Below are 142,704 nucleotides of genomic sequence, written 5' to 3'. Positions count from 1 at the left end.
TCAGCACAAGATGAGCAGTGTGGTCACTCTGGCTGGCAGCCCTGTCTTGGGGAATGACTCATCCCTGCTTGGAGCGTTTCCCCAAAAAAAACATTCCCTGAAGCTAGTGGCCCTGTTGCCACATCTCCCAGGGCTGCTCTGTGCCACCAAACTCCAGATAGAGGGTGTTGGTATGTATGACATATTGGTATCTATGGGCTGTATGACATTTCGAAGAGGCAGCATGCTTCTGCTCAACTTTTTGGCAGAGCCCTGGCTCCCGCCGGGAGTCTCCCCCTGTCTCCATCACATCCTGCAGTGCCCAGCCCTGCTCCTTACCCTCCCAAATGTTCCTGGAACCTTCTTCCCCCACTGTGCTCATTCATTTGCTTGATTCTTGAATTTTTGTAATTCTTTAATTTTCACAACTTCAGTTGCATTATCAAGTTCAGAAGTAGTCTTCCCGATATGGGAGGGTGGGTCATTCTAAACTGGGAGAAGACTTAGTGGTGAGGGGAAAAGAGCTGGCAGATAAACCCGGGATGTGGCCACGAGTCCCCAGCCCTCCTTGCCTGGGGTACCGCTGCTCCCTGAGGAGGGACCTTGCTGGGTGGGATCTGATCACTGCTATTTTCCCACATCCTCCTGCCTCTCGATGCCCTTTGGATAAACAGCCACAAAAAGGGAGCCTTTGTTTGCAGCAGTGTTGGGGGAATGGCTCATGGTGGTACAGATAACCCTGCCTGCAAAGAGCAGAGAGGCTGCAGTACAGCCGGGAGGGTATACAATGAATTATTCACCGGCTGTTTCCTCTCCTTTCAAGACATTTGGTGCACAACCAGGGGCCAGAAGTGGTGCATGTGAGATGCGTAATCAACCACACCAAGTCTGAGCTTTTGGCTTGCTGGGTACTCAATCCATCCTGGTCACAGAGACCTGGTTTGTGCAAATTTGTGTCTGGACCTCTGCAGTGTTTGACTGTGGGTGGCCCGTAAATGAGTTTTCTTTGCTGTCTGAAGACTTGAATATCTGATTTACAGAAGTGCCAGGTGCCTGCAGCTTTGGCAGACATCAGTAGGATTGATGCTTTAAACATACAGAGTCAGTCGCTGGTGTCACACACCCCGATGACTTGGGTCTTGAGGCTTTCTGCTTGGGCCTCTGCAATTAATGGCTGTTTGCAGCCTCTCCTTTACATGCCCCAGTCCCTAAGGTGGGGATAGCAACAGCTCTCCACTCCTTGGGCTGCGGTTAAAGCACTGGGCTGCATTGGTGGGTGTGCTGCAGAAAAGCCTGTGAGAAAAAAATACAGGTCTCCATGCCTGAGTCCAGCCCTGAGAAAAAAATGATGCTGAGGTCAGGCTGAGCAAGTACAGCCAATGTGTTTTTATTTCTACCTTTGTCTGAAACTGTTGGCTAAGATGTGAATAAAAAGCATTGGGTTTTTTTTTTTCTTTTCTTTTCTTTTCTTTTCTTCAGCCTGGCTATTCAAACTGCCATGAAAAATATGCCTGTTCTTTTCTTTTATAACCTCTTAAAAGCTCTCAATTTTAGCCTCCACTCCCCAGAGCCCATAAAATAAATGGGTAGAAACACCATAAAAATGAACAAAATCCCCAAACATAGCCAGTTCATATTCTGAGTGTCTTATTAAATGTGTATTTTTTCAAAATCCCTTTCCTTACATAAATATGTGATCGTTTATAAATCTGTAACTAAGGTTATGCTATTGGAAACAACCTTATAGCAGAATTGCCTTCTAGAAATAGAGCTTTATGATGGGTTGCCAGATGACCACACTAAAGGACAGGAACACAACAGATGTGAAATAACCTGTGTTTTAATATATTCAGAAAAGTTTTGCCTAGAAAACTTATAGGTTTCTAAGAAAAAAAAAAAAGGGTAAAATTGTTCATTTATTTCATGGATTTGTCTTTAAATAATATATTCCCCATATTCCCCCTAGCTGTTCAGCACCCTGCTATACCCAGGAACCCTGAGCACTCAAACCAGGCATCAGCTGGCTACACCACCTTCCTCTCCAGCCTGCCAGCCTCCCGCAGCAGGGACGCAGCCGGCTGCCTGCCAGCACCTCCACCCTCACACAGCAACAGCGGAGACCTGGGACGGGCTGCTGGAAAAGGACAGTATCCTCTGGTACTGCCCCGTCTGTTTGCAATCTCACAGCTGGAAAGCAAAGTCTTTCGTGCCAGCAGTTTCAAGGGGAATTCATGGCAGGGGGAACAGAGGAGTGGACATAAAAACAAATGGACAGGCACGTTGCATTTCTGTTCCTTGTGCTGAAGTGATGCACAGCGTGTGAAAACCCAGCCTGTGAGGCCAAGTCCTACCTGACCCTCTGGCCCTGCTGGATGTGGGAGGTGCGACGTGCTTCCCAGCCTCCTGGTTTGCATGCTGACAGGGTCTAGCTGTGAAGTTGAAACTGATCCAGCCGTTACCCAGCCCCAGCCAGGCCCTATTCCAAGGTAAGAAGAGCAAGGTTAAGTATTGGATGCTCCTTCATCGTTGCCACCAGGAAGGGAGCATCCTTCACTGGTGCCCTCCTGCTCCCAAGTGCACCTTTGCCATTGCTCCAGGCTTTCCCTCAGCCTGCCTGGGAAAGAGGGGAAAAGGGACCTTGTCTCCCAAGGGAAGGCGGAAGAAGCTGAGGTGGTGGTGAAAGGCAAATTCATCCCTGTCCTTGCTGTGCCCAGGCTCTGGCCCCCATTCCCCCTGCAAGTGCCTTGGATGGGGGGGGGGCGGATAAAATGTTGCTGCCCCTTTGGTGGAGCCTGAGCTGCCCCGGCGCGGGGTGGGCTCCCACTGCTGCTGGCCATGGGCGCTGAATAGTGAATGCTGTACCACTTATCTAAAGGATGACGCACCTATGTTTAGTTAAAGTCGGGAGATGTCCAAAGACCCTTATTGCAACATGACGGATGCACAGACTGCTAAGTCCTTGGGTCGGTTATCTTTAAAAGGGACATTTTGTCTTAGATTCCTGTTGTACATGCAACCTGGCGAAGATGGAGGCTTTAAACATGACCTCTAAGGAATAGAGTCTGCATAGAGACAACTCCTCAAGGACATTGTCCAGGCATAAGATATGTTAATGTTGTTAACTTGAAGATATACTAGGTCCTTGAATGGAATGTGCTAATTGTCCAGGTGTGAGATATGTTAATGAGTTCCCGGAAAGTTAATGAGTAGACATGAGTGACTTGTATAAAGAGGGAGCTGAAAGGTTCCCTCGGTGTGCATGACTTTGGTGGAGTGATCCCCCATGCACCCAGCGCTGCCGAATAAAGATAACCTCTGAATAAAGATAACCTCCGCTCACTCGAATATTGGTAACTGATTCTTCAAATCAGCGCACAGCGACAACCTACACGGTGACGTTCCCAGCAGCGCGTATAGCAAAGTGCTGCCAGACACCTCACACAGTCTCAGGGATGCTTTTAGATTAATCTATTAATAACCCCCTATGTTTTCCTCTCTGGGAACATAAATATGTATCCCCAAATGCTCCTGATTGTCACAGACCTCATGAGGCTGGGAGTCGGTACCCCGGTGGCTGATTGCAATTCCGTCCAACGTAAAGCTTCGTGACTGATGGGGTGCGTGCGCTGGGACACTGGGACAGGCTGGGAACAAAGCTCAGGAGAAAAGCTGCGGGAGCTGGGCTAGTCCTGGAGCAGGCTGGCCAGCTTCAGCTGATTTGAATGGGAATGACACCCGTTTAGGCCAGGCCTGGAATTTGCCCCCTGGCATGGGCTGCCTCTCTGCAGCTTCACTGAAGTGGATCATTTGTGCCCCAAAATGCTGCTTATGGAAAAAGTGCTGAGCAAAAGCTGATGCCAGCCAGCCTGAGCTGTGGTTTTGCCTATGAAAAATGTGACTAATATAAGCAATTCTTTTTTTCTTGTGATCTTAGATTCTAACTTTTGTTAAAAATCAGAGTAGTTAAATGAGTGCGTACAAATGTGTGTGCATGGGATGCAAACACATAAACTCCCACCCATGAACATACTCTCTAAATACTGACTGATTCTAGTATAAGTGGTTTGTTTCTGGATTTAAACTTCCTCCAGATTTAGGACTTTCGGAGTTGGGATTTTGTCACGCTGTATGCAGGCCTGCCAAGATGCTCAGTGCAAATATTGGATTTGATCTGGTTGCTGCCAGTTTCTTGGGGGATTTGGGACCCGAGCTTTGTCACGCAGTCATCTCTCTCTCCCCAAAAGTCTCCTTGTGCTCTGGACTACCTGAGCTCTGGGTTTTGGAATACATGTGTGTGTTGCTAGGAGTCCCCCAGACTGGAAATTGGCATTTCCACATCTCCTAAGGGTCTTTTTATCTATTGGTGTTCAACCTAGTGGCAGCATAGGAGGGACATCAGTGACCCCACTGATGGGAACCTGTGTGCACATGTGCGTGTAAGACTGAATACAGTGTAATGTATCAAGAAGATATTTGCAGGTGAAAAATTAGATCTGCTGCAACAAAATCTGTCCCAGTCCCCCTGCAGCTGACAGGACCATGTCCCTGTGCCCAGCACTGCCTCCCCATCCTCCAGAAACACGAAAATCACCCAAGGTGAGCTGCTGCCTCTCCGCCGGCTCAGCATGGGTCTATCGGTTTGTAGTATCACCCTGAGCCATCGTCTGTTACAAATGCAGCTCTTCCTGAGATCAAAGAGAGCAACTGGCATTGAAAAACACCTATCAGAGCTTTGACTCTGTCCGCCCTGCTCGCGGCAGGACGGCCACCCCCAGGAGCGGCAGAGGACACAGCCGTGCCCTGTGGGGTCGTGTGTCACTCCAGCAGCACACGGCACTTCTGGGCACTCTCTGGCCACTTTTAAAAGTCTTAATAATTTTAAGTCCCACATTTGGGCTAAGGTAAAACAAATCGCAGTTTAGGGACGATTCTGTATTCTAGTCACCCACACGAGAATTATTGTAAGACAAAGACCAGTGGCATTTGCAGTCTAGTGCGACGCTCTTTGCAAGTATTAATTTGATCTTGTTGCTGGGGGAACATATCAGAACTTGTTTCTGGAGAAAGGAATGGTAAGAAGAGAAACAAAGTAAAGAAAGCAGAGAAGGAAACTGGAAAGAGAAGGTCTTGTCTCCCCTGGTGTGTTAGAACAAGTGTCCTGTCTGGAGATGATCTTCACCAACAGTGGTGAAATGTCCTTGTCTAGATCTCTGTGTCTGAGAACAGAGGGGGAGAGAAGAGCAGTTTTGGCCCCAAAAATGCAGAAAGAGGAGGGTGAAATTATGCTTTCCTGCTGCAAAATGCATCAGCCACCTGGCCTCACATGGAGTCACCCAACAGCCTACTGCAGTGAAAAGCAAAATGTGGCCGTAGCTAACCAACTGCTCATGGAGCTGGGGGGGAAGCTGGAGGCAACTAATTTGGTAACAGCACGTTTGTGTAATGTAATCCTGCATGAGTCTTTAAAATACTACCTCAGGAGTGAAATCTAAATTTTTCTCACTGCTAGATTTAGTTCAGCCTTTCCAAATGGTATAACACAACGTAGTGCTGCATTCATTGGAGTTATTACATTTCATCCCATTTGATTTCCTAGCTCATCTTGAACAGCCAAGGACTTTCCAATAAAAAGTTTTGTGCTCTGCAGGCTGCTCAGAGCAGGTCGTCTTAACTAACCATAGACAATGCTTCAGAGAGCATCTCAGAAGCGAGAGGGTGTACCTCAAACCCAGGCTGCAAGCTACTGAACATCAAGCTTCCTATTCTAGCACTGGTTTTCCCCAGCAGGACCAAGACTGTAGGAAACAAGCTATCGGTGAGATTACTGCATGGCTGGGCTCTGCTTCTAGGAGCCAAGAAACTTAATAAAAGAACAGTACCAGTTGCAGGGCAGAACGTACACTGTGCTGAACCGGGTGGCACTGGTTTGGAGGCTCCTGGTACATGGGGAGCAGTGGGAGATGGTGTTTCCTAATGTTTAGTCCCTCGGCAAAGGCTGTCACAGGATGCATGGCTTGTACTTAATGGGCCTTCAATGTTTTTGTTAATGTTGCTGTCCCAAATGGCCTGGGAAAGGCTTGTCTGGAGGGATCCCACGGTGGGCAGTCCATGCCCAGCACCCTGGGAGTGGAGGTGGAGGCAGGCAAGGGTGGAGGGGGGGCGGCTCCTGGGGGCCCCCTCCACCCTTGCCTGCCTCGGTCCCAGAGGCATCCTTTCCCCAGGGTGGGAGAAAGGCACGTGTGCATTGGGAGAGCGTTTTTGGGAATCCTTTGCCACTGGGGAGATCCCACTGGTTTCTGCCAGCTGGGTGTGGGATAGGCTTGATCAGAGGCTTTCCCAGCCTGTTCCTTGGGATGGGTCGGATGGAGGCATCCTGTGTGCAGTGTTGTGAAATCGGATCTGTTTTTTTTTCTGTGACACAGACCTCATTTTACCTGCCCATTGCCTACCCACCCACAGCTTAAGGAGCCACCTGTGCCTTACACTGAGCCCTTGCTTGAAGTCAGCAGTGTTCACACAGCTCTGTCACAAATCTGAGTGCACTGATGACTAACAGCTTCCAAGGACCCCTCCATGCCTGCTGCCTTCTCTGTCTCTTGTGAAACAGAGAGGTATGAACAGAGAAGGAAATCAAGTGACAGCCATGACAGAGTCTGCCACAAATGGAATGAATCAGCAGACACCCTACTTTCAGTTATTTACGTTTCAATAAACCAGATCTTCAGGGCTGAATTTTTTCTCTTTCAGTTCCCATCAGGTACTCAAATCACACGCAATACTTTGCAAATACAGATTTCCACCTCATGTGTAAAAACAATAAGAAGAATAGTTTTATCACAGCTGGTTCTTGTAATACTGTTCTGGTTTCAAATATTCGAGGATCCTTTTAGAGCCCCAGGTCCTCATTCCTGGTATTAGAATCAAACCTTAGCTTTTATTTTATTTTAAATTCTATTCCAGCTCTTAACTTCTAGCTTACAATTTTGCCCTAGAATGGCTTAGGAAAATGAAGACATTAAAAGATATTCTCAAATGGATTGTTTTTAAGATTACTGATTATTTTTACATTATTTTACATTAGATAGTTTGAGCCTGGTGTTATCTTTAAATGCTGGAATCAGCTGATAGTGTCAAAAATAGAGTATTCAAGATACGTCCCCTTTTAAACAAGTAGTACATAAGGACCTGATCAATATTAAAACCTCTTGAAAAAAAGCATGTGACACAAAGAAAAATAGGTGGTGTTAGCACAACCCCACATGGTTTCTGCAGGATGCTGGCTGGGCGCAGACCAGAGCAGGCCAAGCACAGCTTGCTTGCCTCTGGCACCTTGTACACCATCAATGCCCAAACACCCACAGAAACCACCTGGACTCTGCACCCCCCCACCAGCTGAGTGGTTCAAGCTTTCATTAAGACATAAAAAAACCCTCAACAAGCCACAGCTCCTACAGATTGGCCTTCAGGTGATTGGTATTAGCTGTTCATGCTGGATATAGAAAGCACCTAGAAGCTGGGGGAGCTGGTTTGGGAATCCCAGAGAGGAGGTGCTGCCTTGGAGTGTTGGGGTTTTTTTTGTATGTGGCGCTGCACGTTCAGTAGCGGTGTGGCAGTACTGAGGTGTGGGCTGGGGAGAAGCTTGTTTTGCTAAGCTTTCTGCTGGGGGCTGAGCAGTGCCTGCAGGGAACCTTCCTCTGCCTCAGGAGATGAAGGTGGGTTCCTGGCTCCCTGGAGGGTATAAAAGCTGGGTTGGGGCTAGTGAGGCTTTTGTGTGCTTTGGAGGATGGAGGAGCAGAGCCTGTGCAATGTTTGAGAGTTGGAGAGCTCTGTATGCCTTAATGATATGTTCTGTGGGGGCTGCTCCCTGATATGGGAAAACTTGCCCGTGTGAGTTATTCAGGGCAGGGACCAGGATCAGGAGAGTCCTGGGAACTCTGTGTGTGTGTGCAGTTTGCAGTGGGAGGCTGGAGGAAGGCACTTCTGCCGGCAGCTGGACTCGGGGGACATCTTCCAAAGGTCCCCCACGATAACTAGTCAGTGCTTTCAGAGTGTTGGTGATGTATGCGGGAGCAGTGGTCACTGTGTTGGCTCTGAGTCTGTCTGGCCAAAGTAATTATTTCTCTTGGAAGTATCATCTTGCCACTTCAGTTGTGTTGCTTTTAGGCTGCTTTGTGGCTGGGTCCAGCCCTTCCAACAGTGCCTGAACGTTAACAGCTGAAGGCTTAACAGTAATATGCTTAGTATAATAAGATCTATTATTTTAAATGCCTGATTAAGAGCCCTAGGGACCCGAATCCTCCCTCTTACAGGGGTGCCAGCAAGCGCCCTCGCACTGGTGGGTGAGGTTCCCCTCCTCCAGCAGCTACTGGTGTTGTACATCTCACCCCCACGTCCAGCTTGCTTTTAGCTGTAAAAAGGCATTTTGTTCTGTTCCTACCACTCCTTGCTCCTGGTGCTGGTTGCATCAGGGATTCCTCTAACGTGGCTTTCTGCCCTTTAGGGCTGGATGGCCACTGATGAATTGCTTTGTCCTGGCTGGGAAACGGGCTGTATGTCAGGGCACTTGTAATGGGGTGCTTGGGGGCACTGCTCTCAAAAGCAGATCTTTGCATCACGAGCAGCTGAGCTCGTGCTGGGGGTGGTGCTACAAGGCACCTGTGCATTGCAAAATTAGCCTTTCATGTAATGGTGCCGTGTGTGATACGCCCTGGATGGAGGGAATGGGCTCACAGCAGCGTGGGGAGGAAAACGTTTCTGCTTCTAGCAGCTCAGCCTTCAGGTTCCCAGATGAGATGTAAATATCACCTTGATGATGAAGTATATTCCACTAAATATCTTCAACTGTGTATTCAAACTGTAATAGAGAGTCAGACCAGAAATTTAAGAGAATTGAATCTGAATATTAAACGAGCAATTCCCTGGAGTGAAATTTTCTCAACTTCTCTGATTCTTCAAGGAGACAGTACTCCCAAAGAACTAATTTTGTAACTAGTGATCAGATAAAATAGATCTGATCTAAACATCTACTGATACTTTGGAAGACCTAACTTGGCACTAGTTGAATGAATATGGAATTTGTCATTAGTAATAATGAAAAAATTGCTTGAAACTTTTTTCATTGAATGTCTATTTTTTCAGTTGTAACTAAATCCACTTTTTCCTTTCAGTCTGAGGCAGGTGAAGGATGATTATGTCCTCTGTAACCTCCACCTTTCTATAGCATTTCCCTTTTACTTGAAGACCCTTTTACAGAAGCTGATGGAAGTTGTCACCACGTGAGCAAGAGACAGAAAAGTTGCCAAATGTCTTGGAAACACAGGCAGTACTTCTGGGAAAGCGGATGGCTGAGGGCTAACAGGAAGGCAACTGCTTGATTCCAAATTTAGCCTCAGTGTCCCAAATAGCATAAATCTGAATTCCTCTCTGTCTGTTCAGGCCTTTAAAAATCTTGTGCTTGGGATGCTGTGTCTCAGGACATTTGAAGCGAAATGCTGTCCCCATTTGGTGCTAGCAGAACCACTGAACAGATAAGGGATTCTTTATTTTTTGTTATTAGCATGTGTTGGAAATTATACTTATTTTTCAATGTGCTCTGCCCTGGGCAGAGGAGGAACACACAGAGCACAGCAACTTTGGGCCGGGGTGGGTGGAGGAGTTGGGGAGAGAGGGCTGAGGGAGGAGCAGGGGTGCTGCCAGGGGAGAAGTTGTTGCTGTTCCTCCCATGGATGGACTTCTCTGGGGGAGGAAAAGGGGCTCTGCCTCCTTCCATGCCTCCGCCATCACCCAGCAGGAGTAGATGTGCTGGTCCAGTAGTATGGACCACCAGATGCCTGTGATGGACCTGCCATGTGTGTGGCTGTCCCCAGAGGGGCATGGTGTCTGTTAAGGGACAACAGTAAATGAGGAACCAGAGGGTCAAATGCTGCTGCTTTTCCGTCAGCCCTTGACAATGAGGTGTGATGCCATTCTCAGAAAGAAAGAGGAGTCCTGGGCCAGCCAAAGGACTGACATTCAGTTCCCGACACAGCAAGAGAGCTGTCAGAAGTGGAGAGATGCTTGAAATGAGCCATTGACAGGTGGGTGTGTGTTTGGCTGATGACTGGGAGGACCTGGGTGGATATATGAGAAATACATAGAAGTAAAACTGGAAAAAGAGAGTGGGAAAGAAAAGGATCTGACCAATGGGCCTGTGTCTGAGGGGCATGTGAAACGTGCTGTAGAGTCCGACAATATATCCTTACCAAAGCTGGCTGATCAGCTGCATCCCATTGCCTAGCAGAAGGGAATTGTGCACTTCAGTCCAGTGTCCTACACAACACCTGCTCCCCTTTGAAATAAAGAGATGGCTTAGGTCAACAAGACATACTATAGATGGTTTATTTATAATATATCCCTGCTGAGCAAAGATTGCTTAGCCTTGTGAACCATGCAGGCGTGCACAGGTACTTGGGAGAAATTATGGGAACGTTGAATGTTGGCAAAGCAATGTGAGCAGAAATATTGGAGAAAACTGAGTGCTGTTTGCCTCCACAGTCCCCTCAGCCAGGACAGCCTGGCTGTTATCCGCTGATCCAGGCATGGAGGAAGAAGCACCTCTTGTGCACTGATCTCCTTTCCCATTCCGTTCCTGCGCAGACTTGGATGGTTTCAGTGCTGCTCTGGGCACGTCCTGCAAGAGCTGGGTGCACCTTTGGTGGCAGGACCTCACTAGGTCATGGTTGTAAGGAGTACAAAAAGAGACACTGCACCCAAAAAGAAGCTATGGACACCACATGCCCAGCCCTCATTGACAGTTGGTGGCATGGGGACACCTGAAACTCCTGCATAGAGGGATGTTGGCTGACTGGGAGGGTGTGAACCTTTCTGGCTGGGGTAGATCAAGGGAGGGAGAAGACTTCCACTGCCCTCTGCACTTGGGTCCCTGCCTCCATGTCCTGCTGGGGTGCAGTGATCTGCCCTGTATCCTGGCCAGGAGATGTGAGGATTCGCATGCTTCAACCCACAAACCTGCCCTGCCCAGTGGTTGGTGATGCCCGCAGTCACCTCAGGAAGAGCATGGGGGATGTCCTTATGGGGAGGTGACATGGTGAGTGCCCAAGGGGGACATCAGCACTGGGAGGCTCAGGTCAGCATCTGAGCTTCCCCTCAGCAAATGCTCATGCTGGATAATGCAGTCATGTGGTGGCAGCCGTCCAGCCAAGCAAACCACAAAGCAACAGAAACTTTAAACAGAAGTTGCTGAATGGCACCTAGGGGGAGGTCTGCAGAAGGCCCAAAGCGCTCTTGTTGGGACCACCTTTCCCAGGCTGAGTGGGACCATGCCCCAACCTAGTGTAGCCCTGAGCTCCTGGTGTGGCTGGTGGCATCCTGGGGTGGGTGAAACCTGCTAGAGGAACACAGGGTGAGGCTGGTCTGTGCTGACCTGGAAGGCAAAAATAGCCATGTTTTAACTTTTAACGGTGTTTAGGTGGAGTGGCATGAAAACCCAATTCTCCTGTTATATGTGCTGGTTTTCTGCCAGGCCTTGGCAAGAGTTTGGTTTGTGCTGGTGTGGTGGATGAGCTGTCTTGATGCTGGCCTGACCTGCAGTGCCAAAGCCTTCAGAGTTATTGCAATGAGCATACCAGGTTTTGCACTGATCCTGTCTCCCTTAATGGATTTGGAGTCAAGTTGCCAAAGAAAATCAACCCCTTGGGAAGGTGGGCAGCTTCTTCAGCAGTTGGTGGTATCTCTTGGTTTCTCGTGGCTCCCCTTGAAGCTTCTCCCGTGGCTCTACCCTGTGGGAGCTGGCAAATTCACCCTGAAACCACTGCTGGGAAAAGGGGCTGCTGCAGCCTTCCCTGAGCTTTGGTGGGGGGTATGTCTGCTGTGTCTCCAGACTGAACTGCAGCTTAAGGGCTTGGCCCCAGCCTTGGGGCATAGGGTGTCCTGTTTGTCACCAGCAAGGCCAGCAGCTGCCAGCTGTGCTGCCCTTCCTTCAGGAGTGACGGGCTGCTGTTACGATGGTTCATGGGTCCTGCAAGATGCTTTGAAATCTTGTTGTAAATGGGGATATTTGATCTCGCTGTTCTCATCGGATGCCCATGCGGGAGCGATACAATGAGCCCGCTGGCAGGCTGGAGCAGCTCGCAGGGATTGCTTCGTTCCCAGCCTGCCACCCTGACCAAACAGTTTGAGTGTTTCCCTCTCAAAGGCACCTTCATTTTAGAGACTGGTAACTAAATGCTTGCTTAAATTCCTCCCTCCCAAGGGAGGGATGTTTCTTAAAGGCGTTGCTTGTTGGTATGAGACACAGCAGTCTGTGGATAACACAGGCTTCGGTCCTGGGTGCAAAGAGGAACCACATGACATGTAAAACACCCTGGCCTTGTTTTGTGGAATGGCTGCTCAGTGCTTTGCTTTTCGTGGGACCAAGCAGCCCAGAGGGGCAGGCACTTGGCTCTGGTATTAGGCAGCCAGAGGCTCCCTGTGTCTGGGGGGCTTTGGTACCAGCCACAGCTTGGCATTGGGTGCTCTGGGGTGCCTGTTAGATCCTGTCATCTTCAGAGAGCAGCTCCTCACGCATGGGAGGAGCTTGGCTGGGAACTGCCTGGGTTCGGATTTATTTTTTTTCTTTCCCCCCCCCCCCTCCTTAATTTCCCCAGTCATTGTCACTGCTGGCTGATGGCTCTGTGTGAATTCAGCTCCGCTAGAGGGCAGTGTGGTATGGCGCGGGAAGGGAGCGAGCTGGCGAGGAGACGGGGCAAGGAGCAGGGGTGTGATGGTGGTGGGTGACCACGGGCACTGGCCTGGCACGGCAAAGGGCTTGGCTCGTCCCTGAGTCAGACCCCGGTGCTGGGGTGAAAGCACTTCCCGTGTTGCTGCTAACCCACTCGGTGTGAGGCTCGCTGGTCGGTGCAGAGATGGGAAAGGACTTGACAGTCAATGAGTGTAATGGAGAAGCGTGGAGGGGGAAGCCCGAAGTAACGCTGAGCACTTCTGAAATGGCAAAGTGAACGAGTGGGTGGGGGAATGACACATGGAAGTACATGTTCCTGCTGCGAGCAGAAGAGCCTGCTCTGGGCACACCTTCCTCTTTCCTGGAGATGTCAAGGATGGTTGCTGTGTGCCTTGAGCACTGTCCAGCATGGTGGGAGGTGATGGTGCCTGTCATGAGTTGTCTGTTCTCTTGTCCTCCCCTGGACTGGGGGCAGGTGGGTGTAGGGGGCACTGTTTTCATAGGGTCTGGGAGGTTGTAGTTTACTCAGTATATTGAATATAAAAGAAAGGGTCAGCTTTCTTCCCTGGTCTGGGTGGGTAAGGTTTGTTATAACATCACACCATTTGGTTTTTAGAATGTGTGTGATGCAGCGTGTCTTCTGCTGGGGGTCCGGAAAGCTATGAAAATTGAGTTTCATTGTGGGCTTTTTTTTTCTTGCTTTTTGAGGGTTTGGAGGTTAGTTGATGATCTTTGCTTTGTTACACACCATCAGGCACAACAAAACCTGCAGGAATGGGCCCAGGAGGGAGATGGAGGCAGGGGGATGCTCCAGATTGCTGACCAGCCCCACTATGGGGTGGAGGACTGAGGGAGCACAGGGCTGGCTGGGCAGAGGGCTGAGGGTGATGGGGTGCTTTCATTGAAGAAAAGCTCTGGGCTTTGCCAACCTCAAGAGCAGGCTTGGTAAGTGGCTGTGGCAGCTGGCCAGCAGCTGTGCAGTGTGGCTGTAAAGCCGTATTTGAAGATATATGCACTTGTTGGCTGCAAGCTGGTTGCTCCTGTGCCCCTTCCTCTGCAGAGGGTCCTCTTCTTCCAGGGCCCTGGAAGCTCTTCCAAACATGCTTCATGCCCGTGTCCCCAAACACTGTGGTGGCTGAGCAATACTTCCCTTGTCCATAGGGAAAACGTGAGGAGGAAGATGACCCAAGGGAATCTTGATCTGCTCTAAATGTGGTTTTGAGGTTCAAGGCCAACTCTCCATACAATTTTTTTGAGGGGTGTGTGTGCTTTGGCAGTAGACAGCGACTCCTGGCTTTGGCGTTCTTGCTGTTCTGCCAAAAGCCCCTGCTGCGGCTGTCCATGCTGGGCTGACTGCTGTTCCTAGGGAAGGCTGTGGTGCCATGTCAGTGGTGCTGTGGGGCCTGTGGGACCCTACCCCCCTCCACAGCTCTTGGTGGCCAAATACTTCTCTAGCCCAGGGTCACCCTGGCTCTGCCCAGGCCGGTGCCTGGGGTAGCCAGGGCCAAGGGTTCCCATGCAGGAGGTGACACCACAACAGCTGCCTGCCCCGCTGGAAATTGCACCCACTAAATTTAACGTGGAACCTGCTGCAAGGTGGCACACCAATAAAAAAATGTGAACTGCTGACTTTGATGTTCTCTTGCAGGAAAACTGACCTTGAGAGATGATAAAATGCAGCTGTACTGAGAAGTTAACTAATGAAATTTGACTTTAGTTATTCCAGGTTTTCAGATTTTGATAGATGGTCTTCATTGTATTAACACCATAGTAGCTCTCTCCTCCAGCCCAAAACCTTGGGCAGAGGTCTATGGCACTTGGTGGCTCCTTCCAGAAGGCTGGCAAGAAAGCAAAATTAATTCTGGTTCAGTATATTATATTATTTTGGTTTTCTTCTGTGGTTTATTTTTCTTTAATTTCATCTGCTCCAAATTTGGATATGCAGAAATTTCTACTTCAACCCAACCTGTGAACTTTTAACAGGCAGGCTTATTTAAGACCTACAGCTGGAAGAAGTAATTAAGGTTCCACTGAAAATGCAGCCTCTCCAACTAAGGCAAAAGTACTAAGTTTCAGCTTAGTCTTACTTCATAATATTGGGTTCAGCTTCATAGGAACATAATGCTTCACTGCTGATGGTGGAAATAGGACTTGAATCCCCCTTTCCTTTCTGTGGTGGAAGCTCACAAAGGCATAAAAACCCCACTGAAAATGCATTTCCTTCCCTTCACAAACCAAAGCCTGTGACAGTGGCAGGGGAACGTTGTTGTTGCTGTCTACTAATGTTAATATTGGAGGTTCTGGGCAGGGCAGGATAGTAATCAGCCAAAAAGCGATAAACAAAGGGTAAGTGAAGGAACATGGGCAGCAGAAGGTGCGGTGAGTGCCTGCCATACCCACAGCCCTGCGGTCGTTGCACGCTCCAAGCCTGTGGGTGGCAGGGGAAGCCAGCCCCATGGGTGATGTTGCAGTGGGGGTTCAGTGTGTAGCATATTGATGGCAAGTGATGGGTGTGCAGGTGCTGAAGGGGATGAACGACGAACAAATTTTTGGCTTCCCTACTAGAAGCCGGCTCCAGGCTGGGTTTGCACCAGTCATGTGGAGCGCTGGAGGGGATGCAATGAAGCAAACCCACCATGGGAAGCCTGATCATTTCCCCAAGTGCATTTCCACCTCCAGCTTTGACTCCTTGCTCTCCTGTTGCTATCTCCGTGGGGCTGCCTGTGTAACTTGGGGAGCATTTGGGCATCTGTCCTCCTCAGCAGCCCCTTGGGACAGAGCTGTTCCCAGGGGCCACAGGGAACGTGTCGGGAAGCAGGAGGGGCTGGCAGCAATGGAGCTGTGGGGACCATTTGGTTACAAATATGCCCAGCACCTTTGCAGAGCAGCGCCAGGAGGCAAGGAGATAGCCCCCAGGCTGACAGGTGCTTTATCGAAGCTGGCATGGGGTGCTCACCCTCTATCCAGGCATGGACATGGCTGGGAGTCAGCAGCAGTGACTCTTAACGCCACATCTGTCCTGTTCCTTGGTCCAGAGTCAGGGGTCAGGCAGCACTTGGCAAAGCACAGCAGGGAGAAAATTTTTCAAAACTTTTGGGCAATATATATATTTTTTTTTTCTTCTTAGGGTGTAACAAAGAAAGCAAGCACTTTTAGAAGTTTACCTTCATTGCAGGGCTCATGTTGTGGGAGCCAGGGGTTATCCTTGTTTCACCAGGACTGGGATGAGTTACCTTCCCTTACCTAGTTCTTGCACTACTGACCTCAGCTTTGGAGCTTCCAGCCCTGGGACCCTTCTGGGTGATACCAGCTATGGCCCTTGGAGACCTACATGTGCTATCAACCCCTTTCCTCCCATCCCCATGGCCAGCGTCAGGTGAAGTGGTGCCCTGCACCACCCCAAGAGCAATATCCATGCCAGAGGGGGGGGGAAGTTTAGGCCTGGTTCAGGGAGAAAGCGTGTAAAACTAATACTACAGCTGCCTGGAAATATGCTCAAATAGAAATATACAGAATTTTCTTAAAAAATCAGGAAAGCAAAAAAGTAGTATGGAATCCTTACAAATTCAAATGATAAAATTTATGTTACAGAGCAGCACTCCATGCTGATTTTTGCTTATTTACTTGCAGACATCCTTGAGCGGCCTTTTCCTGTAATCCCTCCTCCTTCCCCCTCAACGTTTCTAAAGATTTTCCCAGGAAGAGTGGCCAAGGGAGCAGCTAATGCTCGATGGAAAATTTAGAAACAATTCTTTTTGAATGAAGACATTTTTTTTATAATTGCTGGGAAAAACCTGTTTTCCAGAAAAAAAACTTCACTTAGTCAACCTTCTTTGATGAATCACTGCTGTTAAGAGGGAAGTACTGCTGGTCTTGTCCCTAGTATGCTTCCTCTTACACCGGTGCCTCATCTCCAGAGTATGTGCCGTTAATCCTGTCTGAAGCCAGCTGCGGCCTTAAAACTGTCCCTTTTTTGGCTGGCCGGGGCTGTTGCTACTGTTTATCAACAAGCCCAGTTAAAATGTGCTGCTACTCTTATCTTTGTGCCACGATGGAGATTTGTCCAACTTCAACATGAGGAGCTGGACAAGGGGAGATCTGTGAGCCTGGTTTGCTGGTGCAGTGAATACCTGCTCCTGGAGGCTGGGTGGCTGCTGTCCTAACCCCCTTGCTGCAGAGCCCTGTGGCACTAGCTCCTGCTGCGTGTCCGGACAGGCTTAAAACATTCTGACAAGTAAACTGTATCAGCTGGCTTGGTGCACGATCTGACAGCATGTGTCAGGGCTGCATGGTTCATTGGCAATTACCCGTCCTCCCGCAGCTGGCATGGCCCTGGCACGTAGCACCCAGCTGACCGCAGCGCTCGGGTTCAGTCAGTCTCCCTGTGCTTGTGCCGGACCAGCACCGATTTTGCACTGTGGGTGACCTGCTGGTGTTCACACCTGGCAAGGGTGAGGGTGTAGCCATGGCTGGAGATGGGCGTGCTCGTTCCACCCTGCAGCTGGTGGATACTGGTGAAGGAACAACCAGGGACACAGACCCCAGGGGACTGCCGGTGTGCTTGGGTAACCCAGCCCCGGTAAAGTTCTGCTGCAGTGCGGACCACTGGCCCTGATCTGGGGTGGTCCTTGGCCTCTGTGAACCCAGGGGCAGCAGAAGGGTTGCAGCCTGAGCCTAGAAGGTTTATGGCTGCTGCATACAGACCTGTGGTGTTTGTGGAAGAGGAGATGGACTGTGTTTGCTCAGTGGACCCAGGCGAAGCTGCCTGGGGTGGGATGGGGGAAGAGAGTGGGAGGTGAAGGGAAAAGCAGACAGCAATTTAAAAGGAGTCCTCTAGTATTCGTTTGCCTGCCTGGGCTGCGTGGTTAATGATGAGGCTGTTTGGGAGCCTACAGCATTGCTGCTGCATTGTGGTGTTTGCTAGCACAGCTTTTAAATCAAAGGGGGTGAGAGAGAGAAAAACAGACCGGAACTTTTTTCAAAATTTAAAATAAAATCCTTTAGTTGTGGTGATGCAAAAAACCATGGTTAACTTCACCCCTATCAAAATATTTTTTGAGACACTTTTGTGTGCAAACTGCTTCCTTTCCATCAATTTTGCAATGAAAAACACACCTGACTTCTCACTGGGGTTGGCTCTGGCAATGTCCCTGAGTGACGCATTTGCAGCGGGCGGGGGGGGGGGGGGGAGGGAGAAGGTTCACATGGGGTCAAACACATCCCAAGCGGGTGTTCTTCCACGTGGGGAGAGCTGCAGCGCAGAGATGCATCTGTGGTGGCTTGCTGTCCTCAGAAAGGCCCTGCAGGGCTGGGGAGGGACAGTAGTGTCCCTGTGCCAGCTCTCATCTATGTTCAGCAGAGCCCTTCTCTGGTCCTTGGTTCCACGTGGGCTCCTCACGGTTTGAGGAAGGGCTGTGATGAGCTGGGGCAAAGTGTCTATGCAGCCTGGTGCTCGCAGCAGTGAGCCTCTGAAGGTGTGAGTCTGCCAGGGCTGTTCTCAGCAAAACCCTGCTTTGGGTGTCACTTTGGTGGACTGACCATGCGTTTGCATGTCTCGGCACCCAGTTTCTCAGTTACCTCCTGTAAGAGGTGTACCTACTGTCCCCTCATAGCCTTTATGGGCAGCCTGGAAAGAAGCAAATTCTGGGTGTTACAGGCAGTGCTGGCCAAAACCCAGCTTTGCTGCAAGTGCCTGCATTCACCTCCTGCATCATCGGGTGGATCCTGCATGGGAGCAACATGGCTGGAGAAGTCCTGCAACCGGTAGATAAGTCACGTTTTCAAAGTTTTAAAAAAAATCTACTTTTCTTGTTCCAAATGATTTTTAAAAGTGGGCTAATTGTCTAGATGATTACCCTTGTGCCAGAGAATATATCTTCCTGTGTTTGGCACAGTCAGGGTCTAGCCCAGTAATGGGGCTTTGGCTGCTCTGGTGGTACAGACAAATAGTGATGATCAGGAGGAAAAATGACAGTGACATTGAAACAAAATATACTGAGCTGTACCAGTTTTCCTTGCAAGCGTTTTGTTTTCTGATGGTTGCAGAAATCTTTGCCTGGGGATCCCATGCTGGGACAGGACAAATACGCCTGGAACAAGCAGCTCGAAGGCATTTTTGGGAGAGGAAACTTCCTTCCAGGTCAGCTTTGGCAAATGCACTCACAAGGGTAGGAGTACAGAGCAGAAACCTGACCTCTTCCTCCATCTCCTCTCCCAGTAATGGGCTGGGTTCCTCAGGAGCCGCAAGCCCTCTCCTCCCTCCTTGACTAGAGCCATCCCAGCTACAGGGGCTGTGTCATCTGAATCATACACTTTGTTGGCAATCTGAGCTGTCTGGAGACTTGGGACCTTGCCACCAGGATGCAGAGCAAGACTGTTTATAAGTTACACTGCTGCTGTAACATACGTCCTTGAGAGCAAGCGGCATGAACAGCAGGTGTGACGCGACATACTCCTGTGTGTGGCTCCGTTCCCCTCTGCTGTGGAGAGCTGTGCCCTCCCGGCAGCCGGCATTTCGAGTGCGCTCTGGCTGCACGTGTCCGACCCTGCTCCTGATTTGGGACACTGCAGTGGAGGAGTTTGCACGCAGAGCTGGCGATGCTGGGGGAGGAAGGCAACTGGCATGGCGGTGCTTGCTGAGCTGGCGTTGGCAGGCTGACCTGCTGGTAATGATTTGACCTCTTTCTCTTAATTGGTGGGCCCCGGTTGGGGTGATCGTAATTATGGTGGCTCCTTGATGATGCTGAGCTGCACAGAATGGCAGATGTGCGTGTAGCGTGGGGATGGGTCAGCTTCCTGAGCAAGGGTGTTTTTGCATGAGTTGCCAGAGCCCACGCAGACCTCTGGAAGCTCTGGGTGGCCTCTTTATCCAAGGAGGGTATTAAATGCAAGCCTGGAAGGGAAAATGCCAGGACAGAGGGAGTTAGGAAGTCATCAAAAGGGAGCAAGTGGGAAGGGAGGCAGAGGAGATGTTTGCCAAGGGCCTAATTAGCATGAGTGAAAAAATGATGATAGGGTGAGGAGAGGCTGGGAAGGAAGGGAGAGCTGTGTGTATGGAGAGACCAGCTGGTGGAGACAAATCAGATGAAAGGGAAGAAACCAGAAGCAGGAAAGGAGCAGGGATGGGGAAATGGGAGGTGGGAAGGAGGGCAGGAGGATTAGTTGTTCTGAGGGACTTTTTCAGTGGAAGAAAATTAGGGTTAGAGGAAATGGAAATCCATGGAAAGCAGAGAGGAGAGATGAACGGAGCGAAGAAAATCTCTGCTTTAATATTTTCGCCTCCTGGCAGAGAAGAAATTGGTTTCAGAATAGCTGTGCACTTGGTATGGACAGTCAAAGCAAGAAAAAGAGGACCAAAGTCTATAAGGAGTGGAAAAAGAGGGAATGAACAGAAACAAACTGTAGAGCCATTTATGGCAGAGAGACTGCAGCTGGATTTTCTTTTCCCTACTAAGCAGGGTAAAAGTGGGTTCAGCTCCCCTTCTCTCTCTGGAACAACTCCAGGGCAACTGTTTTCCTGTTTCTCCGTTGGTTATGCTGCTGTTGGGTCACATCTGTGGTGCGCACATGTGAGCAGAGCTTGTCCAGGGAGCAATTTTTCATGCCCAGTCCTGCTCCGGGAGCTTCCCCTGCAGTGCTGGGTACGGGCACTGGCTGTGCCTGGGTCTGCAGCCCTGATGATGGGCACCGGGCTCCGAAAGCTGCGTGATGGTGGGGGTGCTCTCCCTCGTGAGCTGCACCCCAGGGAAGCTAAACCTCTGCAGCAGCCTCCCCTGCTCCATCTCCTAGCTGTGTGCAGGTGAGAGCTCAGTTTTAATTACTGAGCAATAAACCTTTTCACATCCCCTTTGGAGCCACCGCTGATGAGCTCTGCTGCCGTGCCATGCTCAGGATGCTGAGCCCCTGCAGACATCTGCAATGCTCGGATCACACAGCTGGGAAAGAAACTCAGACCAGGGAGAAGCCCAAACCATGGTGCCGATGGTGACTTTTGGAGGTGGCTGTGGTGGGACCATCTCTGCCATTGGACAGAGGTAAGACCAGGGTACGTGTCGGTCTCTCCTTTTCTTGGTTTCTTTCTGCGATATCCACCTTCTATAATTCTGATTACATGAGCGTAATCATGTATAGAGGTCTCAGTTACTGTTCTTCCCCAGCCCGTACAGCAATACCGGTGTGCTGCCTATAGGCTGTAGGCAGAGGGAACTCAGATCTGATTCAAGAGAAAGTTGTTATTGCCTGGATGGTGCAGACTCTGCCCATACCTGATGGCTGGGCACATGCAAAACAGCACTGGTAGCCTGGAAACTGGACTGTAAGAATCCTTTTTTGTGTGTGTATATGTGTGGGGTTGTTTTTTGCAACTTAATTTTACGTATGTGAATTGTTGACAGACCTGGTGAAAACGTTTACCAGCTTCCACATCACTTAAAACGTCCCCCTGACCTCTTTTCCCTTACCATAATGGGGCCTTTGGTGAAATAGGCTACATGGGCTGTTCTCATTCTATCAAAGGTGCTCATGGAAAGGGTCCTTCTGCGAAGTATAAATAGTTTTGCATTTAATGCACGTCTGGATAGCTTTTGGTTCAAGGTGAGGCTTGCACTCAGCAGAGAGGAAAAAAATGTCTGTTGAGCAGAAGTCCTTATCAAAACGATAACACTATAATACAGGCCCAAGTCCTGCTCCTTGTCACCACCCAAGCAGTTGTGCTAGATCAAATGCGACCAGGAGTAAAGTGCCATTCCTATAGAAATCTCTAAATTGGCTGTAGTGGTGGCATAAATCAGGAGCGGCTCCAAAAAAGCCGCCAGCGTCACCCTTCCGCACTTGCCCTTCAGTGGGTGTTTCTGAAAAGAGGGAAAGCACACCGTGAGCTGTGGAGTCAAGGACGTGAGTGCGGTGTGGTCCTCCAGAGGCCAGTGCCCTGGGCAGGACTCCGGCAGCGAAGGGGGAATCACTCCTGGGCAGTGTTTGTCCCTGGTGAGGAGCGGGGTGGGGGGTCCCCGTGCCTTCGCAGCTAGCCTCCTGCAAAGGATGCTGTTTTGCCTCCCTCAATGCAGAATGCATGCCACTGTGCAAACGTGGGTTTGCCTTTGATGGGGCAAGGAATAATCCAGGACTGGGCAAAACAGAAAGCAAGGTGATCCCGGATGAGTAAAGTGAATCCTGTCTGAGGACTTAAGTGATGGCGATGTCCATGGGTGTTACGAAAAAACCCTTCTTACATGGGCATCTCTGCTGTAATATAGCTGTGCTTCAGGCAAAAAGTACAGTCTGATTTGATAACAGATGAAGGCTAAGTAAGACTTTTCTTGTTTATTTTTCTTAGCTTTACTTTTCATAACTGGAGTGGTAGGGTTTCTTCCACAAAAATTGCCAAAATTCAATGACATTGGAACAGCTGAAAGCTAAAGAAAATTAAAGGTGAACAGCCTCCTGCTTTTCTAAAAATTCCAAACAATGCTTTGCTTCAAACTTTTCTTCTATTTTTATTCAGATTAAATTAATTTTAATGAAAAACCTTAACACTGTGGTTCAGTACCAAACCAGGTATTTAATTTCACATCAGATTGAAGTGCCAGCAGCAATAATAATCATATTAATAGCCATTTTCATAATACAGAGGAAAGGATGTGCTGAGGCTGGAGATCTTGTTTGGAATGGGAGACTCAATGGGCACTGGAGACAGCAGCAAGAACACAAGTGCATGCAGTGGTCCATCCCTTTCGTTGACAGAGCAAGATCATACAGTCAAGTCATACAACCACTCACCTTACAGACAGCTTGGCGCTTCTGGGATGGAATAAGGAAACTACGGTCCCTCTTTTTCTGCCTTTAACAGCCATTCAAGATTCTGGATCATGCTGGTCCCCTCCCTTCTCTCCTTCCAATTACTGGAGGCTGAAGTGACTTTGCTAGGTTTAAAAAAACAACCCCCAAACCCCAGAAAAAAATAGCAAACTCGGTCCCCCAGCCAAGCTAGGTGTTTCTTATGGGGCGACATTTTGAGGAAAGCAAACATCATCAGAGCGAGCGAGCACCGAGAGGGCTGTACGTGAGACATGACAAACTGAACCCATGCCGGGCTGGGTGGTTTAACTGTCCTAGCAGCCAGCAGGCGGATGCGGAGGGGTGGAAGGGTGTGGGGATGCACATGTAGCCCTGCTGCCCATAAGGGCTGAGCCAGTGGGTCCCTGACCTCTGCTACACGGGGCACGAGCAGGGAGCAGCGACCGGCGGTCTGGCCCTCGGCTCTGCCTGCTGGCCTCACTTCTAAAGTTTTTGTTTCCTGTGTTGCGGTGGTTGGGCTCGCAGGCAGCGCTTCCCGTCAGACACCAGGCGAGGACCACAAAGCAGGCAGGATCAATAGTTCTCTGCTGTGATGCCCTTTTGATTAGTGCCGTGTCCCAGTGGCCAGGTCCCGGTGTCCTGTCAGCTGCCCTTGGCTGGAGGTATCGGACTGAGTCGGGCTCAGCCTGCCTCAGAAGTGACAAGGTTTTCTATAACATCCTGTTATTGGCAACTTCTATTTTGTGTCAGACACAGACAATAGGCTTGTCGTTTTTTATCTGCCGGAGGAGAAGCGGCTATAGATATCTCCCCAATGCAAATGTGGGCAGCCAGGCAAGGAGCACAGCCACTTGGGGGTGTGTGGCTGTGTGTGAGGGTCCCCTCCTGTGTGCCCAAAGACCTCTCCAGCTTTCTGGTTATAAATCTTTGTAAACAAACCCACACTTGCTTCACTCTTCCACTCTATCTTCAGAGTGAAAAGAATGTGTAATGGCCTAAACACACTTCCAGGTCCTCTTCTGCACATCCTGGGTTTGAACTCCAAGGTTACACTTGGGTTGTTCTCTGGCTTTTCCTGGGAGCACGATATTTATGGAAAGCTTGGTTATCACATGTGCATTTGGGAGATGAGACCTGCAGAAAAAAATACCCAGCACTGCAAAATGTATGAAGAAGCTACAGGAATTACCTGCCTGGCCCTGTGCCTTGCTGGCACGGGAGCGGGGGCAGAGCCCACCGCAGGGGCGCCCACGCTGCCCTGGGCCCAGCCCCTCCTGTGCAGAGACAGTGCTTCCCCACCCATTTTATATCCGAAGGCTGAAGGGTTGTGTTCAGCCTTTGACCACCCAGCTCCTTTCCCTGCTCCTTCAGGCAGCATTGCTCCAGGCGGGAGGTGGCTGGGGTGGTTTCCTTGGTGGCCAGCAGCAGGCCCACCTCGCCCTTCTGGCCGGGCATGGTACCTCTCAAACACCAGGTGAATGCAAATGGATATATAGACTGTTCATGGCCTTATGAGGGGGAAAAAAGGATTTTCACTGCGCTGCTTATTTTTATTTTTGTTGTTACCTTTGCCAGCACACATGGCCACGGGCAGTATGACAGGCCACAGGCTGTGCCGTGTGGCATGGCTGCTAAACTGCTCAGAATAGTGAATCTTTCACCGTTCTGTTGAAAAGCGTTCTTCAAGCGAGGAAAACCTTAGCAATGCCTTGAAGCACAGAGCATTTTGCATTTGGGTTTGCCCCTGAGGCCCCCCACAGCAGGAGCGTGCCCGGGCTGCCCAGTGCTGGCAAAGCCGAGACCCCCGCAGGGCTGATGGCAGGAGCCACCAGCCCCACCGTCGCGCTGCCCCTGCCCACGACCAGAAGATGCTGGCGTGTCCTGGTAATCCTGCCTGTTAAAAATGCTTGCTGTAATTGAGGAAAAATGCTGTATTTATCTTTTGCTTGTCTTAACTCAATTTGAAGAAAAGGCTCTGCTCTCGTTGCTTGGGGAAGATGTTGTCCAGAAAGGTTAATGATAGAGGATGTTTATATGGGAGCAGAGTTTCCCAAGGAGGGAGCTGGGTGGAGGAGATGTCTCCTCCAGTTGTCATTTTAATTTCCTGTTTTTAAATCTCAGCCTTTTAGAGGGAATACAGGGGCAAGCTGTGTTGGATGTGTGCTTTGCCATCGTGGTGGTGTCGAGTGAATAGACTGATGCCTCTGGCCCCACTCATGGAGGCCCTCACGGCTCAGATGCCTGGCATCTGCCATGGGTTGGGTGGTCCTGTCTTTGGAAAAGAGCCACCTGCCAGAAGGCCCCTTCAGTTTAACAACAGGAGGCCTGTATCAGCAATGCAAGAGATTTCTTCCACCTTTAGTGCTGTCTAGTATGATACGTACCCCATAAGAGCTATAGGGCAGTCGATGTGGTTATTCCACAGGCCCCTGGACCTTATTCCCCACTCAAAGACATACAGCAGTTGCATCCAGCCTTGTAGCAGCACCAAAACCTCTTACGGGTCTCCAGTGGTGTCATGTCAACCTGCTAACCAGGAACTTGGATTGACAAAGACATGCTGGCCATCTTGCTGGTGGTAGGGGGTGGAATAATGCTGTTTTGCCTCCAGATGCCCAGCCAAATTTATGCATCAGCACAGCCTCCTTCCCCATCCTGAAAGCCTGAGAGAAATTGCTCCATGGGTCTTCTGCAGAAGGCACTGTGGAGAGGTGGGGACCTAAGCAGTATTTGGGGCACAATTCCCCGTGTGAAGACCCCAGCAATGGTTTGGAAGATAGGTGTGAGCCAGCGGACTGGAAGGGTCATTCCTGCTGCCCACAGTAGCAGACTAAGGTTGGACATATTGGTGGACCAGTGTTGTTGGTACCAGCAAGGGATGCGCTCTAAAGGGGCTAGCAGATGGATGCTTAACACAAAGGACTGAGTTCAGTGCTGACCTGCACTGTGTGCAGCCCTTCAGTGTGGGCCGGCGTGGGGTGCCCATCACCTCCCAGTTTATCCCCAGTGAAGCTGTTATTCTAGTTGGACTCTTATTACAAGGCATGGGGTTTGCTGCATTAGTGGGAATGGGATGAGAAACACCTATACAGGAGACACTGCACACAAACAAAAGTAATTTTTCAGTCTTTCACAATTTGACCAGTATTTCTAGGGAAAAAAAGGTTCCTGGTGGTGATCCATATCTAAACTTTTGCCTATCTAGGTGCATCCTGCCATGTCCTGCCCTGACCCTACATTGTTTTCATTTTTCGCCAGCCGTCCCTTACTTTTGCTTTGTGATCTATTCAAAGCAAAACAAGAACAAGCACAGCATGAAAGTGTGAATGGCCTGTGCTGCAGACCTCCCTCGGGCTCTCCCCAAAAACACAGGCCCGCAGCCAGTGGCTCTGGGGATGTGCTCTCAGCAAGCTCCAGGAGAAGACAACTTGCTCCACATGCCAGCAAACAGCCTCTCACCAGCATGGTTGAGGGGCACCTAGCTCCTGGTGCTCACTAAAGCAGCCAGAATGGGGTTGGGGCACAGAAAGGCAAAGCCTGAAGGTCTCTTTGTGGTTTCCAAAAGGATGTGCTGGACTTGTTGGCAAGCAGCACTTCTGTTGCTCCCGCCCACTGAGCACCGTGCCTTCCTCTTCCCAGCGCAGCACAGGGCTGGGGAAGCTCCTCCTTAACTTTCTCATGTAATGCATCAGAAAGTCTGTTTTTTCTGCTCAGCCTGGACCTCAGACAAGCTACGCAAATTCTGGGTCTGGCTGGCTGCAAAAAGTGTTACCCAGCTTTTGTTTGCTTGGCTTTTTTTTCCCCTTTTGTTTTCCCCTCTTATTTTTTTTCCGTACTGGGTAGGAGGAACATTTGAATCCCCAGCAAATTAATGCAAGATAGATTTTTAGCAACACTGACCATATCTGCTGCTCTTCTGCAGTCAGAAGATGCCTGCAGAAGAACCGTGCTGAACTGCAGTGACTTGGGGTGCTTTTATCGTCTGTGTACACCGCGGTTGGAGTGGGCAGCCTGCAGGCAGCGAGAGCAGCCGCTTGTCCTCCCGCCTGCTGCAGCCGATGCATGCACCCTCTGCTTGTGGTCCCTCTGCCTTTTCCTCACTGACAGAGACCTGGGTTTCTGTCCACAGAGATATATATATACACACACATGCATACTTAACGCGTGGCAGAAGCAACATTAGGCTTACCGTTGGGTGTTTGTGGTTTTTTTGGCTTGGTGATCATTTGACCTCTCTCTTTGCTCTGCAACAGAGAGGAAGTTGACTGAATGTTTATTATATTTTGTAGATTACATATGCCCATCTACAGCATATGTTTACAACGTATTTATAACCCCTTATAAAGGGGCTTACAGGCATTATATTTAATTAATGTGGCAGAAATTATATCATTGTAATAACTGCCTGGCCTTTAGAGGTAAAACTCAGTGCCAAGGATTCCCAGATGAATCATCTCTGATAAGAACCAGAAATGACACAGGCCATATATTGTAAGGTGAATTTGTTTGGATTGGTACCTTTAGGGTATTCAGCCTTGCCAAGTCTCTGTGGTGCTGACACAGTTTATTACACATTTTCATTTATTAAGAGATTATTTGACTGCAGTTTGTTGTTTTATTGTACAGCAGGTGATAATTTTACACTAAATTAACTGTAACATCTCTGCTAGGAACGGGCCAAAGAGGCTTCTTGCTATGATGCTAAATACTAAGTGATGGCTTTTATCCACCAAGGGAGTAATTTACTCTCACGTGCAGGGCTTGAATAAGACTTTCCACCAACCTGTTATTAGTCTGTGCATGTATGTGGTTCAGGCTAGGGTTAATGGGTCTTGCTCCAATGCCCGCGGCCCCTTCAAAAGAGTTATCTGTGCTAGAATGCATGTGGGTCAGTACTTTGAGGCTACCAAATCTGCACAGAGGCAGACAAATGGCTACCGAAGTCTGGAGGTGGGTGATGCTCGTTGTGTCAGTCCAGGAGGTTGGCTTTTAGCATCAGAAGAGGCTACAGCTGGGCAGGCAAAAAAGTGAAAGCTAGCACAGTCTGACTCTTCAGTAAGATAAAAAGGTGCTGTTTCCATTCCTGGCTTAAATATTTGTTATTTCAATCAAAGAAATAATTCAACCAGAAAATAATTTTCAAACCTGTTATAAAAACAAAGGAAAAAATGAGCAACAACAACCATCCCCTTTTTCCTACAGAAATTAATAACTTTTGAAGGAAAAATATTTATTCAAAAGCCCTTTTTTTCCCATTAAAAATAGATTACAGATGAAAATAATTTGCCTATCCCTGAATGAAGTCCATTATACCAGACTAGTTTCATAGTCTGTCTCACACAGATACTGTTGAGTTAAGCTTTGTGTTGGGAGATGGGAACTCCACACCAAATTGAATTGGAGACTGAAGCAAGAACAATTATGGCTGCAAATTATTAAAGCTTTGCTATATTGGAAATTCACAGCATGCTTATAGTGGGAACTTACTATTAAGAAGAACCATACTACAAAGCTAAAAATAGAGGAAAAAATCAGAACCATATTGCTTTGATCACAATTCCATGTTTAAAGAAAGTAATCATTGGCGAAATAATCCCCTTCCCAACTGCACCATGGATTAGCTTTAGTTAATGCTAACATTGCCTCTATATGAAGCACATCGAGGGAAAAATTATCAATTAAAATCTAGGGCTGCATAAGTAGTTCATAGTAAATAATTTACTCGAGGGAACCCTCTGACACATACACGTTCTTTTTCACTTAGAACTTTTCTGCAAGCAAACTCTGACTTTCAGTACATGATACTGGTGAGCAATAACTTACCGAGCTGTGAGTTACACACATTTGTTCTGACTGGACAAGCAGATTAAGTGTTATATTTCTAGCTGCTGAAAGGATGATCAGAGCTCCTAAATTAGGTGCCCGGTGTGGGGTTTTTTTTATGATTAGTTGTTCCAAACTGTCTTCTGGGGAATATTTTCTGGGCCTGCTTTTAAAATTTGCTGCTCAAAGATCATTCTGCAGCACGCTTGTTAGCTGGAGCACTCATGGAAAGCTGCTAGGACAGCAGCGTGCGTCAGGCAGTGCGTGGCACCCCATGGGCACCCAAGGCGCACCTGCACAGAGGGCACACTTGAGAACGAATCCTTTGCCGGATAGCTTAAAAAAGCTGCTGCTCTGAAAGCCACCAACAAAAAACTGATGAGCAAATTCAGGAATAAACTGAGATTCAAACAAATCCTCTCTGTGTATTCAACATATCTTTTGTGCATAATTGAGAATTTAAATGCATTTGATCCTTTGAAAGGAAGTCACAGTTGGTTTGTTTTCAGACAGATGTGGTCTTGTGCCTGGATTGTAACCTGCAGGTCCCTTCTGCCCTTGCCTCTGTAGCAGCCCAGTGATGTACATCTCTGTGTTTTTTAGCTGGTACACAACATAACGTGAGCTTGCAAAGTCCCCAGAGGTCTCTAAATGAGGGCCGTTCTACAAGGGCCCACCAAAATTACCAAGTCCTGTTGTGTTCAGACAAGATTGTAAACAGTGAGGTGAGCTGGCATGAGTGAAATGAACATCAACAGGATCATATCTATTTTTAACATCCAGCAAAACTATTAAAACCACTACTGTGGTTTATCATCAGCAAGGATTAAAAAAAACCCTAAAAGGATAGGGCTACTGTGGACGTCCCATACAGAACGATGCTTGGAGGTTGCACCACAGTATTATGTTACATTTCTACCCATCTAGCATCCCTGTAGCCTGTTCAAAGAACTGTAAGTGAAACCTGAGCTGCTGGTAACCACTTTACAAATGAAAATCTTGATTTTATTTGATAGTGTAAGGGTTGAGAAGAAATTGGGAGGGAGGGGGGAGGAACACAGAGCAGAATAGATTTTATTAGTAGAGTAGATGTGGCAGAATAATTACAATTTCTGGAAAAGTGTTGGGAACAGTATAAGAAGGCTGGAAAAGAAACAGCAGCTTAAATTTTAATTGTCTCTTTGGGGTGATAGTAAAGTCAAGAGTGCCATTTCCAGCCTAAAATCCCTATATCCAACACTAAAGAGCATTAGAGCCTAAATAAGGATTTGAATACAAATGTCTTCAACTCCGGCTCACCACAAAATTAAAGGATCTTTTCCAGGAAATACAGTATCTGCATGAAGAGTCTCTGCTAGATCTATGCCTTTGAAGCTTAAGTTTTGATTTGGGATTAAAAAAAAAAAAAAAAAAAGTTGCACAAAGCACTGCAGAAGTCTGACACGGCATCCTGGAAGAGGTCCTGTGCTGCTGCTGGCTCGAGCAGAGCTGGGTTGGAGGTCTCAACACTTGCCCGCCCTAGAGAGGGAGCGCTGCCCACAGTGATGCTGCTAATGCGAGGGTGATGCTGCTGATGCGAGAGTGATTCAGCTGCAACTGTGGAGAGAGGCGCTGAATCTGGGAGAGGAGCACTGGATCCAGGACAGGCAGGATGGCACACAGGCTGGCTGAGCCCTCAGTGATGCTGGTTTTAAAGCCAAATCATGGTTTGCATCAAGGCTGGACTCCCTCTGTCCAAATGTGTTGCAGATTATAGATGATGTGGGCTTTGTGTGGGTAATTTTTTTCTTTTTTGTTTTGGTATAAGGCAGCTCAGGAGATGCTATCAAGTATGATGTGTACATTTTTCTTGTGCTCTGTGTTTCATTTAATCAAAAGAACTTTCTTAGCAGCCCATATACACTGGGTGACCACTTGGAAGCAGCAGGCACAGCTCACTCATTTAGGGACATCTGAACTGGGATAAAATAAGATAGTGGCTAGCTTCTACCATCATGCCTTTATTTCTTAGTGCTGACAGAGCTGGCAGTAGGGTCATCTTCAACAGGTGCCCGTGGGTGGCCCTATCAAATGAGATGCCTCAGCACTGGAAGTGCTGTGTCCCAGCAGCAGCGGTGTCAGGGTCCTGGGATGCAGGGGATGCTGTTTACTTAGCTGCTTTGGAGCTGGGCCAGCTGCCTTCAGGGTTTGTGGCCTGTGTGGTGTTTTCCCTGGGTAGGTGTCACAGACCCGGCAGCACCAGGAGGCTCTGCCTTGGGGCGACAATGGGGGAGTCACTGACTGGTGCTCCGCCAGCTGCCCGGTGGCTCTGTAACTCTGTAAGCAGTTCTGAGGCTGGGTTTCATTTTTATTTATTCTATTACATAAAATACTCGAATTTGGAAGAAAAAACCTCCAAACAACAAAACCCCACAACACCCAAAGATAATTCCAGAGAACGATACTTTCCCTTTGCTCCTGCCAGGCAGGGTCCCTGGCCCTTGGGCCAGTGGTGCAGCAGTTTCCATTTTGAGCTCTGATGTTCTTGGGTGGGACCTGGGACAGGAGCCCGTGCAGAACAGGGGCCTCCTAAGCCCGGTTCACAGCCCACTTGGCCAGCTCCACTCGCAAGCTCCACTCCAAGGTGAGTGGGTGCAAGTTCACTGGCTGCATTCCCTGTCTTTCCAGAGCTCGTTGTGCAACTAAAGATTGGTTTCTGAGTGATCCCACTGTGCATCCCAAATCCTGCAGGGAGACGTGCCAACACGAGCCGTAGTAGTAAAAAGATGTGGTAAAAGGGTAGATGACTTCATTTTGGCCAGCGAGAATACGTGCACTGCAGCTCAGCTGCGGGCGCGGAGGGCAAGGAAACCTTTGGTGAGGGGCTGCTGCTTGGCAGACAAGGGTTATAATTTTTTCACCTGGAAGAGCCGCATCTTCATCAAGAGGGAAGATCCTCCAAATCCCTCCGGTGAGCTCTGGAAAATATTTTGAAAATTTTTCCCTTCTTCAAATAAAGAACTCATTAAGTTTTCTGTTCCTCTGAGTCCCTGTGCTTCCCATTCCCAGAGGCATAACATTGAGCCTAATCACCAACTAGAACAACTGAGGCCTTTATTTTGGTGTAAAGCTGCATGCATAAAGAAAGTCCCCTGTGTATACAGCTGTAACACTTGCATGATTGTAAGAAAAATGGAGGAACCCACAAATGATTTCCAAATCTGCATCTTCCTTTTTCCTATAATGAGTGTGAAGCATAATTTACGCAGATGAGAAAACATATGAAGCTGATTATTTTTTTATTTCTATTTGTTTTCATTCAGCTGCAAAAGGGCTGGAACTCCAGAAAGCTGAGATAAGAGCCCTACCCTTCCCGTGGTGCAGCGGGCACAGTCTGGAGGATGGAGAGGAACCCAAGGTACAGCCATGAGGACATAGCTGGGTCTTGTCAGCAGCTATCAAAAAACAGCCGGTCTCGTCTCTTTCCTGTTTTGAAAAGGAGGAGCATGAGAGCCACGGTGTGAAACGCTCAGCAGTGCTGGGGGCAATCGCAGCCTCAGTCACCCAGGTACTGCCCACACCCAGGACTACGGCAATAAACTGCTGACTGCAGCCAATGTTGTAAAAATTCCTCCCTGGATGTCACAGACATGTCAATGGTTCTGTGCATGTCAAAGACTCACTGGGTGATGACATATTTCCTTTTGGGGTTGACTCATGAGCTGCTCCTCCTGGTTGCTAAGATAGGTGGAAGCACTTTCATGCTGCCTGCTGCAAATACATTTCAGGAAAAGAGAGAAAAATCTCAATAATATTTCTGGATTCACTGATGTGACCCTTTTATTTTTGCAGTTGGTGAGCTTTGACAGTTTAACATTTATTAAATAACTTCTTAGTGGCAGAGGCACAATAAAATTGGTGTGTATAATTTAAAGCAAACTATCTCTGCTGTTAATCTGGCCTTCAAGGATTGTAGTAACAATCTGAAGTAAACAACTGCATTTCAAGTGAATGCTGCTAAGGAAAGAAAAGTCTGTCAGGTGCTACTCTTTTTTAAATGATGAGACAGAATGTTTAACAGTCTAAAAGCTCTAAGCCCTGAGTTGTTACGGGGAGATAACAGCTCCACTAATCAGATAATCAAATATTATTTTATTAGTAAATTCTTGCATTGCTCTGGCATTGTGGCTTGTGCTTGTTTAGGAGACATGTGACCCTCTTCTTTTCAGCTTTTGTAACATTCCAGTACGTTATTTAATATAATTGCCATAATTCTCTATTCCGTGTATTTGCATCAGTGTTGTGTGTTGATTATGACCTGGTTCATGGTATTTATCTGTGCTGATTTTCAGCAGCTCTCAGGAAAAAAAGTAAAGGTCTTTTCACATGTGCAAGTTTGCCACCATTTCAGACCTTGTTTTCTGTCACTCACTGAGGCTGGCAGATCTGTGTACTCGAGCTCCTTCTGAGTTAGCACCACGCCAGCACGTGGGCAGGGGCGAAAGTGAGAGGGGACAGGCTGCATAAAGCCATTAGGGTAGCTGGCAGGGAGACCAGGAGCTGACCTAGCCCCCCTGCCCCTCTGCAGGGACAGTTTATATAGGGGTGGGCAACACCTCCTGCCATGCCTGCTTAATACGGTTCATACGGTTCAATTGCCTGCTTTAAGCGCGCTGCTGATGGCCAGAGCTTACAGCCTGGTGTTTCAAGGGAAACTAAAATCATCGCTGATGCACCTTGAAACAGGGGGCTGCAGGCAGAGTGCTCAGGGGTGCAGCAAGAGCTGGCGTGGGGAGCTGGAGGGATGGAAGCAGAGCTCTGCCAGCAGAAGCCACCTTGCCCTCAAGTCAGCACCAGGCCGTCTTGCAGGGACTTGGGCTGCCCAGATTGAAATTGCTGGTGGATTTAAATCAGACCTAGCAATCTGCAATGCAATCTCTCCCTGAAGTTCCCTACACAGGGCCCATGTACATTTGTACGTTGTAAGCTCCTTCACAGCCTACAGTACTTATAACAAGTAATATGCATGTTTATCTCAAGACAGGATAGTCACCAATTAACACTGCTCATTAATGAGGGCACAATCAACTTGCATAACCCTGAACCGCAGAGTGCACACAGTGATGTATGAATGAGAGGTTAACTGCAGATGACAGCTCATTTCTTTTTGTTCTTCTGCCCAGAACATCCTGCCAATACACACATTATAAATAATGTGTTCTTGTGATGGTGAAGGGGCCGGGGGGGGGGGGGGGGGGGGGGTGCATTTCAGGAGTGTTGCTTCTTTGTTTTAGGAGTGATTACATGACATTTGGGCTTTCAGCCTTAATACCATTTATTGCCTTGGCTGCTGGGATCAGCTCTTTTCCCCCTGGATCTCCACTGCTGGTACCCTCGACTGTAACCCGGTTCTGCTTTCTGAATTAGAAAGTTGAATATGAAACAGATTAACTTAAAAACCTACAGAAAGGGTCAAGTGGCATTCTTGATGTGCCTGAGACACCCATGCCCATCTGACTCACAGTTCATGACTTGTGGAGCAGTGTCATTTGTAATTTGTGTAAATGCTCACTTGCTCACCCACCCACAACCGTATTATATACTGCTTTTCCATGCAAAACGCTCAGCTAGCAATAAAGCCCAGTTAGCGTCACACTCTCTCTGCTCTCGCACAGATTACGCCACATCAGTGTTCTTTCTGTGGGGAATATATTTACTTGCTGTAAGGAGCCACCTAGTGAGGGTTTACTGCACATAAAATCAAAGTAACTGTTTCTTTACTGTTTCCAGGTAATACCAAAAGAAAAAGTGCTATTCTTTTTCCTTTTCCTTCCTTCCCCGTGCTCCTGCTGCACTTGAGTCACAGCTAAAGCAAACAGCTTGAGCAGGTGAGGTTGTGCAGGACTCAATGCTCATCCCTCTTACCATGCCTTTACAAAAGACAGGGAGCACACGTGCTCGCCATCGCTCAGTTCCACTCTTCGGGTACACACACAGAGCAAGAGGAGTCCTGAAGGACCTGCGCTCTGCACTGGCAAGAGCGAAAGCAAAGCGAGTGGGTGGAGAATACAGGGAAGGGCCGCGCAAGGCAGAAGTGAAAGGCCTTAAAGCTGGCCCTGGTTTGGTGTATGGGGCTCAGCAGAACAGAGCCAGCCAGCAAAGTGCCCCTCGTCACGCAGGCAGTGGTGGCCGGGAGCTTAATTCGATTTACAGAAGCTAAGCCAGAGCCTCGGTCAGCAGGCAAATACAGAGAGCAGCGTTTGAATGGTGGGCACTTCTGTGCTAGTTTGCTGCTTGCCTTGGTTTGTTTTGTTCTTTAAAGAACAATGAACTTCAGCAGATGAAAATGTGAGTGTAGAGCTGAGAGTGTGTGTGCACCACTGAAATCTGAAGTTACTGTTCCTGGAGCATCAAAAGCACAGCTACACTGAAAATCTATATTGTTATGAATTTTACAGTCTGCAGCAGGTACTGAACACATCAAGTTAAATATTAAGCACTCATTCAGGGAAATGACAGCAGCTTTTCTACAGGTTAGAAGTAAGATTTTATGTTGTGCATTGGAACTATATCCAGTGAGCGTGGCTGGGTGGAGAGAGGGGGTGGGGGGGCCAGCATCATTCCGTTTGGGTGCACTGAAGCGGTCTCCAGGCTAAATTCGAGTGGTCACAAGCAGCCAGGGTCTCTGTCGGGGTGTGCCTGGGATGCTCCACAGCAGGCAACATGTCGGAGTTTCCACCGTGACATTCACTGTGCAGCCTCCTCCAGCCCCTTCAAGCCTCTTGGGGTGGGAGTTTGCAAGCAAGCAAGCAGCTGCGCATTACTTTGAGCAGCCTTATGCTGTGCTGGCACTGGATAATCCTCCCCATCATCTGCCTGCATCTTTCCAGTGCTGGTGCTCAGTAGGCAGCTTTTCTGTCCCTCGGTAGCACAGCTCTGTCCCTCCCACGTTGTCCTCCTCGCAGTTCCCCCAGGCACAACCAGCCATCCCTCGATGGGAGGGTGCTGAGCGCCAGCTCCTCTGTGCAGCTGAAAAAAATGGCTGGCACACTGGAGGAAAGAGGCTCTGAGACGTCTGACATTGTAATACACAATAAACAGGATGGTAATTTTTCATAGTTACAATGCATATCAGGGTAGGGAAAATAATCCAACTTTTATAAACAAGCCTTTATTGTACAAAACCCAGACACTTTCTCATGCACAAGAAAATACTCTGAACTATGAATGCCTGTCATTTTACAATAACTATTCCTTGCTTTTTGGTGGTGTTTTCTTTTTTTAAAAAAATGCAAAAAATAATTTATTTGTTTTTACTGTGAGAAAATCCTCATTTTTAGTTAGTGGAAAGTATTCGACTACCTCAATGATTAATAGGTTTAATGTAATAGCTGCAACTGAAATTTAAAAAGCAAACAAGCCAAACACAGCCAAATGGATTCATTACAATGATTTCATTAGGGATTTTCAAAAGTTTGCTTTATACTTGCAGTTTGTTGTCAGAAAGAATTGGCTGAATTCAGTCAAAATGGTTTGTTCTTTGTCTGTCTGTGGTCACCATAGCTACCATTTCAATCTGTTAACATATGTGGTATTATTTTGTTCCTTTCTCTTAAACTCTGTTCACAGATGCCGTCAAGACTTTCCTTTGTACATATCTATCGGTTGGTGCCAGGTTTGGCTTCATGCCTTCTCAAACGAGAGCCTCTGTGATGAAGACAAGGTAGTTAGGTACTCGGTGCAGCAATGGAGACAGAAGGAAAAGCTGGGGAAGGGATGGCTCCTACTCCACTACAGCATGGGACCTATGAGAAATACCTTGGGAAGACATTGTCAGAGGCGTGTCTTTTTTTCTGGAGGGGTAGGTATTCCCTGTATGTGCTGTGGCGACTCCTTAGCTGCCAGAAATCAGTATAAATGCATTCATTTTAGTGGAGCTGTCGTGCCTGCTGATGCTTAGGTCCTGTGATGTTGCTCATTACACAGGTTTTGGGTAAGGAGCCAAGAGGGCTTGAAGGGAGGCATGGCTAGAACATTTTAAATAAATAAGTAATAAGATTGTATAGCCTCTATTCTTTTGGTTTTTTTCCAGTCTTAGAAAAGGTTCAGGTTACCACCGAGTATGGAAGTGTATCCACTCTGTACAATGGAGGTGACCGGAATATTTAGTGGAGATCAGGTTATCCACATTGCACATTTTAATTGGCATTGAGTGGGGAAAAAAGTCAGTTTTCTCTACTGCTGAATGTGAAGAAGATTGAGATGGCTTCATTTTCTTTCCAGCTGTGAAGCAGGCAGGTAAATGTATTGATGTGAGTATGTATGCAGTACAGTTTATAGTGGGGAGACCATAAGAGAAATCAGAAAATGCACCATTTTCTTTCACAACAAAGCTCTCACAGTAAAAAGTGAAGTTCAGGTGAGTCTGTCTGGTTTTTTTTTTCTTCTTCTTTTTTTTAATAGTATAAAAGCCTTTGTTTAAAGCTCTGTGGGTCTGATTTTCAGAGCTGCTGAGCACCTGGCTCTGATTTCTTTTAACTGGAGATGTAGGTGTTCAGCATTTCTGGCAGCCGGGGCCCCTGTACTAATGCCTGCAGAGAGTAGCTGGGGAAAGTGTGAGAAACATTATTGTAATGAGGGGCTAATTCTGCCCCTCCTTTCTGCCTCTCAGTGCAGATGAAAGAGTGCCTGCAAGTCATGTTATGTGCACGGAGAAAGGGAATTCTGATTTACTGGCTCTGGCTCCCCAGGGGCAGGGATGCTCTCCTAGCACAACTCACAGTAAGTCACATCTGCATTTCCAGTATAAGGCCCATTTTTAAGGACTCCTAGTTCAGCTATAAAAATTCACTTAGCGTGCATGAATAGAAACCAAATTGACAAGATAGACCATAACTGCTCTAAAAGGGCTATTAGTTCCTGTCGTATGAAAAATCCACGTTTTAAAAAAGCGAGTATTGTTCACATTTGCACAACAGGCTGTAACTGTTCCTTCTAAGTCATTATAGCCCATACAGAAATAATAATTTTCAAAATCACTATTGATACCACAGGCACAGAAACTGCAGGAGGCAGATGCCCGTGCTTGATATTAATCCAGAGTCTTCCAGTGCCTCTGAGCAGGTCTGGCTCAGTATAAACTCTAGATTTCCACTGATGTAAGCGAGAAGAGGAAGACCACCACAGCATAAAGATTTGGTCTAATGACAGAGAGTTTGGTGCAGGGTTCCTGGTGTCCTCAGCTGAATCCCAATGGTGGGAATGAATCTGTATTTGGTACTTTTGGAGTTTAGTAAAGGGTAGATAGGGATGTAGCTTTTTTTAAGTTGTGATTTTAAGAGGTACTAGGTCACGACATTTTCTAAAATTGTTTCTTTTAGTTGGTGATTAGTCCTTCACTTGATGCCAAACTGAGGTTTCATTGATTTTTTTCTTTTTTCCCTGGGTTTTCATGTGTTGCAGTTTTTCTTTAGACAGATAGCAATGAGGAACTAACTTTGATCTCTCTCTCCACCCCCTGAGATTGCTAGCATCTGAGATTTCCAGATTATATTTGGAATGCCAATTAAAGGTTGGCACTAAAGTCCTGATGAGCTGTGCTACGGCTTAGAGGTGTGTTCATGGAAACACTGGGCCTGAGCCTTCTTGTACTGGTTTTGCAACAAAGGGAATTTCCAGGGATTTCAGCAGAGCGATCCCCATGTACGTCAGAAGGATGCGAGTGAGCTGATTTTCTCCACTCCCACATGTGTGTATGGACATACCAAGATATGCATTTTGACTCTGATATAAAAGTTTGCTTGGATCTACAACTACGTGTTTTGAGGGAAATTTCAGATGATTTTCTAACAGTTCCCTTTCCTGTGAGAATGCCAGTGGTCAGAGGCCCTGTAGGATACCTCTGGCTGAAGTTCCCTGAGATCATCCTGTGTCATGGGATGAGACTGGGCTGCATGGTGGAGTAAAGGGGGCTGTGTCAGCAGAAAATCAGATGGGGGAATTTTTGGTGGGATTTCAGGAGCAAGCAGCTGCCTCTCAGCTGGACGTCTCTGCCCCATTGCTGGGATTACCACAGTAGCATCAAGGCAAGTGAAGAGGACCCCCAGGGAGGCAGGAGACCACCTGGGTGAGGGACTTTGCTGCAGGGTTTCTGTTGGGGGCTGGGACACCAGCATGCCTCCATGGGAGGGTGCAGGCAGGGGGCTGTCTGCCACGTTGCAAAGGTGGGACACCTCCCTCTGGGCTGCCTTTTCTGCTCCCACCAGTGGACTGCAGCAACACGGGCCACTGGAAAGCTGCGGAGGGTCTCGAATGGAGGAGTTGTCCTGCTGGATCTAGCTGATGCTTCTCATAGTCTGTTAGTCTTGCTGCTAGCAGCATCCTTCAAAGGTAATGACACAGTGCTGCGTGAGTAGGGGAAAGCTTCTTCCCTCACTCAAAAAATAAGAGATTGATTTAAACGCTGAAGTGCGAGGGGTTGTATGCCTTGCAGAGCTCTTCAAACTAATATCTACTGTTAACCCCCTGCATCTCTTAATGTACAGCATCCAATCTTTGTCCCATTAGGTTTTGTGACAAACCCCAAAGGGATTGTATGTATTTCTTGTTCAAAAATCTCCTGTGAGAAAAATTAAGTTTTTGGACTCCCAGTTGCCCTGAAAACAATGGCAGGTGTCTGCTGCGTCTCCAGCTCTCCTCACAGACTTTAGCATTGTGTGCTGATGGTGGAGAGAAGTGAAACAAAACAAGTTTATAAAAAGAGAATCGTTATCTTCCCAGGTAAGTGCTGTGCTAGCTGCAATCATCCCTACAATGAAGTGGCTCCCCAAAATGGCAATCTTTTTAACCCATCTGTTTTTTTGAGGAGCGATGAATCTCTGCACTTTGTGTTTCTTTTCTGATATGGAGATTTTCTACTTAAACACAGAACTGAGTGGAGCAAACCCATCGGTTATCCGAGGCTTTCTACTCTGATTTTGCTGCGTGCCTCTTCCTCATCCCCAGGAAGGAAAAGGTGCCTGACCCACCTCATACTGCTCACAGTGGTGTGTGCAGATGGGTGACTCCTGTCCCCTTCAGCTTCACGAGCTGTGAAATAGCTCCTGGCATGGATGCTGAAATAAACCCACTGGGGTCTGCGTTTGCACTTTGCTGGGATAGACGGGGTGTTCTCTGCAGCTCTGCCTGCGCTAAGACATTGTCTATTTGTCCCGATGCTCTCCCTGGCATCGCCAGCCTCTGCCTGTGCAGGGTTTCACTCCCACCCTCTCCTTCCCCCCAGGGCCAGCTCTTAGTGCCTCTCTGGGCCAGCCAGGAGCCCTGCTCCAGGGCAAGGTTGGGTTTCCTCTGCTGCTGTGGCTCCCCTGGTCCTGCCAGGCTCACCCCAGAGCTGCCAGCAGCCCTTCTCCTGCCTCTAGCCGCTGGTCCAGCCCCAGCTGCTTCCCTGCACCCTCTCACTCCCACCACTGTCCTCCCCATATTTTTTCCGCTGGCCTCCCACTCACTACAGGATATGAGCCATTCTCTCCAGTGGGAAATAAAAGTTTGGACTAAAATTTGCCATATTATTCCTTCTCTAAAAGCAGCTTTCAGGTTGAAAGGCTCCAAGGACAAGTTTCCAAAGGAGAGCAGAAGAGTTAGGGACAGATTTTTAAAGTCTTTCAGTTACATTAAAATGAAATTAGATGCCCCTTAGGACTTTTTCAGCAGAAGGGGGTGTTTTTGAAATTTGCATATGATGTCTGTTTACGTCTTCTAGGTATCCAAATGCTTCCAGAGACTTGAGGTTTGAACACCTAAGTCCCCTTGAAACCAAAGACAGCCAGGCATCAACTCCTTCCAAACTCCTGCCAAAATTTTGTCAAACTTGGAGCACAAAGTTCTAATGGAAGAGATTATAAACCCGATTTCTGCTCTGCTTTAGCAGGCAGCTTAGCACCAGGGAAAAAAACCACACCCATAGTGTTGACTGTATAAACATTTTGTTCAAAGGGTAACATTTTCCTGATTAATAGCCTTTCAGTATTAAGAACAATCAGTCTAGAGCATTATTAATTGTCCCTTCTACTACTCGTAACCAAATATATGTGTGTGCATATACATACATACATATATATATATACACTCATGTAAACACACAGGCACATTCTCACTGGGGTAAGCATTTCCAGTGTGTCTGATTTCAAGTAAAATACAATACACAGGGGGTGAGAGCTGCTTTTTACAACTCTGGCATATGGAAGGGGTGTTAGCTCTTGTAACCCTTTGTTGCAAGAACTGGCAGCCCCAGGGATGTGTGGCAAGCATTACTGCCCTGGTGAAAGGCACAAAATGCTCACCTGGGCAGGAAGGAGACCAAGAAAGAGGCAGAAGATGCTTTGCTTTTTGTCCAGGGAATGAAGGCTGCTCAGTTGTTGGGCGTCCCAGCTGCATTTCTATTTCATCTGTATTTTACTTGTGGGACTAACAGGGTTAATGACAACAGAAAGTTTTCATGTAAAAGTTGTAAAAAAGTTGCTTTTCCCTTGACAAGGATCACAAAATTTCAAGAAATTATTTAAAAAGACAATCTTGCCCGGTCCAACCTGTTAGGCTACAGCGAACACACAACAGTGACACCACCTTCATAAGGAAAAGACTTCCCTCCCCCCGCTTTTGCTCTCATGTCTAAACAGCTGAACAGGTTAACTATTACATCTACAGTAATGTCCAGAGGTTGTCCAGAGGTTGCAGTCAAGCTCAGGGGCCCTACCCATCCTTGCTTTATGTGACTCAGTCAGCTACAGATTGTCTATGAAGCTCCTCCTGATGCTACACACGGCTTGATGGGCCTGGGCAGGACATACAGGTGTGCGCAGTCACGTGCAGGATCACAGCTTAATGTGTCTAAATGAAGTATTGATCCAGGTAAACAAGAGCCTGTACCCAGCAGAGTCTTAGTGTTCATGGGCTTTCCCCTTCATCTGTCCCACCTTAAAAACAATGAAATTTTAACATTGGGTTTCTCCAGGGTGAGTGGCATGAGCCGGAGGAGTAGAATTTGTTGCTCTCTTGGCATTTGCCGTAGTCAGAGGCTGCAAAAAGTGCATTCACTGTTGCTGCCGAAAAAGAAAACACAATTCTGTATTTTGTGTATGATCTCTGTGTACACACTCGCCTACACTCTGCCAAGAGTTTTCTTTACGGCCAGAAAAGAATTTTTCCAAGTTTCCTCCAAAATCTGTAGTGCTGTGTCGGGACACTTTCAAAACTTCAGGCTTTTAGCCTAAGTGGAAAGAAACCAAACGCCACTGTTAAGGAAGGAAAAACAAACACAAAACCTTTTCTCAGTGGTTAGAAACAAAAAGCTCCATCGGCGTCAAAGTGTTACACAGTCCAGCCTCATGAGTTTCTGCAGGGAAATCCTGAAAAGAAACAGCCGTGCTGGGGGTGAAAGGGGCGTTGTTAGCCTGGGACAACAGCTGTGACAGGTGCAAACTGGCTGTGACAGTGACAGCCCCGAGACTTCCTGCTCTGGGGACACGCATGCATGACCAGCGCACACGCATGCACCTCTCGGCACCCAGGGGAGAAGGGACCGATCTGCTCCTGTTCCTGAGCATCTCCCCATCTTCTGTCGGGGAAAAGGAGCAGCCAGGTGAGCGGACGGGAGCGGCCACACGTGGCTCACTGTCCCACGGGTGTTCTGTGGTGACGCTGCCAAGCAAAGGTGGGGTGGCAAGGGGATGCCATCCTCTTAGGTGCCTCCAGCCCCCTCCTCACCCCTGCTCCTGGGAGGGCAGGGCTGGGGCCACAGCTTTAGGAAAGGCCAACAGTTGTGAAGTGTCGGCAGTAAATGTCATTTTCAAGTTTAAAAGCGTGAAATCGTGTTATAAATATTTTAGATGATTGACTTAGGCCCCGGGATTAAAACCTGAGTGGGTAATGGCTATGAAGAGAGGAGGAGGGAGGAGTGGAAGTGAAAGAGGACCAGAATTAGGCCCCAGTTTGCAAAGCCGTACACGTGTCTCAGTGTAAGCACATCCGTGGTCTCAGGTTCAAGTTGGATACTCAGGTGTGCATCAGCCTTACCCTTGGGTGAGAGTTTCTCCCATGTCATCACCCCCTTGCCCCCACAGGTCTGGGACCTGCAAAGCAGACGGTAAAACCTTTTGAATTTCACTCAAGTTCATTTCTAAATGAAAAATTGGCTGTTTCCTTCCTGCCCTTGCATTTCTGGAGTAGAAATATTAGAGTATAGTGAAGTTTGGTAAAGAGCACCCTGCCACATTTGCATTCCTGTCTCTCATGAAAATGTGTTTGTTTTATGCTGAAGAACCAATACACTTCTTGCTGGGAAATACTTGTGGCTGTCAGTACAGTACCGGGGTTTAAAAGCATCGCTACTTATTCCCCTGATTTAGAACTAATATTTTTTTAGAACTAATATTTTTAAAGAGCACGGGATCAAAAGTCACTGTCATAACACGTATTTTGTGAGCTAGAAGAAGTTATTTTTATATAGTGTAAATAAACCTTTTTTTTTATTTATTTGGTACTTTAAATAAATAACTGTGGCAAGTAAATGTTCACAGGTACATGCAGGTGCACATGAAGAAAACTGCTTATGCATCTGTCAGTACATAAACACAACACATATACCCAGTACAGAGGAGAAAATAAAAATTGCAAAGAGGTCAGTATACTGAAAGAAATTTCAGAAAGGTATTTCTTCCCCTAATTTAACGGGGTAAATGGTGCACGAAAATTAAGGAGGAGCCTTTCCAAACTACCACCTAAAAGTGGAATAATCTTGATAATCTTAAAAGTACAATATAGAGAGGGAGCGGTGAGGCCAGCGCCAGAGCCCGCAGCGTCTCCCTCGGCAGCTCTTCCCCCTCGCCCTGTGCAAATTCTCCTGGATTAAAATGGCAGAGGGAGGAGGGGAGTGGCCGGGGACAGTTCGTCTGATATGAGATAACCGCTGCTAGTCAAATTGCACTTTTAATTGCACGGGCCAATAAAAAAGAAAAACTTGCTACAGAAGTTCATTTGAATGAAAATGGAAGACACACCCCACGAGCTGCTTGCCATGGCTGTGCATTGTTTGCCCTCACCCTGCCGTACAGCCCGAGTGGCGAATAAAAGCGAGCAGTTCGTACACTTTTGTTGCCCGTTTCTGTCAGGCCGGCTCAGGACACCCCCCCCGCCCCCGTTTTCGCCCCAAAGCACACAGGGGTTGCCGACCGGAGCCTCGTGTGACGACGAAAGGAAAAGTGGTCTCGCTTCCCCTTTTGTTTCCTTCCCTCGCCCCCCGCCCCGGCTCCGTCCCCGTTTCTGGGAGCGCTGCGGGGGGCGGCCCGGGGAAGGCACCGAGGCGCGGGGCGATGCCGCCCCCGCCGCCACAGCCCGGCCGTCGGACGGCGCCATGCGGGGAGGGGTCCCGTGCCCCGCCGGGCTGCGCAGGCTGAGGGGGCTCCCCGCGGCCCGAGCCCCCCGCCGCCGAGGTGGCAGGGCGGCCAGGCGCCCGGCTGGCGAGGCGTGAGCCGGGAAGCTCGGGGGCGCCGCGCACGCCGGGCCCCAGCAGCGGATCTCGGCTCGGCAGAAGAGCCCCGGGGAGCGGCGGGGCGCTCGGGAGTTACGGAGCGGACCCCTGGCGCCCACCGCCGCGGCCGGGGCAGCAGTGGCGCCCTGTGACGGTGACGAGACGCCCCGGCGGGCGGCTCCGCCGCTGGGGGAAAGCCGGCAGCACCCTGCTGATGGGCCTGATCCTGCTCCGGGGTGCGGGGGGGGCTGCTCCCCGGCTGGCTGCCCTCGTCCCTTCAGGGCTCCGCTCCCCCAGAGGGGGAGTCCCCCGGCCCCGACACCGTCCCATACCCGCAGCGCCGCTTCCGGCCGGGCCGACCCCGCTCTACCTCAGGCCACCCCTGTTCGCTGCGTGTATCTGTGTCCGTGTCCCCGTCCCCCTCCACCCCCGGGAGAGACTCTTCCCCTCCGCGCCGCTGCTGCAGGCGGCCGTTCCGACTGAACCGGGCACAGACACCGAGCACCAACCACCCCCGACCCGGCCCAGCTCAACGGCCCACGGGCAACGGGGGCTTTGTATGGAATCCCATTCAAACCACGCCGTAACCTTCCGCCTCGGGGGGAGAAGGAGGGGGGAAAAGTAGTCCCTCGCCACCCTCCTCCCGTTGCTGAGTTCACAGTGGGGCGGAGGACCCCACTGCCGCCCCCGCCGCGGGCCGGGCCGAGCCAGGGGGCGCCGCTCCGGCGGGGGTGAGCGAACCCGCCTCTCCCCCTCTCCGCCCCGGCGCAGCCCTCCGAGGAGAGGTATCGCTGGGCGGAGAGATCGCGGAGCCCTCACACGTACGGCCCGGCGATACGCCTCCACCTAACCCAGCAAACGGAAGCGCCGGGCCGCCACGATGGACAGGAAACGCCGTCCAATGGGCAGGCGGCCTGGCCTCCCAAAATGTAGGTTTAGCCAATGCGGAGGGGTAGGAGCTGGGGGAGGCGGGGCCTACCGCAGGCAGCAGCGCAGGTTGAACGGAGTCCCAGCGCAGGGCTGGGATGAGCCTCAAAGTTAGGGGCGATCGTGGTGGGGGATGTAGCAGCGCCGCTGCCGCCGCGCACCGGCCCGGCCCGCCCCGGCTCCCGCCCGCCCTCGGCGCCTCCCCCAGCCCCCCCCCCCGCAGTTTTTAAACTCTGACCCCCCCCCCCCCCCCTCCTTTCCTTCTTCTCCACACCCCCCCTTCCTCCCCTAAATGCCAGCCATGATCGAGAAGGGCCCGGAGGTCTCGGGGAAACGGCGGGGCAGGAACCACAACGCCGCCGGCGCGAATAATAACAACAACGGCGGTAGCAAAAGTTTATCCGCCGCCCCCAACGGCAACAGCAGCGGCAACTCCTGGGAGGAGGGTAGCTCGGGGTCCTCCAGCGATGAGGAGCACGGTGAGGAGCGGGGGGGCGGCGTGTGTGGGAGCTGGGGGGGCAGGGGCCGGGCGGGCCCACGCGGGTAACGCTTCTCCCTCTGCCTCCCTCAGCTGGCGGCGGCATGAGGGTCGGGCCGCAGTACCAGGCGGTGGTCCCCGATTTCGACCCCGGTAAGTCTTTATTTATTTCTTTTTTAGGGGGCACGAATACATCTCCCCCCCCCCCCACCCCTTTGGACTTCCCACCGATGAGCGGAGCCGGGGGGGGGTACTCTGCTCATGGGGGGTGGGTGTGGGTGTGTGCCCGAAAATAATCCCCCCTAATTCCGGCCCCAAACACCCGGAGCGGGAGCAAGGACCCCCTCTTCCCCCCACCCCCCGGCTGATAAAAGAAGTCTCGATGCTTTCCAGAGGGCGCTTTGCAGGCAGGGAGGAACAGGGAAGCTGGCAGGGCTAGAGGAGGCAGGAGATGGCAGTTGGGTGGTTTTTTTTTCTTTCTTTCTTTTTTTTACCCCCCTCCTGGACTTGTCTGTCTGTGGGCTTGGTGGCAGCGGTGGAACTAGAAGATATCAAGTTGTAAATATAATTTTTTCGAAGGTATTTAGAAGGGGCTTGGGTCTGTATTTTAATTTTCTCTCTTCCTAAGAAGCTACTCACTTCCCCCCTCAAAAAAAAAAATAAATGTTTCACATTCCAGCTATTCTGCTGCGGTTCTTTGTAAGCTAATTTAAAGTGGTATGGAAGCAAATTTTGAGCAAACAAAGGAATTGGGGCTGTGCTGAAAGGCAGGTGCTGGAAGCACGTTAGTACTGATGTATCTCTGTGTATAGAAAGACAGGCTGTTGACCTCCTTAGTTTGAAATCTAAGCATTTCTATTTTTTTTTGTTTTGTTCCTTTGTAAGTGGAGGGTGAAGCTAGCAAAAACCCTCCTCTTGTCTGGAGAGCCTAGCGTTTGGAGTTGTCCCTTTGCCCAGCCCAAACTTAATTGAATCCTCCGCACCTCTTGCCTTAAAACAAAAAGAATGGTGTGGAAAGCCACAGTGTCTCCTTATTGAATCATCCTGAGAGTTACTATTGTGTGGATTTACGAAAAAGGCTTCTCATGGATCATCTTCAGGCTGTGCACTAATGTGTTGGATGCTTTTTTTTAATTATTAAATACATATGTTTGTTAACTGTTAAGGTGTCGAGCACGAGGGTGAAGAGGATATTTTTTTTTCCCTTAAGTTCATTATTACTTGTAGGTATTTACGGATTCATTTTCCTCCACTCCTCCCCCCCCCTTCATTTTGTGACAAAATAAGATACAAGGTCTTGGCACATAGGAACTCCATTTCTTGGTTGACCAGGAGGAAGGGAGGGGGGTGAGGGGAGGAGGTGGAGAAGAAGAAAAAGGCAAGGGGGAGAGCTGTTAGTTAGGCAGCAGTTGACACTATTTTTCAATCTGTAGGTCAAATGCAACATTTCTGTAACACAATGTGCATCACACTGGCTATTAGCCAGGTATCACAACAATACTTGGGCTTTTCGGTCACCCCTGTGAATTACCTCTTTTGTGCAATTCATTTCTCTAACATAATAGATGGAGGGGAAAAAATACTATATGCCCCTTCCTCACTATTATGTGCTTAGTTATACATTGTTCTGGTTTTAACTTATAGATGCACAGTGACCTATACAAAGGTTATTGCTTTTTGTACTGTGTGGAATGGAAGGGGTGGGGGGAAGTATGTGATGTAGGGAAGATTTTTTTTCTGAGTAACATATACCCTAACACGGCATCAGCAAGCACCCTTGAGTACACGGTGTAATACAGCTTTTGATAAATTCACTTGAAGTATATGATCAGTCTTCTGATGACCTGAATGGGCATTGGATCCTCATTTACTGATCTATTATTTTCTCCCCACCTCCCCCCCCCCCCAAAAAAAAAAAAAAAACCCCAAACAAACAAAAACTTTATAGTTAACAAGTTTGAGGTGAACTTTGTCTGCTTGTGTATTGAAGAGTTGGTTTCCTAGCCTCTGGAATTACTCGGGAATGGTTTTGCAATGCAACGTTGTTTCCTGAATTTTGTGATCTTTTCTCAGTCCTAAAGGCTAAATAACCATGTTGTGTTTATTTGTTATGCTTCTTTTGTTCCCTTCTTTAAGAAAGAAAACCCTAAATAAGCCTAACACCCTGCACTAAGACCTTTTGACCGAAACTGTTATATTACCAGTGAGACAGGACAATTTCAAAGTTGAATTGATGAAATAGTGTTATCAGAGCGCACAGATGCTGTGTCTGTTTCTCACTAGAAATTTTAGGGATGGTTGACCAAAGGGTCCTAAAGCTTGAAGGTTGCTTGGTGTCGAGTTGCAGAGGCTTTCACCTTCAGATTAGCTGGCTGGTAAAATGTAAAGGGCTCACGCTGCTCTAGCTGTGTCTAAGGGGAAAATGGCACAGACTAGGCCTTGTATGTCTTACCTCTTTTTTTTTAGCTTAATGTTCAGTTATACCTTGAGTTTAGCGGAGATATCTGTAACTGCTGATTCTTACATCAGCGTTCTTGTGTGGGTGTTCTTCTGTCCCTATGCATAGGGCAGAGAAAACATTTCATTTTGTTTCACTTCTCAGCCACATGCAGTCTGTAGCAAAGAGCAATAAAATCAGGAAAGCTTTTCTGAAATCCTTTTCTGTGAGACTACGGGACAAAGGAGAGGTAGAGCAAGGCAGTGGTGTGATGCTATTCTAGGTTTCATGAATTAAATAGCCGGAGAAGAGCAAAAAAAGTACCATATGGTACGGCCTGAAAGTGAAGAGAGTGTCTTCTCAAGATCTCATAGGTTTGGGGAGGGAAGGGACCTCAGCGCCTTTCTGTTTGCATGGAAGGGGGATAGGGAGTGAGAGAGTGCTCGTGTCTCCCTTGTTTGAATAGAGCGTGAGGAAAATGGTTAAAGGTTGTGCTTTGGTTTTGCTTCATCCTTATAACCAGAAAATAACAAGTTCTCATTCTGGATTAAAATACCTTGGTGCAAGTTTTTGATACTCCTTGTGGCTAAAACTTGCTGTGATGGTGACCGAGGAAGGGCATGATGTGATTTGGACTGTAAAAATGCTTGTGGCTGGAAAGCTCTGTAGGAAGTAGTCCTTACTTGCAGTTCCTTTAGTGAATCTCTCTATGGTGGCAAGGCCTATTCCATGGGCTGGCAGAGCCTATAGGTTCTTTGCCAAAGTTAATGTTCCTGTCTTGCTTGCCTATCCCAGTCTCCCCTTACTTTGGGAAAGATTTTGCTGCATTGATCCCACTTATTTTATCCTCTCAAAAACTTATATTATTGGTATAGTACTTACACCTCTATTATTTGTATAATAAGAATATTTGTACAGTAAAGGCAAGGCTTTTGCAGAGGCAGTGTGTTTATTAAATAAGCCAAAACTTTTTTGGGCTGAAAATCCCATGCCAGAGCTCACTAGAATCAGTAAAACTTGCACTTCAGCTGTGTTTCACTGTTTGGCCTTTATTTCACAGATGTGATGTGAAAAATTGCTATTGTCTCTCCTATTTTTCTCTTATTAGAGCTCAGAGTCAAATATTTGCCAGCTGAAAATTCTGTGTGTTAAACTAAAGGCTGGTATTGGTAGGTCAGCATTTCTTGCGAGTTCTTGGTCTGAGATGTTGAGGGTTTTGAAGAGGGAAAACTATTATGGTTCTTTTAATCCATACAAATGAAACTCACATGTCCTGTTAATGAAAAAACTCAGTGGAAGGAAACATTGCATATCCTAAAGCTAAATAAAAATCTTTCATATGGCAAAGCGCTGATACTGTGCTTGACCATTTTACTTGTTTATTAATTTACGCTATTGGAACATTGAAAATAGGAGCAAGAAAACATTAGTGAGTACTTTAACACGGCCAGTGAATTTAAGTAAAGATGAAAGCTTCTGTAATTTTGAGAAGTGTTAAATAACTCCCTGCGGAGAACGGTGTCTCCTGGATTTTGACATGTAGTGAAGGCAGATGAGCTTTTTTTTCCTCTCTTGTAGCACTACAGCTTTAGATTCCCTCATTAGCTGCAATGGCAGTAAAAATACAAGCCGTATCTTGTACCTTTGAACATCAATTGTGTTGGTCATCTTTGGAAAGCATCTTCCGAAGCTATTTCCAGTGGAAACGAGCGAAAGCTGGTTTGACTCAATAGTGTCTTGTAGAGATCCAAATTTGGGATGTGTGTAAATTGGGAGGCTTCAATCCCTTGTTAGCAACGCTACTCTCTTCCCAGTATTTTGTTGTTGAACTGTAACAATTGTAACTGTTGTGAAGTAGAAATGGTGGAAGGAAATACTTTGTAGTGCTTCTACTTCTAGGTGCAGGAAAGTCTACTGGAAGGTGCTTGCTGCTGGAGTGTAACTAATCCTTGAGGAGCTTGTTCGCTACTCCACAGTTAGCTGTACTCTTGTGTGCTCCTGCACAAACACTTGATATTCCCTGAACCACTTTAGTGGCCAAGACTGTGTTGTTTCACCGTTACAAAAAACAAAGGGGGAGGAGTATGGGAAGAAACCAACAACCCTTTTCAGTGTAGTCAGAAACTCTGTCAGTGTAGTTGTATCTAAGAAGGGGTAAAAATACATATATATAAAAAATATATGTATAGTCATGGCTGTCTCTGATCTGAAATGCCTAACGGCGAAGTGGTGGTGTGGCTGTGCCCTAGGGGAGGAAGCTGGTGAATCCATCCAACTCTGTAAAAAGTGCACCCATCCTCTGTCTATTTAAGATTAAAGGTGAAAGTATAATAATGGAATAGCCACTGAGTGGCTGATTCCCCTAGAACAGCTGTCTTTCTTTGGTGATTGTAAAGGCCAGATTTCATTAGGTTATATCTTCAACTATGAAGCGCCTATTGGTCTACATGATGGGGACTGTAACCCTTTAACAAAAGGTTGTTAAAAGCCCCCTTAGGACTTGCACTTGGTAAGTGCAGCTCCCAGCCAGCTTGTTCTGTTTCTTTGCTTGCAGATAGTCCTGCTCGTAACAGTCCTAGTAGTTTGTGAATAGTCTGAATACCCAAGGACTGTAAGAGAAAATGGTATTTAGATGAATGGACTTGTCAGAAAGGGGGTGGGGAGAAAACTGTGCTCTCCAGGTGAGACTTTGGGATCTCCATCTGAGCAAGTGGAAAAGTCAAAACCAAGCTCCTGAAAATGGAAATACTGGTATCCTGGAAAGCTATCTCATCTTCTCAAATGACTTTGCCTTAAACACTACAGGCAGGAAGGAACTTGGTGCAAGTGTCTCTTTGGAAAAGAAGGGAGAGTTACGAGAAGGTTTGATCTAATCAGAAATACCAAACCATAATATACTAATGCCCAGTGTGTTTGGGCTGACAGAGACTGCCTGGTATCTTGATAAACCAGGTGTCCTTTCACTGTTGTTTGAGGAGATGTGCATCGTCCCCTACATGAGTTTTTCCTCAGGTGGTGGAAAATCAAGGTACTGTGGGTTTTCTCTTAAACTTTTGGGTGGGAGAAGAGGAGTTTTCCCCTAGTTGATCTGCTTAGCCCTTTATTCCCTTGTGGGCTATATGTTTCTTGTCTTCCTTCTTCCAGAAGTCCAAGCCTCTCTGTATGTGGTATACTTAAGAGCAGATGAGGAAGTCCTCCACAGGCGCTCCACCAAAAGCTGTTGCCCAAACCTTGTTTTTTCAGCTGTCTCAACCCCATAGGCATTTAGGTACAGTTGAAGGGAGTTCTTAAGGCCAGGCCTGGTCCCCAGCAGCCCTGGAGAAGGGGGAGATGACTGCTGCCACCTCCTTACTGTGCTGGCAACTCTGCTGGTGTGTGGTGAATCTCAGTCTCGTCTTGTTCCTTGACTGGTACATGCTGCTGGTCTAGTCACTATGGCAGGAGAGTGTGCAGTCCCACTACTACATTACAAGAATGAAGCTGACTTCTGGATGCCGGCAGGTTAGCTTATTCTCTGTTTCTTAAATCCACCCTGGAGAAAATAGTAGTGCCCAAGTTGGAGACTTTGTTATCCGTATCTCTGGCACCTCAGCAAGAGAACAGCTGTTGCTTTGGTGCCATACCTTTCTTACCTCTGGGCTGTTTGCCCAAGGGAGACCATTTTTAATCCTGCGTGGCTCAGTAGTTAGCTTTCACCTGGTCTGTTCACTTGTCCTGTGAAGGGGTGCAGAGGCTGCTGTGGTGAGCAGAGCTTCTGGTCCATGTTATTCCAAGGCATGGCTTTGGAGCTTTCTCATTATTCAAATAGTACCAAGAACATCCTTCTCAAACCTTAATGCTGTAGTAAACAAACAAGTCTCGGTGCAGCCAAAGCCTGTGGCTTCCTTCCCTGCCTGGCACATGCAGTGTTTGTATGTGGAGGTAATAGCTGTCTCATGTACTGACAAATGTATTAATGGCTGGACTGGAATTAATACTAGGTAGAGTGACTACTTTGTTCTTCATAGCTGGTTCCTGCTGCTTAATGAGTTGCTCTTAAAAACTCTTGTTTGCAGCCCTAGTTAGGTCTGTGACTTGGCCAAGTGAAGGCTTAGAGCTCCCTGTGATTAGTCATTATAATTAGCTCGGAAATCTTTGCCTCTGTGATCAAGGCACACTGTATAAAGGCACACTGTATAATGCGGCTTATAGTGGGCTGCAGTCCTGTCACATACCTTCAGAGCAGTGTAAATGACAGCGCTTTGTTGGACATACGTATGTATTTTAACTGTGCTGTAACTTTAATATATGATTTTTTTTAATGTGCTGGGCAGGTAAATCTGAAGTAACTGGCTCCTCAGAAAATTGTGGTTTGTGCTAGTCCCCGCTTCCCTAGGATACAACAATTCGTGGTTGTGGCCAAGGCTTGCCTTACTCATTCCAAGTGTAAGGTAATATTTAGACATGGTGACTAGTGGCTGATTTGAGTCTAGAGACCAAATTAAAAAAAGAAAACTTTGGGGTAGTTAGAGCCTGCTGTCTTCCTAGGAAGTCTGTACCTCTTTATGTACTGGGTGACCTTGTCTTTTGAGGCTTTGACTTGACAGTATAAGAAGATGAGCAATCCCACGTTCTTAAGTGTTTAAACTTGAAACAACAGTTTGAAATTCAGCTCTTGAACACATGAAGTTGATTTGTAAATGAAACTTGGTCTTAAATGCTTAAGTAAGGTATGTTAGATTAGATGGCTTTTTAAACTTTACAAGCTTTTAATTTATAGTTTGATATGAAAGTTTTGATGACTTTGTGCTTTTCGAAAGTGCAAGAGGATGTGCTCAGCCTTTGTGAAGGCAGTGAAAGTTTCTCCAGCATATTCTAGAATTGGGCTGCTTTTGTGCTCCTGTTTCTGTTTTGAAATGCAACAGATTGTGATGGGACTGCCTTTAAGTATTGTAGGTCAAACTGAATAAATTTGTACAATATTGAGACAAAACAAGTGAGTTTAACTTATCTTTCCAAATATCTTCAAAAATTCAACTCCAAGCAGCAGTTTGCTCTTTGAACTTCATAAAGGAAGTATTGGTAAATGTTGCGTCTGGGGTGAGGAGGCTGCAGCCGTGTGATAAAATTGCAAAAATCCCCTCTCAGGAGGAAATTGTACTCTATGCTTCCCTCTTCAACCTGTCTTTCTATCTTGTATGTACCTATAGGGCACATCAGCAGAGTCTTACATGTATTCTGTATAACTACGTATATCTCCAGAAAAATGTTATTCCCCTGCCCTATTAATTATAGGCAGGAGGATAAGGTAGTGAGCTTTTGTCCTTAAAGTTATTTCATCTTCCTCACCACCTCCCTTATCTCTGTGCTCTTCATCTGGATGGATTTCACAGGTAATAATCTGAGAAAGTCAATGGCTTGTTTTTGTAGTGTAGTTGTCTAATTAGAGGAGTCTAACCACATGGCTGTCTATCGCAGCTTTTCATTTTTGCTGTCTGTAGGTATCTGTGATAACCTGTGATGATAGCATGTGCGTGTACTTTTAGATGGCTAGATGCCTTATCAGGTTGGGGTTTAGTTCGTACAGTCTTTGATTTGAAAGTTGGGTATTAAAAATAATTATTAGTGTATGTGACCTTGAACTGGTGTTCTTCTAGACTTTATAACCCTAGTATGAAAGCCTGGTGTAACAAATGTGTAATCATAGTTTTGGCTTCTGGGTTCAGAAATCCCTAAGGCATATGTATAAACAAGGCTTGTACGCAGGGGCACGATGCCTGCCCTCTGCTCTTAGCCGGTCCATGGAGGAGGCACAGAGAGATTCCACTTCCACAAGGGGGATTGGGGATGCTAAGAAAAACCTTTCCTGAGTAGGAAATGGACTCCCCTTTAAGAACTGAAGTGGCAGGACTGGGAAAGTCTCGTTTACAAAACAGCATTGCTTTTGAAGCAACTCTTTACTTGCAGTTTGCATTGAAATATGGAGTTTTTTTTCTCTTCCCTGTGACTTCCCACCTTCCTTGGGGGTCTAAACTCATCCCTCTGTTCTCATCAGTAACATTGGTTTGAGTCTTGGCCACGTGTGGATGGGGATAGGGGGAGGATTTTTCACCTCCTGAGAGCTAGCTGCCCCATGTGGCAGGTGCTGTTGGCTGGAGTTGTTCAGTTTTGCGTTTGGGTTGCTAACGGCTGTGCGAGAAGCTAAAAGGGCCGTGTCTGTAATCCAAGGGCTTTTTTTTTTGTGTGCGTTGAACAGTGTAAATGACCTGTAGGTACCAGTGTGCCTCCTTAGGAGGGGGCTGCTCTGGGTGCTTTTGGGGGAGTCAAGAACTGTAAAGCCAGGCAGGTGTACCAGGTGTAACATTTGTACTTCTGTGGTATTGTTTTCTGTCTGGGAATCTTAAAGATGTCCCTCCTGGGACCCTTGTGCAGCTGCCACTGCACTGTTCATGACAGTAGCCATGGGAACACAAGTAGGATGATACAAGTTTAAAACCCCAACTTGTTGCTAGGCAGACCCAGCGCAATGTGTAGATTAAGTAGGTTTAACAACAACAAAACACCAACCCTGTTCTCATGTTCTACCTCTTTCATGGGGGAAGACAACTTGGCTTGCCCCAGATTCTGGGTCTTTGTCTTTAGGCTGGCAGAATGGAACCAGCCCCCAAAGGGTCCCCTGATACCAGCCAACTTGGGGGGAAAACCCCTTTTGTACATCTGAGTGAGTACGTGGTGGCTGGGTGAGTGGGAGTTTCAGCAGGTAGGTTTTGACACAACCTTTTCTTGAAAACAAAGTGCTGTGAGGCGAAGCGATGTGCCATCCAATGCAAAACTGTTGTGCTGCTTGTATAGTCTAAAAGTTGTAGCCTGCGTTAAAATAGATACTGCTAAAAGTGACACTCTAAACAAAGGTCACAGGCTTAAAATATCACAAGATCGCTTTTAAACTCTGGCTGTAAAAACTTAAAATTATGACTAAGGCAAGCTAAACACCTTCAAAACTTACAGTGCTTTTGCACACAGCATAAATGACGGTATGTGCTAGATGAGCTGGCATAGACCTTTTAACAAGGGCAATCTTTTGTTGATAAGTTGCTTTGTCCCAAGATCATGTTTTGGTACTTCTTGTTCAAGAAATAAGAGCAGCCTGTTCCCTCTTGTTATTTTTGCCATCGATGCCTGACAAAAGATGTGTGGCAAATTGTAGGGGCATGAAGGGAACTGGAGACCCAGTCTCTAAGGGAACGATGGGCTCTGTACTTCTTGAGGGCTGAGCTCCAGCATGCCTTGGTCTCTGCAGCTTCTGGCTTCCTGTATCACAGCAGTAATTGGTTATGTTCTGGCCACTGGTTTAAATGGATCTTTTTTATTTTATAAACATTTGCTGTGCAGTAACTGTCATTCCTGTTGGAATAAGGCCATTTATAGAGATGCTCCCAATTACCACCTGCTCTTTTTCTTTCTTAGCAAAGTACACTCTTACCTAATTTAACCTCCCACAGCAACTGTTTTCTCTTTGCACCTTGGCTCACTGCTATCCCTTTCCCCTCTGACCACCCTAACTAACTACAGTTGTCCTTGCTTGTACTTCCAGAAATTACCCACTTCTTGGGGGGGGGGGGGGGGGGGGGGGGGGGGAAGCTGCTTTGCTTGGTTTGCCCCAAATATTTTTGTAGTCAGCTCTTACAAGAAAAGATTGCTTTCCTTTTAATATGCCTCAGCCTTTTTTGTTGTTTCCTAAGTTGCTATTTGTGGTTCTCCCACTTTCATTATAATTTGTGTACAGCTTTTAGATCCTATCTGTCCACCCTCTTACTAACCCAGCCTTCCTTGGATTTCTGTGCTCCTCTATGCTCCTCAGCCCTCTTTCCCTGTACTTTGTTCCTCCAGGAGAGACCTCTTCTCTGTGCCTGAGCTGCTCTGTAGTTGTTTTCCCAAGTTCCCTTGCAGGCTGGAAGAAAGTGGTCATGATTTTTATTTTGTTATGATTTTGCTCTAAAAAAGGGGAAAATGTAGCTGAACTCTTCCCCTTAATCTAGTTTACAACTTGTATACCTCTCTGGATGTGGGGTCTGCTCTGCCTGTTTTTCAAGCATTTAAATAGCAGTGATGATTTTGCCTTTTCAACCTCCTTTCTCGAGGCTTTTATGCATTGTTGAAGAGTTTCTGCCTCAGCTTTTCCTGTGGAAGCCTCAAGGTGCCGCTTGCTCTTGCAGGAGCAAATGCTTCCCACCACTTTAGCCTGGCAGAGCACCTGTCTCTGGCCAGTAGCATCACTCTTTTCCTGAACTGTTACTGCTGTAGCAAACAGGTGTGAGAAGGATGAGACAGTTCATCCCTTCTGCAGCCTGGGCTGCCCTGGGGACAGGCTGAACGTTTGGCTGGAGCTTTCAGCTGGCCCCTGCCTGCTGGGCACTGAGGCTGAGTTGCTGTGAGTAGCTTTGAAGCCTGTCCTGTGAATTTGTTGAGGAGGGATGGGGGGTCTCCTCACCTGTTTTGTGAATAAAGCAAACCTTGGGGTTGCTGGCTGACTGAAATCTGCAAGCAGCAAGTTTTGATGCAGTGAGGATAAGCTTTTTCTCGCTTTGCTGTAGACTCAGCCTTGGGCTCATTGTTGGGTGTGCTGAGTGGGGTGATGCTGAGGGGAGCTGGGACAGTACAGCTGGATCTCATCTGAAGTTCTCATCACCTCTCTTCCTTTTAGGCTTTATGCAAGTATTGAATGACTTGGGGGAGAGGCTTGCTGGTGGGAACTTGGTGGCAGAGGGAAGATTTTTCAGAGCTGTCCTCTGGCTCTCAGCCCAAGATCTGAGTTGCTTGGCAAATTGTTTCCTCCTGTGCATACTGGCTCTGAGAAGCGGGTCTGCTCTCTGGGAAACTGCTTCATTGTGTTCTAGCTCTTTCTGTATTTTGGGTGGGTTTTTAGGCCTGTTGATTTGGTTCTTAAAATGGTTCCCCTCCCATTATTTGCTTGGGAGTGTGAGTGCCTGAGATGTGTGTGTGTTTTTTTGTGTGGGTTTTTTTTTTTTCTTAAGGCAATTTCAGGTGAAACAGCCAGCTGTCCTCCATGAGCAGGTCAGATGCTTTCCTTGTGGTGCAAACAGGGCAGGCATAAATCCAGGTATCCTGCCAACAGTCTGAAAATTGGCAAGGGTCTAGGGGCATATTTGTAGATCTGGGTGAAAAATGACTTTTTCTATTGGAGCAGAAGCAAAGATGATTGGAGTTGGGGGGTCTTGTGGTTTGCTTTGGTGCAGCTGGTGACAGAGCAACATCCCTGTGCTGGTCCAGAGCAAAAATGGGCAGCCTTTGTTTTGCCTGACAATCTGAGACTTGCTGCTGCTGGTTTGAAAGGACAAATGTGTATTGAGAGGTCCTTTATAAACGTTTAAGCTGTTTAGAGAGTTGTATGCGAGTGGTTACCTTAGGCATAGTGATGTCTTTTATTGTACCCATCTTGCTGAAGTTATTTTGAAGGATGGAGAAGACAGAACTTCTTAGATCCTCAATAAGAATATTTTTAGAGATTATAAAAACAAATAAATGAGGTGTTGAGGGGATTAGACTTGGAAGCAATTTTTACTGTTCTGAAACTTGCTGGGGAGGGGACTGTTTCATGCTCTCTTACCTGAGCCCTTCTGAAGAGGCTCTGGGAGCAGATGCTGGCCTCGTCTTGAAACCAACTGTCTCTATCTCAGTTCAGTGGAATGCTGCCCTGTCTGGTTATTGCTCACTCCTCTGCTGTTGTGTTGCCCAGAGCAATACCTCCTGAGCAGCAGTGTGTCCTTTTGTTTCAGCTCAAGGGAAGGAAACTACTGCTTGCAAAATGATTTCAGTGTCTGCTGGGGGAGTGGGGTAGGAGATGCAACTGGGGGCTCTGAAAAGAGGTGGGTAGGAGAAACCTTTCCAGTGACTATATAGTGCCTATATAAATAAAGGCAGCGGATTTAATTCATGCTGCCAGAGCTGGGACAAAGCTTGGAGCAGGTGTACATCCAGAGTTTTGCTTAAGTTGGATGGATGCCTGTTGAAATGTTTATCAAACGTGAGAATAAAAGGAAAAAGGTTGCCTTGAACCTTTTTTTGATGATGCATTTTAAAAATAACTTTTCTAAAGTGAGCAGCAGGTACAACTAGAGTTTGAAAAATTGACTTGGTGCTTGCAAGCCACAGTGGGAAACACCTGTACTGCAATATGCTCTGCAGCAGGAAGGGATAAAATGGTTGGGTGGTGCTTCCTTACTGTGGTGTGTTTGCTGTTGTGGGGTTCTCCTTGTGTGCTAGGGTTGCCTTTGCACTCTTATTGCTACTCTGTTCTTAATTTTTCATCAGTAGATGTAATTTGGCTTGGTAACTGTATTGTACTGCTGTTCGAGAGGTTCTGGAGTAGGAAAGTTAATCTTGGTAGTCTTAGCTCAGGTTTACCTCTAAAACTATGGCACGCAGTTGAAGCGCTGAAGCTGTCTTCAGACGAAGAAAGACACTACTGCACTAATGTGCTAATTTTATACTCTCACTTGGCAGGTTGCCTTTGTAATCAAAGGGCTGGAAATTTTTCAGTTTGAACAAAATGTTCTAAGTAGCTGTTCTCTAGGTGGAAACGGATTTGATACGGGATACTGCCTTCAGAAGAAATCCATCTTTCCATAACTTCCTGGGCATAATCATTCCCACTAAAATTCTCTTTCCTAAGTGAAGCTATAGTAAAGACCTGAGAAGGCTTACCTGTGGAGATTCCTCAGCAGAGGCATCTCTCTTCAGTCTCTGTGTCTGATGGGAAGGGGTGGCGGGGGTAGGGGATGTGTTTTCAGAAAGTACCTGTAAGTTTTAGGAATGGCAGTTGTTAATGAATTTCAACAGGGCCATTCTATTATGTGCCATTTTCTCCCTGTTTGGTTAATAACTATTGTACGTGCTTGGTAGAGAGCATGGTCAAAATAGAAAAGCTTGTTTTAAGGAAGTTTGGAAGAGAATGTCCTGGTGAGTTGTACAGTACCTGACACGTGAGAATTATGCAGCAGGAGGTAAGTATCTGCTTCTCATCAACAGTGTAAAAGTAATTAGAAACATCTTTTGATGCCCTTAAGTTTTTGCCCATTGTTTAAGGGAATCGGTGAGCATTGACTAGAGAACATGGGTATCCAGACTTTACTTTTTCCAATGAATGTCCACAGGAGCAGAACAATCACAGGGCAATCATATATTTTTAAAGTGGTTTGATATGAAATGTTAACTCAAAGGCCATGTTATGTTACTAGAAAGCTTAAAACAAATGGCAGAATTGCTTCCAGGCTCTATGAAACTCATGTCTTCCTGTTTTCTCTGATTTATTCTTTTTGAAGTAGCTTCCAGTGTTCTTGAATCTATATACAATTTTAAATACAGTATTTTCTAATGAGCCTAAAATTTCAACCTCTGTAATACTATAATGAGAGCTGGCTGCTAAACTTTGTTGCTTTGAGTTTAAGATGAAACAAAACTCTGTGTGCCATATGTTAAAAGGACAAGCTGACTTGACAACAAGAATGTTTTATCTTCTGCATTTTGGCAAGTCTCTGTAGTCTTGGAGGGCAACTGTAAGGAGAGAGAAATCAGTGAAGGTGTAGGAATGATGTGAACAGGACTTGTGAGGTCAGCAGAACTGGAAGCTGTGTCTTACATGGGAGGGGGGAATAGGAAGAGAACCAGCCAAGAAGGGCTGAAAAGCGGCAGTGGGGAAAATCTTAACTGAAAAAAAGTCTCATGCTGTTAGTGTCCCCTCCTAAAGATATTTGGCTATTCTTTCTGTTGTTTTATCATTTGATAGATCAAACATAGAGTTGCCAGTTCAGATGAGTGCAAATCCACCCTTCCTACACTTTGCCAGAATATGGTCTTAAATTGAATTCCTGAGATCAGGAGTCAAACCAGGCTGGTGGGGTGGTGGTGGAAGGGAAGCTACATCCATGACAGTATCTTACTAGCTAAAGGCTGCTGTACCTGCAGGTCTGACACATCCATGTTGAGCTGAGCTACTGCTTCTGCCTACAGCAGCTGTTCTTATCTGTTAGGGCCTTACGTACATAACTGGGTACTGCCCTGGCAACCTGGGCAAGTGTGCAGCTTGCTTGGTGATGAGAGAGCCAGAGCAGGCCTGTCCTTCCTTTCTCTCTTCTGAGGGAAGGAGAGCTGTGGCTTTCTCTGCTCACATGCCCTCTGCGAGCCCTGCAGCTGCTCAGGCCACTCAGCTGAAACTCTTCTTTGCTCTGGGTTTTGTTCTATCTTACCTGAAAGCAGTTTGCTCAGAACTTAAGGACTTACATAGTGGGATGCAAGTTGTGTTCAGCATCTGCTGTTGTGCTCTGTCACCATCAGCAAAGTGTGATGTCTCCATGGCATACTGTTCAGTTGGTGCTGCTGTGTTGGGCTTGGTGAAGCTTGATCACCATGGGTCTAATGACTTGCTTGCCATAACCTGTGATAAAGGGGGAGGGGAGGATTGCAAGTGAGTGTTTCAGCCATCCTGTCAGTATATTTTACTGTCCTGTTGGTTGTCCTGCCTGTCCTTTGAAGCCAGGCAGCATCCCTTTGTACTGCCTTTGGGGCATGAGGATCTCGTATGTGATGACTTTCTGCTGGACTGTAGCAGGCTGCTGGAAGTTTGAGCGAGCCAAATGAGCTGCTGGCTCTGGGGATGTGCCCAAGCCAGATGCAGGGAGAGCCAACACTGTAAGTCACCATGCAGGCTGGCTCTTGGCACGGTATGCAGCCGAGTAAAAGTTGCAGGACATGCTTTGCAGGGTCTAGAGGCTGAACTCACCTCTGAGTGGATCTTCTAAAGTTTTGTTACTTCTGTTCAGGCTTGAGTTCTACAGTACGGATCTTTTTCCTCCGTCTCTGTGTTTTACACTATATTAAAGTTCTTAAACACTTGTCTGGGTGAAGGGGCCCTTAAGGAGTCTGGAAAGAAGGGAGGTTGAAGGTGGAAGGACAGAAAGCCTTATTTCATCCGTGAGCTGCACAAAGCACCATATCTCTTTCAGAGGTGGAAGTACTGTTACTACATGCATTCATGCCTAGACCTCTCAGGGGCTGGGACAGGTCTTGCCTAAATCTGATCTCCCAGGTCATGCTAATTCTAGTTCTTCTTTCTTGTGTCATGCAATAGCTCAGCCTCCCCCCTCTGAAAAACAAGCAATATTGCAGTCATTCCTGTGCTGTTCATGTGCTGTGTGTTCAGAGCAGGACCCTCCTCTGCCACTGGGGTGTCCTTGCTGCAGCAGGTGGTGGTTACACTGTCACTGAATTTGGCCAGGCATGTCCAGGATCCTGATCAGTAAGAGCAGGCACTTTGTGCTGGTGCTGTTGTTAGACAGGCATGAAATCCCTGTCTTGGATCACAGTACAGTTTACACCCTGTTGTTTCACAGATGTCTGTGTCATACAGCTGTAGGGTGACAAAAATCATCTTGTCAAAGCAGATGTTTAAGTGGCTATTTAACTTGCTTTGTAGTGAACTATCCCCATGCAACTACAGCTGAGTGGAGAAGGAGTATGGGCTAGCATAGAGGGAAGTGGTGGGAATACTGCCTCCAAATAGCCGTAAATAAATAGTCCTTGATTGCAGCCAAGCGCAGCTAGAGCATTAGTGAAGTGAGCAAGGGAATGAAGTAATGATCATGGACAGACCCTGGAATGAATTGGACAGGGGAAGCTGTCAGCACACCCAAAATGGCCCTTCTGTGTAGATGTCTGACTAATTGGCAGTGATGGGGGAAAGAGCACGTAGGATGCTGGGATTTGACACTAGCCTCTGAAGGGCTCTCTAGGGCATATGTGACCACTGGAGGTGGCTTGTGAAGCTGGCTGATAGGGTCCTTCCATAGGGTTTAGATGCATAGTAACGAGAAGGTTGTCACTGGCAGGGAAAGAAAAATAACTTGTTCCCCTCTGCAGTCACTTGCACTGTAAGATTACAAGCTTGTGCTGGGATTGGGCAAAATGAATGCTATCGCCTGCAGTGTTCATGGCTCTTGGTACTTGCTTGCCTCCACATAGAGGAGCTTGGGACATTTATGTGCTGCAGGGACAGTAGCCACTTTTCCTGTTCAGGGCAGGACTTTCAGTGCACAGTTAATCCAGGTACTAAGATAAGTAATTAGCACCTCTACTCTGCATGTGCGGTCTCCATAGCTAAGCCTCCATCAAGTTCTTAAGTTTCTTATTTTGTTAGCCCCCAGCTGGATCACTTCTCTTGGCACAACGGAGGCTGAACTTGAATGAATGAGAACCCAGCTGGGAGGTGAGACAGCTTGCTGTGCAGATAATGTGGTGATATGTCTTCTCCTTCCTCCTGTTTTTGGCCCAGTGGCCTAAAACCTTTTTCTGAAAAAGCATCCTCCAGTTGATTTTTCAAATGGGGAAACAGGCAGGGCTTCTTGTAACAAGGGAGGGTAAACTTGGTTTAGGTTACTTTGCCCTGCAGCAGAGAACCCTGACACCTGAAGGTAAGAGGTGGTGGTGGGGAGAAGACTCCAAAAAGAGCTTGGTTTCGTTAAGCAAAGTCACCTAAAATCTTGACATGTTAGAATCATTTCCACTTGGCATAGCCTGTGACAGGTGTTTCACCATGGGAAACTTACTGCTTGACTTCCAGTATGACCTTGGGCAGAAAGCTGAACCTTTTGGCTTTCTCCGTTTTATGTTAAAGCTGCCTGTGTTGTTCAGTATGGGGATGAGAGTGGAGTGGACAAGTGTGTGTGTATCTAGACACATTAGAGAAGAAACCAGCAGCCTAAGCAGAGCTAATGCTTTATGAGGCAGGGCTGGAGTCCCCCCTGTCTGATTTGGAGACAAGTTAAGACAGGGAGAGGAGGTGTCAGTGTTCGTAGTCTGTCTTATTAACAGAATTGATGTATCTGAAGACTGGTTTGACCACAGCAGATTAATTAATGTTCTGAAAGTAAAACAAGAAGAAAATTTCCTTTGTAATCTGTCTTCCAAAAGTCAAAAGTGTTTCTGGCTGCAGGATATCTAAGGTGCATTAACTGTTCCAATGTGAATTCCTTGTGGAGACTGTGCTTGCTCTAGCATTGCTGCGAAGTAAAGCAGGTGCAGCCAGCGCTTGGCTTGCCTGGCCATCTCGGAAGGAGTCTGCATTTGTGCACTGGTTTGGGGGGAGGCAGAGATCTCTCTAGCAGGGAAGGCAGAAGCTGAATTTACACGTTTCCCTTTCAGGCTGCTTGGAAGGAAGAGAAATATATAGTAAATAAATGTGTGTTGGGGTTAGACTGTTGTGCCAGACCTGTGATGTGTCTTGAAGTTTAATTCTTTCCCACTGCCTGTAATGGAGTGATGAGGGACCAGAAGGTTTCCTGGACTGTCCAGTGCTGCTCATGTCATGTAAGGGCATATTTCTCTGGGTTTCCTTAATTTCTAGTTCATAATAACTGACTCTCTTGTTCGCATGTGCAAGAAAAACTGCTCCCAGGCACCACTGGAGTTGGGGAGGCCTTTGCTCTGACTGCTTTAGTATTGTTCCTGTTTCTGGAATGTCAGTTCTATGGGTGAAACCTGGTGTGGTGGAGCAGCCACAGCCGCGGAGCAGGGGGATTTCACTGTCTCAGGAGAAATCCTCTTCCCCCTTAAAAAAAGGGTTTGGAGGGTGTTTCTCGGCAATTTCTCTGCTATGCTTTTTTCTCTGGCTATTTCACCAGAGGGTTTTTGAGAATCTGGAGGCCTGTCCCCTGAAAATCTGGGAGGGGAATACAAGGTACTAGAGAAGGTAGGGAAACTCTTGAGGCAGTGTGTTCTGGCTTGCTGGATTCAAGCAAGTGCCTGAAGCCCAGAAGTTCCCCCACTCAAAGCCCCTGTTTACTGTGAGAGCTGGAGGAGTGAATGCCAGGTGATGCCAATAGAAGCATATTCAGTTCTCCTGGACTTCTCTCTAGCTGCCTGCCTAAATAAACACCCTCTGCATCAGTCACACTATTGTCTCATGCCTCTGAGCTAAGCTAATTTTCCCCTTGATGGTGTAAAACAGGAAATGCATTCCAAATCTTTATTGACAACTCTAGCTCTATCCCCTCTTAAACGATGAGAGGACAGCTGGTCTATGGAAACACCACAGCATTTATCACCTGGCCACATGCAAGGTAGCCAGAGGGTGCTGCGTGCCTGCCACATCCATTGGAAGTCCGCGGTAGTGGAGCTAGAGTTTGTCTCAGCCTGCTTTGTGCAGTGTGTTTCTGTACAACGTGTGAATGCCAGTTGTTTAGAAATGTTATGGAACTCATGTTCAGTCTACTCCTGGAAGGGAGAGATCAAAAGCAGGTCCAAATGTGTTGTCTGTGGTCTGTGAAAACCACAGTGTATTGGATGGTGAGTTACCTTCCTAGGTTCAGTTATAACGGAGCCCGAGGGGACCCTGAGGGGAATAGGCTCTTGTTACTGTGATGTGGAGACATAATTTAAGCAAGTCCCTCTCAGGGTTCAGGGCCTCCTAGTGACCTGCTTTACTGTGAAGAGATGCTATTGTGACATCGACAAGCAGAAGCCTGTCCGAGGCGATGACCAAGTACGCCCGGCTGTAGTTTGACATGTGTATTATGACAGATGGATACGCAGGTGAGCCAAGAAGAGGGTAAGAGGTCAGAGTAGCTAGAAGAGCTTCTCCTGGATCTAGCAGCCAAACAACTGTTGTCCTAATCAGCAACTTGTGGGAATGGCTTGTGGAGACAGGATGAAACAAACACTGGTCCAGCATTCTGTTTGCTAGTGTGCACCCAAGTGTCTTGACAATTTATTTCTTTAAGGTGTATTATCAGCTATGCAGAGCATTTAATGTCTCAGACAAATTGGTCTGTAGCTGTACCTTGAGACTTTTTGCAGGCAGTGTCTATCATGGCAATATAAATCATCCATCCATCTAGTGACAAAAATGCCTGCTGCTTACCCCTGGAAACATGCTTTTGAACTGTCAGAGTGTGAACACTGTGGTGGGCTAAGCAGTAAGTCTCAAGTGCATTGTGCTGGCATGGTCCCTGCTTGGTGCAGTGCATGCAGGGGAGCCTGGATGGGGCCCCTGGGTTCAGGAGCAGTTCCTGGAAGCCTGGCTTCCTGCTGCTTGTGACTTCTCAGCTCTGTGAAGTTTTATGCTTTTAAGTGGATGATCTGTCTCAGTAATTGGTCCAGGGGCTTGGAAGACAGAGGTGTGCAGCACCGTGTTCTGCTGTAGAGCTGCTTGTAGGGAGTGGGGGGCGATGTTGCTGGTGTTTTGAGAACAGTCCTTGAGGCTCGTCATTAAGTACATTGTAACTGGCTCTGATCGAGGGCTTGCAGCGTGTCTGTTGCTAGTCTGCAAAGCTCTTTCCTTGTGGCTTTATCAATTTCAGCTTTAAAAATAAACTTGGACTTATTGGCTGTGTGCAGGCTTGGGATGGCACAATACGCTGTTAGTTCATCTTTGGAATAGAGGTGTGGGTCAGCTGCTGGCAGGCAGAAGTCCCTGATGTAGATGCTGTGTGGTCAGCACACCCCACCCTTCTACCAGCAGAACTTGCTGGGAGGTGGTTTGGTATTGCTGTACAAGCACAGCTCTGCCAATATAGCAGGACACATACTGGGAATGCTCTGAGGATGCTTTTGTGCTTAACTGCTATGGAGTGAATCCATGAACCAGAACCTAGCTAGGTCAGTGGAACCAAGTCCCTTTGGGTTGGAGGACTGTAGGCTGGGCCTTGTATTGCCATTCCTCCTCTTTCCCAACTTACAATGTGAAACAGTTGTGTGGGTGGTGTTTTTTTCTTTTTTTCCTTCCTCTCCCTTTTATTTTTATTAAGCTAGTTTTAATCCACAGTATTGTCTTATCCTATCACCTGTGATTCTCCACAATTTTAAATTGGCAAGAGACTTGATTAAAGCTTAGCAATACATTAAAATCTTTTCTAGTACTCTAGGAGCTTTGACAATAAGAATGACAAGATTTCTAGAACCTAAATGTTTTGTCCTCATTTGTTCAGCTTTTTGCTTTAACAACTGTCTCCAGTGGTCTTTTTCAGGCAGTTCACCTGGTGCGGAGGCAAGATTTGCTGTTCTGAACTTTTCAGAATCACTTCTGCCTCCCCGCTTCCTAAAGGCTCTGCTCTTAGTACTCACAGAGTTGCAACACCAGGTTAGAATAAACTGATGTGGCACATGAGGAAGGATGGACTGGGGAAATACGGTAGAAGACTTGTGTCTGAAACTGCAAAGGCACAGATAGCCTCTTTTCTTGTGGTTAATAGCTTGCTTTTCTTTCTATTTCACTAATTTATTCCTTTATTTTCCTGTGCATTAGTCTTTGAAATACTGCTAGAAAAGGATAGGTAGGCATAGATGCAGTTTCCTCTGTTCTGAAGTGTAACAGAGATAGATCATTAGCTTCTCTGTAACCAACCTACCCTCCTTAACTACTGCTTTTTGTTCCTGGGTTTTCCAGAAGGTCTTGCTGACTTGCATCAAAACAGGAAGTCTGCAGTGCTGTAAATAACTGGGTGGTTCAGTTTGATTTTTTTTCCATCCAACATTTTACCAGCCAGAGTTAAAATTCCTTTTTATTGGCATCAGTCATCCTGAGCTAGAGCTAGACTTTCTTTTGGCACATAATAACCTATCAAGTTTCATTATGGAGAAATGTGGGATTTGAGGGAGAGTGGGGTTGGTCCTGCTTTGTCCCTCCGCTGTATTTTGGCAATATTCCCTACAAAGGTACTATATATGAAGACAGTGCAGAATGTCAGAACATCCTTGGACTGACCCTGAAGGTTGCTGTCTGTCTTAACCTGACTGTAGGAAAAGAAGGCTTAGTTCAGCAGCCTCTGAGGAGGAGCACAGCAGATGAAGACAGAGGATTTCGGTTTCCTGGTGAAGTTCTACTGCTGGATTGATGCGATCATACCAGTATAAATGTGGAGCAGCCTCCGTTCACAGCAAGAGTGGACATAGTGGGTGTGACTACTTTTCCATGGATGACTTCTCAGTTTAACTTGCTTTCATCTTCCACATCTGTACAGAGGTTTGAGTTATGTCATGACTGTCCCTGCTTGTGGTAGCAGCTCTCTAGTAGGTTAACTGTACTCTGCAGTGAGATACCTGGATATGAACTTCAGGAACTCCTTTTGATAGCCTGGGCATATGGATATGATTCTCCTGCTATGTTCTTTTAGTAGTTTAGGTAAAGCTTAAGCTGTGTAGCACATCTCTGGCTGCAGGTCTGCAGGGTTCTGACTTACACTTTGTCTACACTAAAAGGCTTTTTCTGTATAAGCTGAGCTAGGCTGTTAGTTTAATCTGCTGTAGTTAAGGCTGTATAACCCTTACAGAGGAACTCCAGTCAGTTGTGAATAACTTGCTTTCCCCTTCCTTTCTTCTCCTTCCCAATGGGGTTTCCTATTTAGAAAAGGGTTTTATGAAACCTCAAATGATATTTAGGAAGCTGTAGACTTTCCTAGGTAGGCAAAGTATCTCATAACTTACTAGACACCACTCTGAAGCTGTGAGCCCAAGGACACCTTCCTTTTGTCCTGCTGGAGTGAATGGTTTCTGCTCTTGCTTTGCTTCTTCAGGCAGGAACCATTTTGTGGAGATCTCTGATATCTAGGTCCCTGGAAAGGCCTGTGTCTGAAGCAGAAGGGATACAGCTACAGAAAAACCTGTCCAGGTAACTGGCCTGACACCGGTGTCTGCTCCTGTTAGCACTGGAACTGGATGTGCAGTTGGTGTCCGTGCTGGAAAAGTTATGAAATAACAGAGGGTGTGACTGCAGCGCACAGTAGCTCTCTTGCAGAATGCCATTTTTCTTTTTCCCTGCACCTGAGAAGGGGTATTTTTGTACTTCAGTCTGCTGTGGCAGTTGTTCTTCAGCAGGCGTGATGATCTGCCTGTGTTGGTAAGCTGTTAGTACTGGGAGATTAATTCTTTGGATGTGATGGATGGAAGCCTCCTATGGCCACTGTTACCTCCAGGAGGTAACTTGAATTGACTTTCTGTGGTCTGTTCACTTTGAAGTGCACTGTGGTAAAAATTCCCCCAAGGTCTGTCTTTGTCTGGCTCCCCTGTGTGCAGCAGTTCTTTCTGTTGTGGAGTGTGGAACGCTGTCCTGATAGTGGCCTTTAGACTTGCTAGCCCTCTGTGTGTATGTCTGCAAAATGCTGAGTATCACTACGAGTTGAAGGCAGGAGGAAATAGAGGCGTTGAGGTAAAATGACTTGTATCATCTGCTCCAGGGAACAAAACGTGGTTTTCTAATAGCATCCCTGTACCACGTTCTGTCACTTTCTGTGGTAGTCAGAAATAAATGTATTTTCGATCGGACAATCTAAGCTTTTGTTGTAACGGTGCTTTAGAGGAGAAAACATGGGGCTTCTGGCTGCAAGGCAACTTAGCAGGGTAAGGTCTTCATGAATCAGTAGTGAAATGTAGAGTCCCATTCCAAGATTCAGATCTTGTAGGTCTATGAGAAGAAAAAATTCCCTCAGGTTTTTTGTTTGTTTTAATAAATTAAGTGGTGGGCTTAAAGTGAGAAGGTCAGACTAACACAGATACTTGTAACCAGAAGTAAATGATACCTGGGACTGGTTCATGGATGGTAGCGCTGTGTTTCATGAAGGCCAGATAGTTCTCTAGAGCAAGATTCAGTACATGAAACAACACTTAATCTCTATGGAAAGGTCATGGATGCGATGTACTAGATGTGAGGACTCAATAGGGAAAGAGAGTAAGTCATTAGTGCTCAGAATCTGCTTTCCCTTCCCCAAGTCCAGCATGAAAAAATCCGAAGGGATATTCTTGAGATATACTTAGCATTAAAAGTGAAAAGCTTTAAATGGAGATGGCTGCTGCACTTAAGTGATTCAGAATGTTTTCTGTCACTAATGAATTCAAATGTTTGCTTCATTTAAAAAAAGAAAATCAGTATGTATGAATTTAATTAGTGATAACATGGGATCAGATTTACTTTTTGTCCTTGCTGTTTCCATGTCACAGTGAAGGACACTTATGTAGACTGGGATGTTGTACTTGTTTCTTTGTTTGCATTATGACGCCATTTCAGGGCCCCCAGGATATGTAACCTTCTATTTGAGTTAACAATATTGATACTTTCTATTTCTGACATTTCCCTCCCTCCTTTGTCTCATTTTAGAGATACACCAACTGGCAACATATACACTTATTACTGTAGTGTGCTGTGATGTTCTAGTCTCACTTCTGAATGGTGATAAATGTGCCTTGCGTTAGAGCTTTAGTTGAAAGCATACCTGATGGAAATTTATGGGCTAACTCAATTAGGCATGATGTGTTTCTCATTCCTAGATGAGCAAATGAAGTTCCAAGTTCCTACAGCTGACTTCTTAGAAAACTTCTGGGAAAGGGCAGGTAGAAAGAAAATAGTTTTCACTCCTGGCGTTTCAAAACTTCAGGAAATGTTACACATCTGGGTGATGCATGAGGTGAACAAAACTGATTGTCTTTGTTAGGATGTAACGAGACAAGACAGTGTCTAACCTGAGAGAACACGAGGCATGTCACAGACCTTTCCCTCTGCCCTCTGCATGTGTCCCTTCTTCTGCCAGGATTTAGGTGGTTGGGGAAGTTCCCTTCTAACTCACAAGTGTTATTTTTAGTGGCAGTGCTGAGAATACTGGTGTAATGGCCTTGAAACCATCCAAACAAAGAGCTGGGAGGAACAATGGAAACCCACCATGTCTTTTGAACAACAGCAGAAGTGGTAGGGTTACACAATGGTTTCAGGTGAGTTTTCTACAGAAGAGCCAAGGGAGGCTGGGAAGAGATTGTTAGTATAGCTAAATGGCAAACCCAGGTAATTGCTGCTTATGTTAAAAAAGAATAAAAATCTTCTCCCTTGTGGCAGGGTTTCTGGTGGCTGAAATTGATGGTTCTGTAGGAACAGTAGAGGAAGAGCTTCTGAAAGCAGAAAAATCTGCTTTCCTGGTGGTGTTGGTAGCATGTCCTTGGCCTATACATTTGAATTGAAACTTCTGTTCAGGAAGGTGCCAGCATCAGAGGGTAAAGTTGGACATGATCAATCTTAACCTTGATGAAGGAGCAACAACTGATGGCCTAGCATGTGTGCATACAGCTTGTGGGGGGGAACCCCCTATGCAGTATTCTGTCAGGAGGTGGCTCTAAGAGGCAAATGTTTATATTTTGTTTCTACATACTATAGCCTGGTGTATTCCCTGTCCCTTTTGTCTTTCCCTTGTTCCTACAGGGGAAATTTTCTTGCAGGTGGTGCAGTAGAGCAAAGGCATGGTGCCCTTGCCTTAGACAGTGTTACTGCAGGACACTAGCTGAGCCTGCTTACATGTGACATTTGGTTTTTCAGAATCCAGAAGCAACCTAGAAGCTTGTGAAGGCTTTAGTTTTCCATCGCGTCACCCAGGCAAAGTGGGGCTTGGAAGAACAAGGTGTAGTTATTCTGTTCCTGTAGACCAATGGATGAGATCTTCAGAAGGGCTTTGCTCTTGGTTAGGATGTGAGGGAGGGAGGTTGCCATCACCAGCCAGGGTCAGATGGAAACAAGCTTTCCAGCCTTACCAACTGCACAAAAGAACTGTCCAAGGGCAGTAAGCCAGGGATGTGGGAACTGTGGTGCTCTGGTGTCACTTTTCCTAGAAATTGCTGTGGAGTTCTCGGCTGGAGGTAGCCCAGATATTTAAACAAACTGCTTTAGAGGAGGGAGTGCTGTTTTCTTGGTGTATTGCTATAGTCAAGGGAGCAAGGATCCTCAAACAGATAGAGCCCAAGCATCTTATTAGACATGGCTTAATTATCACTCCTTGTGCAGGAATAACTTAAAACCTGCTCTCCCAGCATCTGTGCTAGTCTCATGTATCTCTTCTACATACTGACTGGGCAGTTGCATAAGGAGGCGCTGAGGTTGTCAGGGGACATGTCAGGGCTCTGAGACTTGTTGAACTGCTCTTGGACTGATAATGTCTTCTGATGAACCTGTTCATACTTGTGGCTGAACTGCTGTGCTCTGAGAGAGGGGGAATATGGAGGCTTTTGGAGGGGGCTCTGCAAGTTTAGACGGAACCTGGCAGTAACAGGCATCTCTCCTGCATGTAAGTTGATGCCTCTGCTTCAGGATAGCACCAGATGCAATGGGATTGTCTTGTTCTGCAAGCCTGGAACAGCTGGCAATGAATCTGGAACACTGCTATGAGAAAGTGGTCTACTAAGGAGTTTTGTAAGCAGCTTCCTTCTTCCTTTCTCTGTGGGGGCACAGAAACAAGGCCATGCAGTCAGCAGCTTGGCAGTCTGAAGTACTGTGCAAAAGGTGGCTACAGGTCAAAGGCTGATGTAGTTAGGACTGTTGCTGGAGGCCATGTGAGTTGATCTAGCATGGGCTTACCAGCCTGGACACGGTGCTGGTACCTGTGATAATTATGACCTTGAGGAAAAGAACATCCCAAATTTCTTGGGGCTGGTCCGGGATGTTTCGGGCTCTCTCCCTTGTACCAAGGTCTTGTAAGTGTTGCTGGTGTTCAGGCCTTGTTAGAGCAGAAGAGCTGGTCTATGCTGGATATACCAGAAAAATACCTGAATGCAAAAATCTAGCATCTAGCTGTTGAGAAAGCCTGGGCCATGTTGCTGCTGAATGACAGGTTTTGAAGATGAGGCTTGTCTGGGGCTTTAGGGAGTCCCATTTCCCTGCTGCTTCTGTGTCTTGCGGAGCGGCACAACGTGACTGTTCCTGCAGGAAGCTCCCGTAGCTGTTGCAGGATAGTGGAGAGCTGTCTGTGGAGCTGTGGGAGGGTGAGCATGTCACAGTGCTGCAGCTGGATGCCCTCACACAGAGCTCTGCAAGTGGAGATGTAGGAAGTGTTTCCAAGAGTGAACTTGGAATCTTGCTTGTATTTGGGCCCAGTACAGGCAGCCAGCACTTTCTGCAGGCATTGCTTGGGTGGGATCTTAGGAATGAGTAAAGTAAGATGTTCTTGTTGCTCTGCACAGTAAATGCGTGCCACAGAAATCTGCCATAGGAAAAGAGCATTAGTAGTCTTGTTCAGTGAAGCTGGTTTATTCTTGAGTATTTTTTGGATCTTGGTATCTTTTACAGGCTGTGGACTCTTCCTCCTTTGTGCTTGTACATTCATGCTCTGTATTAGTGAACAGAATTATCACAAGAATCATTGTGAGCATCGTGAACATGTGACTAAAATAGTTTTACTGTTAGAAAGTTGGACCAATTGGAGCATGCTTTAAAGGGAGCTGAGGCTCTCAGCGGTGTCTCTGGCTGGACTAACAAATAACTGGTTTAATGTGTGCAAAGCACATTTAGTGTTTGGCAAGGGGCTGTGTGCGTGCAAGGGTGGGGAGGTAAGGCTGAGGGATTTTCCAGGGTAGGAAGAAGAGTAGAAGAGAGGTCTGTGGAGTCAATTTACCCTGAGCTATTTTGACACTCATTCTTTCCCTCGTAGCAATTTGTATTTGAGTGATGGCACAGAGCAGAAGACTCAAGACTTTCAGGTGCACAGGCTGAAATCAATGTTGCAGCAGTACCTACAGCTCCCAGTCAGAACTCAGTTGTGCTAAGAATGGTGGTTCTTGGCACCTATCTTGTAGTCTATCCTTTAAGGTAGCAAACTGTTATTGAAATAGTAGCCTATGAATATCCAGATGTGAGGGAAAATGGTAGTCTCTCAGTAAATTTAATGAATTGTTCTGGGAAAGTTATGGATAAAGTGCAGGCCAGGATAGAACTGAGGAGGACACGCAGCTTTTCTGCTGAGGAAGATGCAGAACGCTTGGCAGAATCCCCTTGTTACTGGTGAATGGTGCGGATTCCCTGGCCTGCCTTGCCTTGTAGTTTTCTTTGACAGTCTGCTTTCCTATCTGGTGCCAGTGTGTCTCAGCTTTTCTCTGCTCCAGCCCACATATGTACCTGTAAGGCTGTTGTGTTTTCCAAGATGCTCTGCACAGACTTCGCCCCCTCCCCCCACTGAAGCCCCAGCAACCTTAGCATGGTTTAGCTTCTCGATCTCTTAACAACTCTATTCTTCTAAATACTGCCCCTCCCCTGAGGCTCTCTGTCCTCTTTACATCCCTGTGTGTTTTGTTTCCTTTGCTGCCTTGTTCTTGTTGCTGGTTGTTTTTTGTTTTTGTTTTTTTTTTACTTGTGTATGGATGTGTATAAGCCCCATTAAGCACTTTTCTACCAGCTGGGGAGCTAAGGTTTGGATTTGAAGCAACCTCGTGGCAGAACAAGAGGCTGTAGAAGGACAGGGAGACTGCTTAATGCCTCTTTATGTGGCTGGAGCTCAGTATGGTGCCCTGTGGAGAGCCGCTGGTTGCTTTTATGGAGTTATCCAGTGGTCACTGGGTAAAGAAAATGAGCTTGGCAGCCACGTTTTTAATTTGTCTAGTGCAGTGCGGGGCAGCATAGCTGATGTGAGAGGAGGCACAGCTGTATTCCTATCAAACAGCTGCTGGGGGATGGCCACTGCATTTTTTTCTGTTATATAATTTGTGGGAAGGGAAAACCAGACCTCTGGGCTCTTAACACAGGCAGGGACACACTGGCTGCTTTCACTATAGTGATGGGTTTTTGGAAGGAAGGGAGAAGAGAGGGTGTTCTGCCCTGAGCATGAATTATGTCTAAAAGGGATTTTTTTTTCCCTTCCCTTCTTTTTAAGTTGAAGCAAACAGAAGAATTTTCAGCCTCAATAAAGAGGCATTTATATGCTGAATAGGATTTCGGTCCTCAGATTGGAAAGACTAATGGACCTGAACACAGTAAAATTAAGTTAATTTTGTAGCTGTGTATCTGTGTGTGTGAGGAGGACTGTGCTGCAGTGTGTGGTACGAGGGACGTGCCACAGGGCAGGTAAGTGCTGTGCAAGCTGCCTTCCTCTGCCTCGCCGGGAAGGTTTCCTCCTGCCCTCACTGGGGCACTGCCAAGCCAGGTTCCTCCCTCCGCTCTCTGCCACACCGGGCTTCTTCCAGCAGGGTCTTGGCTCCTCCGTTTATCTATACTGCCAGGCTGGCATTTGGCCGGCTTCTTATCTGCTTAGCCTCACCGTCCCCTTTGTGCTTGCTTCCTTGTGCTCGTGGCTGGAGAATAAGGCTTGGTCTCCCCTTCCCCCGTCTCCTGGCTGCTGAGGCTTTCCCAGCCCTCTCCCGTCTCCCTGCTTCTCAGCTCTTTGTGTGAGCTCTGCTCCTGTTGCTCGCCACGTGGTGGTTGCGTTTTAGAGAGCCTGTAAGGCCTTGCGCCTGCAAACTTCTGTCGCCTTTGTTAAACAGGGTGGGGAAGGGGATCATACTTAGATACGCATAGATTGCAACCAGTTTGCTTTTCCCTGAAGCTTCTAAGCAGAGCAGAAAGCGGTGTGCTTTTCTGCAGGGTGCCCCAAGCACTACGGGCTGCTTCTCCATGTTCACCTTCATGCTTGTGTCCTGATTGATTTCTTTGTAAATATGCTGTGGTATGCAAATGCCGGCAGTGCAGAAGGAGAGTTTGTAATCCCAAAGCAGAGGCAGCTCAGGAAAATCCAACATCTTGGCAGGGCTGTGCCTCTGTTCCTCCAGGTGTGCTTGCTGGTGCTTACTGCTCAGAGCCTGTCTCTCCGGCGTTTGGTTCACTGTTACTTGGCTCCTTTTTAGGATCAGTTACGTTTGGCACAAAGTGGCAGTATGGGCAGAACAGCAGTGCAGAATGAGTGCGAGGCAATCTTGGTGTGGAGCAATGGTGACTTGTTTAGCCTCTCTCATAGTTATACTGTTTTCTTGCTCTGAAATTATTAATGTAGATGCAAGACAAACTAGTTCTCAGACTCTTTTGAAAGCAGGAGAAGGAGAGCAACCAGATAACTTCTTTTGAATAGTTTTACCTAAAAGTTGAATGTTGAAAATAAAATTTTAAGATTTGCCATGATTGTTGCTACATTTTAAATATAGCCTTTACTGTGCCTCCAAGTGTGCCAAAATGGGGGAAAAAACCAAACTGACTTGTGAAATCTGTTGGAAAAAATGTGATCCAGGAGCTGCCTTGCATTTCAAGGGCATGTTAAAAATCTGACTTTGTGTTTTTGTGTATGAATATTACCTTTACAGCACCCTGTTGAGCAAGGCCCTGTGCAGACAGAAGCAGAGGGACTGTCTGTATCAGACAGTGGGGAGCTTGTGAGCTAATGAGTACACCGGTCATCTCCAAGGAGAGCTGGAAGCAGACTGAGTTTTTAAGATCTGATTTGAAATATTATAAATGTGTTATTTATGGGATCCTCTCAGATTTCAGCATTTCTGAGAGTGGGATGATGAGGAAGGATGACCCACAGTTGGGGCTTTAACATGGGGCCTGGGAAACCTGGCTCAAATCCGGCGAGCCTGGCACTTGGTGTTTTGCGTGTGTGTGTTGATAAAAGCTCTCATCTGCTGGTAGGGGTGCTGTGAGGATAAGGACCTGGAAGACTGTCATGGATGGGGGTGAAAGGAGGATATGCAACAGTTGCAGACGTTTAAAAGTCGGATTTGTGTGGGTTAAACTGGGCATGCTCGCAGCCTGTTGATTGCAGTTGCACACCACATCGGTGCATGACTCAGTGCTGGGTGGGATTTGATATATAAGCTTCTCGTATGCTCATGTTGGCCTGAGGACAGGTGTCTGCTTCTGGGGATGGCTGCATCAGGAGAAGAAGCTGTGTCTCTTTTTTAGAGGTTCCTGTCTCTGCTGCTCTGCCAGCCAGGCCGCTCATGTAACCAATATAAAATGAGCTTTGAGTAGAAGTGGCTGGGTTAGTTTAGGTGACTTCAGCACAGAGGTGGGGCCTCTTCTGGGCACGCTGGCAGGGCCTGATTCTGCTGCTCTTGAAGAGCACTACTTTCAGCAAGGAGGTGTGTGGTGGTCCTGGAGGTCCAGCTTCTCCTCAGCACCCAGCTGTGCTTGGAAGATATGTGTCTGCCATTGTATGTTGTGGGCTTGTCTACTTAGGCCTTGAAAAACATTGGTGTTTACCATTATTCTTTAAAACCTGGGTCAATGTGAGACATCCTTACTGTATTTGAGAGCTGACTGTGCTTAGCTGTTGCTGATTGATTCATTTGACTGTGTGAAATGATTTGGTACTACGAGAGTATAATAACTTGAAATTTCTCATTTGACCTTTTGAGTGGACTCTTGTCTGGATGGTGACACCAGTGTGTCTGATCTGCATGCCCTTCACAGTACTGTTTTGCCAAGCGGTAACACGTTTGCCCAGCAGCCTTAGCACATAACCCATTGAGCATTGCTGGTTGTGATTTTTTTTTTTTCTTCTTTTTCGTGAACCCCTCAGATGTGGGCACTTCTCCTCACCCTACATCCCATATGCTTTGTAGACCAGGTTCTAGTTAGTCAGATCTGTTCCTGACTCTCTCGGCAAGGATTTTTGAAGTGTGGTGGAAAAAACCCCAACAGTTACTTTGTTAACCAAGAATCTACATTTTATATTACTGGTGCTTTCTAGGCATTTGTTACTTCCACTAACCATTGTAAGCTATCTCAAAAGGATGCTGTCAGGTGAACTCTGGATGGGTGGGAAGGGGTGTTGCTAAAAATACCAGAAAGTAATCTCACTGCTTTGTGAATGCTTGAGACTTTCCTTTTGTCCTCCATTGGGCAGTACAAACAGGTCAGCTGGTCCTTAAGCATGTGGGAAAGATGAGTAAAATGCTGCTTGTTTGGGTTGTCAGTGCTTGTGCAGGCCTGTGGAGGCCAAGTTTGAAGCTTTGCAGGGGAAATCAGGTCTGGTCTATGAGTAAGGAGGTTCAATGCTTTCTAAAGCTGGGGTGGTGGGAGTATCTCTTCTGAGTGGAGGCAAAAGCACTGGTCCCTATCCCCCATTTTCTGTTCCCCTCCTCATTCCCCAGAGGGTGCTGGGGAATGGGAAAGGGTGGCTATTGCTGGAAAGGTGGGACTACTTGGTGGTCTAAATAGCATTGCTGTTTAATGGGACAGGGAATGGGAGGGAGTTACGAGGTCTGAGAAAACCCTCTGTTGGCTTCTTGCTCCTTATTTCATGTCTCCTCTGGGAAGAAGCTGTAGGAAGCCGGAGGTGTCCTGGAGCCACGGGTTGGAGAGGAGGCACTGTGCACTTCTCACTCTCAGAATAAAGCAGTGCTTGTTTATTCTCCATTTCAAATTACATTGCTTGTTTTAGTAATAAAAATAAATAGCAAGAAACAAACAGCTGGATTGTCTTTTCCTCAGTGTCTAAAAGAGCATGTGAATGGGAGGAGGGGGCAGCAGGGGGAGTGTGGGTTATCTGCTGAATGGGGGGAATGGGCAACCTGTTCAGTCTTGTGACAGCTTGGCTGTAAAAATGACAGGTGACACTTGTTGTTACGTGTTCAGTAATATTTGGGGGTGGGGTGGAACAGCCCTTAATGTGTGTACCTAGTGGTCTCTAAATTAGCTGTTGTGTTTTCAGATAAAGATCTTGAGAGTAATAGTGTTTTTTTCATCAACTCAATGGTAATAGTGAAAAGACAAGTGTATTGTTAAAAGCTGTTATGAAAGCATCTGAGAACAAAACAGAACCTCATTATGGCATGTTTTATAAATCCTGTGGTGTACCCTTTTCTTGAACACTGCGTACAGTTCTGGTTGTGCCCCATTTCTATCCCTCCTCCACACATACATGCTTCTTGGAGCTGTAAGACAAGTAGATAAAGTACAGGATTTTTTCTTGTTTCCCATCTTTGTACGAGGGAGAAGCAGAAAAGCCCAGACTGTCTAGCTTGGAAAACAGCAAGAGGAGCATGTTAGAGGGTCTGTAAAACGGCAAGAGACACAGAGGAGGTGAACAGGGTGCAGTTATTCTCTGCTTCTCATAAGGCACGAAATGGGGCCACCAAATGAAATGACTGGGTAGCGGCTTCAGAGCCGAGAAGGGAGTGTGTGCATGGGCTTTCTTTGTTCTCTTTCAGACAACAAACATATAATTAAATTGAAGCACTCTGCCACAGGATGTTGTAGATGCCAAAATTACAAATGGGTTCAAAAAGGATTACATGATTTGATGGACTTCTACCCCCTCCCTCCCCCAAGAAAGGGCCATTAGATCCAGTGATGCAAATACAGTGTCAGGCTCAGGAAGTCTCTCTTCTGGTCCTGGTCTTGTTAATTCCTAAGTGCTGCCTGTGAATAATGGGCAGGACTGGGCCCAAACAGCTGTTCTTGCTGGGGGTAAGGGAACACAACAGAGGACCCTGTTCAGTGGGCAGCAAGAGCTGAGGTCTGGCTTAATAAAGAAATGGGAGACCATATGAATGTGGAGCCCTGCATGTAGGAGTTGCTAATTGTCAAGGATCAGGAGGGGCCTGTGATGAAGAATAAAGACCAGTGATGGAAAGAGAGGAAGATGTGTCTGCGTTATCTTTGCTTTCGCATCGGTAGACTGTTTGGCATCAAATAGATTTGGCAGTGCCTAGATACTTGTCAGCAGCATGAGACCTGGCGTCTGAGGGAACTGTGCTATGTTATTGTTGTTCCTTTTCCATGTATTAAATTCTATACGTGGATCTTGCTCACATGCATGTAGGCGTGCGTGTGTGATTTCTCAGTCACCTAAATGAAAGTGTAAGGGAAATACGTCGAAGAGGAAGGAAGGAAATCTCTTCTTGTTGGGGCAATGTTCAGGGAGATTGAACAGACACCAGTAGTAGCTGGTGCATGGTAGCTTGACTCTCAAAAACTAATTGTGTACATCTATTTACCTATTTTAAACAAACGTTAAAATGATTCACACCATGGTTGTGTGGAGGTCCTGCATTTAAATTTTTTTTTATAGCATTGTGAAGTATATAGGGGTTCCCAAGATCGGTGGCAGGAGGTGGGGCTCAGCATGGCAGCCATGGGTTGTGGGGTGGCAGCCACAGAGTGTGTGGGGGCCACAAGGCCCTACATGTTGTACTTGCTTTTGTTACTATTGACTGGTGGGGTAGCGTGGGTCCAGTTGTCTTGGAAGGAGCTTTGGAGCTGCTGCAGCTCTGAACTGGAGCCTGGGGAGGCAAGAGATGCTCTGTGATGTCGAGGGGGAGGAGTGTGCTTGGGAGGGCAGGTGAGCCTTGTAGGTCCAACCCAGTGCATGCAGTGCATGCTTTTGCTTTGTTCTGGTAGCCTGCTTTTTGGTTGGGCATGCAGTATAGCTGTAGTATAGTTACTAGCCTTCCTCCTTTTTTTTTTTTTTTAAAAAAAAACAACCACAAAAAATGTAAAAGGGAATGGTGCAAATGTTTACATTATTAAAAAGACTTGTAGGACATCTGTGGTAAAATCTTGATCAAATGTGCATTTTATTCTCTTAATGTTATGTTTAACTCTGTCTTTAAACAAACTCCAGCCCTTTCACATTTCAGAACAAAACCCTAGCCATGTCTAGACAAAAGCCCGTTGTGATTAGCAGAGGTGTGCTTCTCAATACTGAGTGTGTGCGGGGATATTCATGCTTCTGATATGTTAACGTATTTCCTGCTCCTGTGTGAGTTGCAGGGCTTGTGTATGCAGAACTTGCTGCAGAGCTCGGATTGGAATTGCATGTATGTAGAAAAAAATAATTTTACACACTCAAAGTGCATATTGAAAGGCTGTTTGCTTGTATAGTTATTCAGACCTCATCTATGGCTGTACATTGGTGCCACCTGCTTGCAGGAAAGAATGAGTGAACTCCTATTATTCGGGGGGGGGGGGGGGGGGAAATCAAGGCGAGGCCTCAACATCTGTTCTGGCTTTATTGTTTGGTCTGGCCTGGGCTGTGGGCAAAATGTAGGCCACAGCTTTTGCTTGACTGCTAGCTCTTAAACTGGAAAGGCATCTTGGATCAGATAAATTCTTAAGAAGTTTAAAGTAAAATAAATTACAAAGATGTGAAGTTCAAACTTAGTATGGCTTGAACTTGGTAACTTTAAAGAAAAGGCAACTATTGCTATCCATGCTTTTTCTCATTTTCTCTTCCACTTCTTCTAATGGTAATAATTTTTATCACTGCAAAATGACCTTTGTAATCATTGCTGGATGATTAATCTTTAACTGGGTAATTTTTAAAGCAATATTTTTCACACTGTTGTAATGTGTGATGCGGTGGGTTTTTGTAGCACAACACGTACAGTTATTCTGAGGGAATAAGGCACTTCAGCCTGCATTTCTAGTGCTGCTGCTCTGTATAGAAACCCAAAGAGTCCCCTTTGTTTCCCTAGGCAGATAGAAAAATGCCCTCAGAACTTTATTTGCATATAGATTATAGTGCCAGCCGGGTGTAGTCATGTATAGGAAAAGCTAGCTGGTGCTTAATTTATAACTTTTTAATTAAAAAACTTCCCTCAACTTGCAGGATTCCAGTCTAAAATGCTGTGCCGCATTTAATGCTGCTGTAGTGTATACAAAGATGGTATTTCTGTGAGGCAACAGCTACTATATCTAGACAGTCCCAGAAAACACGAATGAAAGGGGATCACAAGCATTATCTGCTGACTCAGGGAGAAGTCACATGCAGAAGGAAGCAGAGATGGGTGGCAAAGTTCTTCAAATGTCTTGGAGTTGCTGCTTGGGGCACCAGTGCAAGCAGTGGGGAAGGAAGGTAGAAAAAGCTTTGCAAACAAAACTGAGTGTCAGAAGAATTCTCCTGTGCCACATAGGTATTCTGTTGCATCTCAGCTCTACATTTACAATTATACTGTGAGTCTGAGTAGTATCAATGAACCAGTGAGAGCGAATTTTTAAACTGTGGGAGCCAGTGCCTCCCTTGTCTTATTTTCTTTAACAGTTATCATGGGTACTGTAAGCAGGGGATTTTACCCTATGCAGTGAATATAAGGTCTGCATTGATAGAGAAAATGCAGGGCTGGGAATGGAAGCACTTGTTTAATCTCACTTCATTAGAAGTAAATACATTTAGACTTTGTCCAAAACTGCTTTAAGCAACATTCAACAGCTAAGTTGTTATATGTCAGCTCCGACTTTCCCCCAAACAATAAAACCATTTATTCACCTTTGGGTATTCTACAGTTCATGTTTTATATATAATGCTGAGGGTTACATATTAAAAGGGAGAGGTGTTTCTTAGTCTTTCTTTCTAAACCTGCAATATGTGATTTAAAAATGAGTTAGTACCAGTTACAGGGGATCAGTAAGTGCTGTTAGTAATGCACTAGCCTTTCTAGGTGGGAATCTTGCCATCCTTTACCTTGGGATTTCTGTTATTGTTGCGTAAACTTTAATAACTTCATGAAATACGTTGTTCAGATCTGGAAATCTTACTTGTTGCCTTGCAAAAGATCAGTACCTGAAGAATTCCCTGTACTGCTGTGGCAAGTGCTTTTTAAACTTTGATTTGCCCATGTTTGTTTTCCAGAGAGGTTACAGAAGTCTGTACCCGTGTCAAGCACAATGGAGACACTTTTCTGGGTTACTTTTTGCTGTTTTTAAATAACAGAGGAACTGACTAGCAGCAGGTTCCTACTCTTCATGGTGTGTGTTGCAGTGTGCTCATAGTCATGTGTTAGTGTGTTTTGCTTTGAAGTCAGAGGGCTGCAGTAGCTCTGAAATACCTTGTGCAAACAGCAACAGCAAAAACTCTTATCGGAGACTATTGAAGGGTTATGGAGAAGGAAGAATGCTGGAAGCCTCCTGGCAGAGCTTCACCCCGACTTGGGCAGGATGGAGCTGAGAGCAAAGTGTCCTGGCATCTGCAGGAGGCAAGGATTGTTTCTCCAAGTGGTCAGTATAGGTACCAAAAGCAAAGCATAAAGCACTCTTGAATGGCTTACCAGCTGGAGCTGGAATGTGCAGCATCCTGGGGGACAGCTCTGAGATGGAGCAACTCCCTCAGGTGCATGAGCTCAAGTGGAAGCTGGCACTGCTGCCTTGCACAGAAGCAAAATAATAGGCCACAGAGTGACTGGTGGCTCTTTGAGAGGCCTCTGCTCCCACAGAGTTTACTCTGGCGTGTTTCTTCTCTAACTCAGAGAAGAAAAATAAAATGGGATCCATCAGGCTGGAGCTGTGCAGCACTGGGGTCCTGATTGCTGGCAAGCTCTGTTGCCTTCATGTATGCTGTCATTCCCCCAACGGTTCTTAAGGCAGCCTAAACTGATGCTGTGATTCATGGAGATGTCCTGCCTATTCCTGCTTCCTTATTCCCCTTCCTGGTCTCTTAGGATATGGGGTAGAAACCTAGTAACTGATAAGTAACAGCTTTTTTTATTGGATTACTGTTTTGTGTTTGGGTTCTTTTTCATAAGCTCAGGTACATCCCCTGGTTTGGTTTGTCAAGTTAGGTGTTGGTGGAAGGGGAAACAGCCTCTCTCATCTTTGTAGTGGTGCTGCTGTGAACCATTGCATTGGGGTGAAGGCAGAGAGGCCCCTGTCTACATGAGCATGCCGCTCCCTGTGCACCCGCTTGGCTGTTTGTCTTATCTTACAGCCAGCTGGTTTGATTTAATAACTGGGAAAAATGTTGTTTGCTATCTATTTTGCCAGGTTACTTTTAACAAATGTGCTTGGCTTGGAGGGATAAATGCCAGAGTCAACACAGGATGGCGGGGAGAGGCAGTGAGCATGTGTCAGGAGAGCAGAGAAATGCTGGCTGAGCAGGACCTCCTCTCCCATCAGAAGTGGTGAGGTGTTGGACAGATTCAAGCTGTGAAGTGCAGGCTTCACCCTTTGACTTTTTGACACAGCTCTTCAGACGTTCTTAGCTCAGCTCACCAAAAGGAGATTCAGGTGGGATGGAGTGGTATTACTGCTGGGCACAGCTTTCCTTCTGTACAGATGCCAGCTGCTTCATGGCTAACTTGAAGTCGGGGAGGGGTCAGAAAGATGGGGAAGGTACTCAGATCTCTAGGGGGGGACTTCACCTGTGCAGTACAGTGGCCCGTTTTCCTTTCCTTGTCAGCTATCCTGACTTCACAGCACCCTGGTAGAGGTGGGGAGAGAAGCTCACTTGTTGCTTTTCAGCCCTGCTCTGTCATCCATTCGCAGCAGCTCCGCTGAGTGTGGTGGCTGAGGAGTCTGCAGGGCAGGCATGCATGTCTTGGCTCTCTTGCAATGTTCCGGAGAGAGCATGAACAAAGACCTGTGGTTTCATGTCAACACAAACGTATTCATGATGACAAATTGTGCAGCATGTTCAACACTGAGCTAATCCATACAGTCCTGATTCCAGCACCAGTACAACTTGGGTTTGCCTGAGAAAATGTAAAGTTACAGAGGAACCCCTCAGATGTGAGGAGATGCATGTGCATTTCGTGGTGTAGGGAGGGGGTCCAGACCCAGGGTTTAAGGTAATACACACATCAGAGGACTCATAAGGGTATTTAGGACTTGGCGTCCTTTAAGAAGTTATGTGCAAGGAACTTGGAAGTTCAGCTTTTCCCTTCTGTTTCTGCAGAGGGTCCTGGCAAGGCTGACCCTCTGCTCTCTGGCTTGAGCTAATTGCAGCAGAGGAGTGTGGCTCTGGGGGGAAGGGAGTGGATTTTAAGATTGTGGTTTGGTGAGATTTTTATTTAAGTTGAAAAGGAAAAAAAAAATACCCCACCAAAAAACCAACCCCTCTTTGTGCTCGCTTTACTCTTTGTTCTCCTTCTCCTGTGTGAGCTGGGATCATTCAGGTATGGGGTCTAAGGTGGATTTACCCCTGAGGCTTTAAACTTTGTGGGTGGTAGTGGGAGAGCAGGACTGACATCTTTCTGTATGCAAGTGGAAATTGATTGGCCAGACAGATGTTGGGGCGTGAAATTGTATCATGTAGTAACCTTCACAGCAGGGAAAAGACATGCTTTAAAGGCTCAGTCAAGATATCTTTTTTTTTTTTAAATGAGCTTAGTACCTCTTGGAGTCTGAACTGAGCGCTGCTGGTTGAAACACCTCTCTTGTTTTTTTTCTGTAGGGCAGTCTTGCAATGGCTTTCCAAAAGCTGGGGAAGAGCCATAGCTGCTGCCGTCAGGGTTTCATGTCTTGCAGCGTGCTGCTTTTGCATGTGCCCGGCCTGTGCCTTAGCATGGGCAGCCTGAGGATGGAGAGCTTCAGCCTACAGGTAGAAATGACAGGAACTTCAATGGCAGTGTTGTCTTTCTGTTGTGCAGGTCAATATATTCCTACGCACTGTGTGGTCAACTGCATGCTGGTCTTGAGATGTGTCCTCACGGTGCCGGGGGGGTGGGTGGGGGTGGGGGGGTGGGCGGAGAGAAAGCCCCCCCCCCCCCCAACTTCTTTTTAGAATAATATTGGTATACGAGTATTCTGCTCTGCCTCATCTCCTCCCTTGCAGTTGAACTGTTTGAGCTTTTGCAGAAAACCACATCTGTAAATGGACCAACTTAAAAAAACCTTTTTTTCACAAAGTGTGTTGTAACCTGGATCTGCTCCCTCCTGTGTTTCGGTGTGTAGTCCATGGGGTAGGGGTATGCACTGGTGATGAGAGAAGAGAAGAAGGATGGGAACTGCTGTGGAAAAAGCAACATGATACTGTGGTACACCTCTGCTTGGGTACAGACAAATGAGAGCTTGCATGCCCTGTAAATTCTGACAGTGGAACAAAAAAATGTAGAGGGTGCTGCTTGTAGTAGGTCTTCCTTTTGGGGATGGAGGGAGAATCCATGATTCCTCTCATACTTGGGACAAATGGGACAGTGATTACAAGAGTGTTTGCTCTCACAACAACTGTGATAGGGAGCTAATGGCTGTGGCAGAGACGTAAAAATACCTGTTGGGTAGGCTAGATGAAAGTGCAGTATTAACTGAAATGTCAGATCATCTTGTCTGCCAATACACAAGCTTCTCTGAAGACAGGTTGCACTGGTTTAACTGTAGTTGCTTAAACAAGCAAACCCCATTGATCCTGAATTGATCTGTTCCCCTAAAAAAGAGTAACCCTCACCCTCCATACGTGGCTATTTTAAGATGAAATACATAATGAGTTAAATTGAATTAGCTCTTTAGCTTTTTCACTGAAGTGTTGAGTGTTTGAATGCACCCAGGTATCCTTTGCCCAGAAGCAGGGGACAGGGAAAGGAATTCCCCTGTGTTGGTGAGCCTTGCAGCTGTGCTTGGAAAGATGCAGGAAGGAGGATGTAATAACTGTTCTGCTCAAAGCTCCTTCTCTTGTGGCTGCTGCTCTGAAATAATTTCAACATGCTTCCAAACTCTGAGCAAGCTCTTAAGCTTGTCCTTGCTACATTACATAGCGAGAATACTTGTTCTGCTTGTATTTATGATGGGGTCAACACTGGACTTGGGAGAATGCCTGTTGAGTCTGCCTTGTGTGTGTGACAGTAAACGTGGGGGCTGTGGGCTTGAGAAGGGGTGATGGGGAGGATGTGCTGCTGGAAGGTGAAAGGGCCGAGTGGCAAGCAAAGTCATCCCTGATGTTAGTGAGGGATGTTTGAGAACACCCCCCCTCCCCTTCTCTGTGTGTTGGTCTTTAGGTGCTTCTGTCCTTTGCAGAGAAGCATGAGTTTTAACTTCTCTGCTGTGTGCCTTGCACCGGCCTCTGCCTCTGTGGAGGAATGAGGGCTGAGGGTGGACAGGTGTGGGCTTGGGTGGAGAGCCAGAGTGGCAGAGATGTTGTGGGAATACCAGCGGTGCTGCTTCACATTGGTTTGCAAGTGCAGTGTGACTTGGCTGGTTGATGCTACCGAGAGGCTGGGAGGGGGAAGAAGCTGGGCTGTGGGAACTAGGCAGAAGGGGGGTCCCCGAGGACTGCATGAAGCCTAGCATCTGCAGGGGGTTCTTGTTCTGGGTGTGAGGCCCAGGGAGTGGCTGCTCTGGCTTATAGGGAGGGGATGTGGGGCTGGAAGGAGGGGGCTCCTAACCTGAGATGTTCAGGGGGAGCTGTGATGGAGGACGAAGAACACATTTCACTAACCCTGCTGGGGCACCATGTGGTCCCGCAGTACCTCCCTGCATTGGTTGTCACCTTCCAGGGCTCACTGCCGTTCACAGCCAGGAAGGCTGTGGCACTCCCTCTGCAATGCCCCAAAGCGTAACTTGGGGTTTTAACCGTGGGAGGTGAAACTCACCATCTTACTGTGGGTGAGTTGAGCTAGCAGTGCTCTCTGCTCCTGAAAGGGACAGCCAGGTTGAGATGTGTGCCTGGCTTGTCAGGGAGGAGGTTCAGCCTGCTAAACTAGGAGAAAACTTTTCCGGAGTTAGGTGGGTTTTGCCAGTTTAGCAAGTGAGACTGTGGTAAAGCCAGGCTGACAATTTGCCTAGTGTGTTAAGCCTCACTGGCAGAATGTAGGCATTAGGTTTCTGAGCTGCAGTGGGGTTACTAGGGGTGTGTTGGGGTTTGGGTGGAAAGTGTTTAATTTCTGGAGACTGGACTGATTATTTTTGTCTCTAAGTATTTTTATGGCATGGAAATGTGCTGTTCAGTGTAATGCAAAGTGAGGAGAGAGACTTCTTTCTGCGTTACAAACCCTGTGCTAGACTTCAGTAGGACAGGCCATCCTGGATAGGGAGAGTGAGGAGCAAAAATTGATAAAGGGGAGGCTTAAGATTGCCTCTTTCTTTGCATTCATGACCTGGACTTGAAATAAGGGAGAAAATAAAAATTAACTTTCAATTAATGTTCCAAGACTTTTTTTTTAAGTGAAGTTTTAATTTTAAATTCACGTACCCTTTGTGTTCTGTTGTAGGCCTGGTCTCCAACACTGTTTCTTGCCACCAGAGGCTGTCTCTTCTCACTCCTGTTTTTCTGTCTAGAGTAGAAAATAATGAACATGCAGAGTGCACAAAGTATCTTGTATTTGCAGTTGCTAACCTTATTTAAAAAAGCAACAAACTGAAAGATAATCACGCTGTTTGTAATAAAAAAACCTTGTTAGTTCAATGTAAATATGTTGCTGACAACTGGTTATTTTTAATACGTGCTATTTGTGCTTTAAATATAATCATAAAATATTTTTTGTCGTCTAAACCCTGACTGTTCTTAGCTGAGCAAATTTCAGGTTAAAAATGTAGTCAAAGCACGAGCATTCATAGCACTGTAATGTATTTTCGTGTTACTGGAACTTTCTGACCTGTTTGTTTAATGCATCACGAAGTGGTGGTTGTATGTCTAATTGCACAGTGCAGAGAAAATAGCATTGTGTTGAAATATTGCATAAAACTTCAGAGTTATGTGATGTTTTGTAGTGGAGGTTGTACTGTAGGCACTCGTTCATAACAAGACCTGCAAGTTTCTCTTGGCCAGGGCGGTTAGTTGAGCTGGCTGTGTGCTTGCTGACTCAACGGAGCAAGTTTCTTGCTCTTCTCATCCTCCTCCTCATCTTTTGACTGTTTGTGACCAAACAGCAGCAGATTCACAAGAACTTGCTGTTGAAACGTACCATAGCTTGAGGTTGCTCTTTCAGACTACGTGAAGCTGTGGTTCTTCACTTGAGACTTTCGGAGCTCTCATGCCAACCAGGTGTTAAGCTGGTTAAAAACGGACTTGCTGTCTCTGTGTGGGTGATCAGACAGTGTGAGTGTAAATGCACAAGAATTTCTCTGGAGCGATTGAGGCAGGGAACCTGATTCTGATCTGGGGGACCCAGTGTCATCTGGGTGGGCGTTCCTGTCTGTGTGTGGAGGTGGAGGCATAGAAGGGCTGTTGGCACAGTGGAGGAGGTGCTCAGAAGTGGAATTGTGAGGTTCGTGTATGTGTCTACCAAAAGTGTTAATCTAGCTGCACAGTACAGCCTCATGATGTCAAGGGCTTGGAACCTGCTGCTTGGGCCTAGCTCCTCCCTTTTCATTTAATGATGGCTGGAAGAAAAATAATCAAGTAGGCTGGAAGAGAAACATTAATTAACTTTTAATTTAGACCTAACATATGCTTCTTACTGTACTGCATGAAAGTGAGTGTGCGGTATCTGTCATGTTACATAGGGGGTGATGCATTGAAGAAACAAGGAAGAGCCTCGGGTCTGAATGGGAAGATGGGGTTTTAACTCAGTGGATGGGTTTTGTATCTTGATTAAAAACTGCAGATGTGTGATAAGTCATTTTTGTATCTGTTTTACATCTGAAATTACTTTCTCTGTAACTTGGTTTGTCTGTTTTCTCTTAAGCTAAACTTGCCAGGCGAAGTCAGGAGAGAGAGAATCTCGGCATGCTCGTCTGGTCACCTAACCAGAATCTGTCTGAAGCAAAATGTAAGTCTCTTCAAACACTTTGATTCCCCCCTTCCCTTAAATACATCACTTTAAGAATACAAAGTTGCCACTTTCAGTAGCGAGGTTATGTCTGCAACCTTTCCATTATGATTTGAAATTAACTTGAGAAAAGAAAAGCCTACAAAGCAATCTCCCAGAAGAGCTTTGTTCCCCACTGGACAGCTGCTTAGAGCATCATATCCACAGAGGCAGGGAAAGCAGGAGAAATATGACACTTTCTTCCTTGGAATGAATTCTTTAAGATACTTATCCATGGGCCTACACAATCTGCTTTTTTGCTGCTGGTGCTGTAGAAGATGACAGAAATAGCTGGGGAGATCAAAATGAGAAGTTTGGGGGGGGGGGGGGGGAGGAATATGGTAATTAGTAGTAGCTTTTTTCCCACAAAGACACAAATAAAATCCACATTTGGAGCCCGTCGAGGTTTAAATGCCAGAACAATTGCATTGCCTTGGAATTCCACGTGAGGGCAATTACCAGTGTTCTGTTTGTGCCTGGAAACAAGTCTCAGTGCTGCTGCCAGATGGCAGAACTAGTGTTTGAAAGGTTTGTCTGGCTACAGTTCTCCTCATGAATAAGTAGGACTCCTTGATTAAAGGGCTGCTGTTTTAATGCTGTAACTAAACCTAAGTCCTTTTAGGGGAGGGAGCTGAAAGGAGCTATTTTTGATTTTGTGCTTGTACCTTTTTTCTCCTTTCTGGTTCTGGGACCAAGAATAAGAATCTTGCTTTCCTGTTTCTCTGAAGTTTTTTGTAGTGGCACTGTTAAGTTGATACCTGCTTATATCCTAGACCGAAGGGCTAAGATGGATCACAGGACACTTGTGAGGATGTAGTGGCATTTGCAAATTAATGCAGCAAAGATTGTGCACAAACTGGCTCTGTCATGAAAGGGCTGGACTCTGCCCTGGAGCATTTGTTCCACGGAGCAAGTTGCCCTTAAATTACAGAAGGATGATGATACTGTGATCTACAGCTAAAAAGGGCTTTGCAGGGATCGTGTCTGCCTTCTCTCCTACCGGTAGTGTCTTGTCTGCTCCCTGCTGACTGTTGGACGCTGAACTAAAGACTGATGAGGAGAGGGATATATTTGACAGTTCTCTACAGCTAAAAATCTCTAAAAAGGTATAAGAGCAAGGAACTGTTGTCTCCACTGAAAGGAATGACTGTTCATGGGTTGCCTGTGACAGAGGATTCCTGTAACTGCCTCTCAAGTCTGAGAGTCTTCTGAATCTCAGCTCAGCTTTGGAACATTTAACTCCTCCTGGATAGGAAAGAGTTTTCTTGGGGAGGGAATAGGATGGAGGAGGAAAAGTAGTAAAGATACGTGGAATTGAGTAAGATAATCTGTGACTGAATATCCTGTGGCAATTGGCACAAAATTATGCAAGGATATTTTAGAGCATAAAAAGGATATAATATTTGCTAAGAAGATGGCATGAACCTAAGAGGTAATTAAAAATGTACCATGACATTGATGAATAGAAACCAGGTGGCAGTTGACTGTTGCTGGTACACTAATGTTGGGGAAAACAATTTGAATATGAGATGAGGGCAAGAAGAAATTCCCCAAGGACTCAAAATTTTGATAAAAGTGTAGGCTCATCAGTGATTTCACCTTCCAAAAAACCAGGGAAAAATTAATAAATATTTTATATGGTGTTTGGAGGAGAGAAGTATGATGCTCTTGCACTGTGTGTGACACACAAAATACCTCCCAGATGCCTAATTGATGTAAGAGGGATGGAGTTGTGGAATTTAACATCTAGTAGTAGTAAAAAAACAAAGGAGCATTGAGAGATGTGACTGAGGGGGGACCTTGGGGTGGCAGGAAAACTCCAGGAGATGGGGAGAGGGAGGGCAGCTATGCAGGGAATGAGAGAACAGGGTAAATAAGAGTAGACTGGTTGGTCATTGCTTTGTGTCAATTTGAGCTGACACTACCAAAAGGTATCAGTTATTCCTGTCTCTACCTGGCATTACTTAAACTGTGAGAAACAAATCCTGCTGAAGGTACCTGCTTTTGTTCTTTTTGAGATTAGAAATGGATTGATCGGTAGAAATAACTTTATGGCTCTAATGTATCCAGCCAGCTGTTAGGCATTGATTACATGAATTTGATTCAATCCCCTTTCCTTTCAGAAGATGGGAACCTTCTCCAAAATACCAGTGCTCTACAGTGGTAGAGAGCACTTAAATGTATTACAAGCAGAGTTCCCTAATCTGTTTTATGGTTTATGATGAAAGAACATCAGGGGACAGGAGGTCTCTTCAGCTACTCTTTCATTCACTGACAAGTCTTGGCATTGTTGATAGTGAATCCTAATTAAATGGACTCTTTGGGGATGTCGGAGAGGACCAATGATGACAACATTTTCATCAGTGATACTGGGAATTCATAGGAATTGCTGTGGAGAGAAACTGAGGATGAGGCATAGACTGACAGGATGGTAAATAAAATGAATGCTGCTGATAGTCTTGTAGAGTGCTTCGGGTCTTTTCTGAACTTGGGCTGATGCCACTGCAGTGGGCTCTTAATCACCCAACTGCAGAGTTATGAATCTCAGTACTGAAAGCTCTGGCCTTTTGCATCAAGGCTGATGTTTGGAAAGAACTGGCCTGGAAAGTGATTTTGGGGGCACAGTGGGCAGGTAATTTGACAAAGCTTCCCAGTGTCGTCTTGACCCCAATGGATGATGTGGGTGTAAAGAGAGCGAAGTAGTCACTGGGACAGTTTTCTGCCTCTGCACCCAGCAGCATCCAGGAAAATGGATCTCAGAAGAGTGGTTTTAGTGTTGAAAAAGTGAGCAAAGGATGGAGATGGGAGCTACTGAAATGTTCTGGAAACTGAAGATGAAGCAAACTCCATCTGTTTAGCTTACTGAAAAGAGACTGAAAGGGGGCTATTGTAAATTATTTTCTCAAAGGGAAATTTTGACATAGTAAGAGATATGCATAATACAAATACAAATAGATGGCTGCAAAATAAGTCCACGTGGACTGAAATGAAATGTCTAGTGTGTGGGGGTTTCTTTTGTGATTGACTATTGGAAGTTATCCAGGGAAGTGATGGATTTTCTATTTCTTGGTGCCTTTTCAAACTATGGATTTTTGATGGTGTATGTTATCCTTGGTGGGGGGAATCATCAATGGTGTGAAGTTGCAAGTAGAAGGAGCTGTGGTCTCCAGGAGGCTGGTGTAACCCCTTGGGCTGTAAGTACTGTAAATCCTAGCTAGCACATACATGCTCAATATTGCTTTTCAGGTTGAAGTGTACCTGAACAAATCCTGCTCAGCACCACGTTGGTGTCTGTGTCTGTTTACTTTCATTTGTACTCCAAAGCCTTTAATCCATCCTGTGCCTGTTCTTGTGCTGAACTCTGTCACACTATTCTTCTCTATTCCTGCGGCTGGGGCTTTATGCGAAGGTGGAAGTTAGTGCAGCACATGCTAGCTCTCTGCTTAGACTGAACTGGTAGCTCTCATGACCATGACAGTTCTGTGCAATCAGGGAAGCTCTTGGAAGCCACCTCAGTTAAAGGTCATTCTGTGCTACAAAACACTGTGAGCAGATCTGTGATGATGCTCAGAGCAGTGCATGCTGATGGGTTCGGCAGAGGGCTGGCCAAACTGGTGGAGGTTGTAGGAGGGTCCTCTGTAAGTTGCTAAAACAAATCCTGGAAAGAGCAGTGTGTCAGCCAAGACTTGGTGGATATCTACATACCTTATGCTGCAGGTGCATACAATTACTTAAAGCTTGTTTGGGTCCCATGCGCCATATATGCTGGAGCAGTGTTCTGGTCACATTGGGCAAACCTTTTGTTCGGATGCTAAAAATGATGGATATGGTAGAGAAAATTATAACAAAAGTATATATTGGCACACTGATCGCTTTTTTTATCCTGTGCCGTGTTAACCATTAATCCTGGGTACAAACCACTGCTGTGCCCATATTAATTCCAAAGTTGAATGCTGCCAGCGTGTTCCATCTCTACTGCCAGACTTCTGCCTTTGAGGGGTTTACTTGCATAGCAATTGCCACTATTGGTGAGTAGTTCATAAAGTTAGCTCAACGCTGAAAGTTTGTCTGGTCTCTTTTGAAGAAGAAAAAAAGAAATGTCATTGTGCTGTTAGAGAACTACTGGACTTAAAATAACTGTGCTCCCCTTCCAGCTCTGCTCCAAATAACCCTGTGTGCTGTGGCTGGTGTCGCACCTCTTACAAAGAGTTTGCTCTCAAACTGAGACTCCAGAGAGGCTGTCTGAGGATTGGTGCCACAGAGGGCAGTTGTTCTGGCTGCTGGGACTCTGTCACAGAGGGTGGGGAAAGAGGCAGGGGGAGAGGAGGAAGAGTGATGTCTTGAGCAAGGTGACATTGAGGAGCAGGAACAGCTTGGTGGAAGACAGGCATCTGCTCTCTTTGAGTGGCACCTGGGGAAGGAGGGGGAATAGCGAAAAATGCATTGTAACGATGCTGTGGAAACCCTGCACAGGGAAGAGCTGGGCCAGCATGAAGCTATTAATAAAACAGCAGTGTCTCTCTCTGTGCCAAGTACGCCAATGGGTGGAACCATGAAAATGACATTGGGTTGGTTTAGAAATGAGCAAGTGCTGGCATGCTGCAGCTGCCCAGGAGTGAGAGATGGAAATCAGGCAAGGCAATAGGATGTGATGGTTGCTTCTATACATCTGCAGTTCAAAGGTGAACTACAAGAGGAGAAAGGTGTATTGTTTTGCTAGTGATAAACTCTGTTTTGAAAGTAATTTTTCTGACAAAACGTGTGCTGTTAGATGGGAGTTTTGGTTTCTCACTGATGCCTTGGTGGGTGTCTCCAGTGCATTTGCAGCTTATGGAGCGTCACTGAAAAGGCAGGCACTGTCCCTAATACCCGTGGGACAGTGGGTCATGGATGGCAGCTGTGTCCCCTGTTCCTGCAGTGCTGTTTCTGTTTGACCTGATGGTTGATTGGCATGTCAACTGTGGACATTCCCCTAGTCTGTCCCTCCATTACCCAGTGGCATCTCTTCCTGGGAGGCTGCAGCTGGCTCCCTGCTTTACATTATGCCTGCCTTGGTGCATGTAGAGAGAATTTAGACAGGCTCCTACCCCCTGCGGGGGGGAGGTAGAAGTGCCAAGGAGGGGAGATTGAAGTGCCCAGGGGATGTGGTGACAGGAATGCCAGAACTAGGTGAAGCAGTGAGTGCTCAAACATCCTCGTGAATGCGCTTGGGCAGACCCTGTGGCTGGGGGGAAAGGGAGGGTCCCTAAATGTGCTGCAAAACCTGATGCTGGGAAGGCAGCAATGTGCCAGCTGAGGCTCTGATGGAGGAAAAGTGCTGGTTGCTATGGTTACTAAGGATATTAACCCTGTGGTGTCTGGATGGGCAAGGTATAGTTAACTGTGCCACAGGCTGGATAACGGTTTGGGAGTGTGGAGCAGTGGTGCTCCACCCTAAGAAGCTATGAGTTGGTATTCAGGATCTCAAAAGCCTATGTGCCAACTAAGCCTGTAAGTGCGTTCTGGTCCTTTGTGTGTCAACAGCCGCCCTTGGGTGAGCGTGAGTTTTGGTAGTTGTCTTCTGCTGTGAAGGTGAGGTGAATGCTAGAATTTCTGAGGGCAGGTTGCAGGTTTAAGTGGCCAGTCTGTCAAGTTCAAGGGGTAATCTTTGTATAGAACATGCTGTGATGATTCTTTGGTTTCTCTTTTTAAGATGTTACACAAGCTTGGAAATCACCTTTGTCTGAATTTTCTAACTTAAAATGACTGCCAGGGTAGAGGACAGAGAAATGTCTGTCTTCTCAGGTTGCCGAGTGTCTGATCATGCTTGTGTGGCAAGTCCCTGTTTTCAGTGTGTAGCTGAGCCATAGCTGTTTTAAGAAAGGCTTCTGCTTGGACATGTCCTTTCCTGCTTGGCTCGCTTATTTTGTCCTGTGAATTCTGGGGACATAAAGCTCCATCGAGTATTGTCATCAGTTCTTAATTTCCTTGGGATGTCGGGTGCCCTAGCAATAAACAAACGCAAGTAGAAAACCACAAATGGGAGAGAGTAGACTGGGGAAAGTGTTGATCTTGAAATCTCCCTTTTATAAAATGAAGCCCCTATTTAACAGGGTGCATTTAGAAGTGGAAGGGATTAACGCTTCAGAGGTACCAGAGAGCCACCCCCTGCCCTGCACACAGGTACTCCTCCAGGCAGCAGCAGTGAGGGAAAGGATCAGCAAAGCTGCTTTGTGAGGCCCTCCTCTCCATCATGCTGTAAACAGGATCCTTGGAACAGTTGGAATTGTGATTTTATTTTTGGTCCCCTCTCTCCTCCAACCCCTGTTGTTTCTGTGACCTGGTTTATAATACAACCCCAAGAAAGATTATGTTGGTGCTCAGTGAGAGTGCAGCCACCTTGGTCAGGATGGGAGAGTGGGAGCTGCTTAGTCTGTGCCACCAGAGAGAAAAAAGTATTGTTGAACTCTTAGCAGAGCTTATACTGGCTTTTTGTTTGTGTGTTTTTTGTTTGGTTTTGTTTTTTTGGTTTGTGTTTTGTTTTTGGTTTTTTTTTTGTGGCTGGCTAAGTGCTGCAGGAGGTTTTGAAAGGAGAAGTGTATGTATTATGCTTTTGTTGTTGGGGTTTTTCTCCTTGTTTGTGCCTGACTTTTCTGTAGAGGTGTGTTTGGTTTGGGGTTTTTTTGGTAGTAGGAAAAGTGTTTGCCTTAAAAAATAGCTGCCAGGTGAAGCCAAGACTTCCAGGTCTCTGAGGGGTGGAGTTCAGGGGTTATAATTGTCACTTGAAGCTAGGTGCTTCTCTTTTGTCACTCAAGTGAAAATAGCAAAAAAAGCAAACCTATAATCTTGCTGTTTGTATTTCTAGGGAAGGAGCACATACAGTTTGTTGGCTGTCCCAGTGACAGCAAAAAGGATTAATGGAAAAGCAGAATTGCGTTTATGTTTATCCCTAATCCAAATTTCATATTATGCAGTGAACCTGGCAGCTGTGAAGCTTGGATGCAAATACAGTAGCTGAAGAATACAACTCCATGAATTCAGAAATGAGAGAACTGGTGTTTAAGATTCTGCTTGAGTTTAGCTGTAGGAATAATACAGTCGTGGCCACTTCTTCCAGCAGCTGCAGTTGCTGCATTTCAGAAAATGCTCAAAAGATGAAGGCAAAGGGATGCAGTTTTTCATTTTAGCTGAGGCAACTTTTGGTGCTTACAGTAGCAATGTTGCGAACAGCAAAAAGAAGATACCAGGCTTCAAAGGCTATGGGTGTATCCCAGAAATGGCTGAGTTGCCTCAAACTTAGCTGCAGTTTCCCCTTTGTTTGTCTTCTGGTATGCTAGTTGCTGTTGCAATGCTGTGTGGAAATCTCAGAGCAGCTCTTTCATCATTATTGCTGCAGGTTGATATTTCTGGATCCTGGATGCATATTTAAATTGAGATTTTTAACTCTTTCGTAGCAGTGGTTTGTATTGGAGCCAGGAAAGCAATTTAGTTAGAAGGGATTAGGGGGTGTGTTTGGATTGGATTTCACTCAAGGTACAGTGGATTATGTTTTGATTTTTTGGGTTTTTTTTCTGACATTAACACACCACCACCACCCCCCCCCCCCCAAAAAAAAAAACAACCAACAAACAAACCCAAAAAAACAAAACAACAAACCAAAACCCCAAAAACCCGCAACCAAAACAAACCCCTAAACCCCACAAACAAACATGAAGGAGAGAATATGTTGGAGAGCATTCAGGAAGATGTCTTATCTAAGGTAGCTGTTACCTTGGAAGTATTTTTGCTGCTGTGCTGGGAGGGGGGGCAGTCACCAGTTTCTTCATGTGCCTTGTTCTCTCCTGCCACCTGTTTGTTCCTCCTTTTTACTGCAATGTGAAACAGGCCTTCTCTGAACGTGTGGAGATGACCCAGTTTGAAAATGCTGGCTGCCACTACTGTTGCTGCTGTTGGGAGTGACCTAGTGCTGGCTCTAGGAAGAAGCTTTTTTTTCCTAACAGAAGTTTAGCGACAAGATGACGTGGATGTAATGAAGTGATGATAGCTGTGTTAAGAGTTACCCTGGCAGCGAGCCTTGATCTAAAATACATTTGGGAGCAGTCTTGGCCAGCCCGATAGGTGCTGCATGAGTTGTAGGACCAGTATAACGAGAACTAGCAAGCTGTAGCTACTTCACACTGCTTGGACCCAGTCCTGGGATGGGCTGGGTGCACTCCAGTCTTGCTGGTCTTGGTGGGAACAGCAGGCTTGGAGCATTTCAGAGGAATAGGTCGTTTTTTCCCCCTGGTCTCTTACTGTAGCCATGAGGGAAAAATAAGAAGGATCAGGGAACTGGAAGCTAACTTGTAAAAATTTATTTTTCCTTGGAGCAAAGTTAGTCAGCAAATGCACCGAGTGCATGTTTAGAGTGATGTGATGGGAGCTGTGCCCAGGCAGGGAGGAGCTCTTGTGTGATTATGTCCTCCAGTGGGGAATGCTTGAGGAGGTCATGGCCGTAACAGCTTGCTGTGATGAGTTCATATGCTGCTGAGTGTAACCTCTACAGAGGTGCTAGTGCAGGAGGCAGAACAGCAAGGCTTTCTCAAGGACATGTGACAGGGCTTCCCTTAGCATAATGGGTTTGCTGTAGCATTATTTGCTCTAACTAGGAACCACTCCCACTAGTTATTTTTCCTATGATCTTAATTTTGCACTCGGTGTTAAATTACCTTCCTGATCATGCTTCTTATGCAGGTTTGTATTATGGTAGGGTAGTAGTGAATCTTCTAGCACTGCAACGATTAGTAGTGATACATAATAACTTATTAAGGATGGGGCTTCTAAATCCTAGCTAAAAGCCATGACCACCTAGCACTGGTACTCCAAGATCTAGTTAGTGACACTGTTTTATCGTAGGCTTTTCTGCTCAGTCTTGGGCTCGGCCTTGAGGACTGAGGGCCTGTATGTAATCCATGTTTCAGCATGTGCTGTGTGAATCTGTAATTTGATTATTTTTTTCTAAGTTGACTTATTTTGTGGTTTTTTTGATACCTTAATATCTGTCAGCATAGCACTAAAGCATTGGTTTCGAGGCTGATATAAAGATTATGTCGTCCAATATCTGGCTGTGTAAGCTTGCTGTCTTTCTGCATGGATTTCTTGGAAGGGTCAAAAACATTTGTTTGTGCCTCTTTTACTTCCTGCAGGTCTGAAACCAAAACCAGGTGCAAGAACGGGTGTACTGAGTGTTAAGGGTTTCCCAAAGGCTGGCCTGCCTACAGCAGGGCAATCTGTGTGAGTTTGTGTGTTAGGTAGCTTTTGATCTCTGGTGGAGAAAGGGCTCTTCACCTAAACCTCTGTTCGTTGCCCAGCTGCTCATGTTGTGTGGGGTAAGGTACCAGGATTTTCATGAACCACTGCACCTTAACCTGTAGTAGGCACTTATTTATGTTGCCTTAGTTCATGGCCTGCCTTATTAAGTGATTAAGCAGCTGCTTATCAAGCAGAACTGTTCTTGCGGGAAGCAGGAATGGGAACTTCCAGGAGAGGGATGGGGCAGACAGCTGTGGGGCAGAGCCACAATGGCTCTCGAGAGAAGCTGTTCTCTTTAGGTTGTGCACTCTGTGCATTGGAAGTTAGTCTCTGTTGTTCTGCTTCCTGCTGACCTGCTCACATTCTGCTGATCTGAAAGTCAAGAAAACTGAGTCTGTCAAAGCAAGTTTGAGGCCTAATTTTTTCATTCTTAGCAGCCAGGTGCAGTAGTGCAATGAGTGGAGTTGTGGAAAGGCCCATACCTTCTCAGAAGGGGCCAGCCCCGAACAGCTGAAAACAGGTTTTTGACTGTAAATACAGAAGGGACAAAAGCATCTCGGCAATACTTGAGAAAATACAACTGAAGGAATAGCTTCCCTCTAACTTCAAGATGCTTTTGCTTAGTTCCTATCATTCTTCATCTAAATTTGTTGAAAGCAAATTTCATTCAACTTGTTCCTGAGTGCAGAGGCCACCTGAGACTATTTTACTTGTAGAGTTAGGTTTGGAAGTAAGGGGGCTGACTGCAAAAAAGTAACTGAAATAGTAAATGGTGGTTTTGTGACCTGGCCACTTGCAGAATCGCAGGGTTCTCCTGTTCCAGCTGCCGAGGAGTTGGATGTGGGCAGTTACAGCTGGAGGCTCTCTCCCCTCAGAGTGGCTCTCGGCTTTCGGCACATCTGCTGAGGGCAGCTCCTCTGTGTGACTCTGACTTGTCGTCTTCTCACTGCCTGCTGGCTTGCCCCATGCTTCCTTTCTGCCCAAGTGACATCCTTCAAGGAGGTAGCTAGGGGACAAATTGATCGTTTCTTTTGCTTTTGTATTTGTTATAAAGGGGGTCAGCATGGCTTCTACTCTCTTGTCATAAGCTTTGTTATTGGTAACAATAATAATGAGCTGTAATTTAACCTGATGGCTATTCTGCTCCAACACACCCCTCGTGTGTGCCCTCATGCTGCACAAAGACCCTGTGTCATGGGGAAGTGGAGTTCCCTGTGCTGTTCGGGAAGCCTGGCTCTGCTACAGTGCTTTTATTAGTTTGCAGTCCTACTAAACAGGGAATATCACAGTTCTGGTTTTAAACAGGAGCTTTTAAAATCTTTTGGAGGGTGGAAGATGGACCCTGTGGAAGGCTTCACCCTCTTCAGAGGGTTTTGAGTCTGGATATTCCTTGCTGGGTTTTGAAGCTGGCTGACAGCAGGTTGCTTGACCAGGCTTCATGGTAGTCTGCACCGACTGTTTTGCAGACCAAGAAGTTCAGCATATATAGTATGATGTGGATAAAAGCTGAGAATGTTCCTAGGTAGAATACTGCAGCCTTCTATCAGACTGCTAGTGGTCTGAAGTTGTGGTCTCCCATACTGACTCTGTCATCAGTGTGTGTCAGACTGTGTTTATTATTTATTTTTAATTAGTGAATTTGACTTCTGGAAAGGATGCATTGGATCAGGTGTTCCCAAGGAGTGCAAAAAATGACTTTTGTAAGAAAATCTGCACGGTGGAGGTTTCTTCTAATCCAAGATGCCATCTCCTGCACTGAACATTCTGATCAAATAGTTTTTAAAAACATTATAACCCTTTTCACCACTGTATTGATAATGTTGCTACTTGCATTCTTTGGGCATGTTGCTGTCTGTAGTTGAAGTATATAATCCAAGGCTATAACCTCGCAGTAGAGTTAACTCAAGCCATGGTTTGACAGCAGAATAAATCTGGCTTTAGGGCTTCTCGGACTGAATTGAGAGCACTGTGCTGAATAATATAAAGAGCTGTTCTGCTATAAACCCACTTTGTTGTTCAGGCGCGTGCTCTGTGCTTTTATCCTATCTATAACTTCCTGTCTCTGTCTTGGAAGGTCATATGTGGGAGTGAGTATTACCTCCCTGCCGGAAGATAATGTGTGCTGGTTTTATGTTCTTATGTGGGCTCCAAACCCAATATCAAGTGCTCTGGCTAATTACATTTAATACAGTCCAGTGCCTGTATCCGATTTAGGATCGGGTTTGCACTGCTGAATAATAGACATTCTCAGATCCTGGATGGTCACAGACATTATTACATCACTGGGTGATCTGATGTGGCTCTGCCTATATTGTGCTAGGTCCCAGAGGTAGTGTTTGCTCTTTGCTGCTGTCCTGCCAGATGTCCCTCATCCTTTTCTGTGGCACGTATGGAGACATCTGAGCTCTTGATACCCAGGGCTCTGTAGACACTGAAACCTGTGCCGTCCCTCCATTAAAGTGGCATTCAGTGCTATGGTGGAGTAAATTTTTAGCTGGAGGTTAAATGTGCTGGATGTATAAGAAGCAGTCTTTCTTCCCAGAGGGTCCTCCATGGATGTCCTTGCAAATGGCCGTCCACATGGCTTTTCTGAAGAGCAGCAGCAGAGAGCAAGAACGAATCAGCCAGCTGGCTTTCCTTATGGTAATCCTCATCAGTACACCGCCCCACACATATACATGGTGTATTGAACATTTTCTTGATGTGATAGTGTCAGCTGAGGGTGCAACTTCAGAAATGAACATATGCTAGTAAACGTTAGTAAAAGCTTTAGAAGTAACATGTGCCTACTAGCAAAAGGCCTTCCTGATAAACAGTTTAAAATAGTTCTGGCAAGCTAGAAAAACTGTGCTAGATTTGTCAGTACACCTGTGTCTGCAGTACAGTCTTCTTGCTGGTATAGCGAAATCTAAAGGCAGATGACTCAGGTCTTTTAATAGTGGAGTTTCAACTTTGGACTTGCCCTTAGATGCAGGCCATGCAAAAAGCAATATTTAAACTAATAATGAAAGGTGGGGTGAAGAAATGTGGTGTTTCTTTGCTAGTTGCATAGTGTGCCCTACCTGGGTGGGATCTGGTTGCTGTGGTGGGAGAAAGGAAGGTGTATGGGGCTTCTGAAGGGATAAATCTCCCAGCAATAGGGTACTCCATTTTATTCTTTGTTCTGTGCTCTCTGAGGGTGCAGTCTCCAGGTGTTACTCTGTGAGTAACTCTTCCCTCACCAGTGCTGGTTTACGTGGCCGTGCCTGTTCCTGCCTGCCTGTTCATCCCTGCCACTGTGCTGTGCCAGGGCAAGGAACGAGTTGCACTTTTGGCTGAGCTAGTCTCATCCCTCGCTGGAACTAGGAGGGCTCGTCTCTTCTCAAGCTTGTGTAACCTCCCAGCAAAGTGATTTTTATATTGTATACAACATATAGAAAGTGTAAACGGTTATGTGAATAGCGTGCTGCTTTGGTGGTGGTCAGCTGTTCAGGGCCTTGAGCAGCTCCGGAGCTACTGCAAGAGAAGGGAGCAGCCAGTGGGGGCTGGCAATAGCAGGGACCACCGCTTGCTGCTTGGGTGAGAGGGCCCATGCATGCAGCAGGAGAGAGGGTTGGTTGTTTTTAGGCAGGGCAGTTTCCCAGTCTGGTTCCCTGGGTGTCCAGGCAGATATTTGTGTTCCCAGGTGGGAAGAGGTGGCTGGAGGCTGGGGGTGCTTAAGCTAGCCCTGCTGCCAGAGGAGACTTCTGATGCAATGGCAGCCTGTGGTCCTTGGTATGAGTACAAGAGATGATATACAAGTAAAATATGAGCTACAGGGAGGTGAGCGGATGGGAAGTTGAGAAACTGTGGAGTCCAGCGACTCAGGGAGGGTACCCTGCCCTACTGCAGGGTATTTTCTCTTGCTCCTATTCAAGTAAGCGTCTCCAGGTACGGTTGGTGTTCCTTGCAGTTGCATCTAGACTTTTACCTCACCTGCTGCAGGTGCGGTGGACTTGAGGCCTAAATCCTCTTATGTCCTCAGCTGCATGAAGTGATTTTTAAGTAGCCTTTGTGTCTGTATAACTCGTGCTCTCTGTTCCTAGAAGCAGTGTTAAAGGAGGCTTATGCCTGTCCAGGCGGGTGCAGCATAGGGCACAAACCACGGCAGTGCTCTGGCTCTCTGCTCCTCTCCTGCCTGTGGTACACATCGCATCTTGCCAATAATAGCTTTTCCAAGGCAGAATACCCTTTAAATAGGCAGGGTTTATTTCCTTTGGAGTGATTCTGCCCAGAAGAAGTGGTCAAGCCACCTCAATTTGATCTCTGCCTGCTCTCCCCCCTACTGTTGCAGCTGGTTTCAGCGAAGACTTGTCCAAACTCTTGTGCTGTGGGCAGTGTCCTCTCCTGTGCTGCGACCACGAGGTGGCAGGGTTGTTCCACGAGTGCTCTGAGGGTCGGGGGGACGGCAATGCAGCTGCTCGTTTTTATAGCCAAGGCAAAAACTGTGCTTAGTTGTTTGTCTACCGTCATAATTGTGTGTTTGAAATTTGGAAGAATTTCACATGTATGTGTCTAATCCGTGCTCCTTATTTTCTTTATATAATATTGATTTGTTCAGGGTCTTGACTGTTTTCCGTCCTCGAGAAGGATGGAGAGGAGGGGGAGATATGTACAGCAACATCCAGAATTCCTCACAGGTTCCAGCATTGATCAAACCCCATGAAGCACATTACTGAGGCTGTGAAGGCTGCTGCTTTTGTCCTCATTTCACCCTGTTCTGTCGGGGTATTGCATCACGTAATATGCAAAGTGTTCAGAGCTCCTGCAGTACCCCAGTAATAGGGGTGAACTGAGGTTGCAGCAACAGCTCTACCTCTGCATTCCTGTTGCTTTCTATAGGCTTTAGCACACTTGTTTCTGCTGCAAACCCTCCTTGGGGTCACTGAGTCCACTAAACAATGCGGTGCCTGTGGGGTCATTAAGGAGCAATTTGGGTAGTGGGTCATTAAGGAGAATTTTTTCCCCCTCGGACAGATCGTTTAATCTCATCAAATGGTGAGGAGGGGAGTAATTGTTTTCAGGCATTTCTCTTTTCAGTGTTCTCTTACTCCTCTGAAATTAATGCTCCTGTTTTACATCTCTGAATTCACTGTTCTAGGATGCGGGACTGAAAATCAGCAATGCAGTTGTTTGCTTATCTCTCCTTCCCTCTGTCAGCCAGGAGGGTCCCCTTTCTTTTGCCTTCATGAGGAATTCTTGCAGGAAGATAGTGAGCAGAATAAAGGGGTGTATGAGAGAGACTGCTGGAAACAAGACCGCATAATTCAGGGGGTTGATGGCACCATTTTGTTCAGAAATTCTCCTCTTTAGATGGCGGGGGAAAGCATCTTTCCCTACTTCCTTTTCTGCTCCCTTCCATTTCCCCTGTATCTTCAGTTGTGTTAGTGCTACACCCGGTGTCCTTTCATCATATCATTGTAGACCTCACTTCTTCCATTAGGGAGAGGTGTTTTTTGGCAGCTGAATGCTCTGTGCTCATCTTTGTTGGTTACAGTGTGTATGTGGGGCTCTGTCCCCTTTGCATCCCCATCTTTTGTGCTACTTCTGCCTTCCGGAGCGTGACTGGCTGTAGGAAGGGGCTCTTTGGGCCAGTGCTCATTCCATTTTGGCTGTGGGCTGGACAGGAGGGTCCTGCTCACCCCACACGGCTAAAATGTATGTAAGAGAAGTGTAGCCAAACAGGTAAAGAAATACAGATTTATGATTCTCTTTTTCTGTCCTTCCCCCCATCTGGTTTCTAGTAGCAACAAGAGCCTTCCTTCACAGGAGCAATGCATCTCCTGTGTCACACGACGGTCTCTATTCAAGTATCTTTGTCTTTTTGGCCTGGTCTGTGCCAAAATATCTTTCCAGCATAGAGAAATGAGTTGGATGGGAGGGAGGATGCTTTTTTGTCTGCCCTGTTTTAGGGAAAAGTTATGCTGGTAGGAGGAGTGTGAGGTGGCGTAGTTTATGCTGGGGGAAATGGGATGGGATTGCTTAGCTGCTCTTGCTTGTTCTTTTCTGGAAAGCAGCTAAGAGCTGTGCTGGCAAACTGTCTCTTTGGTGTAAGCCGGGGTCTGCCCCAGGCTCCTCTGGCTCTGAACTCTGATGTCTAAACAGATTGCTGGGTTACATGCTGACCGTGACTGAATGCCACTGAAGTGCAGTGGAGCAGAATTTCACGTGCCCGCTGCCCTGGGCTTGCTAGAGGTGCATGGGGATGGTAAAAGTGGAAGATGCTTATTTATCTGGTACAGTAAGTGAAACGTTAAGCTTGTGGCAATTCTGGGCTGTGCTGGTATGGGAGACTAAAGGGATCCTGTGACTCAGCTGGTGCCGCTCTCTTTCTTGTTTACTTCATATGGAGCGGGGTGGTAAAGAGCAATCGGAAGAATTGCTCAAGGGATTGTCATGCCTCTCAGATGGTGCAAGCATCAGAGTGAGCGAGCCCACAATTAGCCAAGAAATGACAAGCAGAATGGGCTAGATTGTCAGTAACCAGGCAGGGAACAAGCCAAGAGTCGAGTATGATGTTTGTACTCCTTGTCCTTACTTCATCCACAAACACTCTTTTAGTGTACAGAAGGAGCACTGCTGTGTGCTCATGGTTGGTTTACTGCCTTATTGCCTTTTTCTTTCTTTTCTTTTCCTTCACTGTAACAATGAGGTGTAACACTGAGGTGTTGGGTTCCACTGTGGCAAGAAAAGCATTCTGCCTCTTTTCATGGTGTCTGATCACTCATAGCCTACCGTTTGGCTGTGTGGTGTATTGACTTGTTTCAAGAGAAATCCTGTTGATATTGATATGTGGGGACCTCGCTAATGTTCTTGCTCAGTTAGGAGAAAATGCTGTAATGATTTTTTTTTGAGGAGTGGGGACCAAGGGGGAGGAAGTATATTTTCATTGCTTGTAACATCTGGCGTAAGAAAGGCAATATGCTGGAAAGGAGAACGACCTCATCTCTTCTCTGTATATATTAAAGGATAAGATGCTGACCTGAAATTGGGAACTGTAGATCTTTCCACAGCAAAAGCGAGCTAGTTAATGCAGCAGTACTTAGCATTCAAGAGCTTAATTCAGCCTTGGACTTCAGAGACTTCAACTCCTTTCCCTCCCCCTTAGACAAAATATATAACACTGCATGTGCAATACCTGTCCTAAGGAAGCCAAGACCATCTAGCTCAGCTACAGGGAAATGCTGCACTTAAGATTTCCTGGCAGACTTTGATTGTGGTGTGGTTATAAACTCTGGAAGCACCTGAAGTCACTCTTCTTGCCCATGTCCTGTTGATGTTCCCTGCCTCTCCTGTTTGGCAAGTGGAGGGAAGGGATGCTGTGTGGGGAGGAGGCAGTTGCCTTCTCTGCTGTTGCGGCTTAACCCCAGCCAGTAACTTAAGCACCACGCAGCCACTCGCTCACTCCCCCCTTCACCCAGAGGGATGGGGAGGAGAATCAGAGAGGAATGTAAAACTCGAGGGTTGAGATAAGAACAATTTAATAATTGAAATAAAGTAAACCCCAAACCAATAATAACTATAATGAAAAGCAGGTAGAAGGGGAGCAGAATGAAATCCAAAGGAAAGGGAGAAAAGAAAACAAGTGATGCACAGAACAATTGCTCACCAGCTGCTGACTGATGCCCAGCCAGTCCTCAAGCAGGGATCAGCAGGCCTCGGCCAACCCCCACCAGTTTTTATCCCAAACATGACATCCTGTGGTATGGAACACCTCTTTGTCTAGTTCTGGTCAGCTGTCCTGGCTGTATCCCCTCCCAATTTCTTGTGCCCCTCCAGCCTTCTTGCTGGCAAGGCCTGAGAAACTGGAAAGTCCTTGACTTAGTATAAACACTACCTAGCAGCAACTAAAACCATCAGTGTGTTATCAGCATTGTTCTTGCACCAAATCCAAACCACAGCCTTGTAGCAGCTACTAAGAAGAAAATTAACTCTATCCCAACTGCAACCAGATCAGTATCCACCCCTTATTCCATACCATTTACATCATGCTATGTTTTCCGATACATCAAGCGCCACCTTTCCTGTCTTCTAACATAAATAAACAGATACCATTCCCTTAGTCTATGGACCATCCCTCTAATGTCTCTTATGGACTAAATGAACTGGGCATTGGGCTCCATCTGTTATAACAGTCTTTCAGGCCTGGGAAGATGGTGGTACAAGGTGTTGGACTGTTGCGTTTTGAATCCAGTTCTGATTCTGTTAACCTGTGCTGATCTGTTTTCACCAGAGTCATTCTGTATTGGTGTGGTAATTGAAAAGGAGTCTGGTTCAGATCTTCAGCTCTGAAGCGGTAGAGATGAGAGCTGCAAGTGGTGTGTATATATATATAAAAGGCATATAGAAGTGACAATATAGAATATCATGTAACAATATCGCACAATTCAATTCATTGGCTGTTTTTGCCCAAAATCAGATCCCCTTGAGGCAGACTTTGAACTTAATCCATCCTTACGCATTATCCGCTAAGTACTTCCAGGTTCTTGAGCAAAAGCAGTTCTGTGAATGGGTTTGCTTTTGCCTGAGGCAGGAATGACCTAGACTGTTTTCCTAAGCATATTTTTAAGGTGCACTACAGGAACTTTATCGCCTTCTGCAGTATGTAAAAGCCTTGATTGGGCAGGGACAGCTTGGCTGGCAGATCCTCTGGTGTTGACTAAGCAAGTGGCCTTTGTGTATCCCAACACTTAAGTTCTGCCACCGATTGCTTTCAGTGTAGTCTTCTAACAGTCTGTTACATCATTCCATTTTCCCAGAGCCTGGTGCATGATAGGGGGTATAATATACCTACTCAATGCTCTTTGGCACAGGCGTCTATGAGGTTGTTTTGGAAATGAGTTCTGTTGTCTGATTCAATTCTTTCTTGGCATGCCATGTCACCACAAGACTTGTCTTTCAAGGCCCAGGATGGTGTTTTGGGCAGTGGCAAGGGGCATAGGATATGTTTCTAGCCATCCAGTAGTTGCTTCCACCATTGTAAGCACATAGTGCTTGCCTTGGTGAGTCTGTGGGAGTATAATATAGTTAATCTGCCAAACCTCCCCATATTTATATTTTAGTCATTGTCCTCCATACTAAAGAGACTATAACAGCTTGGCTTGCTTAATTGCAGTGCACGTTTCACATTGATGGATCACCTGTGCAATAGTGTCCATAGTTAAGTCTACCTGTTGATCCTGGGCCCATCTATATGTTGTATCTCTTCCTTGATGGCCCGAAGTGTCATGAACCCACTGAGCTATAAATAATTCACCTTTATGTTGCCAGTCCAAATCTACCTGAGCCACTTCAATCTTGGCTGCTTAATCCGTCTGCTGGTTGTTTAGGTGTTCTTCAGTGGCCCAACTCTTGGGGGTGTGAGCATCTACATGATGTACTTCTACAACCAAGTTCTGCGCTTGGGCAGTGGTATCTTGCCATAATGCGGCAGCCCAAATGGGTTTACCTCTGTATTGCCAATTGCTCTGCTTCTGCTGCTGCAGCCACTGCACGGGGCATTTGCCACCATCCATAAGTCAGTATAGAGGTAAAGTATCGGCCATGTTTCTCATTCAGCAACATCTAAAGTCAGCTGGATAGTTTTCACCTCTGCAAACTGACTCGATTCACCTTCTGCTTCAACAGTTTCTGTGCCTTGTTGTAGAAGACTCCATACAGCCACCTTCCACCTCTGATGCTTTCGTACAATAGGGCAGGAGCAATCACTAAACAAGGCATATTGCTTCTCATGTTCTGATAGTTCATCATACAATGGGGCTTCTTCAGCATGTCACCTCTTCGTCTGGTGATGTTCTGAAATCTTTACCTTCTTGCCAGTCCATAACCACTTCCAAGATTCCTGAATGAATGGGATTTCCTGTATGAGCTCGTTGTGTGATCAGTGCCACCCGCTTACTCTGTGAGCATCAGTTGCATGATGTGCGGAGGAAACCCCTCCTTTCAAATATCCAGCACTGGCAACTGGGACACCAGAAGGAGTTGTGCTTCAGTACCGGTCACTTCTGAAGCAGCTTGAACCCCTTCATAGGCTACCGATATTTCTCTTTCAGTTGGATTACAGTGGGCCTCCAATCTTCTATATCCCCAACTCCAAAAGCCCAGGGTCAACATTGAGTCTCCCCTGGTGCTTTCTGCCAGAGGGTCCGGGTAGGGCCATTCTCCCCAGCAGCGGTGTAGAGCAAGTTCTTTACATCTTGCCCAGTCCAAACTGGCCCAAGGCCTACTGCCTGAACTAGCTCCTGTTTGATTTGTTCAAAGGCTTGTTGTTGTTCAGGGCCACATTTAAAATCATTCTTCTTTTGGGTCATGTGATAGAGGGCTTATAATCATACTGTAGGTTGGAATGTGCATTCTCCAAAAAGCCCCAACGCTTTGATCGCATCCACTGGGATTTCAGAATGTCCGTCTTGCCATTATATTCCCAAAACCTGGATCTCCTGTGCAGTGATAGGACTTGACTTTGAAAGCTGGTTTTGCCATAAAGCAGAAGGATTTGGATTATTTTTCCCCTTTCTCAAATACTACTTGTGCTGTGTTGTCCCATGCAATGGTGTCATCAACGTATTGCAGGTGTTCTGGAGCTTCACCCTTTCCCAGTGCAGCCTGGATCAGTCCATGGCAGATGGTAGGGCTACGTTCCCACCCCTGTGGCAGTTGATTTCAGGTGTATTGGATGCTCCTCCAAGTGAAAGCAAACTGTGACCTGTACTCTGCTGGTAAAGGGACTGAGAAAACCACATTTGCCATATCAGTGGTGGCATACCACTTGGCTGCCTGTGATTTTAGTTCACATTGAAGTCCTAGCGTATCTGGTACGGCAGCACTCAGCAGTGGGGTGATTTCATTCACACCACAATAGGTCACTGTTAGTCTCCATTCTGCGTTAGACTTGTGAACTGGCCATATAGAGCTATAAAAGGGTGAGTGGGTCCTGCTGATCACTGCTCGGCTCTCTAGTCAGTGAATCGGTTTCTGGATGGCAATCAGGGAGTGCGGTATTGCCACCGGCGTACCGCAGTGGTAGCAGTCGGCACCTGCTGTTCTTCTGCTTTCAGTAACCCCACCACAGAAAGGTCTTCTGAAAGGCTGAGCAAAGTAGACAGCAGCTTAATGTACTCTTGTTTCAAGGCAGCTATACCGAAAGCCCACTGATAACCCTTTTGGATCCTTGAAATACCCTCTCCTAAGATAGTCAGTGCCAAGGATACATGAAGCCTCTGGGCCAGTCAACTGGGATGTTTTTGCCACTTATTCCCAGTCAAGCTTATTTCACCCTCCAATACGGTTAGCTGTTGAGAGATCCTCCTGTCATTCCAGTAACAGTAATGGGTTCTGCCCCTTCATAGCTTGAAGGTATTAGAGTACACTGTGTTCCTGTATCTGCTAGAGCTTTATACTCCTGTGGGTCTGACGTGCCGGGCCATCGGACCCACACAGACCAATAAACCTGGTTAGCCCTCTCCTCCACCTGGCTGGAGACAGGGCCCCTCTAATCCTGGTCATAGGATTCTCTACCAGGGCAGCAAGCAGTGCAGAGGAACGAGAATTCTGGCTGCGTGTACCCCAGTTCTAAGTCTTTCAGGGTACTAGCGCTTTGGTGATCCTACAGACAAACAATGCTTCCAGCATCTTCCACTCCATTAGGTGAAGCAGGAGTCTCACCTTTTTGCTTGGGTTTTTTTTTTCTTCTTCTTCTTCTTTTTTTTTTTAAGGTTGATATTATCATTATGGTGCATTTAATAATGACCAAACACAAGGGCACAGACTTAGAACACCACCGCTGGTACTGATTTTGATCCAGCCCTCTCAAATGGGTGCTGTTAGATACAATGTAAGCTCAGTCACTCAGGGTTTTAATCCCATCTGTACAAAATATAGCTCCTTAGGGCATCCTCACATTATAAAGGTTAAAAGCTTGTGGGGGTCTAATAATATATGGAGGTGGGGTTTGGTCCAAGATGAAAATTGCTGAGGCATAAGGGCTGAAAAATTTGCCAAGATCTCTGCAGTGGTTGTGCAAACACTAGGAGTCTGGCAGCATTGGAAGGTGTGGATTGTGTCTGGGGATTTTTGTTCTTAACAAAAAAACTGCTTTGGGGGATTTTTTTTTTTAAAAAAAAAACAAAGCACAAAAGCAAAAAAAACCCACAAAACCAACAAAAAGTAGCTGAGACAGTCATGTCTATAGTTTTGTGAACAAGTCCTGAAATATTATATACTATGTTTCAGAAGTACTGGAACTGGATTGGCCATCATGCACCATTTAGGCTTGTTAAGGAAAATATGTAGTAGTTTGGTGACTGTTTTTCTTCTGTTTCCTTCCTTTCCCAAATTGTTGGAAACAGCAGTTATTAATGAGAGTTCTCTGTGGAGGATGCAATGACCATGATTGAAGTCAGAGCTGCAGGACTGGGTTTTAGACTGGAAAGGGGAAGGGAAGAAGAGATGAGATTACTGTATGAAATGCTCTTATGCCTTCTTTTTGTTTTTCAGTGGATGAATATATTGCCATTGCTAAAGAGAAGCATGGATACAATATGGAGCAGGTAACAACCCTTTGAATACTTCCTTTATTTTAAAACTTTTTTCAGCAGGTATTAAAACATGACTTAAAGTAGACTGCCTAGGGCTGCTTCTTCCCTTCAGCTGTGTTTTCTCCTCTCCTTCTTCTCCTCAAACTGACTGTTAAGAGTAGCCTGTGCTCTGGGGATATGGAGTTCAGCCCTAGTTTTACATTGAGTCAAAAGAAGAAAAATGAAACCATTGTAATTTCGAACAGAATTTGGCCATGAGCATTATGCTTCCTATGGTGACTGTCTCTTGAACATTTTCAGAACCCCTAAACAATGTCAAAAAGAGCGGTTTGTCTTTGGACAGCTGCCTGATTACATTGCAGTTTCCAGCTGACTGCTCCATCTCTGCTTCATGGATGTCTTGGCAGTTATTAATGAGCTATTGAACCATCATATGCTTTTCTGAGGCAAACGAATAACCATGGTTATTTACCTTCAAACTGAGCTGCAAATCATTTTGCATTTCATAGCTGAGCACCTCAAGATGTTGGTGCAGTAGCAGTGGATGACTTCACCAGCTGTCCTTGAAGCTAGACAGTGCCTTTAGCCTAGGGGTGGAAATCTTGGTCTGAGCAGACCTCTCCTTTCCTCTGCGTGGTCTAGGACTGTGAACTAATCTTCCATGTGTTAATTAACATCAATTTCAACACTCATCTAGGGAAATGAGTAGACCTGTGCCTAGGAAGCTTTTCTGAATTTTGCTGAATTATGCCCGGAAAGGGAGGGTGGGGAATCTCATGACTTACTGTATTGGCAAATTACGTACTGTCTCTACAAAGGGATTTTATGAAAACTTGAAAGTTCATGAAACTGTTCAGGCAAATGCCTGATTTGGATGGGTAAGGGTTTCTGTTTAAATGACTGCTGTCATCTTTGAGTCAGACTTTCAGTGGTTGACACTCGTGCTCAAAAAGACTTCTTGCAGAACAAGAACATTGAAAGTGAGATAGCCAGCAAAATTTCTAGCAAAACCAGGAATGATCAGACTTAATTAATTATAGTTTCTAAGACCAGAAAACAGCAATAAAAGGAACACAAAAGAACAAAAGGGCTGTGGACTTAAATGAAAATAAGGATGGTAGCTTACTTCAGGTGAGATGAGTATATCCTAGTATTGAATATTCTGGGTAATATTTGCCAAAAGAGGTGGTTTCAGGTTAATGAAAATGGGCTTCATTATTTTGGTGGAGAAGCGTTTGGAGAGTGTAGACTGATCCAAAAGACTGATCAAAGTGGAGCTTGTCATTTAAAAAAAACACGACTGAATTCTTGTGTTTCGATAAACTTAAATTTGACTCACAGAGACTTGCATTCATTTTAACATTGGAAATTCAGACCTTCCACTCATTCCTTGAAGTCTTTCTCCCAATTTTTCTCCTCTCCTCTTGTGTGGAGAAGTAGAAGTTATGGGACTTGCCACACCTGGATGTAAAGTGGCTGAGCACTTGCAAAAAAATGTCCCTCCTTCTAAAAACTTCCTTATTCTTTCCCTAGCACTCTTGTGTAATACTCTAGAGTTAAATAAGTTTCCCGGGTCCTTTGGGATTTCCTAGAGGGCTATGCTAGGCACTTCTAGGAAATAACTGGAGAGCCTCTATCTCGTATTGCTGTGGAAGGCATGTATTCATTTTATATTATAGGGACCAAGTGTCAAGGCTTTCAAATGAGGATGATTTGTTGTGTCACCAAGGGACACTCTCTCTTCAGCAGGTATCATCAGAGTTGCTGTTGGCTGGATAATTGCGGACAAGCTGATATGGGCTCCCTGGAAGCCAGTCAGAGCTCGCTTTAGCATTTGGCCACAGTCTCTGGGCTTTGCTGGCCGTGGCAGCCCTTTCCCGTGTGTGCATCCCCCTGACAGCTGGTCTCTGGACATCTGTGCAGGTGGCTTGACTGACAGTCATTGTACAGAGATTTCCTGTTCTTCTGTCTGTGCCCCTGCCCAAAACCTACCTTTGGAGACTACAACGTGCCCGCTTGCTGAAGGGCAAGCTGTCTGGCAGGGCAGCAGGGGTGTGTGCTGGCGCTCCTCTACCCAGTGGCTTTTCTGTCCAGCTGGCTGCATCTGTTCCACGCATGGCTCCCCATCTCTCTGTCCTTTCTCTCCCCTTGTCTGTGGCAGAGTGCCCCATTTGTTGGCTCTGCTGCTGTTGGATGATGGTTGGAGGCTTGGGCCTGTGCTGGTGGGAGTCCCTGCAGCCTTGCCAGCCTTAGGGTAGGCAAAGGGACGGCTGCAGCAGGTCAGTGAGCTCTGGCAGGGCAAGCCCACTTCAGCGGGTGTTGCAAATGGCTGTAGGTGGTTGTGCTGAGCTGTAGCAGTCATGGGCTTTTTGGAACAGTACAGCAAGTCTGGCTGTGAGCTGTGCTCTCCTGCCAGCCCGAGTCAGACACTCTGGGACGAAGGAGGCTGGAAAAGCTGTATACTCCCCTGTGGGTGAGTGGAGAGCTCCCTAGGACAGCACAGGGTGGAGGAAGAATACCACTCTCCTGTTAAACAAGTCTATAAGGAAAACCTTTTGTTTACTTTTTGCTTCATGTAAAGCCCTCAGCCCTCACCAGCACCTAAGTGGTATTTAACACTACCCTGCCCTCCCGGAATGTTTCCCTCTTTGTTTTTCCCTTGCTTTTTCACAAGGGTATTTGGTACAGCTCATATCTGAAGCTGAAAGGGATGGCAGGGGAGAGAAAACTCAGTCCTTTGTGACTGCAAAATAGTTTCTTTGGCCCCATGCTTGCCAGAGCGGATGGAGATAGGTGGCTGTGTGGCCCCTGTGACATCTTGAGTGACTGCTGCAACCAAGCCTACTACTTGTCCTGCATGGTGGCAAAAGGGAGGAGAGGGTGCCCTACTGAGAGGACCATAGGGTCAGGACAAGGTCTTGGATCATACTAATACGCATACTTTTTGCGGAATCTCAGGGGAGCAAGATCCCATAAAGGAACTGGTTTTTGCATAGCAAAGCATAATGGGGAACCCCCGAATCTGGAGAGATTTTGTAACTTTGAGTGGCCGGGGTGAAACTACTAGCTGAGGGGAACTGTGGCTGTAAAACCTGAGCTGAGTTTGCATATAACGAGCAGGTTACTCTGATGTTTTACTCAGCATGTTAGGGATTGTTTTCACTTTACAGCCATTGTGAAAGGCTGGTATCTAGCTCTGCAGAGTCAGGCCTTCCCAAAATGACTTGTGGTGCTCGCTGGCGTGCCAGATGTAGTGATGTGTCATAACGCACAGGGGCTGTGGACCCCTGGGAGAGAGAGGTGGCTAGGAGCGAGCATCCTGGAGATGGTGGGATGAGGTCAGTTTGCAGGTGGTGAAATGCAGCACATGCACGTTGTCTTTGGAACTGAGAATTAGAGACTGCAACAGTGAAACGAGGTGTCTTTCAAGGGAATAAACGAGTAGCCCCCAAAATGAGTGAGATTCGTTCTTCTTTGGGCCCAGCAAGTCAAGGTCGTGCATGCTCTCTGCCTTTCCTTCTTCCAGTTCTTATCTTCTCCCCGTTTTCCCCCTCCTCCTCAAAAAGAGCCCCTTAACAACCATCAAATCCCAGTCAACTAAACAGTCTTCCTGATTGCATGGGAAATGGAGTTGAGGCTGGACAGAAAGTAGGTTTTTGCCAGTGCTGGTTGTTAGGTAGTCTTCCAAAGTCTTTGCTTAGCTTTCCTGTGCATACCATGATCAGTGAAGTTAGAATAATTTCTTCAATTTTCTTCTTCCCTCTTACTGTTTCTACTCTTTTATTACATTACTACCTGTGTGGTCTGGATAAACTTTAAGTTGGTCTTCGCAACCTAGCAGGCACGGAGATCAGATTCCAGGTTTCTTGCACACAGAAATGTGTCTGACGTGGCTGAGAATTAAAATTATGTCTCTCTTTGCCTGAGAAAAATGCTGTAGCTCTTTCTTTGCATGCATATAATAATGTTTCTTGTGATTAGAATTGTCCCCTTGTTATTTCTAGGCCCTTGGGATGCTGTTCTGGCACAAGCACAACATCGAGAAGTCTTTGGCGGATCTGCCAAACTTTACTCCATTCCCAGATGAGTGGACAGTGGAAGACAAGGTCTTGTTTGAACAGGCCTTCAGTTTCCATGGGAAAACCTTTCACAGGATCCAGCAGATGGTAAGTGGTGTCACAGGGATGGAAAAGCATAACAGGCAGTTGGACCATCATCTTCAGTGCTGATTGTGCTGAACTCCTGTGTAATGCTTTTGAGAGAGAATAGGCCAAAGGGGATGTTAGAAGAAAGGTACTGCCATGAATAGAAAGAAACATTATTTCCAGAGTCTCCTAAGAAGTGTTTTTCTGAAGTACTTTACTGGTTCAGGATAAACATTGAGTGTGCAGTTTTTTTGGTTGGAAATTACAGTTTTCAGTCCCCTGTGTGCTATGGTACTGTTTGTCTCAGCTGGAGTTCAGGCATGGTCTGTACACACGTGCCCACCCACACACAGCGTAAAGATCATCTCTGTGCAAAGCTGATTTCCTTTCTTACAGCCTGCTTTTTAGGAATTCCTTTTATTTGACTGTGCTTAATGTGATTTGGGACTGTCAGTGGATGCTGTGATGGAGGTTGCAAGCATTCAGTCCTTTGCTTTGGGTTGGTAGTGATTTTTTTCTAAACTGTGACTGATAACTTCAAGCGTAGGTTTTTGCCTGAAAGGGAACTGCTGGGGTGTGGGCAATTTTCTTTTGAAAGAGGAAGAGTATGGGATGTAAAAATCTTTTATTTAATTATATCTTCAGAGTTTCTTCAAGTGGTTCATCACCTGAGTGGGAACCAGACTTTGTTCTTTGCTCTCCTTCAGTAAAGTGTCTCTTGAATGTTCCAGCAGGACCCTGTTATGTTGATTGTGACCCTTTGAAGTGAACCTAGGCTGTTGCAGTCTGTTCAGCCTCTTTAAAGCCCCTATGAAGGCCTGTGTTGCTGATCCTGCTGAAAACCAAAAGGTGACTTGCCTCCCAAGTGTGAGGGAAAACTGCCAAGTCCCTTTTCAAAAGGGCGGCAGGAAAAGGTTCATTCTTCTCATGTCCTCCTTGAATGTGCCTTCACTGGTGTGTGTTTCCAGATGTTCTTGGAGTCCTAGGGTTTCCCACTCCCTTGGGTCAGATGACAGGGTTTGTGCATATTGTGGACAGCTGGTATAGATAGTCTGGAGAGTTGTGGACTCTTGAAGGGTGAAGCTGTTTTCTTCTTTATTCCTCTGTTCTTGCGTAGGGGGGAAAAAATGGGGAGGGGATTGTCCTGGAGGAAGAAAAAGAGAACGTAAAGCCTGTCCCGTTGCTTGGTTAAATGCCAAAGCAAGAAATTTGCCATTTGGTTTTTGTGCAGAAGCATGAATCTGTCCCGGAGTGAAGTGCATTCCAATACAGGAATGCCAAGCTCATGTGCTGTTCTCTAGGTAATGATACTTTTTTTATGGTTGCTCCCAGAAAAATCATCCTGCATGAAAGGAATTAAATGGCATGAAGCTATGTGTTTAGCAGGGGACAAGAATCAATGGCTCGGGAGCACGTTAGTTGTTAGCTTATATATGCTGCCTCATTAGCACCAGTGCAGCTTGGAACTGAGGGGAAAAATTATCGAAGCCAGTGAATGAGAAGTGAGTTACGTTATTTACTGGAGCTGGTGCTGATATTTTGGCACTCCTAGCATATGATTGTAGCCAAGTGGATGTTTGTCACGAACAGCCTTGTCCCTGAGTTTGTTCTGTGGAACCCATTTAATTCCAGTGTACCAGCCTGCTGCATGGTTGTTGGCAACACAACGTTGACATAGCACCTGTGCTTTGCCAGTGCAGATGGATTTATGCCTGTGTGCAGCTCTGTGCCAGGGTAGCAGCTCTAGTGTGATCCATTATTAGGACCTAAAGTCAACCTGCAATCTGAGAACCAGGCTTGTCTCAAGTGAAGACTTAAACTGCAGTATCCGAATAAGAGAGATCTGGCTCTTGCTTACAGTTTTGTTTTCCTCTCCACCTGTCCTGCCCTCTAAGCTGAATCAGACACTTAACTGAAACATGTTTTATTCAGCAAGAAAGGTTGGACTTTTACCTTGTAGAACTCTTGTATAAGAACATCCATGCAGAGTACCTCAGAAGTAGGGAATTAGTTGTACGTTTTACACTTTTTGGAGGCAGACTTTTCATTCATAACTACGGGGCAATGACATTAGTGTAAGAGGACAAAGCAAAATCAATTGAGACTTGTTTTCCTATATCCTCAGTCTACCATACAGTAATGTTCCACCTTTTGAAAATGTCTTTTGTTGAGACCTTTGAATAGACTTAATCATGTGAATGGTGTGAATAAGACTTTTTTTAACCAAACATCAAAGATACGCTTGGGATGTAGCCTGCAATTCAGCAGTTCCTGTGGTTGCTTACACATGCCTGTGTTAGCTTTTAAAACTGTTATCTTAGCTTCAGGGCCCCATTTGGGATTTGCTTTTGCTATGGTCCTCTATTCTGAAGGGAACCAGCTACCTGGCTGGTAAGTGGAGGCTTGCTGAGATGCTCTTTAGAGATTTTGACGTCCTAAACAGTGGGCACTAACCTGAAACACTCCCCCATAGATCATTTTCGGAAAGGCTGCAGAACTGCCTTGCTTGAGCCTTTGAGACAATCCAATGTAGAGAGATCAGATGTTCCTTGACAAGAACAGACCGATTGTATGTGAACTCCTGGGGGTACTTTACATATAAACATATAAAAGGATACATGTTTAATTTACAGCTTCCTGACAAATCAATAGCCAGCCTGGTGAAATTTTACTACTCCTGGAAGAAGACAAGGACTAAAACTAGCGTGATGGACCGTCATGCTCGTAAACAAAAAAGGGAACGTGAGGAAAGGTAGGTTTGCAAGCAGAAAGGCTGTGTATTGACGCACACTGATTTCTTCAGACTACCTCAGAGATTCCTGTTAGCTTGTAAGAAACTAGATGTAGGATTTTCCCCAAAATGTTTCCTGGTGCCACACCTTCTTTCCCCACCCCTTTTCCCTGCTGTGCATGTTTTGCTTTGCTTAAAGCCAAAAGGAATCTGTTGGCAATTAAGTGTGCTCTCTTTTTCAACACTGTGCAATTCCAGATTGCCCTCTAGTGCAGTGGTTGCTGTCCCATTGCTCTAGAAGCTTTTTCTCTGATACTGCTTGAGGGTGGAGAAAATGAAGTTAAAACTGTTTACAAGCTGATTGGCACTGTTGTCAGCAGAGCCAGAGAAGCTGATAAGCAGGAGAGTGAAAGGAAGTCATGAAAGAGCTAGAAATCTGCCTTTATTTCCTCCATGTGATGCTGAGTAGAGCAAGAATGTGCACCTGATGGGGAGCAGGGTCTGGTGCAGCACCCCTCAGCCTGTGCGTATGCACACAGAGACCCTTCCCCTGCCTTTTACTTCAAAAACTATTACCAGCATAAGACCATGCTCTATTCCCTGAGAAAAATGAAGTTTAGGATGTGTTTGATTGACTGAGAAGAGGGTAGCACAGGGGAACTTAGGATGAATTCTGTGGCAGAGGCCATGGTATGCTGCGTGCATTAGGATTTGGGGGGGTGAGGGTGCCGGTATTTGGGAGATCACTAGCCACTGAGCTTCAACAGAAGAGTTTGACTCCTGCTTTTGTGCAGTTTTGTCTGCAAGTTCACCCTCCTGTTGTGTGTATTACTAGAAGTATCTGTACAGTTAGAACTGTCACTTGGTGACTGCCTAGTTCTGGGCCTGACAGAGCCTCAGAAATGTGGTGGCCTCAGGGTGTGTGTGCGTGGACGACACCCCCATTGCCCCTGAACAGCAGCAACTCCATCTGCTCGATGCAGGTGCCTTCTCAACCTGCTCTAAAATGTAGTTAATGTCTTTGCAGATAAAACTTGAGGTGTGCCTGGCTTTGGAAGACTCCTGTAGAATTTTGCCTAATTACATTAGAAGTTTTTTCTCCTCAAACGAGTTGCTGCTTCAGCACTTCCCAGGGAGCTGTTTGCTAGCTCCCGGACATAGGAGCAAGCCCTGTTTGGGAAGGGGGAAGAAATGTGTTTCTAGGGTTGAGGTGTACTACGCCAATGACTCCACCTCTGCCGTTTCTCCATTAGTTCAACAATACTTGCTTAACAGGCAGGGCCAGGGAAAATGTTACCAGCCAACTTGTCCAATATTTGGTTGGCTTTCTCTGACTTGAGTCTTTCTCCATTCTGGTTTTTTCCCTTCTCTGCAAAGGCTGTCTTGATTTTTCTTCTTCCCATTCTGCTTTTTTTTTCCCCCCTCTTTTTTTTTTTTTTTTTTTTTTAAATTTTCCTACTAATTAGGGGGTGGGATGGGTGGGTGGGGGTTGGGTTGCCTCTTGTAAGGAGTATGTGTTTGTCTCATTATATGGTTTAGTGTCTTTTACCTCTCTATTTTTATTCTGGCTCATAAATGAAATTACTGCAATTTGGAAATACAACTCCGGTACCTGTGCCTGTTTGCTGGGAAAAGCAGCACCTCACACCATCTGGTGATTGGGAAAGAACTCTATGGGCTGCTATGTGCTGTAATTTTGTAACCTTTGAGGAAGGCAGCTGGATTGGAAATGTGTAATTTGGTTTACATCTGCAGCAAGCTAAGCGCCAGGCCATCAACTTGATGTTTGATTTCCCTTCTTCCCCTCTGTTGAGTAAAATAGTCAAACCCCTGCACACCTGGAGGATTTATCAGTGCAGCCATGTGGGGTGTGAAAACAAATCTGGGTGAGTTTGGGGTGTTTGGATTTTGAGGTTGTGCTGTGCCATTAGTTGTTGGGAAAACTTGAAAAACTTTCTTCAGTTAATAGTGATCGCTGTCTAAAACTGCAGAAGTGAGTGGGTGGGTTTTGATCTAGCTCATATCTAGGAACTCGCTAGAATAGAAGAGTAAACTATGAGCACAGCGGAGCCCACGGGGGTTTGGCCTTCGCAGAAAGGCTGAAATCTGAACCTAGGTGAGAACACGTGGGAGCTCTTTTGGAGATGGGGTTAAGAAAGAGGCAAGGCAGTCTGAGGTATCTCACTCGAGTACTGCTAGATCTTTTCTGTGGCTAGGCAGGGAAATTCCCTGATCCCTCAGATTGTCACCAAAATAGCTCCCCCTGCATTTGGGACCAGGTTTTCAGTAGCTGTTCTTAGTGTGAGGGGCTTTGTGTATGCAGCTCTGGGAGGGGGTGCTTGTGAGTTTATTCCCTGGAATCGTGATTACACAAACTAAATATCTTGTGAACCAGGCAGCTTGGGAGAGCAGGAATGCCTTGTACAAGTGACTGCTCTCACGGAGATGGATGCCAGCTTAAGCCACCCGGCAGTATGTTCCTCCTTAAGCTACGTTTGCACGGGGTGTCACTGCAGCGGGGAGACAGCCGTGAGCGAGTGCTGCTACCGCAGCCATGTGCACTGGCACCCGCGGTGCCTGCTGTCCCCCACGCCTGTGTGAATGCCCCCTGACTGGCACTAGCACCCCAGTGGTGTAGCACAGCTTCTGCTGGGGTTTCTCTGCACAGCCCTGCCTTGCACTGGTGCTGTGACATACCTGCATCAGGCAAAGTTTCTCATCCCAGGCTATAAAGTTTGACATGACAAAATAGGTTTATTTTTTTGATTAAAAAAAAAAAAATGAAAAGCCTTGATTAGGTCAGCTTATTTCTTCTGTTTCTGGGCATCATCCCAAATGGTGCAATTAACTTTAGTTGTGTACAGTACAAAAATTCTAAATGGTGAAAATATATTCGATTTAATGTCTGATTAAAATTCCAATGAAGCCAAACTGGCCAGGTGTGCCAAGGTCACTTTCAATATGGCCTCAATTTCATGCCTATTATTATTCTGTAACTGATAACCTCTTTTTCTTTTCCAGGGGAGAATGAAATGTGATGCTGTACTGAAAAAAAAAAAAAAAAGCCCAAACAAAAACCCAAACATTTTTTATGCTTGCTCTTGAGGGAGTTCATCCTGTGCATGTCTATTTCACTAAATGTTAAGGAGTTGTATGAAATCTGTGGTTTAGCTACTTGCTGTAATTCTAAGTGTTTGTTTCTGTCTTGGTTTGCCTAAAGTTAAAATGCGCAGTGCCTTGTTCTTTAAAAGGTAACTTGTGTAATCAATTATGTGTATCTTGCCTTCATCTGAGCAGACTTGTTTTGCCTAAGTATGCTACTGAGAAGCCTTCCTTTACAAGACATGGGCCCTACTAGCTATACACTTAAGAATTTCTTGAATTAAACAAAAAAACCAAACCCAAAACAACAACCAAACAAAACAAAAAAAAAAACCCCACCAAACAAACAAACCAAAAAAAACAAAAAAAAACCCAACACAAACAACAAACCCACTGCAAACCCCTGAAAAAATGTTCTGGAAATATAACTAAGGAAAGCTTGTTGGACTTGCTGTTGTATCCAGGCATTTCTTTTAGCATGCTATCTATAGAAAAAGAGCCTCACAAACTAATATAGTACTGTTTGCTTTTGTCTTGCAGTGAGGATGAAATGGAGGAAGCAAATGGAAATAACCCTATTGATATTGAAGTTGAACAAAACAAGGAGAGCAAAAAGGAGGTATAATTATTTTCTTACTCTTATAGAAATGACAGTGCTTACTTACTAGCTACTTCATGTAGAAGCTGACAGTATCTAAATTCTCTTTTTGTGCTTTGTATAGTTGTCATACAAGAAAAGAATTGTCTTCAAAATTATTCTTAGTTGAAGACAATTGTAGACAAATAAATTATGGATGGTGCTGGGAAAATGTTAAGATTTTACCATCCCATGGTAATGTACTATGTGAGTGTTTCTAGTCTCTTTGACTCTCTCTTTGGCTGTGTTAGCTTGAACCACCTTCAGTGATAGTTTAAATCAACCAAACTGTCTAGAGGTGGAGTCGAAGCATTTAGACCACTGAGATGGTTTGGTGGAGGGGAAATATGCCCCATAATCTGTTCTAGGTAGACTAGCAAGAGCATGTTTATCTACACCTTAGACTCTAAGGTAAATTCCTGATGTGCTGAAATCCTCAGCAACAGTCTGAGGATTTTGGTGGTACCAGGATTGTAACTACAGTGGTTGAACAGTAAAGGAGAAAGCTTTTGTGTGGCCGGTTTATTCTGTCTGGCAGAGGAGCCTTAATCCGTTATTATGCACGGAATATTTTGTCTACTTCAAATGTAGTAATTGCACCTCTCTTCAAATACTTCATTTTGAGTGGGCATAGAGTTCTGGATGAAAATAGCCACACAAATATAACAGACAGTTTTGAAAATCTGGTCTGTGATGCTTAACAGGAAACTGTACTTTTTTTCATATGTATAACCTGCTGGTTATCTGCTAATAAAAAATGCCTTGCCATTCAGCAGCAGTGTGGGTTGTACGTGCACGCTACAGGAAGATATTTACCCTAAGGCCTTCTCTCCTTGAAGTAGATCCGTAGCCTGATTTCTTGTAGCCTGATTTCTTGTAGCCTGATTTCTTGTAGCCTGATTTCTTGTAGCCTGATTTCTTGTAGCCTGATTTCTTGTAGCCTGATTTCTTGTAGCCTGATTTCTTGTAGCCTGATTTCTTGTAGCCTGATTTCTTGTAGCCTGATTTCTTGTAGCCTGATTTCTTGTAGCCTGATTTCTTGTAGCCTGATTTCTTGTAGCCTGATTTCTTGTAGCCTGATTTCTTGTAGCCTGATTTCTTGTAGCCTGATTTCTTGTAGCCTGATTTCTTGTAGCCTGATTTCTTGTAGCCTGATTTCTTGTAGCCTGATTTCTTGTAGCCTGATTTCTTGTAGCCTGATTTCTTGTAGCCTGATTTCTTGTAGCCTGATTTCTTGTAGCCTGATTTCTTGTAGCCTGATTTCTCTGCCACGCTGTCTCTCTCACTCAATTTTTTAATTTTTTCTTTAAAGGGTATATGTAGGAAGACAATACTAGAAATATTTAAAGACATGATTGCACACAGGCAGAAACTAAGTCTTAGAGCAGCTGTTTTGTCAGTCACTGTCAGTGAGATTAATTCCTCTGATAAATTACTTTGAAGGGAAATAACTGAAAGATAACAGCATTCTAGTTTGTTCTTTACCCATGCCAGGGTGCTTCCTAGACTTTCCAGAAAAGCCTGGCTGTTGCTTGCACCAAAGGAGCTGGCATCCCTGATGACTTCCTAGGAGCCAAGTGGATGTGAAGCCACTCATAGTCACCCTTACAAGAAGCTGAGTTTTCAAGCATTAGCAACACCCGAACTAGAAGGGTTCTCACTTGGCTAAGTTGCAGCTGCATACTGCAGCTCTCCAGTGTGTCTGATGGATAACTGCTACTGTCATCTCATTTCCCATTGTTTTAATAAATTTTCAAGTTTAGATTCCTCTATAAGCTCTTTGAAAGCTTGAGTCTATAAGAGAGTTCCCTTCAATCCCTTTTATTTCTTCCTTCCCTACCAGTGCTGGCTTGCTCTGCTGCAGAAGAGGGGAAGGTAGTTCTTCACCAACTTAGCTGCCTCTGTTGTAAGGCCAAACCAGGCCAGATGGCTGATAGCTATCACCAAGACATTTTTTTGTAGGAAGTCTTGTATGGGAGGGGGCTGTCTGCCCTCCTTGTCACACTAATATAGGCCATGGCACTATAATCTGAAAGACATCACCAGAACTCATGGTGCATGTGCAGTCTGGCTGTGTGTGCAACGGCGGGCAGCCTTGTGGGGGCTCTTCTGGGCTGGGATTGTACTGGTGGGTAAAACAAAGCTGACAACCTGCATAGCCTGTTCAGAGTTAATTTGGTTTGATTTTGCAGTGAACCACAGGGGCTGATTGAAAATGCTCGGGGAGAGAGCAGGTATTCAGGAGGGGATTATGTTTTCTCCTGATTGTTCTATTTCTTTTAATGACATGGTCAGATGTGCAGGGGTGGTGATGCACCCAGGACTTTTACCGTAAAGAACCTCCCTGTCCCAGCCGCACAGAGATGGTTTTTCCAGCTCTGAGACGTGTCGGTTACTGTATGACTTGCCGAGTAATACTGGGATTTCTCAGAGTATCTGAAATATCTCATCTGTTTCCTCTTTTGGGGATCATTGGAGGGGGAATCTTCCCTTTTTTTTTTTTTTTTTTTTTTACTACTTTCAGTGTTAGTGCAACTGGTCGGGTTTCCTCAGATAGTAACTCCATAATACTGAGATTGTGAAAAGAGCCGCTTTCTCTGCATCTTCCTTGTTCCTGGAAATGCCTTCCATTTCATCCTCTGCTTTTACATGGCTTGAGATAGCTTGGTTTTTTCTTCTTACACAGTGAAATCTGAGGAGGGAAACTTGTTTGTATTAAGGGCTTTGTAAGACTGAAGTGCGCTGGATAGCAGTAGCAATTTCTAAATAAACAGAGGAGCACTGCTAAATACCTGCATTTCAATTCTTTCTGCTTTTCATGAATTTATTTAATTCTTCAGAGAAATGTGTGTGGCCAGGAAAGCAAGAGTTTCCAAGACGGGGTGTTCAAATTTGTGCAAGCCTGCACGATGTCACCAGGGCATAGAGGTGTTTGGAGCTTGGAAAAAACGTTCTGCTGGAGCTCTGGCTTCTTGTCCACAACATGAAAGAGCTTCACATTCTTTGAACTGTGTAAAACAATCATTTGAAACTGCTTTCGTTTTTCCTTAACGTTGAGGCTTCTGGGATTGCAGGCATTGTGTGTTGGTCAGCCTACACCCTGAACCTGTCGTGAGGCATTATTGCATGATCCTGTGAAATTCTGCACGGAGATGAAATACGAATAAATCTGAAATATGTATCCATGTTGAATAATTTATGCAGCTCAGTTATCAATGTGCTCACTTCTGAAGCAGAGTGCAGAGCTTACCTCATTTGTTCATAGCTAAACCAGTCTGGTTTCACTACTCCCTTCTGCTAAAAGAAATAGGGTATCCATCCTGCAACAGCAATAGTTAATCTCTTGCTCCTGGGCCTTTCCTTAGGTGTCATCCCTCATGGAGTCCTTTGCACTAAAGAAGGAAAAAAAAAGGTTGAACAGGCAGTTGTCCACATTACCACTCCTGTGGCTCTGGCCAGAGCCCATACGCTGGGGTTCTCCAGCCTTCAGGAAACAGAGCCTCATGCTTACGTGGGGCTTTGTGCTCAGCCTTGTGTGGTTTAAATGCGAGCGTTCTAATGCTCACTAATTAGTAAATGCTGCAAACTCTGTAGAAGCTACATGTAACTGCAAATTAGGAGGGAAACAATAGCACCAAGCAAAGCCAATGTGTTTAAAGCTGGAAGTGATCAAGTAGAGGATTTCATATGTGTGGCCTCCCCTTGCTTTTTCTCTCTCTGCCACCCTTCTTCTATTCTGTGCTCTTGGCCAGGCTCCAGCCACTGGGTAATAAATCTTGGGTATGAGCTGCTTGTTGAAAATACCTGCTGGAAGAAATGGTTTTGGTATTAGAGAATCAGATGTGCTCTTGAAGGGTCTGTAGTATAGCGTCCTAGGTAATCTCCCTGTTAGAGGTGTGCACCTAATTCTTTGCTGTAGACAGAAGGCATAAAAATAATCGGTGCTGTGTGAAATACTCCCTTTCCCAAAAGAGCCTTAAATTTTAGTTGTGGGCAAAACTGCATCAGTTTAGTGGAACAGTTGATGTATCAGTGCTATGCAAGAAAAATCGGCTTCCAAGAAACTGCGTAATGATCTAAGAATTACTTCATAGTCACCTTGCTCCTTTATTCTTAGACTTTAAATAGATTTGGTTTATTCTTTCTTCTGTCTGACACATAGGAAAACAAGTCCCTCTGAACTCTTCTAGTTGCATTCTTCCCCTGTCTCCAAACTACTTTGTTTCTTTCTGGTGTTCAGTTAAAGCTGTGTTCAGGCCTGGTGAAGAAAGCAAGAAGAGATGTTTTGGTGTGTTTGAAAATAACCAGAATGTTTACCTACTGTAAAATTGGGTCTTTGTCTTGCAAAATGAAAATGGGCAGAGAAGACAACCAGTATCTCTGTAAACGTTGAAAGCTGCCTAGAAGAAAGGAGAGCTTTTTATAAGACAGCATTTGTATGATATGCAACTTTGAGCAAAAAAAATGTCTCCCTGTCTTTAAGCTATCTTTTTGATTCTCCAAGTTTTGATGATGGCTAAAAGTCATAGAATCACAGAATAGCTTGAGTTGGAAGGAACCTTTAGAGATCATCTGGTTTTGTAAAATGACTGCTGTTTGCCAGGTGCCGCCCACTGAAACCCTTCCTCAGGTGAAGAAGGAGAAGCACAGTACACAGGCCAAGAACAGAGCCAAGAGGAAACCTCCCAAAGGGATGTTCCTTTCCCAAGAAGACGTGGAGGCAGTTTCTGCCAACGCAACAGCTGCTACCACTGTACTCAGACAACTGGACATGGAATTAGTCTCAATCAAACGACAGGTATGAATGGATTAGTTCAAGAATAACTGCTACTTTTGGTGGTAGTGCTTGTCACGGTCTGCAAAGTTTGCAGGAATTAGTAGCTTGACAGTGATGATGCATGTCATTATGTGGCTTAATTGGCAAGCTGTTAGCCTTGTGCTGTAAACTAGTGCAGCCCTGTGTTTTATGTCTCTTAATTCTGTGGGCAAGCCTACCTTAGATATAAAGTGAAATAGGGAAAAGTCCATAGCGCTGGCCTAAAGGATCATTTGTTGGTACTTTTTCCTGCAGTTCCTTATGTTTTAACTGTGAACTTCCCTCGGACCCTGGTTTCAGCAGTATCTGATTTCCATCTGCAGCAGTTTCCTTTGCCTTTTCATATGGTACTTTTGGAACAGGCAGATTTATCTCTTTTATTCTTAGACATGCATCATCCAGACTTTCCTATGTACCTGTTGCTTCCCTGATGGATCTGCCTTTTAAGCAAATGTTTTTTAACTATCTGTTAGTAAAGACAGGTTTACTATGTGAGTCTGTTTCCTAGATCTGAACATTTTCACTGTTTTTAAAGCAGAGATCTGGCTCAAGCTTTTTATTAAACTTAATAGAATTGGTATTTTGGCCTGAAGCCTTTTTCTTGGCACTCTGGGAGAAGCAGAGCTCTCTAGCAGTCTTTGATTCATTACTTGCTATGAACGGGGCCTTTCTTCTTATGCTGGGCTTTATACAGTCCTGGAAGTTGAGGCAGTTCTTGCTCAAAAAAACTTGACACAGGATGGAATAAATTAAATGGGATCTCCTGATATGCCAGCTGCTCCTGCATTCCTTCATTCCAATATAACAAACTTTCTTTTTGGAAAAGGGAGGTTGTGAGAAAAACTGGAATGCTGAGCTTGTGAGGTTCCTGCTGGGGCTGCTGGAAAGAATACTTGTCCAAAGATGATTTTTTTAAAATTTTTTTTTAATCCTTGTTAAAGGAACGAAACTTTCTTTTCAGATTCAGAATATCAAACAGACAAACAGCGCACTCAAAGAAAAACTTGAAGGTGGTATAGAACAATACAGACTTCCAGAGGTAGGATCATTTTCTGACCTTTGTTTATTGTGGAGATAAATGCTAATCAGTGTTTACATACCAGGGCTATTTGTGTTGCCAGTATACTAGGACCAATGTCCTGTTAGTTGTCAGTGTGAATCAAGAGTGTTACCATTTTCACTGTTGTTGTGTAAGGGAAATGGGAGATGAGAAGAAAGTAAGGGTAGTGTTTAACGTGTGAAAGTGGTTTTTAAGAGAAGTACGGGTATCTCGGATATACTGTGTTTTGTCAGTGTTGTATCCATATGGCCTTGTGAGAGCGGGAGCTGCTTTGCTCTGAATGCCGAGAAATGTAGGAGAGGATGTTTATGGTCCATCTTTCTCTTGGCACTTGGTGCTTCTGCTGTTTTCTTTCCAGCTCTGGTACCTCATGCTGGAAATAATTTGACCAAGATTACAAAGGGTGTCCCTAATAAAAATAAATCGGTGCTGTGGAAGAGCGTGGCTCTTGGCTATCTGCTCAGCCTGTTCCCTATCTTTGTGTGTTACCCTGGCTTAAAGGCACAGTGTATGTCACAGGCGACTGAATGGATGCCATATGCAATTCTTTATTGAAAACATTGTTGCTACCAAAAGGAATGATATAGTTTGACAGTTAATTCCTTGTTATGTTTTTTGAGGCTTTTATGCGCTCAGATACAAGTGAAAATTGTTGCTTATGTAAAGGAAGTTACCTGATTTTTTTTTTTTTGGATGTCTAGGTCGTTCAGAAATTTAATGCACGTTGGACCACAGATGAGCAGCTTCTTGCTGTGCAAGGTATGGCACTACAAGTTCATTTGTGCTTCAGTTGGTGATAGTGAAAACTGCTGCATTTCAGTGGTGTGTTTACTTTCACTGGCTGATGAGGGATTTTGACGTTGCTGTGTACTGAGGCCCAAAGAACGGAATTGAACAAGGAAACAATATCCCCCCTTCCCCTCCCTGGACAGTATAAATTGCACCATATGAATGTTTTCAAGTAATCTGCGTGTCCAGGCTTTCAGAAAGTGAAACTCTACTGGTGTTAGTGCTGTGCTCTCTGTCTGTGTAACTTCTCAAGTTCTACAGGCAGATTTACACAGGTCTTGTAGGTTTGGCTCTGCCCATCTTTACTACACCTCTGTCATCTTCTCGTCTCCTGGGCTAGTCTTAACTGTGTCTCTTGCCCAGCTTAGACTCTTTTCCTGGATTAAAGTGAGAAAGGCTTGCAACCTTGACAGAAGTTCAGCTTCACATCCTAATGCTGTGACTTGAGCCTGATTTGCGGTCTCTGTGGAAATAACACATTGCTTTTGTTTTTCTTTTTGTTGCTTTTAGCAATCAGGAAATACGGCCGAGACTTTCAGGCAATCTCTGACGTGATTGGAAACAAATCTGTGGTGCAAGTGAAAAACTTTTTTGTAAATTATAGACGTCGTTTCAACATAGATGAAGTTCTACAGGAGTGGGAGGCAGAGCACGGCAAAGAGGAGACAAATGGAACCAATAGCCAGAAGCCTGTAAAATCCCCTGATAATTCCACTAAAATGTCTGAAGAGGAAGATGAGGTAAATCCAATTTAAAAGTCACATAAAATTCCCAATCTGAGCTCAGTTCAGATAGATGTGTGTATGTGTCTATATATATATATACTCTGCAAAAGCCATTTTTGACAATCTTCAATCTGAGCGTATTTCACTTCCTCTGGATATACAGATTCCAGTACTGATTTTTGGGAATTGGCAATTCCAGACATATATTAAAGTGGAAAGAGAACAGTTAATTTGCAGCCTTCTGACAGTATCTGTATCTCATCAGCACATGGACATTTTAATGCCTCTTGCTGCCGAAACTGTATACATCTTTATCTCACTTGGACGTTTTCCCTGCACTCAATTCTCCAAGCTGTTCTAGGTTTGGCTTTGTGGGACCCGTACAGTCTTCTGAGGCAAAGCTTGCTTTTTCATTTTTGATGATGGAGTGGTTTCACTTGGGGGAAGGGAAGAAAGCTGTAAACAAGGCGAGTGTGTGAAACTGTTCACTCTGGAATTACCTAGAGGCAAAGTTTCCTTGATTTTACAGCAGTTTCTGTGAAGACAGAAATTCTAGAAACAGCTTCTCCTTGATGGAGCTTCACGGAGTTAACACTTCTCCAAAGACAATGTGTGTTTAAAGTTAACTAAGAGACTGCAGAGTGTTTAAATATGAAAATTAGTTACAAAAATGTAATATTAACAGTCTTGCAAAAGAAAACCCCGCTAGAGGCTTGCGTGTTAAAAATGCCTGATCTAGGACTCCCTTTGGCCTAATTCTATAAGACAGCTTGGCACAAAAGCTGTATCTTCTAAATGCAAGCAGTCGACAGCGTAAGGCGAAGCTTGGTTTCACATGGACTCAAGACCTCTCAGCGTACTGTATACTTTTGTTGCCATGATTATGGTTGGCTCACTTGTACATTGCCATTCAGACGTTCAGAGAGCAGAACTTTGTTGCTTCATAAATCCTAATAATGTATTATTCAGAGATGTTTATATTTGGGGAGTAGGTCCAAAGGCATGTCAGATGAACAAAACCAAACTCAAAAACTTGTCTTCTCAGAAGGGTGTGAGTGAAATTGTCTCATTCTTCCAGAATTGAGAGGTGGAGCAAAGCAGCAATGCTACTAGTATGTAACCACCCATTTGAAAGACAGGTAGCTTGTATCGCTGCCTTTTCATGTGACCAGTAGATTTGTAGCTGTTGGCAGTGCAGAGTTTTTCTTCTCTGAGCCCTCTGAGATTCTTCCTGGCTTCAAACACACCCTTGCTCCTGAAAGTTGCAGTCAAAAAAGGGGAGTCTTACTTGAGAGAGAAAATGGTTGCAGCAGGAACTGGGGGTGTGCTGATGTTGCCAGGTGTGTGGATACTGGAGCAATGAGGGTCCCAGGCAAGTTAACAGAGGAGGGAGAGTGAAGGCATGACAGCAAAGTCTGGTAAAATGACTGGTGGAGCAGCAGGTGTGATCCCCAAACTAGTGATTGAAAATGCCCAGGCTGGCATCAAGCAAGTGCTGAATGGTGGAAAGGAGACCAAAACAATAAGCTGGTGGCAATAGTTGCAAAGCCTAGAGTAAAGGCAGCTATTGCGGGTGTCAGGCGATTTACTGTGCCCTGCAATACAGCAAGGGATTAAGGCAGAGCCCTCCTGCAGCAGGCTGACACAGGCAGGAGCCAGACAGGGTGGCAGCGAGCTGCCAGCTGTGTCATATCATGTCAGCTTTACACTAGTACCGTGTGGCTTGTGGTTCTTGATGAAGCCTGTTCTGGACAGTTGGAACTGAGTCATGGCTGGGAGGAGGAAGGTGCTGGCAGCATGGAGGCAATTTTAACTACCAAGCCTGCAGCTTTTTGTAAAAATGCACAAGGAAGGGACACAAGGGTGTCACACAGTGGACTTCTGATGGCTAACATGCTCTCTGAGCACATCAGACATTGCCTCTTAGGCTGGCTAGATATATGTGGTGCTCCTGCCTTCAGAAGTAATGTAAGCCAGTGCTGACTGGGTGCCTGTATGAGCAGTTCTGGGGCCAAAGTGAAATGTCGTTGGGATTATCGCATAAGTGATCTAGGTGGGCTAGGAGGTCCCTCCTGGTCCCTGCTGAGCTGCATAGTACTGGACAGCTGGTGCCTGCTCTTGAGAGCACTTGCACGGGTAGCCAGTCGAGTCAGGTGGACTCAGTCAGCAGAAGTCAGGAGAAAACTGCTGGCCTAACACTGAATTCCCTCAGGTGCTTTCTCCCCTGGCGTGCCTTGTCTGCCTGGCCGCCAGCCTAGTAAAAGCTTCATCAGCCCTCTGGCTGCGCTGGGCTTTCCCCTTCAGTGTGTTTTCGTAGCAAGTGGCCACAATTCCCTTTTTGTTGTTATTGTTTTTGGGGGGTTTTTTGGTTTGTTTTGGTGTGTGTGTTTGTGTTTTGTTTTTTTTTTTTTAAGGAGCGAGGTGATACTGCTGATTATAAAGCAGCCTCAGCTCCGATCTTAATTCTTGTGTGTTTACACTCCTGACAAATCCCAGTGTGGCTCAGAATCGGGGGAGCTGCTGCGATTCCTCCCGTGTGCCAGAGTTGTCTGTTTTGTCACTTTCAGTACCATGGATCTAGGGTGAAGTTTGGAGATGCAAGAAAGCCTCTATGTATATTTATTTTCAAACTAAACGTCTCCTTTTTCTCCCCCTTCCCCCTTCCCTCCAGGCTACTTCTGTTCTTGATGTCAGATATGCATCTGCTTCGTGAGAAGGTGCTGTAGCCTAGAACAATTTGTGTTGACTACTGTGTTATCCAGGATATCAGGTATTAGCAAACCTCAGACAGCCATCTGCATCATATCTGTGGACAAGCAGCTATTACCAAATAAAAAGGCAAACGCTTCCAGTCCTGTGCTACATCTGCCTTAATCTCCCCTCATTCCTCCATACTGCCTCCACTTTCTTTCAAAAGCACCCAGGTAGCTCAGCTCTCCATTTCATCAACGTCCTGCTTAAGCACGGGGATTTCTAGAACCAGTAACATCTGTCTGTAAATTTTGACCAACCTGCAAAAGAAGGAGCTCCTTAGCAGCCCCACAGTAACTCTACACGTTAGGAGTTCTTATAATACTTGGTCCGTAGGGTATAAGTACGTATTGCTGCATGGCCTTGTGGTCTCCGCTTCCTGTGTGTTCTTACGATGACACTATTATTAGTGAGCTTTCTATAAAGGAGAGGTCTGTGCACATGCCAGTGGTGTCGGGTTTGTTCTGAAATGACAGGACATGTTAACAAGCAATCTTGAGTAATGCAAAGCGATAGGAAATGTCATTTCTAAGGTTTGGTCAGTCCAAGGTTGTAGACGTAACTCACTTCTGGTTTGTGCAATTCTTTCCACTATACTTGTGTGTTCTTGCTTCATAGAAAGCTCCCTAATTGAGCGTTTTATTCCTGTATATTTTAATGGCTTTTATTTAGTGCAAAAGGGAATAAGTAACCTGAAACTGTTTGATACGCTATTTAACCCCTGGCATTCAGCATTTGCATTGTAACTTGTTAAACGAGCGCTACACAACTTTCTTTTTCCTGATCCTCTGCGGGATTAAGTCAAAACAACTTTCTCTGGTGCCTCTCCTTTCGGAATATGTGCCTTTTTACATTTGGCTACCATAGGTCACTTTCTGTCCCAGTGTCTCATTCCTCTTCAGAGCGCTGTTTGCCAAAGATATCAAACTACTTGTCCCACTGGAAGTCTGGACGAGGGTTGGACACAAAATTCAACCTTCAGGTAGTTTTTGGTCTCTCAGAAGTTTAGTGAAGAACTGGGTTAATTTCATTGGCCATTTTAACCCTTCTGAAGCACACATCGCTTTCATGTTCTGAACCAAAATATGCAATTTAAAATCTAAGAGGTGCTTTTCCAAATACTTGGTGCATGCAGCTTTCAAATCCCCAGCCCTCTGCTCGGATGACCTGTGCTGTGGCCTATCTAGCTGGCTTGAACCGGAGCTGTTCTTGAAAGTCCTGTATGAGGACTTTTTGCACCTTGAACAAGGTAGCTGCTGACTGCCGAGCAGACAGTGTTCAGAGAAGCTAGAAGCAGCAGTATTACTTCTTGTCCGGTGGAAAGCTGCAAAATAACACTAGTCACAAAGCATTTAAACATGGTTAATTTAATGATGTTGGAAGAACCACCAGGTGTCTTTGCAGGTGGAGAAAAAGGACCTTCTTTCCCTCTCTTCCTCTACAGAGGGTTCAAGCCAAGATGGCACACAGCGATGTAAGGCACCAGCCTCTCTTAACACAACCTGAAATGAGCTAGTCCGTGTCCCGGCCTGCAGCTGAGGTGCTGCAGCTCGAGTCTAGCCCTGAACTTGGTGCTGGTGTTTGGGCTGCTGGGTTGTGCCATGCTGTGTGCTGTGATGGCTCTGTTCTCTGTACCTAGGTGGGGTAGGCTAATGCCAGCTGGCTAACGGAGACAGCTGTGACACAGCTCAAGGAAAGGCAGGGGAGGCAGTAGCATCACGGACTGCCAAGGTGGTCTCCTCCTTGGGCCTTGTGTGAGGAAAGTAAATCATCACTGTAAATTGAGCAACAGCACACAGGTGAAGGAGCAGATGGGAATTTCTTAGGGCAAACCGGATGGGGTGTGGAGCCCCAAAAGGGGCTGTTCCAGCCACTTTGCAGCTGTTCCTGAGCAGCTGCATTTTGGTAGCTCCAGAGAGATCCTGTGAGGTGATGGAAGAGAGCTCTTCCCTATCTCTCTGTGTTGGAAACTTGTCGTCCCACGTTTGTGGCAGCATCTCTACAGCTGTTTATCTGCACTGGCAGCTCTGGTGGTGGCCCTTCAGATGTTCCTTCAGTCCTGTGCCAGTTGGAGTTAGTCTCTTGTGGGAAAGGACACTAGCTGTTAGCCAGTGTGAATTAGGATTAAAGACCGGGCAAATAGCACTGTGAATTCAGCTTACAGTTCTGGTGTAAAGCAATGCCGCGCATTAGGAATATTCCAGTATTAAACCTCCTGCTGGTACCAATGCATGGGGACAGGTCCTCGCCAGTGTGGGAGGGGGGTGTGAGCTTGCATCCCACTTGGTGAAACTCATCAGGAGAGGCTTCTGCTGGTGAGTTAAGTTACCTGTGAGGACTTTTCATTGGTTTTTGCCCTCAAATCTGTCCATTTTATGATCAGAAAAGTTGTGTTTTGGCTTCATCCCCAAGGGGTAGGGGAAACATGTATGATTCATGATATTAGGAAGAAAAAAGTTGTTTAATTACTTTTCAGTTGACTGCTATCTTATTGTAGTTGATACGTACAATATAATAGCACTGTATTTTAAATGTTTAGTTTTCTACATTCTTTTTAACTATGGTTTTAAATGCGATAAAATCATTTTAGCTTTTGAAAGTTTAAATGGTTTGGTCTTGATTAGGTGAAGACCCTCTCTTTTTCAAATGGGTCAAGCATTAGGTACATCAACTGGTTGCATTCTGATTGGAAGGGTCCACAAAGATAACTGCGTAAGATAGAATATTCACTTAAATTTTGTTTCTTAAACTATCAATGTGAATGTCATAATTATATATATTTTGTGGAAAATGGGAAATTATTTCTCCTAAGTATAAGTTATTGTGCAAAATATGGTATCATTAAAGAAAATGATAGTTTAAGTTTTAGTTTTAGAAATCTTAAAGATATAAAAGTGTATTGCATATGCATAAACAAATTTCATTTCTTCTATTTAATTTTTATGTAGTTGTGTAAAGTGCTAGATAACTTTTTTTCGCTTATCCATTAAAACAACCTTGTTACTTGAATATTTGTGTTTAACTGGTTTGAAACAGTGATCAATTTTTGTAATATAATCTTAACCAAGGGAAAAAAATACATGCCTCAGTTGTGCTTAACAGTATAGCAACAATGTACAATCAGATGCTTAAGACCATAGTAGCCATAACTGGTAGTGCAACCACAATGGTTGTGTCTTGATATATTTAATACCAATGGGGATAATGAATTCTTAATATATTTTTACAAGTTTGCAACCAGGAAGACCCCATTAAGTATCCACAAGAACACTTTTTTAATAGTTAATGTAAGAGTGAAACTCTTATTCTCTTCAAGCAATGTCCTGACAAACATTTTTTTCCTGTACAAATACATCCGAAACATTGTCTAATAAAATATGCTCATTGTCACTTTAAATTTCGGGTTTTATTCTCTAAATCACTAATATGCTGTTGGTATTCTTGCACACCAAATATGAGCCAAACTGTGCATTACACTAACTTGATCACTGGATTTGTGAACATAAATCTCCAAGTCAATGAAGCAAAAAACATCATAGGTTTTTCTGATATTGCGTTTTTTTCAAATCTGTATAAAATTATACATAATCCATTCAGCGATGAGTGGTCTGATATCTACTCTTTACAACAAAAAAATAAATAAAAAAATTATTAGCTCCAGCTTGTCTTCAGCAAGTCAAAATCTAGTGATCTTGTGCAATGCCCCTGAAGCAAATACTTTCTGCCACTCCCTGGATTAATGCAGCTTTTCCTGTTGATAGTAAAGCACAATTGCAGTGAAAGTTACAGTTCAGAAGATGGAAGGTCAGTATAGTCTATGCATGTTGTATAATAATGAGTGTTTACATTCATATTCTCCTAAAATAAAATTTATACTGGAGTGTATAGTATTCCATTATGTAGATTTTATCAATTTTGTTAACTGCTTATAGATTGCTTAAAAGAAGTTTTTTCAAGATTTTAAAAGATGTATAAGGTTAAGTTTGCAAATATAATGGAAATGCTGTATAGCTTTTGAAGTGATAAAATACTCATTGGGATTTTAAAGAAAGTATGTTATAATAATGCTGTTGTAAGTAATATTTTAAATGTCTTTTTTGCCTGTTTTCTATTATTCAGCACACTTACTGTGATGAATGTTCATAGCATTATAAAATTGCTTAGCCACTGAAAAGTAACATTTGGTTTTGAATTATTTTACTGTATGAGGAACTGTAGTGGGGTAAATTCCTTTGTGAAATTCTACATAATTCATTTTTCTATGATTTCCAATGTTTGCTGACATCAAATAAAATTTTTTCAAGCCATTGATGTAATAAAATACGTAGTAAAATGTGGTTCTGATATGCAATTGATCCCATGCCTTTCAGGTTTTGGTCAGGGGAACCAGCAGGGGTTGCCTGGTGCAGTTGATGCTGGTGGCCCTGGAGAAGACTGCAGCTCCTTTTTTTGGTGGTGCAGCATATTATTCCCTGCCCTGGCCATGCAGCTGCACCCTTTGCAGTTCTGCTGGCAGCTTTCCTGTTTGGGGAAGCGGTGGGACTGGGGTGCTGGCTGGTCTGGAGGGGGTAGAGCCAGACTGCAGCTGGTAGGGTGTGGATGGCGACTAGCTGACAGTGTCATTGCTGTTGCAATGAGGACTTTAAGAATAAATTGCTCTCTGCTGCATGCAAAGAGCTAGCACTTGGCCGTACAAGTTAACAAGGTCATGATCTTTGTCCTGAAACGGAAGAATTGCATTTAAAATATGTAGGAAAAGGCAACTCTTACACTTGAAGCTTAGCAGTGTGTAGATGTTTCTTTCGTAGGCGCTCAAACTGGCAGAAAATTTTGCTGGGGTTGAACCTTGGGATTTTCAGGAAGGTAATGTTTTCTGTCTTCACGTGCTGGGTGCAGCTAAGCACTAGATGCGGAAGCACAGGCAAAACGTTATAGGGTAGAAGAGGGGAAACTGCTTTGTGTTACCTTGTTACACTCAGCAGGCAGGGCACCAGCAGTGCTTTGTGACTCTGTGTTTAGCATGGGACAAATGACAAGGAGTTTTCTGCTTCGCTTGCTTGTGTTCAATGCAGCAGAAGTAATACAGCAAGGCACTGTGGTGCTTTCCAGTGCCGTAGTGTATGGAGGGCAGGAATTCCTCATGCCTTTCTGCACTGTGAAGCAAGGTGGGTCGGAGGGAGATGGCCTTAGAGTTTTGGAAGCATGGACAACATTTTTAAGCGTTGAAGGTGTTTCCTTACTGGAAAGCATCTTTGTAATTTTCCTAGTGGTAGAGAATACAGTACCAGTATTGTAAGGTAGTGATCCACTTTTAGTGGAGTAGTTCGACTTGAAGATTTTTTAGCCCTTAAGCTTCAATACAAAGCAGCCCTTCCAGCCCATGTGCCTCCCCAACCCCAAAGCAGAACAAAGAGAAACAAAAGAAAAAGAAGGAACTTCCCTCCTTTCAATCGGAGAGACTAAGCAGGTGAGGAAACTGGGACTTCCTCTGCCTGAACACCTGTGGGAATCGTCTGAGGAATCCAGAAGCAAAGGTATAGTAGTGGTAATGCTACTGTTTTTTTAAAAACACAGGTGCTACGTTTCTACTTGGCAATGGTATGTATTTGTAAATGGGAATGCAGTGTAGAATTAATGCTGAATGGAGTTAAAATGGAGTTAAAATATTTAGTATTCGTGATAGCCTGTTTCCTACATAAATTGGTATCTGATAACTTCTAGTGTTGAATTCTTAAGGCGTCAGCACTCCAGCGACTACTGTGGTGTAGACTTTAAGCTCTGGACCTTAACTAAGGGTGGGATTATGTGTATATGGGAAAACCTTCGTTTCCAGATCACATGCATTTGTCTTCCAGGCCTTTCCCATCTCTGCAAGCTGTGGAATGTGAACAATATGGCAGCACTGAGCACTTCTCCCTTGGGATAGGAGCTGCTTTGCAGGATACGATATGAGCTGGAGTTCAGGCTGAAAGCCAGTGTTGGTGCTGTTTGTGTGCAGAGATTTTAATCTAATCTCCAAATATCAGCTTTAGGAAATAACCATGTAAGTGTGGATTTTATTTCATAAGCCAACTTCCAGCCTGGAAGATACAGTGTGAAGTTTTGAGAGAGAACTGAGTATCAAACCTATTATCTCATTCCCCTCTAAAGTCTGTTCTGGCTTATCCAATCAAATCGCCTTTGAACTAATAAAAGCAAATTTAAATTCTGGTCTTGTTTTTAGTACAAAATAAAATGTGCATGTATGTACGTAAAAATAAACAAAAAAACCCCGAAGAAACAAACCAAAGAATGCCGTCCACAGCTCGGCAGAGGGCCTGCAGAAAGATTGTTTGCTTTTGCTGCAGAAGGGCTAGGGGGAGAATTACTGTAAAATATTAAGGGAACTGGTTTCTGAAGTCATCAAGCAGGGAAATCTCAAGGACAGTAGCATACGGGAGGTCTGAACTTTTATTGAAGATGGAAAAATCACCTGGAAGTTTCCCCTACTGAAAGGGGAGACGTTTGTGTGGAAGAAGGCTGCAGGCATAGCCTGCTAAGGGCAGGGACTTCTAAGATGGGGAAAAACATTGATCGGCCAAGGAGTTTACACTGGGGAGATCTGGAATGCAGAGTAAGAGAAGAACTGACACGTGTTGACTTCTGTGTGTTTCCAGCCAGAGAGAATGGTGAGGCAGAGGTTGGGATGTTTGATGTTTGTTCTGATTCTGGATGGACACTTAGTTTTCACTAAGATAGTATGGAATAAGAGACAGTGTGTGGGGGTGATGGAAATAAAACGTGCACGTGTGAACTGGGAGGAGCTTTTTCCCATCTGCACACTTTGGGGAAGCAGATGTAATTTGTCTGACACCTAGCATATGGAACTGTATGGCTTAGCAAGACCTGAAAAAGCTTTTAAAATGGAAGACAATGCTATGACTGACAACACTGAACTGATTTCTAAAAGAAAAAGATGAATAGGAGCTCTAGGCAGTTGCAGACTTGTTGATACTGCCTTGTGTATTCAAGGTGTAGAGTAAGTTGTGAAGGAAAGGGGAATTAGGTGAATTAATAAAATAGAAGAATGTGTGCAGGGTTTGCTAGAGAAAGACTTGTGCCTGACTAGTCAGTCACAAGGTACAGGATTCATCAGTGCATACGCATATCGCTGCCTGAGCTCGCTGTCCAGAACCCCTTAGAGAGAAATACGCTTTTCTAGGTTATAATTAATTCAATCCTAAATTAGATGTTGAAAACTGATCTAATGTATTACACCCTGAAAGTGCTTATTTCTCTCCTTATTGTAGATTATAGGCAGAGCCTAGGGCTCTGTCTCAGACGTGGAAGCTGGGTGTTAAGTGTGCTTGTGCCGGGGCTTCCCCCCAGGAGGGGGCAAGGACTTAGACCCCTGGCTGCAGTGCTGGGCGTCGTACTTCCAGCTAGACGAGGGAATGTTGATGCCACCCTGCTAATGCTTTGAAACGCTTCTCTGGGATGTGGTGTAGAATCCTGGTTTGTCCTCTGGAAGATGGGTCTGCCCAAGCAGATGGAAGTGGAAGTGGAAGGCACCCAGGGAGCTTGGCTTGCTCGGAAGGAGGACTGGGGATTGTGCCTGTTCTCTGCAAATGGCACCCAGGGTCACAGGTTAAGATAAAGGCAGTGCTGATGGGAGAAAAACAAAGGCTGGATTTTAGTCTGTCTGGAGCCTTAGGGAGGTGACTCTTCCAGGTTGGGGGACAAATTTCTCTGTTAATCCTAAGCTCTGAAAGTATGCGAAGGAGGTGCCGTGGTTACTGAACTGGACTCTGTATGGCAGAAGATTCTTCCCAGCTCCCCCCTTCTTGGTACAGAAGGGTATTGGGCAAGCTCTGGGTTGCCAGTTGGGTCTACCCTTAGTGCCAGCTGGATGTCTTCCTCCAGGAGAGTACTGATGTTGAATCGTAGTGATTTGTCCTGTTGGCAGGGCTGCACCTTCTGGTGGAAGGGTCTTCCAGGAGACATACCTACCTCCAACTGTATCTGTACGGTTCCCCTGCTCTGCGTGCCACCTGCAGCTGGCCAGCACGCTGCCGAGGCCGGGCAGCTTTCTGGTGTGGAGGATGAAGAGAGGTGCTCTGAGTGTGCTTGGCTGTGGATTTCGAGTATGAGCTTGCACCAGGATGAATGAAGCTGCTGGCCGACGGCTGTGTGGGTGGGAGCTGGGAAAGGAGGGCTCCCTGGAGCTGTCAGGTCTGTGCCGTGACTGTGCTCTGTGTGCTGCCTGCGCTGTGGGATGAATGGCTTTAGGATAGCAGGAGACTGAGAGATGCCCTTGGCCAAATGAAAGTTGTGTTGTGGCGCTCTGGTCTGGATTCTGCGTGTGCTCTTCTGGGTATGGAAGCTGATTCAAAGAAGACTTTACTGGCTCCAGTCACCTCGCCTACCTTGGACTGCAGCCCGCAACAGCTGGGCCACTTGCCACTGGGATGCGGTAACTGCTCCTTCTCCCAGTGCCAGCGCCAGGACCTCGCTGCTGGTGCAGGGGGCTTGGGAAGCGCTTCCATGGGAGCATTAGCAGATTCCCAGAGATTCCTCTTGTGTTTGTTCGCTTGTGTTGGCTTATCTTTTCTTCTTCCTCATGTAAGATGAATTAGGTTCCTTATAGGAAAGATTGAAGGATTCTGTTTTAATCTCAGTAGCTACTGGATGTTGAGTTTCCCCAAAGTGCAGCGTGGCATGTCCTGTAGCCTTCTCTCCATTGTTGATAACTGAATTGCTTGTCCTGCTTTCCTGTAGGAAGGGTCCCTACTCCTGCCCTGTGCTCCTTCCTTGTGAAGGAGGATCAAATCTGCTTCCTGCACAAGGTATAGTGGGAAATCTGGGACAGAGCTGGAAACTTCTGGAGCTTCTAAACGAGTATGTCCTCCTGAAGGTCCCAAATTTTCATTGCTTGTTGAAATATGCCTCTAACAGAACTAGCTCCCCTGTGGCCTGGCACCTTTTAAGTACTCTAGAAATGTAGCTGTATTGTGGGGCAGACACATGCACCTCTCGTTGGACCCCATTTCCATTCCTTTGGGCCCTGTGTCCCACCTGTTTTGAAGAGGCAGCTCAGATAAGAAGCATCATCTTTCACGAATGCTGAAAATGTTATTCCTGTGTATTTTCTATCATTTTTAGCCTTTCCAGAATAACTTTAGGGACAGCTTTTCCGATGCCAAAAGTAGCTTTGCATCTCAGATCAGTATGTTGTGCTGTTAATGTTCTCCCTTAAAAAAAATAAATTAAAACTAACCGTTAAAAAGCCCAAAACCAACCCCAAAAGCAGTTAATTGGATGTTCTCCTTTAAGCTAATTCCCTTTTGCTGCATGGCTGGTTTTTTTCCTTGCACAATCAAGTCTCACTGGTACTAATATTCTGAGAAGATAACTTTTAAGCTTAATCAAATTCCCCTTTAAAAGTATTTGCATAAAGGTTCCAGTTTCTGCAATTAATTGCAGGAGGCCCTGGGTTCAGCACCACACCGTACTCGGGAAGAAAACAATACCCTGTGTCCGTGCTCCATCACGAGCAGCCTCTCACTTTGACTTTCAATGAGTGACCCAGAACCACGGTGGGATTTAGCAGCAGAAAAATAATTTAAGAGAATTGTGCTATGTTCACAAGGAAGATAAACTGGCCAGGCAATTTGTTACGACCAATGCCTTTAGCCCAAGGCATGGATGGATGACTTCTCTTCCTCCTGGTTTTATTTTCGTGCATTGTTAGCAGTGAGTACTGGGATCTGCCCAGGGCTCCAGATTTGCAGTTCAGAATCCAGTGTCAAGAAAGAAGTTCCATAATAAATAACTATGAACTGACTTGCACCCTCACTGCCCTCAAATGTGCGCTGCCTCCGGCCTCCATAATGTGAGGTACACCAAATCCTCTTCTGCCAGCCTGCCTCTCAAGGTGCAGAGAAAACTTACAGTAAAAGGAGGAAACTTTATTTATATATATATATATATATATAAAAAAAAAAGTAAAGTTACTCATGACTCCCTAGTTTCTGCTGGGTTTCCCAAGGTATTTTTGTATTAATGCTTTACACTGCAAGTCCCCCCCACAAGGATGCCCCTGCTATAGCATTAAATAAATAGCAGGGAGCCTAATCCAAGCCTTGTGAGGTACTTTTACATAGTCTGCAGTAACAGTTAGACCAGGTGGAGAGTAAATAGCTTTATAACGTTAAAACAAATGCTGTTTTAAATGATTACCTGTCAGCCTCTCATTAGTGTCTGGGGCCAAGCAGAAACTTGACAAGGAAGGATGCGCCTTGCTAATGAAGGAGCGCGTTGGTATGCTGTGAGAAGCAGCAAGATTTCAGCAATGCTGTATCGACCTGAGAGGGCATCTAGCACCTCTGAATTGCTTCCTTGCTGGCTAGTGAACCTGTTTTGAGGACTTGGAAAAGGGAATTATGTTTCATTCAGGAAGCTTTGCTTTTTACTCTGTCCACTGGAGATGGTAATTTCCTGGATCAAACCAGTTAATCTCAAGGATTTCACCTGGAGTATGTGTTAATAAGAGGGCAGGATCTTCAAACCTGGATGTGGTCCCATTTTCTGTCTTTCTGCAACATTTTGCCTTTGCTCTGATAAGAAAAGAAAAAGTAGTCTGTAAAATGAAGCGAAGAGGGTTTGTATAATTTTTGTTACTGCTCTTGCATTTGGAGGTTGCCAAAAGGCAGTGGAGTCATCTCCGTTTTTCTTGTAAAGGTGCATTTTTTCATTTAGTAACTCAGTCTTGTTTCTGTGGCCTCTGGGATGGAGAGGTCGCACTGCTGTCTAAAGGAAAGCTGAGTAATTGAGATGGTTTTCAATGTTTTTACATTTTACTAAAAAGTGTAATGTTTGCTTAATGCCCTGTAAACACTCAGGATAATACATCTTTGTTTAAAAATTCAGAACCTACTAAAGGCTCTAAACAACTGGTGGTCACTTGAGGGGACTCTCAGCGCTGCTGCAAGTCATTAATGTGCTCATGGAGGAGGAGCAGAACTGTAATTTCTGCTAATTTCTGTCCAAACTAAGTCAGTGTTTACTTACCTGTGAGCTCAGGTAGAGAGCGCCTATATCAGTGTGAAAGCAGCAATACCTGCGGACGGGAGCTGTGGGGATGTGTCCTTCCTGTGGATAAGTTGGTCCTAGAACAATGCCTGGTTAGGGCTCGGTTTGCCAGCCTGTGGGTTTTGGGAGGTAAAACCCTTAGTTGATGTTGCACAGTTAGAGGAGCAATTATGTACTTAAGGAACAAGGCATTTCCTAATCCTTGTGATCCATGATCACCAAAGGACCCTGGAATGTCATTTTAGGCAGCGCACTCAAATAAGATGCTGTGCGTGAGCGCTGTGGTAGATGTTGTCTAGTAGCAAAGGGTTGATTTCAACTTGGATAAAACAAGCCCAGTGAAAAGTCGATGCTGGTGGGAAGGGAGGTGACTTGAGGAGCTGCATGTGGTTGTGAAGGTAGCTCTGTTGGAGGAACGTGGCAGAGGCTGAGGTCACATGTTTGAGTAGCAGACTAGGGGGATGGGTCCTTGGTTGGATGCAAGAAGCTTCTGGAGAGAGATGTCAGCGTGGACTTGCTTTCTGAAGGCCAAAGCTGTCTGATGCTACAATGGTATTGACCTTGGTGTTGGCTTGCTCCTTGGTATTTATAGCAGGTTTTTCTGGAAACTTCTAACCAGGGATCATCAAAGCACAGAAGAAAGTTGGAAGCACAAGGAGAATGTCTTGATGTTATACACATCAACAAGATAGCTGGGCTGTGCTCTAGGTACAGATAAGCGTGGGTGGCTAGAAATCAACAAAAGGTACCTTGAACCTGCGCTGAGAGTAGTGGAAGCACTGTCACAGTCTGTGGAGGTGTTGGGCCTTGGGACCTCTGCCATGGTCCACCTCTAAGACCATTCCTCGGTCATGGATGAACAGTTTGGGGTCTCTTTTCCATGGTGAGTCTGGCTGCATGTCACAAGACCCATTTTTCACAACAGTCTTTTATAGCACGTTGTTCTCCTAGAATAGCTGGAGCTTTGGAGAACACTGTCTAAATTTCTTCAGCATGTGACTATTTTTATTTTAAATGAGTTGTTTTGTAGGCAGACCTGAAGGGCCACTTGCCCGGGTGGCTCTAGCTCGGCTTGGTTTATTTTTCATATACTGATTTTTCCCATGAGATTCAGTTTGTGATTTCTGTTCAGCTGTTTAGGTGTCTTAGCTGTGAAGACAAAGTAACGTGTCATTTAAGTAAATTAGTATGTGAAAACTGTGTGTCCTGAAGTGTCTAATGCTTG

At 45.8% G+C, this 142,704-nt stretch overlaps 1 protein-coding gene across 1 annotated transcript; it reads left to right on the top strand.

Moving 5' to 3' along the window:
- The first annotated feature begins 44,821 nt into the window (after nucleotides 1-44,821).
- RCOR1 (REST corepressor 1) lies at nucleotides 44,822-134,746 on the top strand. The gene is made up of 12 exons (XM_037394408.1): nucleotides 44,822-45,220; nucleotides 45,313-45,372; nucleotides 87,707-87,790; nucleotides 109,613-109,665; nucleotides 113,658-113,819; nucleotides 116,432-116,550; nucleotides 120,172-120,250; nucleotides 124,872-125,066; nucleotides 126,046-126,123; nucleotides 126,846-126,903; nucleotides 127,444-127,673; nucleotides 130,330-134,746. Exons 1-12 carry the CDS (start codon nucleotides 45,034-45,036, stop codon nucleotides 130,369-130,371), a joined length of 1,347 nt encoding a protein of 448 aa, XP_037250305.1. The 5' UTR covers nucleotides 44,822-45,033; the 3' UTR covers nucleotides 130,372-134,746.
- Nucleotides 134,747-142,704: the final 7,958 nt, after the last annotated feature.

Source organism: Falco rusticolus, chromosome 7, assembly GCF_015220075.1.
Source record: "Falco rusticolus isolate bFalRus1 chromosome 7, bFalRus1.pri, whole genome shotgun sequence".
In the NCBI taxonomy this organism is placed as follows: domain Eukaryota; kingdom Metazoa; phylum Chordata; class Aves; order Falconiformes; family Falconidae; genus Falco; species Falco rusticolus.
Note: the sequence above shows the minus strand (reverse complement) of the source record. Positions and strands in the feature narration are given on the sequence as shown.

Excerpts from the sequence above, each read along its gene's own strand:
- RCOR1 (XM_037394408.1), top strand. The coding sequence starts at position 45,034 with ATGCCAGCCATGATCGAGAAGGGCCCGGAGGTCTCGGGGAAACGGCGG. Across the intron at positions 45,373-87,706 it reads GGTCCCCGATTTCGACCCCG|CTAAACTTGCCAGGCGAAGT; the intron begins GTAAGTCTTTAT and ends TTTTCTCTTAAG. Across the intron at positions 125,067-126,045 it reads TAGTCTCAATCAAACGACAG|ATTCAGAATATCAAACAGAC; the intron begins GTATGAATGGAT and ends CTTTCTTTTCAG.